General features: G+C 40.0%; 2 protein-coding genes across 2 annotated transcripts; one reads left to right on the top strand and one right to left on the bottom strand.

Annotated features, from left to right (window-relative positions):
• Positions 1-53179: 53179 nt before the first annotated feature.
• On the bottom strand, positions 53180-138952 carry AKAP7 (A-kinase anchoring protein 7). Its single transcript, XM_065632774.1, is given in 9 exon segments — positions 53180-53581; positions 100361-100505; positions 111601-111713; positions 124034-124194; positions 129911-130047; positions 134259-134404; positions 135452-135601; positions 138588-138891; positions 138893-138952. Coding segments are annotated over 9 exon segments (1419 nt in total). The 3' UTR covers positions 53180-53378.
• MSH5 (mutS homolog 5) lies at positions 104732-107167 on the top strand. The gene has a single exon (XM_065632547.1). The coding sequence runs from the start codon at positions 104732-104734 to the stop codon at positions 107165-107167; it is 2436 nt and encodes an 811-aa protein (XP_065488619.1).
• Positions 138953-144179: the final 5227 nt, after the last annotated feature.

The raw sequence follows: 144179 nt of genomic DNA, 5'->3' as shown, positions 1-144179 counted from the left end.
TCGGGAGTGAATGATGGAAGCAGTGAGACTGACTACATTCAATGTCTAAAAGCCAAGAAAACAAAAAAGTGTTCAGGCAGTTGGATGGAAGAGCCAGGGATGACAATAAGAGTAGTAAGATACAGTCAGGGAATTGAGAGTTGGAGGAATGAGAGAAATTAGGATGGAAGAGCCGAAAAAGGAAAATGAGCACAGTAAGCATAGGGAAGAAAGGAAGAAAGGAACAGTAAAAGGAACGGTACATCTTAGTAAATTTACTGGGAAAACTGAAAAATTTGGGCACAGCTAGTCCATACAAGATCTATAAAGCAAGAATAAAGGTTCAAAAATGGAATTTCTGTACGAGTTAAGAGAGCGTCAAGCTTGGTAATTTTGTCAACAGCAAAGATTTGCAACTCCAGAAAAAGATTTATTTTTACCTTCTGCTAACTAATGTTTGTTTAACTGTGTTAAGATCTCCCTTGACAAAAGCAGTTATTTCATTATCTATGAGATGAATGAGGTTAATGGTCCCTTTACAGCCAGAGGTAGTGGAGAGGGTTTTGAAAGTAACTAAGGGCACTGGACAGTAATACCCAAGCTAGGGAATGGGCTAAAGTGCAAGAGATTCAACAGTTGTCATAATCCAGGACCCTTTTCCATTTTTCCCTAGACGTTTGAGCCCATCATGCCATTTTTGCCCACGACAATGTGGGTGTCTGGGGTGATGAGTGGGTCTAACTGCTTCAGCTGCAGTGACAAATTCTGCTCCCTACTAACCTGATTCCTGTTTGAACCAGTAACCCAGGGCTGGGAGGCTGCCTAGCTCATTAAAAATTCTCTGAGCAAGTTTCCTGACCTAGTTCCAAAACAACAGAGAACGCTTTTTAAGTTGTTTTTTTGGAATTCATGTGATTAAAGATTCAGGCAACATATGGATTATTTATTCACATAGGGGATTTGAAATTGCTGCTTTAATAAAAAAAATGCATCAGATTTCCAGTACTCTCTGTGGTTTACAGATATTCAGGCAGCTATTAAAGGAGCGTCTGCAGGGGGAAAGGAGGAAACTGGGACAAGGTCTTGGGCATCACTACAAGGACCCAATAAATCCAGTTCTAGTGTGAAGTTGCTTTAATGAAAGAGCTGATTTTACTTTCTACTTGCGTGTGAAGGGCGAAAGGGCACTTTTATTCTCTCAGCTATTTTCTTTAATTCTTTCGATATAAAAGACCTACCCCATTCTCTGTGTATTTTGGATTAATCAGAAAAAGTAAGTGCTCCCATATGTGCTTGCACAGCGCATCCTTCATTTCAGAGTCAGACCCACAACAGATGTCACCAGAGACAGGTCCATTGAAAACACACCAGCTGTCCTGATTCATACCAGCTTCGGCTCTACTCCATGCTCTGTTAAGGAAAATGAATACATGCTTGCAGTTTCACCAAAGCTTTTGTTCTTGGCTTTGTGCTTCTAGTTAGAAGCCCCCTCCTATTGTAGTTGTGATGGACCTCAAAATCTTTATGAGGAAACCAGAGGTAAAAATAGAAAAACAATTATGTCATTATAGACAAACTTCAAGCAGGTAACAGCCTCTCTCCATGACCTTCAGGTAGAGAAAGTTTTTTTGCAGGAAATCTGCACAGCACTTGAACTCTGGCAGATGGAAGGTCTTCTTTGTAGAGCTGAAGTAAGAAACAGAAACACAGTAAGATGTAGTTTCGAACCCTTCCAGCATTTGTTAATGAAAAACTAAGGTAGGACACAAAGGAACAGAGTACAAAGATATGCACAGGACTTTTACACCTGATGAAAAGGTTGCAAGCACGAGAGACAGAAGGGGAAGCAGCAGTGATGAGTGCAACATAAGGAACTCAGGGCTTTCTGTGGGTTATTAATCTGTATCCTAAACACGTCAGTCTGGTCAGGGCATTTGCACAAAAGAAGAAATGGACCCATGTGTCCAGATCCCCTGGCAGGACTTCACCTCATTCTTCCCCCCAGATCCAACCAGTGGGGCCTGTGCACAATGATGCCCCATGGTGCATAGGTTGGAGAGGGTCGAGCTCATGAGCAGTGTTTATGGTAGGGAGCGGACGGTGATGACTGGTACTTCTGAGGGACCCCACTAACTGCAGGAAGAAAAGGCATTTACAGGTTCACACAGAGAAATATTTGAGGCATTAAGAGCCTTCAGAATAAGAATAGTATTGGCATTAACCTCCACATTTGGAGTCGAAGCAGTCCAGGTTTCTCCCCTGGATGAAGGAGTGCTAAACAACTAAGAGGTGGTAGATGCCTCATCCCTGGAGACATTCAAGGCCAGGCTGGACGGGGTTCTGAGCAACGTGATCTAGTTGAAGATGTCCCTGCTCATTGTATGGGGTTGGACTAGATGACCTTTGAAGCTCCCTTCCAACCCAAACCATTCTATGATTCTGTGATTCTAACCGAAGAGCCTCAGGATGGACAGGGATGTCAGCTCCTTCCTGCCATCTGCAGGCAGGACCCACTCTGCAGGTCTCCCAATGCAGAGATCCCAAAAGTGGTGCTGGCACTGTGAGGACCCCAGTCATGCTCCCTGCACCCACACAACCTCCCCGCACACTCTCCCCCTCTCTCCTGGCCTCAGGTCTGAGGTTCCCCCCACTCCTTTCCTTCTGGGTAAGAGTCATCTGATCTTGGAGGACAAAATGTTCAGTATCTAAAATTTTCAGCCCAGGAAAAGAAAAGGAGCAGCTTCTCGGCCAAAAAAATAGGCTGATGTCTCACACACTCATCTTGCAGTTCAAAGATTCTCAAAACAGTCCAGCTGAGGTCGTGTTAGAACTTGGAAAAACATCAAGTGCTGCACCCATGGAAAAAAAAAAAAAAAAATCAGCCGTATTGCCGTATCTTGCCAATCTTCTCAAACGAGACAAATAAAAGAGTTCATGTAATTATAAGCCTGATAGCCTGAAACTAATCCCAGGTAAAATACTCTGTAGCTGATCTGAGAGCCAGTTAATAAGCAGTATATTTAACGCTGAACAAAGTGCAATTATGAAAAACTAACTTTTCATCTCTTGATAATAGTACAAGATTCTTTGCAAAAGCTAACTCTGGTTGTTGTAATAGACTCTGCAGGGCGTGTGATGTGGTACAGCATGGCATTTTGATTAAGATGCAAAGTGGATTAAAAACTGACTGGTAGGTCTCAAAATGTAATGGGAATTTTTGTTTTAATGGTTTTATTTCTACTGGTTCCCACAGAGATTAATTTTTAACAGTATGCTATTTAAAAATGTTCATTAACAGACTAGAGAAGTGCAGTAGTCTGCAAATGTTAAAAAAAAATAAGACACTAATTAATTACAAAGAAAACAGGTTTCTGATACAGGGCAATATGTATCTGTCAGTAAATGAGATGCAAGTAAGCAATAAATATTTGAATGTGCCCTATAATGAAAATATGTCTGTATGAAAACTGGAAGTTCAGTGCTGGGAAGGACTTTAGTGGAGGCTGTAGGTCCTGGTGCATCATCTGCTGAACATGAGCTTCAGAGTGATGATGGCAGAACAACCTGATGTTATCTTTGCCATATTCTGATTATAAAAGCACAAGGTAAAAAGAAAGAGAGAGGTTTGTGTTGTGCCCACAGGGAGGCTGCTGCTGAAATGTTTGTCCTGTCTGATGCTTACAAATTCAAGGAAGATGCTGATGAAATTGGAGAAGATTCAGGAAAGAACCACGGTAATTACCAAGGGACTAGAAAATACGTTTCTTGAGAAAGGAATCAAGGGATTTAACTTATACAGTTTATTCCAAAGTGTGTTTGTCAGGGAGCTGTTCACTTTTTAAACATGGGGAATAGATAGGTGATAGTCTCCATGCTAACAGACATATAGAGTATTTTTCATGTGGTTTCCTCGGGGTGGCAAAGTCTATGCTATTGGGCTGTCTGTTTGTCTTTCAGTTTCATTCCTTGTTTTGTGTCCTCCTTTCCCACCCAGACAAGTTTAAAATATCTTTATCATGTTTGTCCAGTTACAACCAAAGACATTGGGGTGAGGCAGTGGGAAATAGAAATCTCAAAGATATGACAAGTCCGTAAGTGTCCTGATGACAAGCGACTGGGCAGAGCGCTGTGTGGATTCATGCCCTTTTGCAGAGGAGGGCAGCTGTGATTACGCTTTGTGCTGTCTGGCACAGATGCCAGCTGGCCAGTTCCTCCACACACACACTGCCCAGTTAGCCAGTTCATGCCACATTTGGCTTATACTAGATTTTTCTAAAAGCCTGACTAAGAGTGTAACGAGGACAGAGCAGTGGTTTTTATATGATAGAAGATCAAGGTAGACATCCTCCATGGTAGCCTTTCTGGTCTTACTCTCTCTGAATTTGTGGCCATTTGACTCATAAAAACAAAGCCAGTGAAGAAAGCAAAAGGGGGAAAAAAAAAAAAGTTAACCGGTCAGCTTGCCAAGGGAAACAGCCATGTCAAATAGCAAAGAGGAGTTTAAATGTTCCACTCCAGTTTAACAGGTGCCACTGGGTCTGACTTTGTCCCGCTCTCTGAAGGGACAGCTCAGAGCTCTGTGAGCAGGGCTACCAGGGAAATAAGAGAGGTGGCCACGGCATTGTCTCATCTGTGGTAGACTTTAGCTGTCTGAGGTGGAAATGGGGGCTGCCCTGGCTGCTGTCCTGGCCCTCTGCTGCACAGACAGACAGCACAGACAGCTCAACAGGACATCCTTCCCCTCACCGGCATCTTGGCCCTATGTCCCAGCACAGTCATGGGCTCTGCAGGTTGCTTCAGTTTACACATAATTCCCTGAGCTGGAAACTGCACCATCCCCTGCTATTCAGTCAATGGCTTTGGGTGGGCAGCTGAGACATTACCCATTGCACTCCTGGCTGTGGCTGCACAGTCGGCACAAAGGCCCCGGCCCACGCAGCCCTAACCCTGATGCCCTTCCTGCTACACCAAGACATGCCCTCACCCCGGTGTGGCTGGCCACCATGCGAGCTGAGAAGCAGCATGGTGAGGAAGCTTAGGCAGCACTTCCAGCTGGCTTACTCTTCAGCTGGACCTGGGTCACCATGCAACTGCTGAAGTGACAGTGCCAGCACTAAAAAATAGGTGCTGCAAAGGCAGGAGCAAGCATTGGGGAATGCAGGAGGTAAAGGAGGCTTGAGCCAGGCTTGAAACCTCCATATCCACAAGCAAATGCAATTTGCAGCCCCTAGGCAGTCAGCCCAGGCTGACTTCAGTGACACTAGTCTTTGAGCTGCCTCGTTTAACACTAATTCAGGTGTAAGTATTGAAACTGCAGTCACACTTCACAGTGTTGTATGGGTCCTGTGAGAGTCCCATATGCTGTAAGCAAGCTTTTTTCCCTAGTGCATTTCATTTATCCTGGATTTTTCACTTGCAAAGCAGTCTCTACAGGAGGAAGGAAGCACCCTAGGCACTGGGGCTGTGGGGTGAGCTGGTGAGGAACAGAGCCCCACTGGGTGTTCCCCAACTGGGTGCCTTCCGCCTTCAAAAAAGGCAAAGCGTCAATTTGTACAACCTCCTTTACCAGGGAACAGCATCCAGCACTTGCTCAGAACATGCTGAGAGGTAATTTAAGACTGTGACTGACAGATTTATTCCTATTTCCTTTTCAGATAAGAGCTTGTTAAATAGAGGTCATGGTGCTGGGGCCGTTGTAAGGTGCAGTGACAGACTGGCTTTATGTGAGTACAAATGTGTGACTTTGGTGTTCAGGCTGATAACAGCCATCCAAAACCCTTGCTTTGAAGCAGTATATTACCTGAAGTATTTTCAGCATTAGAAATGGGGAATCTATTGGTTTAAGCGGGTCTGTTCCACCTTTTATCTCTCAGCTTGAGCCATACATAAGAATTCAAAGGTATCATCTGATTCCATGGGGCCAATCCATGCCCACCAGTGCAGGTACTTGCAGGCTGCTGGGGTCACCTTCAGGATGAGCCCCAGCTGCAGCCCAAATTCTCCCTCTCAGTGTCACTGTGCAACGCCTTAGCTATTCTGTTGTTTCAGTAACACCCCAGGTCCCAAATACTTTGCAATGTCTTTGAGCCACTATGCAGCCAAGGCTTGTTCGAAAGCCCACCAGCCTACGATATAGGCCTCAGAAGATGCCTTACAGAAGACTTGTGGGTACCTCTCCTGCTACTTTTTTCTTCTGTCTTGCTACCCCTCTGCAGACACCAAAGGGAAGTGGCTGCTGACTCTTCCTGAAGAAAGTGCAGCTCAAAAAGCCTCAGCCAGCCTAGAAAACATAAAATAAAAAGAAAAGCCCAGTCTTTGAGCAAAGAAGAGGATGTTTACAGAGCTTGTTTTAGGGAAAAAAAGGAAAAAGCTCTGGGGGACAGTGCAGGAGAGATCTCTAAACAGTGGAAAAGGTTTTAATAGCGTTATATCTGCCTGAATCAACACAGTCAACCAACAGTGTTAGAGTTAAATATCACACTAACCTCCTTCATATCTTCCTCCCTACGGTTCTGACATTTACTCTGCTACCTGCCTTCTGTGTTTCCTATTTTCTTTCTCTTTCTGAGCCTGTTCCTTCTTCTCTGCTGGATGGTCACATGTTCTCCAGCAGTAAATACCAATTGCTCTTTGGAATTCAGTGATGGATTGGGAAAAGAAAAAAAAAAAAAAAAGCTGAAGCCAAATTTTCTGTGGTTGTTAAAAGACACTAAACCTGGCCCCAGAGACTTACCAGTTTGAAACTCCAGGGCTGTCTTCTCAAAGCTGTCAGCAAAGGAAAGCTTGTGTGTGCAGGGGGAAAGGCTGGTGGTCTGCACAGTGCTCACAGCCGGGCTGGCACCAGGCTCTCTGTGAACTGAACAGAGCAGAAGGCAGCACCAAGGTTTTGGTCTGCTTTTCTCTCAGAGCCAGAAAGAAGTGAAGACTTGCTTCAAAAGCAGTTTTCTGTCCCCTTGGAAAGCCCAAAGGAGGCAGACAACTCTTCCTGCCTCAGGAGGTGTGTTAATGAGGGATGGGACCAGGGTTCCCAGCTCTTTGACCAACACTGCATCTGATTAATCATGTGGTCTTGTGAAATCTCCTTAGCTCAAGCAACACAATGTTCCCTTGGGAAGGAGGCTATGGTGGGGTTTAAGCTCTGCTGTGTAAAGGAGTTGCTTTTCATTTTGGCAGCGTGAACAATCTTAGTAAGTATTCCACTCAGCAAGTCCTGTCAGCGTTCAAGGATTCAGATACTCAATTGGGATTTATTATTTAGTCAAAAGCAGAGACAAAATTAGCAGAGATCAAACAGAATTTACAACAGCTATGTGTAAACCTCTATCAAATACTCTTTTTGCTCAGAGCTTAACCTACAAATGTGCCATGTAGTCCTCCTTTTCATTGCAGAACAAGTATGTGATGTCTTTGTAGTGGTAAGATGTAGCATAAAAATAAAGCCTTTTTTTAATTCATTTTCAATCACACTGATGCAAACATGCAGAGGTGTCTGTAACTGTGCTTTAAGTGAACAGCTAAGAAAGCTGCCACATGTATTTTTTTTCTAGACTCCCAGGAGCTGTGAGTCAATCACAGCTGAATATGCATAGACAGTCCCAGATTACCTTGTTGGAATTTCATTACAGGCAGTGTGTAAAAATTGTGCAGAAGTCCAGGTAGTATAGAGAAATCACAATACAATGTTTTAAATGTTTAAAAACTGTTGGTAAATGCAAAGGAGGTCCTTAGCCAGCCTTCAGTATTATAAAAGATGGTCAAGTTTTCTCCTGCTACTACTAATATGTTTTGCTTTTCCACCTTCATTTCGTCTAATTGTTTCAGTGTTGAACATAACACCAGTATTAGCAAAACTAGTCTTCCCTTGTGATCCTAAGGGCTCGCCGTGAGTGTGGTTCCTGAGACCTGGCATACCTGGGTCCATGAGAGTGACGGTCCGTGTGGGCTCCCCAGCCCTTGTGGGTGCTGCTCACCTGCTCTTGCCCAGCTGTGGGGCTGCAGCTCCTCCTGGGCAGCTCTGCCTCCTCCCAAGGTGGAGACAGATGTGCAAAAACATGCCACTGGCAAAAAAATGGAATGGCATTGACTCAGATTATGGCTTAATCATCCACAGAGTGGAAAGGTGTGCAAGGAAAAAGGCCTGCACTGCCAGCTTCCCAAACGGGGCAAGCAGAGAGTCAGCCCCTGGCTCCGCTGCTCTGGAGGTGGGTTAGGAGGCTGCATGGCAGCTGCCCTGAGCTGTAACCAAGTGCAAAGGCACTCAGAAATCATCAGGCTTGCAGGCTGCTTGGATCATTTTGTCTCCTTTGCTTTTCCTTGCTGCTAAGTACCATCCCTAAATAGATTAATGAAGCAGAGTCCATAAACTCTGCTGCTAATTTCATTGAAAAACATGCCAGCTTGACAAGACAATAGTATACTAATTGAATAAGTCATTTGGATAGCAGGGCATGTGGATAAATAGATTTATTACTGAGCAAGAATTTAGAAGATATGTTATCCATTGTGTTCTGCTCATAGATATTTCTTCTAGCTTGTTATCTACATAGATATGTGTATATATCCTAGTTAACATCTTATATGCTTGGATATTTGTCCACATGCATATGCATTTGGGGGAAAACAAATACGTGCAGTTAGTTTTTAAGATATGAAGTATGCATTCACTGTAGGTACTCTGCAACACCTTTTCCATCAAAAGTATGGTTATTTTACATGTTCACAACTGGAAAGGCACGAGTATTGGGCATACAGTTTCTGTGCTTGAATAGTCCAACCAAGAATGTCATTCTTGAAGGAATAAATAACATTTCTAGAATTTTTTTTTATCATGGAAAAATAAAACCCAAACATCTCCTGTCTTTGTTCTTTTGAACTTGGATACTGATATTCAAAAGCTGGCAGAGATACTATTTACTTACTTACTGAAGACTGACATGTTATAGACAGAGAATAATAATAACAATAACAATAACAATATTAATAAATAATGCAGAGAGGGCCTGGCCATCCTGGGGGCCCCCTGCAGTGCAATAGGGGGTGCTGTATCTCACTGCCAAGGGAAAACATCCCCTGTTGTTTGGCTACCCTGCAAGGGGAAGGGAGGCAGTCTGCTTTGCCAGGACTTCTTCCTGCAATTTTACCTTAGGGATAAAAGTTTCATTTCCTATGGTTTCTGATTGATCTCACTGGATTTTTGACAATCTATGAGATTGATACTTTGTATTATCCATATTCACACCACTACATCAAGCAGGGGTGTAAGCCTGACTCTGCCTTGGTATTTCCATAGGCTGTGAGAGATCCAGGATTTTACTCCTTAATTTTTAGGTTTCCTCATCTTGAGATTTTGAATCAAAGACTAGAGAAATCAGTGGCACTGTTTAACAGTTTCAGTGTCTTAGTAACTGTGCTTTATTCTCTCACTATATTCAGGACAAGGGATTGCCTGGGCTAGCTCAGACAGCTATTACAACATGCTGTGTAGGAAATGACCCAGTGAAAGCCACAGCTTTGACGGGGATGCTCCATGACTGTATTCACATTGCTTGGCTCAAGGTTCTGCTCTGCCACCTATCAAAGCTGATTTAAGGTTGGGCTGGTGTCAAAAGAGGTAGTTTTATCTTCCCTCAGTCACCTTTCAGCCTTCCACTGGCTTCATGTTGTTGTGGTCTCCCTCAAACTGGTACCAGTGTCCATATGGCCATGCAATGAGCTGAAGCCCACAGCTTATCTGGCTCAAAGAAGTCTTTACTTTTGTAACTGCCATTGACAAGTTAATTTTCAGCAGCTGGCTGGGCAAAGGTAGTGTTGGCTCAAGGGAGGCAGTAAGGAGAGTGAAAAGAAAGTAGTGAGGTCTACAGGAGCAACCGTTTTAGTAAAAACAGCTCACATATTGATTTTAAGTGACCATGAGACAATAACACCCATGGCTTGCAATAGGTAGTACTGTTTAAGGGCATTTTCTCCCTCCCCTCTCTTAAATTTGCACTTGCAAAATATGCTATTATATAGACAACTAGATATAACATGAAATCATTGAGTTCATTTTTCTACGCCTCACTGTTCTCTGATTCTCAAATAAAGCACAGAAGATGAGGCAGTGAGGGAATTAAGGAAAAGAAGGCAAAGATAAGGGAATTTAAAAAAGGGTCTTTGACCTGCAAAGCAGTGATGAAAAGAGAATTTTCTCTTTAGTTTATGGAAATTACAATCTGCTGCCTAGATAGAGATAACTCTGCAATGCAACTTCATTCTTGCTGAGCTTTTCTTTCCTTTAATCCCGCTGACTAGAAACAGTCTATTTCTGTACTGTAAGCATCATCTACTTCAAACTGAAAAGCCTTAATGTAATTTTTTTAGACAGGACTGTGAGATGTTTCTGTGGTTGCTATTATGAACAGGGAAAAGCTAGGTAAAAACTATTTCTTTCTCACATTAAATATAGAGACTGAAGATTTAAATGCTATTAAATTGGACAGCAAATTTTTTATTCTTCTGTGTCATCTTGAGAGATACATATATGTGACTACTGTTTTATGGCTCCATAGAGAGAATAAAATGTATTAATCAGGTACTGAAGTTCATCTGCATTTCATCTGTTGGGAAAGGGGGAACAAGAGAGGTAGCCCTTCTGGAGATTCAGTGGATAACATTATAACGAGATGCTTGTGTTGGCAGCAGTTGTGTGATGAGAAGTGCAACGTAGGGTACAAAAATGCATAGCTAGCTCATGAACTAGTCATAGCTGGCTTAATTTCACTGAAGATGCTGGAATTGCACTCATATTTTTTCCAGTTGAAGAGCAGAAAAGTGAAGAGCTTTCATCAGAAACACTGTAAGAATGTATTACACAGAGTCATAAATATTGGGCTGATGGGCATAAAAGAGGCAAAAGAGAAGTTTGTAGTAAGTTTTTCTCATTTGGGAGAAAATTACTGACACAGAATGACTCATCACAGACAACTGAATCAATCTCCTCAATATTGCTGTAGGAAAATGATGGTGAAAGGGCCAGCAAGACAAAATGCTGCAGTGCTGCAAGCAGCATTACATTATGCAGCCCTAATGCCATGGTCATTCACACCAATATAAAAAGAAGTTGGTTGTTTTTCCACCAGCACTGTGGATTTGTGAAGGCTCTGACTGTGGCTCACCGGTCCATGAGCAGGTCCTGGCTGGTGGCCTCTCCACACCGCAGCTCCCGCAGCTGCAGTCAGTATACATCCATCCCCACAGAAAACCACCCTGTTCCCCTCATGATACATTTATCAATTTTTAGTCTCTGGTGTTCGTTAGATTTTTTTCTCAAATGTCTTTCAAGTATTGACATGTGGTTTTTGTCATTGTGGTTGTCTCTCCTGTGTTCCTCATGTATGGGTAGAGTCCTTTCACTCTCTGCAGCACCTGGTGCAGAGCTTTCAGAGGCTGTAAATCATGGAAATAGTGACCCATTGCAATACCAGTTATCAATATCAAGGATTTGTCAGCAGCAGGTCACATGCCTATTTCTATAACATCTGTTGTAAAATATGGATGCTGCTCATGCTATCACAGGAGTCTCATATTTTATGTTTGCTGTCAGAGTTGTTTTTATGAGTGAGAAAGCGGAGCAGCCGCCCGTGCTGCAAAGTGGGGAAGCCTCATGGTGAAACTGAAGTGAGCAGAAAATTATGTGGTCTCTTTAGGTCATTTGTAGACTTCCACATGCAATGAAACAGAAGGTAATATCTTAAGAGACCTCATTTGACAAGAAGCAGAGTGGGAGCTGTAGCCACAGCAGCAAGATAGGACCAAAACAAAGACATGGCTTTCCATCTCACATAAGCTGCCAGTGCATGGCTGAAGTTAGGTGAGAAGCAGGATTGAAGGACCTCTGTCCCCTACTGGGGTTTTGGTGGGAAATTAGACCAATGGTGTCCAAACTTTTTTGATTGTGCAATAAAAAATTTTGAGCACGCTCCCCCAATATAGGTATATTTATTTATAAACTGTATACATCTACAAATGTACTAATACAGTATGAACATTATAAAGCATACACAAAAATAGAACTTAAAGCAGGATGAGATAAAGGTGAAACAAATGTTATTTTTATTTATTTTAAAATTTAATTAAATAATGGTACAAAATATGTTTTCTTCCTGCACCCCAATGGCTTCTCTTGCGAAGTGTTGGTGTGCTCAGACCCTGGTTTGGAGACCACCTGTTTAGACAGCACCCACACTTCAGGTGCCCTGAAACCCTCTCTGGAAAGTAATGTCTCCTCCTTCCTCACAAGATGCCATGGGTGTTCGCCTTGTGTTTGGCCACCTTCTTCTCCCCACCCGCCCGGCTCAGTGCAGAGCTGTCTCCACTCCCACACCTACTGCTACTCCTGGCAAGCATCACCTCATAAATCCCCTGCCCTGGGCACTTCTGTTAACCACTCTAACGTTACTTGTACCGGATTAATACAATCACTTAAACAGTAGGTGCTGAGCATTTAATTACATCCATGGTTCAGCCTGTGCACCACACAGATGTGTTATTTTTCTACTCCATATACCCATCAGTTCTAATTATTCTGAACCACTGGAGTCAGAACAGTGCAAAAATGTCAAGGTGTACTCTTTTGACTTTTTGTACGGCCAGTGTTCAGGCAATAAACTTTGGTTTCAAAAACACCGGACTTCTTCATTCACTTTATCCTGAAGAAGAAGACCCCCACCTGTTTTCAAGAGATACTTTCCACATCTTACTCTAAGCCTAGCACCACCACTAGCCACAGGTCAACCACAACACATCCATGTACCTTCTTGACCCTCTCCAGCCCTAGGATGAAATTGGTCATCTTCCTGAGTCTGGGAAGCAAGCCCTGCCCTGCTAGGTGAGCAAAGCCCTCAGCTCTCATCAACCCTGGCTTTCTTCTTACATCACCTTGCAACCTTCTGCCATTCTTTAATCTCCTAACCCTAATGATAGCCCAGGCAGACAAAATGCCTGGCCATGGCACAACTTGCAGCATCATCCACCCTTTTCTTTGCTCTTGGGATATTTTTTGTGTAGGCTTCACGGGAGACCTAATCACAGTTATTTCCTCTGCAAGATGCTAAAGATGTTTGTCTTGGCTCTGTGCTAGGGCTGACACACACCAGGCCCTGGAGAAGGCAACCCCTGCTGTGGCCTGGGGGTGCAGTCTCCCATGCTCATGGGGTGGAACAAAGACAATTATCTTAGAGGGCAATGGTTTTGCTTTTCTTTCTCAGTAGAGTTTGTGCCAAGTTACAGTTTCTATGAGGTTATAAAAACATGGTGCAAAGCCCAGAAATTTTTTAATAATTTAGTAGGGCTTTGATCACCACTGGGAGTGTGGCTGATGGCGATAACTGAGGGGGTTTGTTGCATGTGCCTTTGGGTGAGTCTGTGGGCTGTCATTCAGCTTCAGACTAGGGGTTTGTCTGGTGTCTGAATCAAGCAATCCAAAGCTTCTAATTCCCCAGCTGGGGACCTCACTATGTGTGAGGCTGAGTTAGGAAGAAGGCTGTCACTGCTTGGGACCAAAGCCTTTTCTCACTTTTTGCAGAGTGAATCCCATGGTGTACCTCAGGGATGGTTCTGTAAGCCAATCACTAATTCAGGGTTGGACCCTACAGGAAAAGAGGACTAATGGCCTCACCAAATATCCACACCTGCAGTCTTCATAGCTGCCCATGTCCTCTAAAATCTGATAACTAACCAAGTATGTTTGCTCAAGTCTGCAGCACCTGAAGGGTTATGATGGCAGCTGCCTTCAATTACAGCCCATCTTTTCTCTCTGTTCTCAAGTGTAATTCTCTGCCTGGATGGGCTTAAGGGCAGAGTACTGATTAGTGCTGGAAAATCAATAGCCTCAACAACAAAACTCATTGCTGGCATTTAGATAAACTAGAGTTTACAGGAGTAGAGGAGCTGGCAGTATTAGCCAAGGTTTTTGTTCTCATCCTTTCTTGCTGTTCCTCAGTGTGTTGCTCAGGCTAGGTTAAGGTTTCTTCTAACTGGGAGCTAGGAAATCTGCATCCTTGGGAAGCCAGATTGCTCCTGGGTGGGGCTGCCTGGGAGAAGGTTCCCCATGCTACTTGTGGGAGCCAGAATCCTTCATCATCTGGAGCAAGGACCAGTTCCCTCATTAATTATGCCAGATCAGTGTTGGAATTATTTATGTTTCGCCCTACAGTCAGGCAAACCTGGAAACATTACAAAACACCGAAGTCCTCTGGATGTGACGTCTTTAAAACAATTTCTGTACCAAGACAAAGCTAATGGCTGTCTCGCTCAGCCTATTAGAAAACAACAAGGCAAAGCAAGACCACTGCTGTTGATTTTGAGGTTCAGAAAACATGCCCTTAAAAGAATTTTCCAGGAAAGGTTTCATTTTTAATTCTTGTGAATTATTTATTACAGGACTTAAATTTGTAAAAAGAGAAATGTTGATGTCTGGCAGAGCTGTGTTCTTTCAGCATCTTAGAAAAGTAGTTTCAGGAAAAAGCATTTCTATAATGAAACAGTTTGTCTGACTACTTTCCTGAGTACTTGTCTTAAATTCTTGGTCATGATGGTAAAAGGACAAACTTTGCCTCTAGTACATAAAGAGCAGACATGTTTCAGTCTCTTTGGGCTTTTGAATTAGTCGTAAGAGAGTAAAACTCTATGTTTCACAGCTCTTAAGGTTGGCCTTATTTTAATAGCTGTATCATTGAAGGCAGAGTTTTTTCTGGTTTCCAGACGAAAATATCAAACTGAAATTCTTTAAGAATGTCCTATTTGTCCTCTGCTTATAGCATTTTTATGGCACACATTAATAATTCATGGGGAAAAAATAATTGTGGTTAAAATTCTACTCCTAGCTGCATAAAAGCAGCTTGTTGACCTTTCTAAAGTCTTTACTTTCCTTTTTTTTTATTGGCTTATCCATATGTTTTATTGAAAGTTGAGCTTCAGAGGTTCCTGATGCAAAGCAAAACTTCTTGTTTATATGACTCTGGATAAACTTGAAGTGCCCTGAGCCTGAGTCGGGCAGTACACTGTGAGGTATACTCTGCTATCAAGGACGTTTTGGTACCATTTCCATTATGCAGAGGCCTGTTGTCAGAAAAAGGGATGAGCACTGACTGTGAATACTATCAATAAATGTGTTCTCAATAGCACTTTACATCCAGAAATGCACAAATACTTCATGTGTTTCGGTTCTTGCAATACTACCTTGAAATAGCAATATTTTACCTAGCCACTTATAAAGATGGGCAATCTGAGGCATCACAAAGGCCATGCCCTGAGCCCCTGTTCTGAATTCCAGGTTCTGCTCACCCCTTCAGGTGTCAAAAAAGCAAATGGACAAGACACCTTGTAAACACACAAACAGCATCCTGGTTTTGACGCCTGCCACGTGCTGCCAGGCACAGAGACCGATGCATTTTGAACCATTTGATGTGCGTGACACAACGTCAGTTTTGCAGGTCTGCTCTTGAAGTTATAGCACTAATTGCTGGAGCTGTTAAAGTAATGGGTTATTTGTGACAGCACATGGGGACACAAGCACCAGAAATTTCAGTGATTTTTCTGGACTTTTTGCAGGTGGGAGAAGGGAAGAAGGGAGAACAAAAGAATGATAATCTAGAAGACTTTTTTCCCTTGAACAATCTGCATCCTATGTAAGATCTAAGCTCATTTTCCTCACTGCATGTAAGATTAATTGTGTTGATGGTAAACAAGGACATCTTGTATCTTTTTTCTCTTCTTTGCTTTGGCCTGTGCCTTAAAAATTGGATAGTTTATGGGCTGAGTGTACAGAATTGGAGCCTATGGAAAAAATGTGTTTCTTTTCTAGAAAACTTCTAACTCCACTTCCACATTATCATTCAGCTCTGAGATTGAATCTAGCTAGCAGTAAACAAGAACTTACTGTAAAGCAATAAATATTCTGTTCTAGCCCAGTCTGTAGGAAGAAAAGGTCCCAAAGAGCCATTAACATCCATGGTGCCAGCAGAATTTACACTATCTGATGATCTGTCTTCTACAGTTTTCTCTCACCACTGTTTTATTTCTTATCCGTGCTTCCATTTCCCGTGTTATTGAAGCCTTTCTTGGAAGAGGTCCAGCTCTCCCCCGGGAAGCCAGCTTTATGGTACCAAACACACCAACACAGGCTTCAGGCTGCTGTGGATTCAAGTTTTGCATGTAATAAAGCTTCTTCCACTGTTGCATTCATAATGCATCATGAGGGATATTGTTTAACAAGGACCCCGCTGGCCATGGTGGCTGCATGCTGCTCACACCTGAAGAGTAAATAAAAGCACTGTGTGCCTCCCTTGTCTATAGGTACAGTTGGTTATTTTCATTACATTCAGCACCTCTTGTTCAAAAAAAAAAAATCACGCACACACTGCTCCAGGGAATTCAGCTTCATTTGTAAGTCTGGGGATTAGCCCACTGCAAATACACCAGACACAGCAGTCGAGTTAAATGCTAGAAGGCAATGCTGTACCGTCACTGCATTAATTCACTGGGCTCATCAGTATTTTAATCACAAGATCTGAACCATGAGATTGTTCAAGCACAGTGGGATTTCTTGTATCTGTTGCCACTTTATTGAGGAAGCAAATATTCTGCAGAAACAATAGGTTTACTTCCTATAGCTGTCAAATGTTGCCAGCGATACATATTGTTGTTTCTGAGGAGGAGCTATTCCTCCTAGCTGGAGCATGTTAGACCACAGGGACAAAAATGCAATGGACAGATCTGCAGCCTGCGGTCCAGCAATGCTGAGAAATAGATTCTGATATTAAGAAATTAAAAACGAAGTCATGTTTTTCATAGTCTGGGAAAAAAAACTCCACGGTTCAGTCTCAGTCTCAGCCTCCCTTTGCACTGAATCTACTAGCTGAAAGGACTTGGTTTAGCACAGGAGCATCGGGAGGAAAGGGACCGGGGCAGGTCTGTGTGCCCAGCTGCTCCCAGCTGCTGCCCAGCGCCTCAGCACCGTTGCCTCCAACAGCACGTATGTACCGTCAGACCAAGGAGAAGGATAGAGAACAGTGAAGATGCTTGAGGGTGCCAACATTACACAGTGGCTTGTCCAAGCCCTGGGCTACAGGACCACGGAGGAAAGGTAAAACACATTAATGTAATGCTGCACGTCACACGGACAAAGCCATGGGAATGGCAGGGCACAGCTGAGGGCAAATGAAAAACGACAATACAAAATTTTACCTAGTCCTCTTTAGATTCAGATCATCAATTAACCTGTCGTGGAGAAGCATTGTGGACTCCCCATCCTTGGAGATATTCAAACTACACTGCACAAGGCTCTGAACAACGTGATCTAAGTTACACTGCTCCAGGAACTCCTTATACCTCAAATTGCTCTATGAACTAGTAGCTCAAGACAGCAAGTAGATAGCAGATAAAAGTAGATAAAATATCTCTAAGGAGACATTGTTATGGTCTCTATTGTTATAGAAACTGATGTAAACACTGAAAGGTGACAGTGTTTCTATATACAGAAAGGAGCTGTCAATTAGCAACAACATTAAAAGGAAAGCTTCACACAGCTTTCTAAAAAGAGGTATCCCATACTGTATTTTCCTCTAAGAGAATAAGCTCTAGTTCACTTTTTTTTCTGTGTATATGTTTTATGGCTCTTCACTGTACCCAATACTGGGTACTATTACAGTAGACAGAGTACGCATGAATTAGTATTTTGGCAAGACAATAGCAAATCAGTGGTCTTAGCATTTGGATTTGCCAGGCAATTCTTTTCTTAGGGGGGAAAGCAACAGCTTTACCGGGTCTAATTAAGCAATAGATGTGAACTGACTAGGCTTCTTTCACTCATTTTGACCAAAAAAAAAAAAAAAAGGGAAAAAAAAATTCCTTCTATGCTACTAAGGACAGTTCACAGCTTGGTTACGGTCTAGTGGCACGAAGCTACACCAGGTTCCTGGTGGATTCCTGAAGTGCTTTGCTGTAACGTGTCAAAGGTTGTGTTATGTATTTTATAAATTTCATTTGTCCCTACTGTTCCTCTTTTAGAATATATATGTACCTTTAGCCCTGGGGTCTTTATAGAGCTGAACATTTTTTATTGACTTTGAGGAAAATCACTGCGAGTCGATTACATGATCATGGGCTGAGCTGGCAAGTTGCACTGGTAGACACAATGCCTTTGTGGATAGACATGTAGGAACAAGCCCTGTGAAGCCAAGACCTAGTATGTGTCCTATTGCTTCTGAAACTCAGATAATCAATGATCAGGTATCTTTGTATATATGAGAAGTATTTTTCCCACCTAAAACTTTTGCATATCTACTCAATTGCACTTTAGAATAGAATGTCACTTGGATGACATTTCTCACTCACTTTCAACAAGATGAATGAATCTCTGGCCTGCCTAAAAACTAAAGAAAAAACCTTTCCTCTCACGTTATTTTCCTGGTATTAAAGTATTCAACTTCATACAAGTTTAATATCCAGAAATCTCATTTCTTTCTTCATTGCACATTTTTTGGCTGCCCTGGAATACATCAAATGACTGGAGTTTGTTTAGAAATAGAGAAGCTGAAAAATGGTTATTTCTCTATTCTGGCATCAATAATACCCCCCCTAAAATTCTAACCTCATTGTTACTGTCACATTCATCTATCTTAGGCTTCAAAGTGATGCAAGGCGAAGCCCATCAGGGCTGTACTCAAAATCTTACTGTGATCGTCAGCATCACACAGTTTCTCAGCAGGGATGGCTGCACTGTGAGAGGATATAGACAAAGGGTCACAGCAGTGGTCCTTGCTTGTAAATGGGAAAGAGAAGCCAAAAGGCAGCAATGACAGCTCATCTCCCAGAAAACACTAATGGGAAGGTGCAGTCAGCAACAGTCAGTGTAAGCCAGGAAGGTTGCTCAAGCATCCAAGCACTGTAAAAGTGCTTCATAATTATAGCATAGTTACAGTACAGAACTATTTATATAGTTCCAACTATATCTGTGAATGTATGTCATGCTTGTTTCTTCCTGCTTTTTCCCATGCCGCATCAAAGGCTCTCAGAGTCATTCTGCATCCTCTTCACTGCAAGGTTTGTGGCAGCAGCGGCTCCTCAAACGCCCAAAGAGTTGCAGAGAAGGGCAGAGAGGAAGGAGAGGAATGAGTGATGTGTTATCATTACCATCACTATAAAAAAAAAGTCAAAAAGAAAACAACAGCAAAAGTTTATTTTAAAAAAATGTTTTCTCTGGTCAGATTTGTTTAAAAAATAATGGGAATTGAGCTCCTGCTCTTGTTTTTGCCTCACTCTAATCCCTCCAAACATTACAGAAGCCTCCATCATGCGTGTGTCAAAGTCCCACACACCTGTTTCCAGAACAAGGCAGGTTGAATAAAGTTAATGCTGTGGTTCTGCTTTGGCATCTTTCTGCACTGTCAGTTTATGTCAAGCCATCAAATGGATTTACTGTGGACTTTTCTGTTTAGTCAGCGTAGACAAAGCTAAACTGACCTTAGTCTATTTAGTATGCCAATATGTCAACGTAATTGTTCTGAGACAGATTGATTACAGAAGTACCCATAATTGGTTTTAATAAGGTTAGATCTGATACTGCTTTAGAAAATCCTTCACTGGAATTAAGTTTCTGTAGCAGAGAGAACCATTCCCCCTGTTTCACAGCTGGGCACAACCTGCCACACAATTCTAGGAGTTTAGAAATATCTGACACCCACTCTAAATCACTTCATTGTATAGAAAGGGTTCAAGTAAAAAATAAACACTTCAGTCATCAATTTCCACTGTGCTTTTTATTGATATGAGAAGATTAATTAAAATATCCACCTTATTTTAGATTCGTATTTCTGTTAAAAATCTTTCCAGTCTGATAACCATGAAGACTTTGTTGCTTTCAGTCAAAATATTGTTTTACAAAGAAGGAAGCAGTAAGATAGAGAAAATTTCACTCCACATGAAACTGGTGACTTTCTATCAGGAACATTTTAGAGAAGAATCATATCATAAAAAGAAGTAATTTACGCTTACGCATATTGATGAGACAAGGTTTGTAGGTAGAGCTGATCTTTTTACTGAATGAAGTAGCTTAGCTGGAAAAAAAGATGAGGGTTTGGATATGTAAACCCTCTTCCCAGTTTCTGAAGAATCTGGAGATTTAAGGATTGTTTAATTTGTTGGTATCTATTATTTTAAGAGACTTCTGTTCAAGAAGCCCCCAGACTGCCTCCTCTCCTTAAGATGCCTCAGCTTGAACATTCAGAAACTCATTTGAAAAACTGGGTTGTGGAAGATGTAAAATAGACACAGTAAAAGTGATTAGATGTCTAAATAGCGTAGTTAGAAAGGCTCAGTTAAGCTAAATTGTATCTTCTTTAATTTCATGGTCCTTATTAACTTCTGAAGGAGCTTGGCAAATATATCTAAGGGCACGGTTTAGTTTTTGAAGTGTAAATTGATTCCTTCACTTCACAGTTGAAAGCTCTAGTGTATCAATTTGCAAAACCTAAGAGTACTTTTTTCATAGTACTGTGGTAATATATTCCACAAATGGTATCTGCAGTGGCAGTGTTATTACCACTCATGAGACAGTTAAACATGCAGCCTCCCAGACACCACTGCACAGAATTCATCACGGCCACCACCCTGCTGGAGGTAACGCTGATTCCTTTGAAGCCAGTGGAAAAACTTCAGAAATTCACCCTGAATTTCAGTGGAATCTGCAAAAGGTGGGATGAAAATTATAAAGACTGGGGGTTTTTTTGTAATTGCCACTTCATTAGACATGATGATTTCATGCCTCGAGAATCTGAAGGAACAACGTAGCAAATATACGTGTAAGAACACACTTTCTTTGCTCTCTTCTGCTAAAACTGTATGTTCTGACAGTGTTTTTAAACAGCTGGAGGATTAATAATCATCGATCTACTTTATTGAAAAAAATTTAACACCTCCACTGCTGAATCTTTTCTCCACAGCAACCTGCACTTTGGGCTGTGTGGATGAACATGCTCCAGCATTATAACAACTCCATTGCAATCATTTATAAAAGACCCTTCTATGCTCATATGAAAAAAGAAGTGGGCAAGAAATAGAGACCAAAAAAGTTACGTATTCTATCCCTGATTAATTCTAACCCTGTTAAAAGAAAAAGCTCTTGAATGATCTTTTATGACTATTTGAAAATACAGAACTGACCAGAAAGGAAAAGGTTTATATTATTGCCTCTCACAGTGTGAAACACCAAGCATCTAAGCCGATCACACCTAAAGCTTCAGCACCTTTAATTATCTCAGCTTTTGAGACCATTGATACTCATCAGTTTTGCTTCTCTTTCCCTTTAGCTGCTTTCAGCTCACTGAGGGCCACCAGCTGGTGACAGTCTTTGTCACCTCTAGCTCCCAGTGTGCATTTCTTCTCCATCACCCTCTTGCAGCCAGTTGCTCTCCCAAAAGCCTGGACTGGTCAAGCAAGAGGGGAGGGAGATGCTCCCAGCTGGCCTGAGCAGAAGAGCTCACCCCACAAAACTCAAATAGCATTTTTGCTGTACAAATCATCAGCAGGGCACACGTTCAGCAGCCAGCTCTGCACGTCAGCTCACATCTACTTGGAGCAGCAGGACTTGCGATGTGGGGGGACAAAGGGCACTGAAGAGACCAAAGGGAATACAGTGTACTGTACGGAGTGCAGCAGCGCTTTGATGTCCTTGGATAAAAGCAGAAAATACTTTCTGACACGTACCGGATAGGTCAAGGCAGGGTTAGTCTTGTTTCTCAAAAAGACAACTTGTTACATTTTGATCTTGTGAAAACAACTTTTAAAATTCACAGATTTTTCTGAATACAGACTATGTCACTGAGCTTTCCTTACTCATTAGTGTTTTTCAGATTTTCAGACTGAAACGGTATCTTATTTGTCTTACTTTTTCTCCCTGAATGGATCCCAGAACAACCTACTATGAATATGTTTCTAATAGCTAGGAAAAAACCAAACCAAAACAAAAAAGCCCACACATGCTCAGTAACTCTGATTGATTTTCTGAGGAAGCTAGCAGGAAAAGGCTGGGGGGAGGGACAGGGATGCGGATGCCTTCCCTGCTCCGGGAGTTAGGAAGCAAGCTTCAATTAGAAAATGCTGAAAACCTCACAGGCAGTGTCTCTGCTGAGGCTGATGTCAGCACACAGCAAGTCCCTGAGGCTGGAGCAGACTCAGGGAGAAGCGAGTCGGGCTGGCCCTTCGTCTCCCTACAACCTAATTGCATGGAAATGTTTTGGGAACACACAGCTGCCATTACACATGGCACTGGCCCGTATTTGAAAGCAGACAGTCATGCCTGTTTAACCAGCCCCAGGATTTTGATGTGGCTGCGAGAAGATGTGCATTTTCTAACCCCGACAGACAAGCCCTTGGCAGTTTCCAGAGCCGCCATCTGTTTCAATACAGATCATCTGCACCCAAGGACAGGCAGGACCCTAAATCTGCATGGAAAAACTAATGTTTCTGCTCTGTCTTGTGAGACAGAGAGCTGACAAGTGACAGCTCTGCCATCATCAGTCCTTTAATGAGGAGCAGTGATTGCTGGAGGTGCTTTGTCTAGCCTTTTCTGCCCCGAACCAGCACCGTTGCTCATGAGCAAGCTCCACTCTTTGGTGCTTGACCTGCTGCCTTGTCCTCTTGTCCATGCTGACCCCAGCCCAGAAACACTCTCCCTCCATCACACTGTGCCACCCACCAGCCTCATCACACTGCAGCCCACTCACCCTTGTGTCCTGTGCCTGGAGGCTCCGGGCTGCACCTGACACTTGGCATCTCGCTCAGCAGTTCGTCTCTTCAGACAGAGGTTACCTGGCCCATCTTGGTTTTTCAGGGGTCTCTTTGTACTTTGCTTGCTTCAAATTTTCCCCGTCAACTTCTCACCAAGGCATCTCAGCAGCAGTGCCCTTTTTGCACAGCCCATCTGGAAAAGACAATGGGATTAAGGTGGCAAAAATGTGGCCCTCATTTCCACTAGCCTACTAAGCCCGCTGTTACTTGGGAGAGATAGGGCAGTCACTGGCTGCATACAAATTTAATCGTGAGACTTTTTAGTGGATTTAAGTGGGTTTAGCTATTCCAGAGCAGCTTTCATATGCGTCTCTCAGCTGCAGAGTGTTTAGACCTCCATGAAGAGTTTGACTTCTCATAAACTAGCTTTGTTGACTTGTTTATGCAAGGATCTAGGCATTTTTAGTGTTAAAGAAGCTTTAAAACATTATTGGCTGCAAAGCAAAAAGACCTGGTTGTCGGCCCAGGGCAGACGTAATAGCTGATCTGTCTGATAAGAAGAGATTATTCAAAATTAAGTCGGTCATGCTTCAGGCTTACCACAAAAAGTGCTCTCACTGATCATCTCATAAATCCAAGGGAAGGCCTGTACCCAGGATAAAGACTATACCCAGAAATGAAGTACCTTTTACATGGAGACAGAGAACAATTAGATCACAGCCTGCCCCAAGATATTAAACCAGTTCAGTCTCCTGAAGTTTTCAGCAGCAATAAGTGCTGCAGGGAAAATGCCCTTGAATTGCAGCCACTGCCTAAGACGTGCACATGCTGCTCAGCCTCTATAAATTGCTGTTTCATGCTGGCTGCTCCATTTTCTTCCTAGGATAGTATCTCCCTGGATTTGCCTGAGAGGATCAGGTTATCTGTGTATAACTCCAACAGTTTTTTCATACCGGGCTTATCGCCCACAGCCACACGGAGTCTGGCGGCTGCTCTGACCTTTGATACGCTTATTATTGCTCACCGCTGAGGTAGCCCTATAAATTTACATAAGGTTTTAAAAACATAAATACATTGTTCCTGTTCCAAGCAAGGACCATATCAGTTTAAAAAGTGCTGTGCCAAGAGAATAGATGGATCAAGGTTAACAGCTATTCAAGTATGACCAGAGGGAAGCCACATATGTGAGGACGTAGGTGACTTTATTGATCTCAACCTGGCAGAGCTCAAACTAATGCCACTCTCATCTGGTAACACCAGAAGTAAAAGCTAGTTCAGCACTTGAAATGGCCATCTTGAAGCAGTGGAGCATTCAACATCAGGCATTTTCCACCTCCGTTATCCTTACTGCAATAAAACCTGGCTTTGCATGAAGGAGGCTGCATGAGAAGTGAAAGCAGGGTGGACAGAAACAGTGGTGCCAAGAGAGGCACCTTCCACAGCATCTGCAGCTGAACAAATTGGTTGAAATTCTTATGTTGCTTCGGTTCATGTTGCTTCGGTTCATGTTGCTTCGGTTCCTTGGGATACCCAAACACCCACTCATCTCCCCTTCTCACACCACACCTGGTCTCACAGCAGAATAGGTTTGTCCATCACCTACATGGAGGCTGAGAGAGGGGGAGCTGAGGAAGAGGAAGGGGCTTGGTAGAAATCTCTCCAAAGTCTCCTAGTTGTATGTGGGAGATGCTTAAACCATGCAGCTTAGCTTGAGACAGCTCACAGGGGCGGAAGAACTGAAGTTGTTTTAAACTTTTTTTGGTTTTGGAATAATCTTGATGTAAAAAGCTGCTTGGAACCACTTGTGCCCATTTGTTCTTCCTCTGTACCTTTTTCTGAGCAGAACAATGAACATCATGGCCTGAGACCTTTTCATCTTCTATCCGGAGTTCTAGCATTTGCAGAGTTTTACCTCAGGTTTCAGAAACATGCAGTTTTTCTGTGAATGTTGAACAAACCATAGTGCACAATTACCTACAAATTGCTATTGGATGGATGTTGATTACAGTAAATAAGAACTGAAGAGATTGTACAGAAGCAACTTAAAAGCAACAAAAATGAAGCTCATTTATGTTTTCTCAGCCTGCCTTCAGTAGCTTTGCTGCATGTACACTACATTTTCTACCCTGATTGAAATTCAAATTAGTTTCTATGTGGGAAGGTCTAGTGAGAACTAAGGATACCCTTCATCTGCAGATTTGGGAATGTTGTATTTAAAATGTGCTATTTAGCCAAAAGGCAGTTTGTCAAGCCAAGTGGCCAGACCCAAGCAAATGAAGGGGAAGTGCTTCATTGAAGGGAAACCATTGAAGGGTTTGGGCAGAGGAAGACCCTTGCCCCCATCCCTTATATTCCTCACAAAAATCTGTGTTTAGCACTGCTGGGATGAACTAGGCAGGCACTGCAGCATGGAAGAGTGAGGGAAAGGCACAAGAAATTAGTCTCATGTTCAGCATTTGTAACTCAGCAGGCTTCCTGTCTGTAATTAGCCCTTTTATACCACTGCTCCTCCAGCACAGCGGAGCCTGCCTGTGAACTGAGAGCCACTGATACGCTTTTTTCTCAGTTGCTTGCTGTGAAATCGTAGTGACACGGTATGAGGGAAGGAAAGGGTTGGTATCACCCACAAAAGCACCAAGATGTGTCTTCGAAAGAGGTTGAAATTTTATGCTTCCAAAGGAGAGGAGGCAAGAGATAAAAAAGGCAACAGCTCCCACCACCTGCTCCCACTTCAGCAGTGTGGCATGTCTGGAGTAAATGGATGCTCTTTAACATTTACAGTGGCAAACAAGAGAGAAGAGAAACCCCACCTGTGCTTTGCTCTGTGTCCCACTTCCCGTTAGCACCAGGGGAAACGTGAAGTGCAGGGGTTGTGTTTGAAAAACCGCTCGCCCCTGAAGAGTGCTCACACAAGGCAAGCTGAAGTCACTCCTTCAGAAAATACTCCCTGTCCTCTTACATTGGGATGGTCTCTGCATGCAGAGAGCAACTTTTTGGTTCCATTTTGAATGTTTGTTTGTGAGCAGATCACTTGACTCTCGCAGTGAAGGGTTAGAACCCGCAGTCCATATTTTTATATTCAGAATATATTTGCTGTGTTCTCCTTCTAATACAGCATATATAAAAGCCATAACATGTGGCAATCTAGGCAAGGACCAAAAAAAAAAAAAAATTCACAGGTTCTTGTCCTGTTGTCTTCCCGCTTCTAGAAAACACCTCCAGCTGAATTCAATACTTTCCTACTTGCAGAAGAAAAAAGTTGTGGGTTTTTTCCTTTTCACCCTTTGATTTTAAATGATTGATGCAATAAATTAGCAGTAATTAGACTCTGTAGGTTTGCATTCCTCAACAGCCTCTAATTAGGGATGTAGCCCACTTCACAAGCAGCCTGGCCCCCGAGCGCTGTGTGAGGTGGCTCTGCTGGGGCTGCATCCTCACAGGGTGGGCTGGGCAGCCCTGCCTTTCCCTTTGGGAAGAGGCCACACCACAGAGGCCACCTCTCCAGAGCCACAATGTGGCTTTCTTTTTGTCAGAGTTTACAATCGAGACTCTTGTCCTTGGCCAGGGGACGAAGCTTTCTAGCTATGGTGTCTCCCTCAGGCTCTGCTCTCTCCCTCCCTCCTCCTCCTCATTCACAGCTGTCTGCAGCCACCTTGGTGGTGAGGGAAAACACTGAAAATGTGAGGAAATGTAAGACTGTAGCAGACATCCTTGAGCAAAAAGCCCTCTGAAAGCTGTAGATGTGTCTTGACAAATGTTAATTCTCTTTACTGATAACTCCAATATAAAATGACAGTTTTTAAAATGGCTTTTGGATCTGATTTTCAAGGTGACTTGAGCCATATCTTTTTCCCTTTGGGCCATGACAAAGGCAGGAGTAATCTGGTGAACATGGACTTCAGTCCTGGCTCAGACTCCAGAGCATGGTCACAGTAGAAATCAACCTATTAACAAAGCTGGAGATGTGCCCAGTGCCTGCCTATAGATGTGCCTGCCTATAGATGTTCCTGCCCATAGATGTTCCTGCCCCTCTTCTGAAAGTGAGTAAAAGATCTGAATGTGTATGAAATAGGGATTTCTTTTTTAAAATGATCACTTTCCTAGACCATAAGTGCCATGGGATCCTGCAGCCTGTGAAGGAAAGACTTTTGTTAAGTCTCTTTCAGCAGAGTCACTCCTCCCCCTTAAGTTTAGAGAAGTGGAACTCAAATCACCCCATAGAGAGGGCTCTACACAACATGCTTTTGCGTTTCATATTTGCCAGTTTGGTATCTATTATTTTGCTGTTTTCACATCTGGATTTTATCCTGTCATTATGACATTTGTTCCATAGGTCAGAAGATACTTTATCTATCTCAGTTGCCGTTGTGATTTCTCCCTTGCTACTCCTGCTGCTCCTCCAACACGCATCGATGTTCCCAACATGTATTCCCAACTCATACTCAGTACATGCCCTTCTCCCTCAGAGGCTTCCACTGTTAATGAGCAAGAAAGGTTATACTACCCAGCATTAATAGTACTGCAAGTGTTGGGCAGCTGCTGTTGGTCCTGGTCACATCTGACGCTTGCAAAAAAAGCAAGTACTCTAACAAGGGCTTCCCTGGTACCACTACAAGCTGTGCAGGAGGATGAAGGGGTGCAGTGGTTTGAGGCGTTTGCACAGCCCAGCTGAAAACCCCAGATCTGCCTGAAGTGTGCGGAGAAACAGGGGTAACACAACCAGCCAGATCTGTTCTGGGGAGTGTATGCTTGGGTTCATGCTCCAGCATTGTGTTGGCATAGTGGACTGAAAAAGGTAGCAGAAATAGCCAAAAAAAAAAAAGCAGATTGATTCTGAGCACAAGGAGAATGAGCAAAGAGAGAGGAAGCTTTGCAAGGAAGGGCAATATGATAGGCAGGAGTCCTCTTTAAGTCATAAACATGACCCCTGTAGCCAAGATGTGCGAGCAGCGATGATTTCAAGCTGGATGGAGAGAGCTGTGCAGCAGAGCTTTCTTGTGCTGCACCAATGAACTGGCAAGGCATCAACTGGAGTCAGCCAGGGGCAGCAAGCCCAGACCTCCCCCGGCTACAGCAGCCACTCATTTATAAGAGATCTCTTTACATGATTTTTGTTTTGGGGGTCAGCCATATAATGCTGATAATGACATCATCAGAGTATTGCTTTGTGATTTCCACGGTTTTCAGGCACCAGGAAAAAAGATCCACCCACTCTGCAGGCTCCATGTGAAAACTTCTAGCATGCTTTAAGAGAGGTATATATTTGATGCAAATAAATGGTATATTCAGAACTTAAGAGTACCGCCCAGCATTTAGTTTTGCAAATTATCATAATCATAGCTAACCCACACAAAACATTCCTGAGGTGTTATGACTGATGGGGAAGCTCTAATATCTCATAATCCTGAGGTCAGAGAACAGATATGCTGCTTAACTACAAGTCTTTGGAAAGTAGTATTTGGAAATGCTGTCCAGTTCTGGAAAAGCTTCACAGGTGACCAGCAAGCTGTTCACTTATCCACAATTATTTAGATAATGATTTCAGCATACATAATTCTTTTATGCTAGCACTGCTGTCCCACAGCATTGATCTTATTATTGCATTCAGGAAATACAGTTGAGACTTTTTCAGTCTAAAGGCGTCATTTCTTTTTTCCTGCAAAATACAAGATTTGAAGACCAAATAGTCTTCACAGTTAAATCCCAAAAGCCCAGTGAACACCATGGTTATTGTATGACTGCATCTTTGCAACAAATAGCTGGAGTATCCAGGAAAAAGAGGTGGGAGGGGGCCGTGGCAGCAGGTTTCAGTACGGTCGAAGGGACTGATCTAACTGGGTTGGGGGGAGAAAAGCCCGAGGTGCTGGGCAATGCCCCCAGACTCCTCAGGAGCCTGCAGGGTCCCAAGAGCAAGCTCAGCTGAATTTTTTGACTTGTGTAAACAAACACTTGACCACCCAAACATGGGGCCTTGTCCCCACAGCACCCCTTCCTCTACATCACACTCAGCGACACGTGCTCTGCCCAGGACAAGGACAGATATTCCCTGGCACCCGAGCTGGAACATCCCACCACACCCAGCTGCCACAGCCTCCTCAGGGCTACCACCAAGGTGGTTTTCTTTACCATAGGAGCCATTGAATTAGTAACAGCAGGAATCCTGTCAGAGAAAACTCTTTTAATTGGTATGATTATGGCACTGTAATGATGGCAGTAAAGCAGAAACAATCTGACTGATCCTTGGCTGATTCAATCATCTGGAGCCCTTTAGAAAACTGGCCCAACTGATCTAATCATGCTGTTGGAGTAGACTAATGAACCATCAGAGGTCAAGTGGAAAAACAGCAACTGCATCTCTTTTTCCCACACTCTCAGTGTCTAACAGAGATGCTGGATGTGGGTCTTTGCTCCTGTTCCTGGCATCCCATCTCCACTTGCCAAGACAGCAAGCATCTCTGCTCTGCCTGCTGGATGTATGAGGCTCTGGCACGTCTAATCTCCAGGTTTTGAACCTTGCACATCTTTCAGAGGTGTAAAAGCTGCATGTCTGGGAGAATGGATGGCATGGGAAGAGGTTTCTAATAATAGGACTGCTCCTAGGAAGTTCTGAGCATTTTCTGTGCCTGTGGTGTCACCTGCTCACAGAAAAGGCTGGAAGCACTCCTGGCAAAATGTGTTTTCTTTTCACGTTCAGGGTAGAAACCATATTAATGAAGGATTACAAAAATCTAACTGCTGATTACATGATACCTGTAACAACTGAAAAAGCCTTCCCTTCCTGAACATACAGTCTCGATACTACTTTGCATTTACTATTCAACTGTACAATTGCATAAATATCGGGCAAGCCTTGCATAGCTTTTCTAATGTGTAAAACAGACCAGGTTGGGGGGTGAAGGTGGAATCCAGAGGAAGCCATTTGCATAATGTTCCTGAAACTTATCATGCTTGCAATATTTTCCTTCTGATGCATGAAGCAATGGTTTAGTCTAACAGATATGCTTATTTAAGGATCTGTCTTTCCTTTAATGTTGTTAAATATGATCTTAAAATATATCAATGAAATTGTTAAAAGCCTAATCAACTTTTACTGCCAAGAGGATGATCTCTTCATTTTATCAGTCCTCACATTGGGTCCAGGTTCCTAGTATTATCAAAGAAATAGGCTGAATTAATGAATGATGCAATAACACATTCTGCATTAGATCTTTCCCATTAAAGCCCCAAAAACCTGACTTCAGTCCAGATAACTGACTGAAGCAAAACTGAGAACATACTGAAGGTTTGTGTTAATGGACAAATCTGTACACTTATTTTATGTTCATGTTTCAGACTTGTAGAACACAGGCCATCTCCAGCCTAGAAGCTGCAAAACTGTGACTGAAATGGGACACAAAACCAAACTTGTTTGCATGGTGTCCAGACTGGACCTGCCTCATGTTCAGCTAAGCTGGAACGCTGGGAGTGGGCTGTGTCTCTAAGTACACACCTCTCTGTGTGCTCTTGTGGATGGGATACATTAGTTATAAAATAATCTTACTATTTTAAAAGTATTTGTTGTTTAAAAAGAAAATTGATTATACAAAATTCATTTACTAAATGAAAAATGTATTACAAACTTATTAAAGTCATGGTTTTAGAAATTAGTTCTGCTTGTTGGTTTTTGGTTGTGTTGTGTTGTTTGGGGTTTTTTTAACTATTCTTTTTTAATTTCTTCTGTCCTTTCTTTCCCTTCTTTCCTTCCTTCCTTTCAAACTTTCTTCCTTCCCTCTTTCCTGCCTATTTTCTTTCCTTCCTTTTTCTCTCTGCTGTTTTTTGTTTTGGTTTGGGTTGAGTTTTTTTGTGGTTTATTAATAAAATAGTTCTTTGTTTTGGTTGGTTGGGTTTGGGTTTTTGTTTTGTTTTATTTGTTTGGGGTTTGTGTGTGTGTCTGGTGTTTTGGTTGGCTGTTTTTTGGTTTGGTTTGGTTTTCAAACAGATTTTATTCATACAAGATGACTACTGTAATGGTCTGTCTGGGGCCATCTGCGGAGGTTGTCTCCTGGGGGAAAAGTTGCATTGCCAAGCCAGAGAAGCTGTAGTGCCTCCCATGGGGCAGCACCCTCAGCTTTGCCACTGACATACCTGGTAGGGCCAGTGATACGGCCTGAGGCGCATCCTTCAGGAGGAGGGTAACTCACACATTCAAGTTTGGTTTCATAAGGCTCCAATTTTTTCTTCATGGGATTTTCCATGTCTTTTTCTTGAGCCACCTGAACGCCATCGACCACAGCCAGGCTGCACTGCACCCTCTGGTTTGGTGACCTTGCCTTCCTCTGCGTGCAACCGGCTCACCCTTCCTCCTAATGGGATTTCCACATTCCCCCTCCTTCTTTTATGCTGTTCTCAAAACATACTTCCCATAGCAACCACCACACCAGTAGCCACGGATATCATCTCACATAGTGCTGCTGGTTACGAGGTCTCCCAGAGTGTTTTTCCTGCAGCTAAAAACCAGCAGACAGTTCTCACTAACAAATGTTTCTTGTGCCATTTGTAGCTGGCCTCTCCCCATGGACCGTCCCACTGACATTTGGTGCATTCACCATCACTGTGCCATACTTAACTGTCGCAAACCAGCCGTACGACTGGAACCCACGCGGGCCAGTATTTGGCTCAGCAGTTCCAGCTGGACCACTTGGCTGGCAAGGGATGCTGTCTGCAGGTCAGCAGCGTAAGCCTCATCTCCCAGAGGAATGTGGCTGTAAATGGGTTTTTCTCTCTTCTGAACACACTGTGCTGACAGCCCTTAGGTTCCCTCAGCTGCAGTAGCATCACTTCTGCTTGGTCTCCCATGCACTGGGTCTGTTGCTCAAAGTGACACTGATGGTGTTCAATAAAATTAGTGATTTTAAGGTCTCCGGCTGCTTTTGAAATTTCTGCCTAATACCAAAAACTGATGAACATATTAGCAAAATAGGTTGCACATGCTTGTGAATCCCATTGACAATCAACCATTTCGTTTCTATGAATAATTACAAAACACTGCATGTTCACTACAGCTTTTGTTCTGTATTTGAAAATAGGTTAAACTACCTATAGCCTATTAGGATGCCACTAGTAACTCCTAAGGAGGTTAAGCAAATTCGTGGAACAAATTAAGTTCAGTAGAAGTGACCAATCTATTCCCATCTCCTAAAAGAGTTTGCTGAGAAGGCTTTTCCTCATTAATAGCACAGAAGTTCCAGATGAAGCGGAAGAGTGATAATATAGTGTCAATAGTTTTTAAAAAACTATCAGTGTTAACAATTCAATATTTGTATGTAGCAGTCATCCACAAATCCTAGGAAAAATGATGGAAAACAAAAATGGAGAATCACTGCTGATAGAATTTGTTCAGTTCACTTCAGTTATCAGGTGATGAACAGTGGCCTGATTGCAGAATGTGTGTATGTTTCTAGGTGGAAAATAAAACATACAAAGAACGTATTTAGTTTATCAGAAAAAAATCACTAAAAAACCTTCCAGGAAAGTAAATTCAGAGGAATTCAATTAGCAATTAGGATCCCATTCTTACCAGATAGTGGGACAAGTTGCTTACAGAAATTAAGGATTTGCCATCTCTTGATGTTTTCCAGAGAAAGCTGGATGCATTTGTAAGAAACAGGTCTGGGACCCATGACAGGCATTGACCATGTGAAACAAGTGCGGCTGTATGGGGCAGGAAGGTAGAACCGCCCGGCAGCCCTGCCTGTTGTACCACACCACTGGGCATGGGCAAGTCACCTTTTGGTGACTTTGGCTTTTTGGGGAGTGTCCTAAGATCTGATCTGCCTTTCAGCTCAGATGCTTTAGCCAGGTGGTGGCTGAAAGGTAAGTACTTTGAGGTATCTGCAGGTGGGTACTTCGGCGAGCTGCACCTTACTTGAGATAAACAATTTCCTCTTTCTCAAGGACTACAGAGCCAAATGCAGTACATGGACATCCTGGTACCCCCAGCAGTAACAAATGCCCGTGGAGAATTGCACCGGTTTTGACTGGGGGAGCCTTCCTGCGTGTCAGCGTGCCAGGACTCAACATCTGTTCTGGGCTTGGTTCTCATCTTTCTCCTGGGCATGGTCCATTTTCTGTGATTGTCCTGGGGTTTCATGTAATGTATTCCCTGCAAGAACGAATTTAAAACATGAGCAATGCCTACAATCCCCTGCTGTCCTCTCCAGGATGATTTACTTGCTGGTTTTGAGCTTTTGCAGCAGGTTTTAAATTTGCTACAAGGTACTGGAAATGACTTCAGTAAACACCCTTTATAGGCACCCACTATCTATCCCTGTCAGTTCAGCGTTCCTACAAAGCCAGTGCTTGGGTGCAGTGGCTGCAGCATCACGTTTTCACTGTTTTTTCAGTCTGTTAGAAAATAGACATTTTCCAAGCTGCCTTTCAGTGCTGCCTCCCAAAAGGCAATGATTTGGGTTCTTTGTTTGGTTTAGTTCTGGTTTTGTTGTCCCACTTCCAGCAGACAGTCATGTGGACTGGACAGAAGTGGGAAAACATAACCTGCACCATCTGTAGCCACTGAGGGTCTAATGGCATCTTACCTTGGAGCCTGGGTGTTCATCCCATGCCAAATGAGCTCTGGCTATTTCTTCTGCTCCATTAGCTGCTTCCCAAACCAACTGTGTGACATTAAATGCTCGCTGTGCTCAGCACCAGCTAACTGGCAAGCCAGGAGCCACGTTGTCGCAGCTTGCCTTTGTCCGTGGGGGCTTTGAGCCCTTGTTTCGAGGAGTAAAGTGAAGATTACAGAAACTTAAGGAGCCTTGAGCAGACCTGTGACATGGTGCAGGAAGCCCAGCTCTGGATCAGGGGGCTGAAAGAAAGGGTTTGCCCTGCAAAAACCTGAGCTCTCACAGAGATAAAGCGTGTGCCAATTTTTCTCTAGATGCCATTAAAACTTCTTCATTTGTGCAAGCTACATTGGAGAGAATTGTATTTGGTTTAGGGATTAGAAATGCTGGGGACTGTGCGGTTGTAATCCATCCTGCTTGCAGCCATCACCTGAAAACCTGCATGTCAGTATGCCCAGCAGTATCTCCCCAGGGTCCCAGAGACCACCAGGCACTTGGTTTCTTGGGGACTACTTGTGGACAAATGCAAAGCACTAGGAAGCATCGGCAAGAGCCTGAAATAAGAAATGGATCAACAGTTTCCATATTGTTGTTAAACTCTCAGTGATATACCCATGTGACACTTGGGATTTCCATGCTGGAATCTGGCACTTCAGCAGGAAGATTTCTCTGCTGGACCAGCATAGAAACTCAGCTGACATTTTCCATTAGCATCAGGAAAAGCCTTTGCAATGGAGAACTTCACCGCCAGAGCTTTTTCATGTCTGCTTTATTACTTTTCTAATAAAAAAGGTTTGTAACAACAATTCAAATTTCCGGTTTTGATCTTTCATACCATAAATCAATGTCAATGCTTATTCACATTTTTTCTTAAATAACATCTGGCTGAAGCTGAGCCATTTTAGCAGAAGAATTCAGCGCTGATGAAGTGACATCTTGCCACTTCCAAAGACTCTTAGTCCTGTCCTGTGCAGGCTGGGGGACATGAGAAAAAACAGTGGCAGTTTAGCACAGTTTTTCCTTACTAGCAAGCTCAACTGTCCTCTGTCCCTAAATCTTAGTACACTTCTCCAAGCGTATGCTGTGAGTCCCAGTCTTGCTTCTTGCCCAAGAGACATTTAAGGTCACTATGAGAGTTATAGGTCTCCGTAACTCATTAAAACCAGCAAATTAATAAATCTGTAAAACATCCTGAAAACCATGAGGTTGTCAAAGTACTGCAGCCGTTTTATTTGCTGGCAGTTACCATACAGGACATGCTGCAGCTGCCTGCTGTCTTGTGATGCATCTGTCGTACCAGACCGAGGCAACCACCAGTAACCACTGACCCCACAATGGTGTCCTTGAAAATGTGTGTCTGTCTCACAGTGGAGCCTGGCTGTGTCTGGCAGCAGAAGCAGCTGCAGGACATGCTGGCAACGTCTCATAGGCACCAGCTCATCCTCACCTGCAGTACTTGGTGGTGAGCCTCCAAATGGGTCGTGCTTTGCGTACAGAAACAAATGTGTGTATCTTTAGTTCTTTTAAGGTGGTTTGGCAGAATAAATCGCTCTCTTTTCCCGCTGTTCTCCTTCTCTCAACACCAGGGCCAGCCTGTCTGTCCTGGTGAGGCCTTTCCTGGGTCGCAGAGCCAGCAGTGGGGCGGCTGCAGGCACTGCCTCCTCCCCTGGGGGAAAGCAGCTCCCTGGGGACACCTGAGGGAGGCTTCCAAGGCCACACCACCTCCGGAGACCTCTGTCCTTTGCCACTAACACCAGAGAGAGTGTGGGGAGGGAGGGGGACGTGTGTCTGAAATGTCCAGGCTTTAGAGGGTCAGCTGCTCTAAGGGTCAGGTTGGTTCCTCAGTAGCTACATGGACTTTGGGATCATGTTCAGCTCCTGCCTTACATCTGGTCACTGCTTCAGTAACTCACCTAAAGACTTTTAAATCCAAGCATGAACAATTTAAAAATAAAGTGTCTGAAAGACATAGTATGAATTTGTTGGGGTTCACTGTAAAAAAAAAAAAAAAAAAAAAAAGCTGAAAGAGGTTTTTCATTTTTCCCCTGTGGTAGTGAGCACCTAAATAACACATTCTCCTAGACTTTTACTTTTCTAAGCTGTTTCAAAAGCTCAAAATCCAACTGAAACAAAACAAAACAGAACAAAATCAATCTCAGAAAAAAATATTGAAGTGAATGAGATTTTTAATTTGAAAAATGCAAACAGAAAGTCCTACTCTCTGAAGACCACAGAACTGGAGTGAAACACAAAATACAAGGCAGAGGCATCCCACTGAGACATGGTCTCCAAAGATGTGGACTTTCTTCACTGAGCTGGAGAAGCCCGTTTCCCAGGGGTTGGCAAATGTTCTAGAAACAGGGAGGAGGCACCAGCTGGAGAAATTGACATACCTGGGTGGGAGTGCTTGCTGTGGCTTTATGCCATGAAAGGAAGCTTAGGTCTGTATAAAAGACTGTCTTTTATTTTATCATAGTGATCTTGTGTAACACCCCTTGGCTGGAACAAGGCAGGTCAGGGTTTTCCCATGGCTGATCTCTCACCTGGCTCCAACAAGGTTGCATGGCAATCTCAGACGCTTCTCTGAGATCCTAGAGGCCTCGGTGTCCCAGCTAATGACACCCGCAGTGTGTCAGGGTGCTGAACTTCCCAGCACACACTAGAGAGTAGCCTTGGAGTAGGGATGTCAAACTAAGAATCACAGAATGTTAGGGCTTGGAAGGGACCTCGAAAGATCATCTAGTCCAATCCCCCTGCCAGAGCAGGAACACCTAGGTGAGGTTACACAGGAAGGTGTCCAGGCGGGTTTTGAATGTCTCCAGAGAAGAAGACTCCACAACCTCCCTGGGCAGCCTGTTCCAGTGCTCTGGCACCCTCACTGTGAAGAAGTTTCTTCTCATATTTAAGTGGAACCTCCTGTGTTCCAGTTTGTACCCATTGCCTCTTGTAACTACTCCTACATTTATACAGTCCTAAGATTACATCTGGCCCTTTAAAGGCAACTGCGAGGCTGATGTGGCCCCCCATGAAAATGAATTTGACACCCTTGCCTTAGAGGGCACACTAGGGTATTAGTTCACTACTGCCTTCAGCCAGGTGAGGGAAGCGTCCCAATTCCCAACCCAGTATTTGGTTTAGTAGATGCTGGGAGGGAGTCAGGGAGGAGAAGTGATTTACTACGGGTTCAGGGTAAAAGAACTTGCAGGGCCAGGTAAAATTGCTTAAAAGGTTGCTTTAAATAAAATGTTAAATAAAAAAGTTGCTTTAAGTACCACTAGGCAAGATTAACATCAGATATAATCAAAATGCCAAAGAAACACTAAGAAAGTTTTATTAGATAGCAAATAGCAAAAGGAAATATACCTTTCTCTGCACAGCAGGGAGGAAAAGAAACCAATCAATAGAGGACTGATGAAAGTATTGAACAATTAAATTGCCTCCGGCATGGCAAATGAGAGCTGTAGACAAGTGTACACATAAAATTCGATTTACAAGGTCAGAAGAGGACTCATGCAGCATGAAAAGAAGTGATATCAGATCCCGCTTAAGAGATGAAGAATATTTTAACTGAACAAAGATTCCCGGCTGGAAAAACCTATGGAGAACCTATGATCATTTCTTGGTGTTTTCAGCATTTCTCCAAGGGGAAAGAGATCATTCTAAGAAAAAAAAGGTGTGAGCAGGTTTTCCTAAAAGGAAGATTTCCATTTCAAAATAATAACAGATGTCAAACAAACTTCATGGAATTTTTAAGACTTTTTCTATTTTTGGTTTTTAATGTTTTGTCCTCTGTTTCACAGGTGCTGCTGGGACTGGAACCACTTCATAGTTGTGTTAAACTGTTTGCAAAGTATTTTCAGCCCAAACAGAAACAGGAAACCCCAGTAATCATAAGGAAAACTTTGTGTTAATCCAGTCACAAGGCTCAGGTGCTTTTTGACTTGCTTATTTACACGCCTGCTGTTATCTCTAAGTGGATTTTCCAGGATCGCTCATCAATGGCATTTGTGATACCTGGAGACTGTTGCATTTGTTTTAAATTTATTTTAAATATGAAGATGACATATCACAGAATCACAGAATCATTAGGGTTGGAAGGGACCTCTGGAGATCATCAGTCCAACCCACTTGCTAAAGCAGGTTCACCTAGAGCAGACTGCACAGGAATGTGTCCATGTGTCCAGGTGGGTTTTGAATGTCTCCAGAGAAGGAGACTCCACAACCTCTCTGGGCAGCCTGTTCCAGTGCTCTGTTACCCTCAAAGTAAAGAAGTTTCTCCTCATACTCAGATGGAACCTCCTGTGCTTCAGTCTGTGCCCATTGCCCTCATCCTATCGTTGGGCACCACTGAAAGGAGTCTGGTCCCATCCTCTTGACACGCACCCTTAAGATATTTATAAACATTGATGAGATCCCCTCTCAGCCTTCTCTTCTCCAGGCTGAACAGACCCAGCTCTCCCAGTCTCTCCTCATAAGAACGGTGCTCTAGGCCCCTAATCATCTTCGTAGCCCGCCGCTGGACTCCCTCCAGTAATTCCTTGTCCTTCTTAACCTGGGGAGCCCAGAACTGGATGCAGTAATCCAGATGCGGCCTCACCAGAGCAGAGCAGAGTGGAAGGAAAACCTTCCTTGACTTGCGGGTCACACTTTTCCTAATGCACCCCAAGATACCGTTGGCCTTCTGGGCCACAAGGGCATATTGTTGACTCATGGTCAACCTGCTGTTGACCAGAACGCCCAAGTCCTTCTCTGCAGTGCTGCTTCTCAGCAGGTCCGCCCCTAACCTGTACTGATGCCTGGGGTTATTCCTTCCCAGGTGCAGGACCCTACAGTTGCCCGTGTTAAACTTCATCAGGTTCTTCTCTGCCCAGTCCTCCAGCCTGTCCAGGTCTCGCTGAATGGCAGCACAGCCTTCTGGTGTGTCAGCCCTTTCTCCCACTTTGGTATCATCAGCAAACTTGCTGAGGGTGCACTCAGTCTCTTCATCCAGGTCACTGATGAACAGGACTGGACCTAATATTGACCCCTGGGGAACTCTGTGAACCAAAGTTCAAATGTTTGTAGTCTTGCAAATGAGGAGATGTACAGTGGACTATACCTAAATACACAAGAAAAATTTTTGTCTGGATAGATCTGTTTTTCTGTCATTGTGGAAAAGATAATCTTAGAAGTACACATCCCTCTGAAGGCTGACAGGACCTTCAGTGTTTCAAGTTCACTTTCCGTAGTGCCAAAATAGCAGACAGTAGCAGGCAGCACTGCCATTATACTTAGTAGGTTCAGGATCAAGCTACGGGGTGAACTCTGGTTCTGCCTCTGGCACTAGCAGAAGGGAAAGTGCTGTAACAGGCTCCTTGCACGTCACAGAAATGGAATCTTTGATGAGAAAATCGATCTAGTATTTGATGCTCAATATTTAGTCTTACTTATGCGATATTTTTATTGTCACTGAGTTTTAGAGGTCACTGCAACTAAGATATGAAGCTTACACAGGAATGAAAATATTTCCTGCCTGAAAACTGGAACAGAAGTCCAGATGGTGTGAAATGGCTTTAGCATGACAGAAAATTGAAAGCAGCTTTCTTTTTGAAGGGCAAAAATAAATTTTCTTGTATGAAACATTACCAACTTCAGCATGTGATGTTTCTCTTTTCATTAAATTCTCTCTCTCTCATCCTTATTTCCTATCTCTCAAATTGCCTAAATCTTAATACAGTCAAAGGGAAACTAATCTAGACCAAAGCAATCATAAATGCTTGGAAGATCTCCCATCTTCTCCTTCCTACAATGAACTGCTGTCTGAGTTTGTGCCCCAGGTTCACCTGGGGGGAGTCTTGGCAGAAGGATGAAAGGGGAGGTCCATGCAATTTAGTGTCCACCAGTATCTCCATTTTCTCCCCTGAGGTGAGCATGGGCCCTCCTTGCTTGGGAGCTCTCATTAGCCAAACTATTCATCTGAAAGAGAAGAAATACTCTTTTTCTTTTTGGTTGTGAGCCCATGTATGGTCCAATGTTCTAGTTACTGTTGAATTGAGAAGTAGGCAGTTGCACATGAGCTCAACTATTTGAGCTTCCTATATAGCAAAACTAACTAATCCACACTGATTTTGTAAAACTTGTTATTATAAAGGATCCAGCCCAGTTTTTACAGCATATTTTGACACAAGGGCCACTAAAACCTTTCCGCTGGAAATGCACTGTAAGCTCAATTAAGGCCACTGGCAACAGGTGCCTGTTCTAACTGCTTTTTGTAGAGCTAAGTCCAAAAAGTCCTGGAGTTGAAAGCTACTGATACCAATGAAAGGTGGATGAGGTGCTAAACCTGCAGTGTGGCACTGCTTTTCCTCTGACATTTCCCACAGCAATGCGGCAACACAGACTTGGTGAAGTGTGGCAACCAGACCATGAGTAATCTCTGCTTGACTCAGTCCTGGTTTGAAATGATCAGACTGTACCCTGTTGCTTAAAATTACCTTGAAAATGGTAAATGTGGCATCAATATTTAATAAGACCCTTAGGGTAATGTAGAGAATTACAGGAAGACAAATCTGCCTTATATACTGAGAAGATTAACAGAAAAAATATTTAAAAATAAATAAATATGTTATGCAGGGAATGATTCAACATGGTTTTCAGAGTAAAATCTGTTAGAGTTATTTGAAGATATCAACAAACATACAACTAAAGATGAGCTAATCACCAAATCATTTTAACAATATCTCTCCTCAAAGCGTATTAAAGAAACTAAGCAATTATGAGTATAGAATTAGTAGAGTAATAGGAAATGGAGTAACTGTAGGACTCCATAAATGTTTCTAAATGATCATGAAAAGAACGTGAAGAATTACGAGACACTTTTTGCTTATGATATTGAATTATTCACAGTAGTCAGAGCTAAGTCCATCAAGAGCTGTAAAAAGATTTTATGAGAATATCAGTAAATAATGCAATGTCTGAAGAAATTCAATACTGATAAATACAAAGTAATGCAAAACCTACCCTAATTACACATCCACAATAGTGGTCTCTATATTAGCTATTACTACCCAGCAAAAAGATCTTGCAATCACTGTGAATATTTCTCTGAAAATTTCAGCTTAATTCAGGGCAGTGATCAAAAAGCTAAATGGCATGTTAGTAATTACTAGGAAAGAATTAGGGAATATAAAAGAAAACACCATCGTGACAGACTGTATATGCCTCTGGAATGATAACAGCGTCTTCAGCTCTAGTCACATCAGCCCAGAGGGCCTGTTCTAGAGCTAAAGAGGTGTAACAATGGCCAACAAGGACAAAAATACTGAAATACAAAATGGTTCCCATATGATAAGAACACACACTTCCAAATAAAAGGGAAATAGCAAGTAGGTTGGTTGTGTTGGTCAGGAGCTCTACATTGAACTAAGGGATGAGGGACAAAGGAGGACAATTCTCTGTGCCAATGGTAGGAAAGATACTGCTGAAACATTAAAATCTCCTTGGGCTGTTAAAGAGTGATCTGCACTTCTTATCACCTCCCATAGGCTGTCTTGAGTTTACCAAGTCTATGATTATATTTTTGTTCGTAATCTGATTGCAGCTTGCTACCAATATTTTTTCCTATGTACAATCAAAGATATAGTACAGCAACTTTCCAAAGTCCAAGCAATAAAGGTAAAAAAGCTCACAACTTTTACAGACTAGCTGAATTAAAAACTTTTAAAAAATCATATTTTAAAAGACCAAAATAGTTTTACAGTTGAGGCTTTCCTGAAGTGGATATGGTTTCCATATCAATCCACAGTGGATTTCGCTTTCGAGTACTCATCCATTCAACCCCTTGAGCCATGTAAAGATTTTCCACTAACAAGATCCTTCTGCAATAGATTACATAGGTTGATTATCTACTGCATGACAAACCTTCTGTTTGTTTTGTGTCCTGCCAGCTTCCTTGGATGCCCTTTACTGCAACACAGTATACTGAAAGGGATAGGAAAGAAGCATAACATAAAAGGAATATGAATAATACTTTCTCTCCAATTAGTGGGTTTGGTGCACTAAGAAGAACCAGACTCTTCCACTAGCTGTGGCAATGCTATTTCACCCCCAAAACAAGTGGAAAAACAAGTGTAATTTCAATTGTAATTATTATTCAGTCAACATTTTTCCTGACTTAATAGCACAGTAAGACCATTTTCTTTCAAAATATGTCATCGTTTCCTGCAGCCACCAATCTGTCATACCTTAGCTACTTTGCCTAATGTGTTGCAATTGACTGTCTGGTCTAGTTGAAATACACATGCCCTAGGAGGGTGTAAATTACCCAAATTGCTTACCTGTGAGAAGGAGATCTTGCTAATGGCACCATGTCTATGCCAGGCAAAACTGCATGGCTGCTCCATGGCTGGTGGCCACAATCTCTGGGCCTCCCAGGTGGGGAAGATTTGCAGTGTCCCATTTGAAAAACAGGGCTGTCCCCCAGCTCGCTGCTGGGAACATCCTCCTTACCACAACAGCCAAACTTCTCTGATTTGGCATGGCAATAAACGGATAGCTGTCAATCTCAATATTTAAGTGCTTTGGGCAAAGCTTGCTACAGGGTGCTGATGAACCGCGGTGTAGCACGTGCTTTGCCATTCCCCGTGCACACTATGGGTACAGACTCATAGACAACAGTTAGTGGGACATATGAGCAACCCACACCACTCAGCATTTTGCAGCCCACCTCTACTTCTGTGAGAGCTGGGACTGTAGAAAATAATACTCAATTCATTATTTTTAAATAGAACTGAGTTGCTCTCCAGCTCATTAATTCACTTATGACTACAACTGTCTTTTACTATTGTATTCCTATGTCTCTTCTTTGGTCTTCAGAAATCATATTGATTTTTGGTAATCAGGCTGGTGATCAAAGCCTACAGTTCCAGACACAAGCTCCCACTCACAAAATCCCTGAAGGGTTGGTTGCTGGAAACTGGGAGGATCTGCCAGGGAGAGAAACACTCGGCTGCCCCTGTTCGAGCAGCCACTGCTGGCTGTTCTTACACACCAGCAACGTGGATCTCTGCTCTAACTCAGTTCTTATGTTCACATGAGTAAAGTAGATCAGGAAAAATTCTGGTTTGAAATAATATGTTTATTCATGTAAACTACAGTTTGATATGTGTAATACCTAATAAGACAAGGGATAGATTTATTATTCTCATTTGGCTCTGAAATGATGTAGGAAGGGCAACAATCGAAAAAAAAGGACAGAAAATGTTGAGTTTCTCTAATGTTTTGTTTATGGCAAAAACTGGCCTGATTATTCTTGCATAATTTTATGCATGCTGATTTTTGAGCCCATAAAAAGCATTGATGTGACTTGTGGAATGAATTTGTAAATATGCCCGCAGGTTTACTTTGCCATTATTTAACTGTGTTTATCACAGAGGCTCAGAACAAGAGTTTTAAAATATTCACTCTTAGCCTAAGTTTCCTTTCATTTCTGTTAAGGCAAGTGTCCCACCCCAGGTATGTTTTCCCTGTAGACTGTTAGGTGAATTTACCTCAGTTGGGTAGCAATGGCATTTTCAGTTTTTAAACACACTCTAAAGTAGTCTGATGAAAAACAGGGCTACTCTACACATCATCCCAGTAGCCCAGTCTATAAACAACTGCCTAATAAATATTTACCGGTTCAGGTTTGGGATTCTACTTCTGCATCTGTCCTCTCAATATGGAAATCTAGGTGATGAAAGACACTCCTGAAGGTTACTTTAATTTGAAATCAGTTTCTCTAACTTTGGTGCCTCCTAGCCCAGGTTTCCTTAGCTTCTGGCTGTGCTGCCACTCTGCACTTCTTTTTCTCTCTGATAAAGCACCTTATGGTTCTCACATGTATGGACAAAACCCTTCTTGTCATACAGGTAACTTACGTGACATGGGCTTCTGCAGCTGCAGTAGAAAGTGGAGGGAATTCAAGTGATTATGTGAGCCCTGGCCCACGTGTGACCATACAGGAGTCTCAGCTGTAGCCACCAGGCTTGGGCCTGTGCTTTGTGCATAACCCAGCATGCCTGCTCACACAATTAATAAAATGTCTGGAGAGCTGCTAACCCATTGGTAAGCTTTTCTCTCTCTGGTTTAAGAAATGGTTTATTTTGAAAGCTTCCTGATTTATTTTTATGTTTTCCAGGGTAGGTGTTGGCAGGGTATGAAGTTTCTCTGATATCAGGGGAGTGTAACTCAGCTGCTGCAACATGTTCACACCAGGCTGTGCTAAGTCTCTGTTGGGCTCCTTTATTTTTAAACTGGTCTTATACAGACCTACAAATCTAAATAACATGTATAGTGAAGGATTAATTACACAAAACAGACAAACACGAGCATTTCCATGTGGCATAGCCCCCACCAGATGAGCACTGCACAATGACCACAGGCAAACTAGAGAAAGGAAATGAGTACGTGCTATATGGAGATTTTTGTCTGGTGTTCAGTGTCTATCTCCCTAGGTTTCTATTTGATTTTGGCCATATGCCTGCTGTGCCTGTGTGACTAACCCTCTGGGGCCAGCCATGGCTAAAGCAATCTTCTCTTTGGATTTATGGAGAGTGAGAAAAGAAGAGAGGGTAAGAAAACACCAAACATTTTGGCAGAGCCAAGTGCTATAGGATTTTTTTCAAGAATAATGATTAACAAATGCTAGCTAACACTTCTGAAACTTCCTTTTTCAAATTCTTGCAAGGACCAGTTTGAGCGTGGAATATTAATAGTAACAGTAATGCACTCATGCATAAGCTAATGTAGTATTTGGATGGAAATATCTGCTGGTGTGGGGAACAGCTCATATGGCGACCGAGGACTGGGCTAGGTGGCTGGCTGTGCTGTGGCTATGGGGTGATGTGGTGCAGGCAGGGAAGTGGAGGGTGATGTGACCCACACGCTGGCACTGCCCCTGCCCGGGCTCCTGCCTGAACACACAGCGAGGCATGGCTGGCCTTCCTCAGCGCCTCCTCCTCCAGGGAGGAACAACACAGATGTCCAGCCAGGACTTGGCTCTCCTGCCTGGTACAGGACACCTACAACCATCTCTTAGCTTCTTTTCCCTTATGACGACTTCTCATTTGGCTCACCGCAAAGCTGGGCCAGCCCCTGTGGTGAGTCTCCCTCCATCCGGGAGCCAGCTGCTCACCTACCCCAGAGCCAAGGTCCTGCTCTGACACGGGCCCCCTGCGCAACTCCGATTCGGGCTGCTGAGCGAGAGCTGTGAGACAGCGTGGGAAGAGGCCAGCAACGCAAAATTACCATGTTGGGAATATCTGGGTCAGACAGATAGTGGACCAGTGTTGGTGGGTGGGTGGCAGGTGGCAGCGCAGCACTGGGGAGGCTCCAGTCCAGGGGACTGCGGAGATGGACCCCTCTCCTGTCCAATGCCCACCTGGCTGGCAGAGAGACTTTGGGGTGAGGAGCATGCTCACGCCTACCTTAGGATTTTGTCAAATCTCATTTTTTAGTGTGTGTTGTGTAATAAATTATCACTTCATGCTTTTGAGTTGTGCATGTCCTCTTTGCAGAGTCTCTTTGTCTCTAGTTAAGGATGCCCAAAGAAACTGACCTGAAAGAGAGGACATAACATTTTTTGAACTAAAACTCACTTGTGTTCACCTTCCCAGCCCAAATTTTCCCATGCTGGTGGGCTGGGTTGTTCACCCAGCTTGGTAGAGCACATTGTTCTTCTCCACAAAGACGCAAGACCCCCATACATGGTCTTTTAGTGTCTCTTCTTGGCCACAGTGACTTCATTGACTACAGAAAAGATCCTTCTTCCCTTTGATTCCATGGCCTCCAACCTCTGTTACTCCATCAGACTTTCTAGTGTAAATTATTAATGTATATGAATTATTTATTCACATTGATGGTCGAGAAATACTACACTAGTAAAAAACCCAGAAGTTTAACAAGTAATTATGAAGCAGCACTTCCGCAGCTACCACAGATGAAAGTTGTCTGCCAGTAGTCTGAAGTTACAGGATAGCAACAAGCCAAAACAACACAAATTGACCTGTGGTTTCTCTGTGCATAACTTTTGTGTGACTCACTAAGTCCAATGATGCCTATGTGTTTAATCTGTGATATTTTGAAAGTAATAAACCCTCATATACTGAAAATGCAAAAAGTGTCTGGTACCTTACTGATTAAGTTAATTTCCAGTCTCTCAAAAAAGTGCATAACTTCATTTCCTTTTCTATAATCTTCTTTTAAGGTACAAATTAAGTGGGCGTCCTCTGTGTTTCAGTGCCTTTCCTGTATTTCTAGAAGAATTATTACTGTGTCTAGACAAAAAATTGTGGAATGCATATGTAACAAAAATGCCAGGTAATTTACAATAAATGTTAGCTTGATTAATTTATTTCTGTATGTCTGCTACATCTAATAATAAAAGCAGTTTCAGTTACATTTCCTTGATGAACACACTAGAGATTTTTTTATGGTTTAAGTGTAACGGAGCTATAAGTTCTAGAGACCAGTCCTGCACTTGAAGTTTTTGCCTGAAAGGCTGAAGTTAGGAATATCTGGATTCGCTAAAAAATTAATCCGCTTTTTCCTTTTTGCATGTTCACTTTTGAAATGGTTTTCTTACCCTTGCAGTATTGTTAGTTTAGGATGTTGGTTTAGTAGTTCTCTACACATTCTTTTTGTTAGCAATTGTTCTATAAACAAGAGTATCCATCCCGGTGCAGTGACGCATCTCATTTTAGGGCATAATGGCAAAGCGTCTTTCAATTTATCTAGTTATCATATTTGCTCGGTGATTCTGCCTGGTCTTGCAGGGGATTTTTTTTAAATTTAATTAACCTAAATAAGTTTTCTTATATTATTTATAAAAAGAATAGACATTTCATTTCCTCTTACCGTGATTTGTATCCCAATTTCCTGTACTTCACAAGCAGAAAGTAACACAGCCAGCAGCTTGAAGCTGCAGCCATCGCATTCAGCCGTTTGCAAGCGCTCAGTCATCTGTTTGGTTCTGCAGGGGAGAGGTTTGTTCCCCACTCTGCTCCACTGGCTGGCAGCATCCGTACCCCAGAATTCTAGATTTGCAATGAATTTCTGTAGCTCTCTGTGCACTCAAATATTTGACTACTTGGTCCACTTTGATTTCTGGACACAGCAGCTCAGTAGACCTACATGATGATAAAATGTATTAGTAGAAGTAGTTTCAAACACATGCTAGGTTTCTTTGCTTCCTCCTGCTCCTCTAGAGCTCATCTCCTCGAGCTTTGCCTTGTCCTTCCCTTGACATTGACTCTGTCCTGCAATATTTCTTGTAGCCCTTCACTTCGGTGCTCTGCCAGAGCAGTATTTCCCAGCCCCACACTCGTTCAGCTTTCCCTCACAGGTGTATTTGATTGGAAAATGTGACTGGGAAATGGGACAGTTGCCTATACAGTGCAGCTGAGTGACAAAGACAGGTGCGCAATATTTGACTGACCAGAGAAGGCAATCATTTTGCTTCATGTCATCCTTTATTCTTCTAAACATTTTAACTTATTACATCTTTCATACAGTGGCAGCTACGTTTGAATTTTATCAGTAGCTGCTGGTGATTCTTCTTGGCTTTGTTGTTCTATTTTGGTTGTCTGAGTTATGACTGAAGTGAAATCATATCAACATGTTTTCTTCTTCTCTTACGACTGTTTCAGTGCCTGAAGTTCTCTGTGTGGCTAGGAAAAAAAAAAAAAAAGATTCTGAAAGCACAATGCTTTCCATGACTTCTAATTCAAATTGTAATTTTGCTAAAAACCCCACATCAGAATCTCTAGAGTCAATCCTGACCTCAAAACATCTCTGCCTTTCGTACCTCAAATAAAAACTCCTTTTACTTCAAATAAGCTTCTGCTGAAATTCTCATTTGTTGCTTCTTAATCAACTCCTTTTAACTACCCTAATTCTGCATTTTTGATTAGTTTAATCGTTAATCACCAAGAGCAAAAGGGGGATTTTCCAACGAGGAGAGTCTCTTGCAAGAAACAGTTCCACATCCCAGTCTCTGCTAATGCATTTTGTGTCCAAGAGTCACTAAATGAACCACATAAATAGCAGCGGGAGCAGAAACCAGAACGCAGCCAAACTCCAGCCTCTTGCTGCAGAAGTATTTGCTTATCAATGCCCGAGTGCCTTTTTCACTATGCCGGGAATGGCAGGCATATCACTTTTTGTTTTCCTATGTACTGTTCTAATTATTGCTCCACTAGGAGTGCATTTTCTTTCTCAGCCCAGCCGTCTCTCAGGACTGATTTTCATTCAGTACAAATGTTCTCATTAGAAAGACATAACATGAGGAGAATATAAATGAGAAGATGAGTGCACGCTAAGGACTTGCTTATACAGAAACTGTATTGATCAAAGGAACAGCACAGTAAAACACGTCAGTGTGAATGTGCTCCTGTTTCCAGGGTTCAAACAAGTTTCCTTTCCCACAAGAATGGTGTGACTCCTTGCTTCTGAAACCAAGCCAACTTAATGATTTTGTTTAACTGAAATAAAAAGTGCAAAACATTCCTGTAGAACGTTATGGTATGGCACTAATGAGCTCTTTGAAAGCAAATGCACCTTTTTTCAGAGATTCCCCCTTATCACTGTGTGAAAACTTATGGGAGAATCAAAACTCCAAAAGGTTTTCACAAATTAAGTTACTACATGACCATGAGTTAGAACAATTTGCATAAAGCTAAAACAATACTTTATCTAACTGCCCAGTAACCACACAGCTGAACCACTCACCATCTCAGTTCTGGGAGGGTGCATCCCTTGGGAACGGCTTTTCTCCGGTGGTTTTGGGCCATCTCTGCAGCCTCAGGACCAGACAGTTGTCATCTCTAGATGAAGACTTCCATGAACGGCCACACAGGCCCTCCTCTGACCGCCAGCAGTTCGAATGAGACCAGAGGTGTCTCTGCAAAGACATCAACCTCTTTGGGATTTCACTGACAACCTCCTCCCTCCTCCAAAGGGATCGAAACAGCTGAAAGCTACAGCTTCCATTCAGTCCCTCATTTACTCAGGACGAGACAGCATGCCATTAACACTTGAACAGAGGCAGAGGGCATTCACAGATAAAAAACTGCTCTGAGAAAGATTGTGCAAAACAAAGTCCACAGCTCGAAGCAGAGTGTGGCAACCCTCGGGCTCCTGGGCTCCACCGGAGGCAACCGGATTCCCTCCTGGCTCCACGGGGCTGCAGCTGGTTCTGCAGGTTGTACTTAATCTGCAGTGAAGAAGTTTCAGTTTACACTTCATTTCACAAGCATATTCTCAGACATAACTGAATTAAAAACGTAAATGTGTGCTTTTACTAAACTTCAAATTACAAGCTCTATGGAGTACAGTGGCTTTGCTCTTCTATTTTTCCTCCTTGCTGACTACATAAATGTGTAGGATATCCCTCAAGGCTTTTATAAAACCAGAATTCTAGCAAGAATATATGAGTCATGTCTAGACTGACATGAAAATGAAACAGCATCATTCTTGTCACCAGAATGAAGTATAGCTGACACCCTTTGATCCATGACACACTCATATGGCCTTTAAGCTAAAATAGCTTATGCAAAAGTGTGCACAGTTATAATCAGAAACTTCCATAAATACAGAACATGAAACCTCTTGAATTCTAACTTCCAGATTGTATAACCTTACTGTGAAGTCGCATTTTACTACTCAAAACATCTTATTTACTTCAGTAGAACCATTAGTAAATACAAGGCATTATCCAGTGTGGGTCCCAATATCTGTGTGTCTGGATACAGTGTCTGAGCCTGACCTTAAGCTCCAACCCTTTTTAGATTTATATCACCCTCAGTCAACACAGAAACACTATTTAGACTCCCATTCACAAAGACCTTGATGCACTGAGGCGATCTCCTGCATTACTCTCCAGCTACCAGACTGAGCATCTTTATGCCACGCTCACCCATGCTTGGAGACATCGGTTTCTACAACAGTCTCTCTTCCAACATCAGAGAATTGCTGCGTGTTGGTCAGAACGTACAGGAATTTACTGATCTCTCTGGTCACTCTCTCAGCTCCTCTGATGCACAGCTCAACAGTGCAGGCAATTTTGGCAAGGGCTGCTCAGGTATCAAATCTGTGGCTTCTGCAACTTTTGTCCCCTTGCCTAGACCAAGCATCGATGTCAGGGACGGTTTCTCAGTGGGTCACAGCAGTCAAAAGGTTTGCAGCCAGCCTACTCCTAGAAGCCGAGCTACTGCTTTTAAACCTGTAACAGACATCTCCATAGTCAGCAGTGTGGAAATACTCCTGAATATGAGCAAGCTACAAGGTGGAACTGAAAGCAAAACACAGACAAACTTGCACCATCTGTTTTGAAATGTCAACACTTTCCTGTAATAACCTGTGCATCACTACCTCAACACATAACCCCAAAGAAATGCTTAATTAAAAACCAGAATTGTTATCTGAACATGGTTTATGAGCGTGAGGAAGGCAACGTATTTGTTCTGGTGTGTCTGGCTCTGAGCTTCACACCTGTTTATGTCAGGTTCGGCCTCTATGTACTTGCATTCTTCAGTGCTTCTCTCGCAGCTTCACACAAGAGATTTATGGTTTAATTTGGCAGCCAGGCTTCACTGCCAGTGAGAACAAAAAAAAAAACAAAGGAGAAAGCAAGAAGAAGGCTTGTCATAAGAGAATGAATCCAGATGCAGGATTTTTTTTTTTACCATATTTTGTTTTCAATTTTGAGTAAATTAGTAGTGGTGTCTAGTGAAAGCCAGAAATAAATGCTCTGGTTGGCATTTTAAAAGAAGGTGAATGGTTGAGAAACAAAAGCCCTGTTGACTGTCACAGGTCAAAACATCTGAAATTCCAAGACAAGTTTCAGTTGCTTGAGCATAGGTATCCAGTGTCTTTTTAGAGGCTCTGGGGTATCCTCTAGCCCACAGTTCTGGATCCAGAAGAACACATCTCCTGTAGGGTTTGTGTCATATTTGCCAGGCCCACTCTAGGGCATTTCAAATGACACTGGCTGCCTCTGTTCATGCCATTACCTTCCCTACACTTTATTTTTTCAAAGCTGCTGTTCTTGATGCCATCCATAAGAACTGTGAATGAGCAGAGTCTCTAATAACCAGGTCACCTGTCAAAGAGTCTGGAGATAAATTCAGTGATTAATTTCTACAGTTCTACTTGAACTTGAGAGCAATGACTGTTACAAGCTGAACAATATAAAAAGGTACTTAGCCATGGTAATGACTTGCATGGAGGAAAGGGAGATGACAACCTGAGATTCAGATAGAATAGAATACAATAAATTGTTTTCCTGTTTTCATAGCAGACTGTCTGGGTTTGTGTTGTCATCTGCAAGCTGGATTTAAATTGCCTGATACCATATGAATAGCTATCTCTGAATGAACTAGTACTCAGGAATGTTTGATATGACAATGAAATTTCTCTCCTCAGAAGGAGGAAAGAAGCTTCTTTCCTCAGCCTATGGAGTAAGGGAAGAAGCGGGGCTCAGAGAGTCACTGTGCAGGAATGTATAGATCCACTAGTCACAAGTTTGCTGGTTTCATCTTCTGGGCTGATTGCAGATTCAGATTTTTTAATTACCATTATTCTATAGGAAATTTGAGACTTCTATTGAACTGAAACTCCACTTTTGATGTTGAAGATATGGAGCTCTAAGAAGTTGTACCTGTATTTCCTTCTAAACCCGCGCTGCCCAGAATATAAATTAATCCCTAGAGTTTCAAAGTTTTGCCATTCAAAATGATAACGACTTGGGACTTACTTATCTGCATTAATTTCCTTACATCGTTTCAGCACCCAAGCTCTAGATCAGTATCTTGGCACTACATCTGTAGTCAACTTAATGGCGTGATTCATACAAGCAATGTTTCTGTCAATCCAGTTACTTGCAAGTATGTAATTTTATTAAATTCCATTTGGAGACGTGAAAACAGACATAGAGTGCAAAGGAAAAATACTTTATTGTGAACATGGCATGTATGAGATATTTCAGAATATACTGTTAGATATCAAATGAGAAAAAAAAAAAACAAGCTTGGACACGTTAGATAAATGACCAGTGCTTGAGACCAATGAAGAATATGCACACAGCTGTTCTAACAGCACAATTCTGATTTCGATCACAACATATATTATATAGCTTTTATGATCAGAGGCAATTTTAAACAATGTTTATAAAAAATGCAAATACTGGACCTATTCCGGCATTGTTGTACATCAAAAGCTTCAGTGAATCTTGCAGGTGTGTGGAGGGAACAATGAGAGCAAACCGACACCCTACCTCAGGCAGCAGAAGGTAGAGATGGAGGAAACACCAAAACCAAAAGACAAAACCACTGTTCTACAAAAGTAAAAAGGCAATTTTTATCCCAAGGAATATTATTATTTTCAGGAAAAACCTTAATTGCAGCATCCTGACTCCATTAAAGCCAATGAAAGTCTGTCATTGAGATCAGTGGAGCCTGAATTTCATTCTGAAATCTAAAAACATTCTTGGATTAGTGTAAACATCAGCAGAAACATGTCAGCATCTATACAAGTATTCAAACGCTGTTTAAAACAAAATAAAAACCAGACAGCATTAACCCAAAATGCCAGTACATATCCAAAAGGTGGATAATTAAAAGAGGTTTTGGTTTTGTTTGTTTTGTTGTTTTTTTTTTTTTCAAATATACATTTTAAAGTATTTAAAAGCATCTATATTTTAATATTTGTATATCATTGCTAGGGAAGAGATCTATGAGAAAAATCTGAATTATTTGCAACGATAAAGGAAGGGCACAGTGTTTGCTCAGGTTTATTTGAAACCAGTATTTTTCCACTTTGGAATCATGACATACACCTGCACATTCAAGCATGTTTCAATGCGGTGCTGAGGAGTACCTGTACTTCATCCTTATGAAATACAGTCCTTTTGTGCAAGTATTTCAGCATGATTCCTCAACAGCCATTTACGCCCATTCATATTTTCAGTAAAAAAGAAACCGAAAGGAAAATTTCTTGAAGAAATCATTGTTGCCTTTAAATAACTGGATGCAATTTTACATCATGGCAATTTACAGTCATGCACTGGGAGATCCAGAGTCAATACAACTTTGCCATTTTCTGTTAGAGTTGTGCCTGTCTTCAAACAATTCTTTGCTAATTTTCATGCGGATCTCAGGACTGGATAACAGCTCCTTTATCTGATTCAGTCTGGATAACAGGGTCTGTGTTTCTCTGTACAAAGCTTCCTTTACTAAGTCTGCTTCATGGTGCTTTCCTAGAGAAAAAGAACAATATAATACATTTTATAACAACTAATGTCATTTAGAATCAATAATGTATGGAGATAAAGACATCATATCTGGTTCAGACTGTATTAAGTGCTCAGCCTTTTGCCCATATTGATTTTCTATAAAAAGGTACTTTGTCAAAAAAATATAATTTACATCAACAAATGCTACCAAAAAGTAAAGAACAGTACAGCGTCACATTTACGAGAAACTCCTGCCATATTACATACTGTGTAATAGCATCTGCGATGAATGTCTGTAGTGGTAATTTTAGCTTGGGGTTGACGGCTGTTGACTGGGAAACAGCACGTGCTCCCCCAGCGAGTGAGCGGCCCCGCGGCTGTGCCAACCCTCCGGCCCAGGGCATCGCTCCCACTTACGGCAAGGCCTCTTCCACGGCCACTCGTCACAATCCGAAAGGCAAACGCAAACGGTTAAGTTTCTCTTCAAAAGCAAGGAAGGGACTCTTGGTATCAAGAGCCAGTGAAGACTGGAGCCACCTGCTTCACCATTCTTGGCTTTTTTCCACCGTTCATCCCTCCCAGCATTCATCAGGTTTTCAGCAGTGCAAGCACTTATTAAACTGGTAGACAGTGTCCTTCACTTCAGAACAAACTTTTGATAAGAAGACTCACAAAGCAGGGTGCTTGTCACCCAGCACCACTTAGCAAATTTCAGCGGGGAGCTGGGACATGTTTTTGTGGTTATTCTTGGCGGGATATTTGCTCCCGGGCTTTTTGCACAGCGCTCACTTGCTGTTATCATTGTCACTCTCATTCTTACTGCCGCTTGCTCCTTCTTCAGTTTTCACAGGGCTTCCATCAGTCTGTCTGGTTTTGTTTTGCGTTTCTTCTAAATATTGCTGCACAGCCTTCAGCACCGCGTTCTCCACCAGCCTTTTGCTGAGGCTCACCAGCTCTGCATCGTCGGGCTCTGCTGCATGTTTTTCACCTATGCGCCACAACAGACAAGAGAAGGAATTCATTGCCACGGAAAGACAGCCAAAACTGTATCAGGAGCCTCTGTCTGAGCTGGATTTTAAGTTATTAGCTGCCTCTTCCTGATTGTAAAAAGCAATTTCCCCCTCCTCAAGCTCTGAATCAAAAGCGTTTCATGAGGATGTATACAGGATACCAGATCAAAAATATTTCACTGCTAACGCCATGAGCACCCACTTAGCTTAGAAAAGCAAGTGTGTGAGTTTATTTTTTTCTGGCCAACAATCACCTGTGACATCTGGGCAAAGATGAAGAACATGGTACACGATGAATTTACATTTTTAGCAGCATTCTTAAATTTAGCTGCCCATCTTGTGCATTTGCTTAATAAATGTAAAATTTCTACCTATTTATTCATTATTTGTAATTCAAGAGCTTCTTACGGGAAAACTTTTTTCCAAACAAAGCATAAAACTTGGAAAAACCATATATTCCCTCCTCATCTCTCTTCTCTCTTCTAACTTAAAGATCTGACATTGAAGCAATGCAAGTTCCAGCAGTCTATTCTTAGAGACCTGCTGATAAAAGCAAGAAGCTGGCATCTCCCTGCTTTGTTAAGAGTTCACAGCAATAATCACATACGATGAAATAATAACTGTATACTTAGTGAGGATTCTCATACATTATTACATGTGTTTTGAAATGGTACTTTTCCATTAATCATTTTCCTAATACACTATATAGCCTACTACAGCATCCCCCTTTTATGAAGAAATCCAGGAAAAGCACGTTTTATTGTTCGATTTCCAGTGGCCATATAATCTGCCACTTCATAATTTCTTGCACTAGGTAAATAACTGTTTCCCTCCATCTGTATTTAAAGCCCATACTTTTAATGTCCTTTTCTGGAGCTAGCATTCCGCAACCACTAATAAGGAGCTGCTTAGTCACACACACCTGGTGAAAAAGATACTATTGTATGCTCTCAGCGCAAAGCTCTGTACTGTTCAATTATCTAAATTTGCTCTTTTTCATAAATGTAAATTTATTGAAGTTTACTAGCACATATAGATTATAGTTCTAAAAGACTTTTCTTAGTCTTCCTATTGGATTGAGTGATTTCATGGATAAAGCATAATTCATACAGGGATTCAAGGGGGAGAGGTAAACAAAAGCCTTCATTTTCAGAGCAGTGCCTTTATTAGCTGTTAATATGAGCATCCCACTCTGGAACAGCAAGACAGACCAAACTCTTCCAGTTCTGGGCCTCCACTGTGGGGAAGGGAGAACTGATCTCCAGCTGAAGAGTCATCAGACTAGACACCTTGGTGAAGCATTTCATTACATTTTGGAAAAAGCTTTGAAAAATACTCCAAAAGTATTTTAAAAGGCAGCTATGGGAATAGGTTTGATTAAAACAAAATTTAAAAAAATAAGAGAAAACATTAAAAACGGGTTTAGCATTTACAAGAAGAAACATTTTAGGTTAACATGTGAGTCTGAGGGAGGCACAGGCACTATTCCCAAAACCACTTAAACAGCTACATACTCCACGTTCTCTGGCCCACTGCTTTCCTTCACTATCTCCAAAACTTGGGATTAAGCCTATCCTTTAACTTGCTTAGAGGAGAGACTTAATTCAGGCTCTTATCTCTCAGAAGAGCTAAGATATATATGAGCAGCATCTCCTCCCAGCTTTTATGAATTCATCCCACATGCTCCTTTGAATGCTGCCCTTTGATTCCAAATTTCCTTTGCTTTTATTAAAGATGCTCAACAAAATGTTTTGGTTGTTCCAGTCTACTTATTCAGTTAAAAAAACCCCAACCAAACAAACAAAAAAACCCACCAAACACTGTGGTTTCCAGTTGGAGAGTTTCTTATTTTTCAGAAATAGTTACTCACACAGCTCTAATGATCTATCCATGTAACTCTGAAGAAAATCAATGGGAAATATGGTGCTAAGCCACTCTGACACTTGACCCTGCAGTACTTAATATGCAGAATATGACTAATCAGTCACAGAGGCCTCCAGATACCACAAAAGAATAGTGACTATATTTACTCTGAACGTAATTTTACACATAGTACCTTATGTATTATTCTTACAGTCTAAAAAAGGACAGAGCTCTTGTCTCCTCAATATTTTCTGCGAAACAGTTCTCACATATATATGTATAAAATCCACATATCTAGTATTGCATTTAAAACTTCAAATTAAGTAGATAGCTCACTGTGTTACTAATTTCTCAAGCATGAAAAAAGCCAGACTACTTAAAATGAGCCTTTTAAAAGTACAGTTTATATAGCTACAGAAGAACGTTTTGCACTTTTTTGTTTTGTTCTGTTTTGGTTTTAATATTTTGAGACACTCATGGCTCGCCAAGTCTGGAGTGGAGTCTATAGTACCTCCTAAGCTAACTCTGCGTTCCCACTGGGCAGACACACAGGGGATGTGACAGACGCGTGCACATCCCTGTATGAAGAGCGTCCTTGGATTTATCCGGCCGGCCACCTTGGCGGACTGGCGCATGGGGCTATAGGATTCACTCACACTCTGCTTATAATTCGCAGACTCCCTAAATGGCAGTTGTGTGAGTGGCTGTGCAATGCTGAGGTTCATTGGCAAGGCAGCTGTATACTACTTACCATGCCTATTCATGACTGTTGACAAAAAGAAATAGGTCACGTAATTATAACGGGTATTGATCATCTCTATTTACTTGAATATTTAACACACATATATGTCCTGTTTATATCTCACTCTCCATGCTGCATCTGCTGCTTGCCTGATTCTTAGACATATACAATTATTTTGCAGCAAGCAAATGCTTCTTTGTGTAGACCGTCTTATGTTATAGGAATTATCAGAATATCAGTAAAAAGCCATAGTAGATAATGAATGTTTCTGATTTAAAAGAGAGGTTTACAAGTTCAGAATTGCTTTGTTTGTAAACTCTGTTCTGAAAAGGGAATAGATATACCAGGCACACTGTATATGCATCTATAACTGATTATTAACCCATGCTTGCCTGCAGCCTGTGGAACATCTATTTTTTTGCTACATTAGACTTTTGTGTCTACAGAATCTAATTCAAAATCAAATTAAATCTCATGGGTCTTCTGTGGGAATCGGATGAGGTTACCACATCTACATACCGAACTGCAATGTCCTATGCATCAGACCAATGTGTTGAACTTTTTCTTTACTAAGCATTTGCAGATACGTTTGGTAGGCCATATAGATTAAAAGAACTACAGTATTAGAGAAATACCATCCCCCTTCACCCTGCAAAGACAGTGAGTCCACAGTCCATAATAAATTGGATAACAAGCTATAACCAGGCACCAGACCGTATGCTTTCCACCCTTGCAACAGACTGTTATTGAGCCAGCACATTCAAGATCATGGTTTTGAAGTGATGAACACAAACATGAGCATGTGCCCATATCTAATCAACACAATAAGCACAGACAGGAAAGTCACAACTCTGAACATTTCCTTGTTAATTAGGAAGGACTACCATGAAATGTCTCCTGAGTGGTCACTTAAGGAATTGGCACAAATAAGGCACTGAAAGGAAGGGTGAAATTATTATCTCATTATGACATGATGGTGATGACATTTGTGTTGCTGGATATTGCAATCTGATGTTAAGCAGCATATATAGTTTAGTTTTCCTCTTGGAAATATAACAAACTTCTTCGGTTTTACATATATTGCTTTGTAAATACAGGACTGTCTAACAAGGCAATACCAATCTGCCTTTTGTGCTGAACACATGGGGTTCTAGTTTGCTGGAAATTTTTTTTTTTTTTTTTTTAAATTTGATTTGCCCCCCATGGGAAAAAAACCCAACAAAAATAGGCATTTCTAGTAAAGAGGAAATTAAGTCTGTTGAAGACATTCAGGGAAAATGGTGCTCTTGCCAGTGTCAGTGATGACAGCATAAATACCTGTAGCCCCCTTGGAGCTGGAGGCTTGGCAAACATGGCAAGAGTTTGTTTTGTTTCGGACAAAACCCTTTGAAGCCCAGTGATCTAAAATTTCTGACCACCTCTAACTGTACGTGGACAGACAGGATGTGCTCTGCTAAACATGCGCTTCCTCTACAAGCACTGAAGGATGCAACTCTTCAGGCATGAGCCTTCGAAACAAACAAACACAAAAGGTAACTAAGAATTCATGCCCGGCATACCAGGAGGTCTGCTAAGTATCTTGGGTTTATTTTCCTATTAAAGAGACCTGCTGAGAGAGAAATTTCCTGACTCCCTTAATGTAGTTTAATGCTTAAAGTTAATGAATTTATAAGAAGTCTAGTGTAACAGGAAACAAAGATATATCATCATAGCCGAAGGAAAGAAGAGATGGCTTAAAAAACGGTGAGTTTTACTCAGTCTTCTCACCAATAATCAAGTAGAGAAAACAACCCAAGTTACAAAAGTGGTTTTCCATAACCACATGAACATCCACTGGGCATGCTGACAACTGCAGAACCAAAACATCCGGGCAGAATTATTCCCCCCCTTTCACCATCCACAGAGAGCAGCTCAATGAGATGGTGAACAGGAGCCACCAGGGCTGGCAAGTTCCTCCTTCCTTGGGACGCAGCCAAGGGGGAGCCTCCCGCTGTTCTCAGGGCCCGAGAGAGCGCACAGGCTTCCCCATTTCCCAGGGAAAGGCTGAATTCTGCAAGAAGACAGACCCATCTGTCCCTCACTGTTAACGCTCCTCCAGAAATAGTACTGAGAATGTAATGCAGTGAGCTGGATGGCCTTGAAGGCAGAAAATTGCCTTGCTGGGTTGTTAAGCTGAGCGAGGTGTAGGTCCAAGACATGCTGCAGCAAACCAGAGTAGGATATACACAGATTTTAATTGCTGAAGTCCAAATGTGTTGCCAAATCCTAAAAGTTCTTGCTTAGGGACCAGCCAGCTGCAAAAAATTGAATATTTACTCACAAGCATGATGAGGGAAGTAATTTAATATACATTCACCTCTCCTTATTTTTTCCTACCTTTATATTCTCTGTGAATTTCAATTTCATTTCTTTAGGATTCATCTGCTACTATACAGGTTCCAATAAGACACTGTTCTGGCTGAGACTTCTTCATGCTACTGTCAAGTAAACTAAAAAAAGCAACCTTTTTTGGACTAAGACATATGTTAAACAAATATAAACCAATATTAAGTGAATCTTAACAAGTTGATCCTGTGTTGTTGCTCCTTTGGAGCTCAGAGAAAGACTCCATACAAACTCATGCTATCAAACCGTCTCTCACATACTAAGTGTCTTTCCTTGGAGAAAGCAATTTTGAATACATTTGTAAATTATGGAGAGAAAAGTCGAATTTTAATCCACATGCATTTTCATTTAATTATTTCAGTTGCAATAACAGTAACATGAGTTACACAGCTGCATACTGCTTGAACTGCAGAACAAAGATGAAATCTTGTCCAAAAAGATGTAAGTATAATTGGCATGGATGTCCAATGGGGTCCATAAAATACTGTAATAAGGACCATTTTTTATGGAAAAATGTCATTTGCAAGGTATTTTTAACATCTCTGTAATCATATTTTATTTGTGCCTAAATCTAACAGAAGAAGGTTAGAGTCACCTCTTTTAGTAGAAGCATCTTAGGTTTGAATTGGTAGTATAACTACATCCTAAGGTTGTCAAAATAAATGGGTCTAATGCTTCTCCCTCAGGATCTCACAAGAAGGAACTGAACCCACTTCAGCTTCTTGGGCAAACCATGAGGTTATGTATTTTTGAACATTAGAGTAGTATTGCTGCTATCTTTCATTTCATGGATCAAGCCTGCAGAATCTGACCAATTTCATTAATAGCTTTGGGAAAACTAACATAACACCCATAAGTCAATTTAAATGTCATTTAAAAAAAAATCATTAAGTACTTATCATGGCATTTTGTATCTTAATCCCCTTTATATATTATCTATTTTAAGTAACATATTTAGCTTTACTCTTTCTTCCCACTCTTTTATTTTCTATATAACCTCCACTTTAAATGTGTTTTTGAAGCTAGAATTTGACGTAAGTTTTCACTCTGATTTTGTGCAATGTGGCTGTAGAAATGTTCATTGCTCTACCACATACAGGTTTATGAAAGGTTTAAAAATATGAAATTTATTTTTGATACTTGGAAATATTAGTTCATGAAGACCTCTCTTTAAATGCTCTGGCTCTGAACCCATAAAACTACTGCTCAGGATCTTCTTTAGGACAAGCTCTTTCTCAGCTTTAATCTCTCTCTAAAAGCCCCAGTATACTCGCTTGCAAGAACAGTGAATCTTGATGTCCAAAGAAAAATATCCCAGTAAGATAAGCAAATTCAGACACCTGTTTCGTCATAATAAATTGTTCTGTGTCATAAGGTTTTTGGTCACCTTAGCTATAAGAAATCAGAATAGCTGTGGTTAAAGAGTTAAGAATGCTGAAGGTATGATTACAGTTCACTTAATTTAATTCACAGGAAGCTAAAAATTGTTGCTATAGTGTAGAGAGAGATCACTTAATGAAATCTGTGGATGAAAAAAATTGAAACATTAACATGTCATAAAACTAAATTTAATGCAATCAATCCTTGACATAAAATTTGCAGACTTTATAATCTAGGAGAAGAAAAAACCAAAAGAATAAGAAAACACTCATTTTTTTTCCATCCTATTTTCTTTATGAACAGTGCACATATCTTAAGTTGATGAACAAGCACCTAGTAATCAAAATTAGCATTATTCTCAAGTCTGCCTCACCATTAAAAATCAAGAATAAGTGAATCCTGATTACAAAGAATGACAGAATCACAGAATGTTAGGGATTGGAAGGGACCTCAAAAGATCATCTAGTCCCATCCTCCTGCTGGAACAGGAACACCTAGATGAGGTTACACAGGAAGGCGTCCAGGCGGGTTTTGAATGTCTCCAGAGAAGGAGACTCCACAACCTCCCTGGGCAGCCTGTTCCAGTGTTCTGTCACCCTCATTGAGAAGAAGTTTCTTCTCAAATTCAAGTGGAACCTCTTGTGTTCCAGTTTGAACCCATTACCCCTTGTCCCATCATTCGTTGTCACCAAGAAGAGCCTGGCTCCATCCTCACTCACCTTTTATATATTTATAAACATTAATGAGGTCACTCCTCAGTCTCCTCTTCTCCAAGCTAAAGAGACCCAGCTCCCTCAGCCTTTCCTCATAAGGGAGATGCTCCACTCCCTTCATCATCTTTGTGGCCCTGTGCTAGACTCTCTCAGGCAGTTCCCTGTCCTTGAATTGAAGGGCCCAGAATTGGACACAATATTCCAGATGAGGTCTCACCAGGGCAGAGTAGAGGGGAAGGAGAACCTCTCTCGACCTACTAACCACCCCCCTTCTAATATACCCCAGGATGCCATTGGGCTTCCTGGCCACAAGGGCACAGTGCTGGCTCATGGTCATCCTGCTGTCCACCAGGACCCCCAGGTCCCTTTCCCCTACACTGCTCTCCAACAGGTCATTCCCCAACCTATACTGGAACCTGGGGTTGTTCCTACCCAGATGCAAGACTCTACACTTGCCCTTGTTATATTTCATTAAATTTTTCCCCACCCAACTCTCCAGCTTGTCCAGGTCTTGCTGGATTATTTGTTTAAACCTGTGTGCCTTACTTTTACATTCTTCCTATGCTAAATATCAAATAGTTGTAAAAGCATTTTCTTTGTGAAACAAAACTCCTTAAACACATAACCAACATTTCCCTACATAATAACAACACTTCTTTCATGACAGTAATTCCCTACAGCTCCTACACTTCACTATAGCAAAAGAATAACTCCCTCTCTCTCTTCCTCCAAATTTCTACTTCCTGAAACTCAGTGAGTCAAAACCTATTCTAGCTGCACTTCAATTAAAGAAATCCAGAAAAACACATCTGCTATGCCAAAAACTGAACTAATCCTCACAACTTTTACCAACTTATGCTCTGTACCATAATGGATTGCTCATTACCATGCCTTGAAGTTGATGGTTCTCTTCTCTTTCCACTCCTTTTTCCATTTAGAAATCCTATCTCTGCCCACACAGTATTCACAATTCCATCCCTTCCTCTTTTGCGTCCTAGTAATTCTAATTCTGTCCCATTAACATCAATGAAGAACTGCTTATTTATGCCAGCTGGTCTTCTGGTCCTTTATTTCTACCAGGCTAAACCATTCTAATTTGGGGTTTCATCTTTGTTTCTTCATTCCCTCTTACTTTAATATTTTTCTCAGTCTTTCTCTAACTCAGACTAAAATAATAAAGGTTGGATATTCATGTCAAAACCAGTTTTTGCATTTCTCTTCACTACATTCAGAACCAACTGAGAAATCAAAAGCAGGTATTTCTTCTTCACTCCAGCTAAACAGCAATGCATTTGATTCCATAGTTCCCTTTCCCTTTATGTTTTCCACATACAGAAGTTCTCTCCCTTTTATGTTTGGCTACGGGGGCCAAGAGAAGTTCATTAAGGATGAGGAGAAGGAAAGAGACGGGCAACGTTTCTCCTCTAGAGCAAATTATATCATTAATGATTTTGAGATTTCCTGAGATGGGTAAATGCATACGACAGTTGCGTGGCACAACGCAATGTGGTTTTAACTCTGCAAATGCAGGTATAACTTGGGTTATGTGCTGTTACCATGCAGGGAATCAGAAGCAGTAACACAGAGCATTTCAGAATTAGCCTGTCCTCACAGCCTGGGTGCAGCACCACGTCAAACCAGATATTCCGCTGCTGATGTAGGAGCTTGTACTTGGACACATCTTACCACATAATGTGTTTTTATCCGAAGTTTAATCCCATAATATCTTCTGATTTTACATGTTCTATAGAGATTATGGCTAAACAAGGACCAAGGGAATGAAATTCATCTTTCAAAGCAAAATTATGCACTTCATTTAAAATGGAGTTAGTAGTATTATTCACTTGTGCTGAAGTGGGCATTACAGGCAATGCCTCCATGATCCGGGTTGTGTTATACCAAGCCCTCTGTCCTTATTAGACTTGGCCCTCCTCCCAAATGTTTCAGTATAATTATAATAGAGAGCACACACAACCCGTGAATAGGGCACACAGGTGGGATCAGCAGAAAGTAACATTTATTTCTTTAGATCAGAGGATCAACAGTGTTGCAAAACACGCAAACACTACATCAAATCTCATTTTAAGGAGCGAAGGGTAATCCCAGACTTTAGGAGGGCATTCAAATCACTAGAACTCGCCTTAGTTACAGGTTATATTTTGTAGAACTACAAGAATAAACTCTTAATTTTGTGCCGGAAAAGCCTCTCACATTCTATTAATGTTGTCGTATGTGAAACTTAAAAGGGGGGCTGAGAGAAGAGAGGAAGAAAGAAAAAGCTTTTTGATTGCATTAGGCTATACTGGATAGTAATGGATTTTTAAGACAGCAAAAATGTTATTCATTTGCTGATACTCCTCAGCCACAGTAAGTGCTGCAGAAAACATTCCTGATAGTTAATATGTTTTTGTTCAATCCTCGTGCTTTGTACTAAAGTGGAAAATTGAATAAAATGCCATTTAAAAAATTATTGCTATGATGTGAAACAGAATGAGTAACACAATAATAGACCATGCCATAAGATATTTCTCCTCTTAGCAAAAACATAAAAGTTCTCTAGCAAGAGCAAACAAATTATCCATGCCCAAGCATTTTAACTCACAGGAAACTCAGCAGGTGCCCAGATGGAGTTCACCTGAGACTGGCAGATATTCAGAGGGATTAAGCCATCCGCAGAAAAGAAATTTAATGGTGGATTTTGATATTTTGGGGGATTGGCGTCCAGAGATGATATCTAATAAGGACTGAGTTTTCCCTATACAGCAATTCCTAAAGTTCATGAGAGTTACAGGCACAGCCAAGAGGCTGACAAAAGATAGCTATGTATGCTAACATCAGAATCACAAGTCTAAAACCACCAACTATTATAAAAGTTTGGTAGTGCCAAATCTACTACTGGTACAGTGCCCAAGGATCTTTTATCAATGGAAGGTATCCAAATTTTAAACATTTGTGACTTCCATGCCATTTTCCATAATGGTGTAGGATAGGTATAGGATAACTTCCTAGCCCTTTCTCCAGTGGTATAGGATACGTATAGGTGTAGAACAATTTCCTAGCCCTTTCTCCATGCTAAATTCTATCGCATACACAATCCTTCTCCGATACCCCAAATTCCTCTAAATCTCAGTCTCTTCTGTTGATTATACAATTCAAGCTTATGGAAATAGAATCATTCAAATTTTAGGAACAGCAAAAATTATCAGGTATGAAATGTTACTAAACCAGCAATAATCAGCTGCTGAAAAAGGTGCCAGTATGCCTTATGCCAAAACTTCTCAAGATATCTTGTTTTTCACTCTGCCTATAATCCGCAAATAATAACAGACCAGTGTAATCTAAAGGACCAGCTCTCACTGGACCAAGGACCTTTGCCTGGTTTTCTTTGTTTGTCTGCATTCATCTGAAAATCTTGGTGACAACATTGCAAAACGTAGAGACCCTCTGCAGTCCAGCATCTGTCACTGACAGGAAGCTTTCCCAGAAATATATACAAAACGTTCTCTCTTGTTCTCATTTCGCATGAGGCAACAGAAGTAATCCTGTGCTATCTTAACAGTTGCTTAATCATGTTAACCAGTTCCTCCTCTTGCCTTCCGTCTTTGTAGATTTTTTTCCAAAACTAGCTAGTTCCTACTTTCGGAGCACACGGGCTGTCCCCAGGATGGAGCTCCCCAAGCATTTTCTAGAAGTGCAGCCCAGGCACCTACTTTGCTTTTGGAGCATTATCTTCTTCTGAAAACATAACCCTTCCTCCAAACTTCTTCCTCCTCTGTTCCACGATTGTGCCGCTGGAGCTTCTAGGACAAAAGTTACACTGACCTTTCCAGTGCAGATTTGGCTGGCACTGCATGCATGCCATTTCTGCTAAAATGTTGTAGGTCTGGTGCCACATGATCTTGCCAGAGGGGAGAAAGCTACAGGGTTTGGGGTTTTTTTGCCTTCCCAGAGGTGAATCTTGTCCATAGACAAAATCTGTTTTCCCCCCCTTTTCAAGAGGACTGAGTACAGCCTCCTCATCATTCCAGGTCAGTACAGAAATGTCAAATTTGAGAGTCTGATTATTTGTCCAGATTTTGGTTGCTAAGGGCCTTTAATGAAACAAAATAAAAGAACTTATTTTCTCTTTCTTAATTATATGGTATCTTTTAGAGAGGCTGTGCAGATCATTTTTATAACTTTTCATTTTAACATTGTAATGGTTTCTGGAATAAAGGTTAAAACATGCCTGCCTGCTTCCAGGAATACCACTCTCCATTAGAAAACAAAGCACTCAATTAGCTAGCATTAAGCACCACAAATAAGACAGTATAAGAGAAAAAAAGCACATTCAAAACATCAGGTTAGGAAGAAGTAGACAATTACTATATTTTGACTGTATAACACTTCGCCCCTCCCAAGTGTGGCTATTCTGTTTCTGTAATAGATAGACGTTTTTTCCATATGTTACAATTTCTGCACTGTGAGCGGCTCCATTCTAAACTCACAGGGATTAGGTTACAGTAGGACTTGTCATACAGCAATACAATAAGTTGAAGCAAACAAGTACCTAAATTGGGGTAGGTGTTTATATATAGTAACAGAGAACAGTATTTCATATTTAGCATGTCACACTTCTTATTTGGCTGTAATATGGATTTGCTTACGCATCACTTTTGAGCAGGGAAGGAAAATTCTACTTAGGTTCTATGTTGACATTAGACACAATGCCCATCCTCACAGTAACATGAAAAGTATCTCTGAAACGCAGTGTTTAATTCAGAGGTACCTGGCTATATTTACACAGGTGAGCTCCACGATGCCAGTATTCACTCCTTGGCTACGAGGCCAAGTAGCACAGAGCAGCTCAGGTCCACCCTGTCCAGCTCTGCTGGCTTCTCAAACAGCGCAGCTGCACCCAAACTGCCAGCTGGGACTGGTCTTGGGTTGGTGCTCACTCCTGACCAGCGCCCAGGAGCTGCTGCAGAAGATGCCCTTTTGCCAGGGCCAGAACTACGGCAGGATCCACAGTGACAATTCGTGAGCACGGGCATGGCAATCCTGGGTGCACCCCAGACACCCCTTCGTGCAGCGCACAGGAGTCCGCGACACGCAGAGCGGGCTGCAGAGCCGGGGTGCGTCTGTAGGCAGTAAAGGTGAGAAGTACGCTGGGACAAATTCCACGTTCATGAAACAGTTACTTCTGTGGATTTCCGCTGGCAGAGGTTTTGACTCATAAGTCCACAGCAGCCCAGCACAAATGAAAACAGAAATATGAAATAAGAAACAGCTTCAGAGTAACGCAGAAGTAGCTGGAGCAATGTGTGTGCCAGAGGCCAGGATTTGGCTCAGGACTCCAGTAAAGCTGCAGGAGCACAATTTCCATTTCCTCTTCTATTACAATGAAATCCTACTGCTTTAGTGCTGATTTAATCCCCAGAAGTAAGGAAATCGAAAGGTAGAATTGCTAACCCTAACTATTTAGACTTTGCGATGCTTTCTACTTTCCAGGGCAGGTCTTAGAGCACTTGAGCAAACCATGCTGCTCCTTCTACTGTTTGGTGAGTCACAAGTGGCACAATTTGTACAGTGAGTGGAGAGGCGCAGTGCCAGAGTACACATAAAACCCTGTCAACCGAGAAAGGAGTATATAATAGTGAATATGAGAAACAGTACTAAGGGGATTTCCATTATATGGAATAAGGTATTTGGATGTTGTTCACCACGAATACAGGGCAGCTTTTAATATTATCTGATAACAACAGCCTGTAATTTACCCTTTGGAAATCAATAAAAACATAATGTTGTAGCTTTTGCCTTATTCAATAGTATGCTAGGGTAAAGCAAGCAGAGTTCCTCTGAGAACCCAGCCTTCCTTCTGCTGTGGCAATGGTGCTACTAAGATAATCCTTAAATCATCTTAACAGCTTAAAAGACAGAATATCTCATATCTAGGTGTATACGTCTGAATACAAAACATTTTCCACTAATGAGCAATAATGCTTAACCTGCATACTTAGAAAAGTATAAGGAATCTAATACAACACTTCATCTTAAGTGGGAGATCTGCATAAGGACAACCAGTGAAGTTACTCTCTCTAGTTCACCCAAGACATATTTCTGCATGTTTACTTCATCTTATGCCCTTTATTCTCCTTTTCAAACCCAAAAGGATATGAGATAGCAGCAGACACACTGCTTAAGCAAACTAGTGTAAATGAAGAAAATTTTAAAGTGATCTTATTTTCCTTCCAGGCTCACTCTCATTTTAAGAAATCATGTTGGAAATCTCTTGCAAGGGCCATGGGAGCAGACTACCAGCCTGATTTTTAATGCCCAGGGCTGTAAGAACGGTATTTTACACGGGCTCCTTCCCTTGCTATGTACGTACTTACAAAGAGGATTCCAGATGGAGCTGGCAATTTTGTTGGCTTGCCATCTGAACCAATCTCTCTGATAGTATTTATAGACAGGCTGTTTTAAAATGGGCTAGCTGATATTCTCATCTGTCTCGCTGCAGTCCTTGACTCCAGGGAGTGCCAGGGGACTGTCACAGCCATGACACTTGGCAGGTCGGGTCCTGGGTTGGTATAAATCAGCACTATCCTTGCCTACTGCTGCTAAGGGTTTCACTTGACATTTTCACTACTGCTTGATTCATGCCTTAGATAATCTGTCTCACTTTCATAGTTTTACTTGCATGTTTAGCAAAAATGCTGCAACACTGCTAGCTTGCTTTTAATAGAATATTCCAACTGAAGTGTCCTTTTAGACAGTTTCCAAGCACTGTATTACCTAAATGGTATATAATTATTTAAATTATTATTTTAAATGGATATAACAATTATTAAAATTCCCAGTTCAGTTAATTTACTTTGGAATTTTTTCTGAGATTTTATCACTACCAGAAAAATATCAATTATATTATACCGAAAGAAATCTGTGGGGAAAAGCAACATGTATTCTTATTTATGTTATATTGAAAATTCATAGACAATAGTTAACTGCCAATTATTTCCCCTTTACAAAAGTTATTACCCATTACAGTATCTTTTAAAAGAGTTATTCATTTCTATTCGAGTTTTGTTCTAACGTTATGCTGAAGAATTACAAAAAAACCCTAATTGCATTGGAAAGGTTTGGCCCCATGAGAAATGGTATTCACCGTTCTTCAGTCTGTACTACTGTTTGGTTTTTTGAACCAAGAAGCAGCACAATTTGGAACACTAAATACAATTTTCAGCTGTAATCCGCCACTGCAGCTGGTAGCCCACAGAAATGCCCAGGGCTGTTTGAACACTATTGCAGCAAAACTCACTCAGATTCCAAATCATTGTAAAGCTTCCTTTTTCCTAGACTGCCACACAAAGTGTTTCAGATATATTCTTGGGCTTCCCCCCCCACCCAACAGGGCAAGGAAATGACCTATGGTAGATGGAATTTAAACTGATATGTATGTAATTGAGGAAATATGGGGCTCAGTTCTGCATCTACTGAAAGTTCCTGTCTCCCCAACCATTTGCCAATCAGTTTAATTGAAGGAGCATCAGTGTGCTTAGTAAGGAGACCAAGAAAATACTACTTTTCCTGTGGAATCTGCTCTTTTATTCATGCAGTTCTTTGAATGAAATACCTTCCGGAAACAATGAATAAAAGGTCTGGCTAATGTCACGGTTAGAAACATCTCCACACGAGCAAGTTTCCGGTGCATTACTTCTCCACGTGGACCGCCTGACCTTGTAGCAAAGCATACTGAAAAGTTACTTGGCCATAAATTTTAAAACGAAGAGTAAAAGCAAGAAAACAAATGATGGAAATAATTCATTGCATCAACATGCAGTAAAATAAATATTTTAAGGAATGTCCTTCTCCTTGACAGAGTATTATTTTTTTCCTTTCCTTTACAGTGCTATACATATAATAGCAGCAATACTGTGTGGTACTGATCATCACCTCTTACTGTGTTTAATTATATATTAAACATATATATTAAACATATGTATTAAACATAAGCATAACCATTGTATAACTAACGGTGCATTTTTCACAACCCCTGGACCAGCAGCCTCTGTTAGTCTGACAAGTATGCTGACTAGTTCCAGCAGTGGTGACCTTTGCAAGGGCTCACTGAGATCACAGGCTCAGGTCCCATAATCTGCAAAGAAGCCTTCAGCTGTAAATAAAACCATTTTAATGTTGTCTCTCATCTTTGCTCAACGAAAAATCCCATAGCAGAGTTATCCACTGCAGTACTAACATGACTAAACAGTGAAGAATCTGCTCTTATATGGTTAAATAGATTATTTTACCTAAAAATTCACAAATGGCTCATATAATGCCCTTCACAGCAGAAATGAGGTATAAACTTGCATCAGTTGTTTCATTTTCTTCCATGGTTCTTAACATTTCCAGACTAGCATTAACTAACTATCACTTCTTCGTCAATAAGCTTATTTCTTGAATTCTTAGAGAATTACGGTTTTGCAGGTCAGAAGAGGATAGGGAAGCATACAAATATGAAGATAAGCTTCTTGTGAAATATAAGCATGATAAGCACTACAGGACCTTGGAAGTTAGCCACCCAACGAGAAGTACGGCACTTTATCTTGTGGGACAGCAGCCATGTGAGGCAAACAACTGTGAGGGATGGCAAAAGGGAGATGCCTAGTCCAAGCTTCCCAGAGATTCACCCTTCCAACTAATCTTGCTGCAGTTCCTGAGAAGTGCTGGACTACAACCGGGCAAGTCCTCTTTGTTCTCTCCGAGTCCCGGAAAGGTACAGAGACACAATTTCACTGTCCTGAGAATGCTGAACTTAACAGGAACACTGACCCATCTGATGTCTACATGATGTACTGTTTGATCCACAAGTATCGGTGGATCAATCTGCACATAAACAGCTTATTACTTCAAACACAGTAAAATCCATTTCATTACACCAAGGGAGCAGTACAGTTTTAATTTATCTCAATATGAATGTTACTAATACAGTCTGTTGAGAAAGGCACCATAACCAACCTGTTCCGGTTCATGTCCCCTCCCCTCACACCATTAATCGTTCCCATGTGCAAGGAAAGCTTCAGCTCCTTGCCAGCCCAGCATCCTCTGCCAGCAGCAGGATCCAGCATCACCACCTGTGCACATGTTCATGAGGTATCGAGGCTGCTCAGCATTTTTCAAGGCTGAGCCTGTGTATTTCTGAAGCAACAGATATTCTTTACTAGATCAAATCATACAGTGGAGGAAGTTATTGTGGCTGGGTGATGCTTACCATCATCTGCCCCAGGGTTTTGGAGGATTTCTTAATTCACTTCAAGCAAAATTAGCCAGGTTAGTCAGTCAACGACAGAGAAGTGTTTAACCTCACTGGGGTGATTTTGCTTTAAGGGAGTGCTCACATAACCTGCTCTGCTATGGATCAGCACACACAGCGTATATCACCAGTGCGTGGTGTACACGACTAGGGATGGTTGCAGCAATGACCACATGGCACCAGCAATATCTTCTGTTGGCACTTTTGAATCTAGAACAGGGCATTTTTTATGGCCGTAGAGCCATTATTGGTTTGCTTATCCAACAACTGCCAGCATATTAACTTTGTTTCTATCAACATTCATCTGTAACAAGTGAGGTTAATTAGTACTGTGTATGATCACGTATGTCTTGCTAGAACTCACTACAAAAGAAGGCAGCTTGTAGCAACCCGCTACAAAGTACAGGTATGGTTACCAAAACTCTGGCAGTTTTCACCTTGATAGTCTTACCAGGGAGGCAGGCATGCCAAACATCACCCAGAACCCACGCAGGGGGTAAAGAGGACTGTGAACATAGCAAAGGTGCAAGCAAAAGTCAAGAGTTATCTTATGCCCCATCTGACAGTCATTTGGAGAAAAAAAATATATCGACTTTTGTCTCTCCCAATGTGCTTGGGGCCTAATACAGTTGCAGAGGTACAGACAGTAAAGTAATAGTAGCATGCGAATAGAGGATGGTATACTTGGCCTCAATATGGAAAATAAATGCAATTTCAATATAGGAGGAAACTATGCAAATACTTTTGCAAAATATTATGTGTCATCTCACAGCCAAAAAGCTCCTTATTTTTTCCACCTACACAAAGTTATGGTTTGGCAATTATGCTGACCATAAGACAGATACTAAGCTATTTACTCTTGAATACTTAAGCCAATGGACAGTCTAGATATGACAGGAACAAACTGCCCACAAAATTACCCAGGAGGGAAGTTATAAAAGGGTCTTAACCATCGGCACAAACATTTTCTGCAACCAGCTCCTGGTGGCATCAGTGGAAGACAGAAAACAATCAATACATTGCAATAACAGCAGATAGCACTTGGGGACCTGGGCAGTTCGCATCTTGCTACAGAGTCAGAAATCACTAGAGGCTGATTCTCTGCCAACACACTTTTTGAAAAATGCTAATCAAGTTTATTAAAGTTCCAGCTCCATCAACACGGAGTCAGTTTTAGCAACCTCATCTCACAGAATCACAGAATGGCTGGGGTTGCAAGGGACTTCTGGAGATCATCTAGTCCAACCTACCTGCTCAAGTTTCCCATCAGGGTCTTCTGAACTTTTTTATTACTCTTTTTCTTTCTCATCTTCTCTTAGTGCAGCCAAGTAGTGTTGGTATCTATCCCATCATTAAACTAGTCACCTATACCAATTAGCTAGTTCTGGTCTTCTGCTTGCTACAACAGAACTGAAATCTCTTCCTAACATCCCATGGGACTTCAAGTCCTTTAATACAAACAGGTTTGGTTAACAGCTTTGCTCAAATGTCTCAGTGTACCATAGTTATAGATCACTGTGGTCCAAAGTACCCCCTAACAAGGCCTTCAGCCCCACATAAGTCTTCAATTCATACATAAAAGCATGCTACATAAAGATTAGACTTTTAGTTGAATTTACAGTTTTCACTATTTTGTTATAGAACAGTTACAAATTAGGCTTGATTTTTTCTTTTTATTATGAACCAAAGAACTCCCTGTCTTTGCTCATGTTTCCTTTCAGTAAAAAAAGCAGTTCTGCCCTACCTCTAAATAAATTATACAATAAACACTGCTGCTTTTTACCCCACCAGTAACATAACTTAATAGCAAGGCAATCACATTTGACTTGATTCATCTCCAGAATTTCTAGTTACAATTCATTATACACAAAACATCCTGTCAGGAAGGTGGAAGGGAGCCTAACATCTGCAGCCTAATAGATTATAGAGCAAGACAGTCTGCTGCATACTTGTGAAATAGTAAAACAGCCTCATTTTAAAAATGATAGAGGTCTATGCTTAAAAATTCCTTATACCCAAATAAAAACTGGTACAAAAATTAAATTCAATAAGCTAATTTAATTTCTTTCCACAGGCCATACACGCTGATACAATTTAAATGTGGACTTAGATACATTTGTACTACACATAAAGAGAGAAAAAAAAAAATTGATTTCGCTTTTCAATTAAAAGTCAAATGCCACCTGAAATGACTATAGATCACACACTGGAGCAAATTTGGCAATATGTGTTCATACCATGCGGGACTATTTGCTGAAAGCAGTTATTAATTAAAAAAATAATTTAAAACCCCACAAAAATGTAGAGACGTTTTAATTTCTGTAATGAGTTCCTAAGACATACAGATACATCTAACATCAGTTTAAAAACTCTTCAATTTCACAGCCATCATTATTTTTATTATCTTCAAGAGGACTACATTTCTCCATTTTTGAGGCCACAAATAGGCACCCACTGCTGCAGGCTTTTTAAAATCTCCTTCCTCCTATTTAAAAGCCTGTTCTTCTATCACCCCCTACCTGGATATCTAGCAACGAAGTTGAACTTAACAGTTAATCGAAGCCCCCTACTTTCTCTCCCAGATTTTAATTATATTTTTGCTTTCTATTTGTCTTCACTAGTGTGTACAATACTACCAGTCTAGCCTCATCACTGAGGGATCATTTTCAACAGCCAATGTCAGTCCCAAGAATGGACACACAAGTGGAAATACTCTTGATTCACAAACACTAATGACAGTCTTGGTTGTGACAGCCTTTATTAGGCTTATTGCCTTGGTCCTCAAACCTAACGTTGGTTGCAGGAGAAGAAAGACTTGTGTAACTTTCAACTTTGACGTGGTACGTATTGAACATTTAGTTCTGGTTGGGACCACTAAATTTTCCTTCTTTTCTTCCAACAGAGAATGGAAGTAACGTTAGCAACCTAATCATGGACACTCTGAAGTTCTATGAGAGAAAAAGACAAACACCACCTAGTTGTTACTAAAAATGTCATTTTGAGGAATGCACCTTTCCTTCAAACTGTTTTTTTTAACCACATCATGGACCTCTTTGTCTGTGTCTATCTTGTGTATATGAGTGAATGTAGAAGTGAAGAAAGGACATTACATAGGGAGATTGGCAAGGAAAGAATACAAGCACTGCAGAATGGAGCCTATATAGGACTCACCAAGCTTAGCTGAGGAGTGTGTGTTTTCACCTTCAGGTAAGAAGAAGGGAAAAGGATAGTGTCTTAATAGTACCAGAGCAGGTAACACTTTGAGCAACTAAGAGTTAAAACCTCACAAAACAGAAGTGAAAAGGACACACAACCTGCAGGACAGGAGGCTGTTTAGAAACTAGTTAGACAGCCTGGCGAATGTACAAGGGCTGTTTAACAACAGGGATTGATTTACTATTTGTGGTAGGCAAACCTGTACAGTTTCTCATGACGGAAGGCCAGACAATGCATCTTTTATGTGGCTACAGTACAGATGCAAAATAATTCCTGATAAAAAACTGCAATTTTGACCAAGTCATTGATTTGCAAATGTAACTTTCAGGATTTTCAAAATCAGTTTCAGACCTAAATAAAAGAGTTGCATTTCCTTCACTGAACTTTCTTTTACCCTCAAAACCCAATCCCTAGTGTGATACAGTTGGGCAATTTTTGGTCAGGCCCAAAAGAGCAAGATTCAAACAGAATGTCACTGGCCTGGCCATGTGTTGGTGCTTGCCCAGTTCCTGGGCACAGAGTATGTAGCTCCAGACCCTGGGTTCGCTTACTTATTTCCACAACTATCTGCACATTCAACATGTACCATAAGTAATAGTGTATAATAGCTATCAAATAACAATTTAAATGCTTAATTTCATTAAATCAAAACATAGAAGAATGCTCACATGGGTGTGCTCTGCCCTCTCAAGTTATGAATCAAACAAATTCCAGGATCTACTTTGATATGACCAGCCTTATTTCACAACAGTAGTTGTCCGACCCAATAATTTTGTATGCGTTCAATATTCAACAGCCTTTTCTAAAAATTTATGGCCAGTATAACAAGGCCTGAAATCCTTGGTTTCCTATCTGGAACCAGGAAGCAAATGGACTAATACATATACAGCTAAAATGAACTGTAATGATTCTTATCTCGCAAAATGCTTTCTTTTACGTCACATTAAAAAGTGTCCCACTATCGTATTAAAACAAACAAACAACTTCAAACCAGAAATAAGCTTCCAACAAGATAATTTCAAAAAGCAGTTAAAGATAATTTGAGATAATTGCCAAAATGAAAAAGCAGTTATTTAGTATCGACATCAGCAAATCAATACCAGATCTAACTCCAGGGTTATCATACAAGGAACTCCTTCATGATCTCAGAAATATGAAGAATTGTTAGACTGTATACTAGGCTTTTTTTGGAATATACACTCTTTCAAAAGACTCTCCTTAAACTTAGCAAGTCAAATTTTGAAACCCCCACATATTTCACTGGAATTTAACATGGTTAAATGGGGGAAGAAGTAAACTTGGGGTTTTCATTTTGTGTTTATTAAAAAAAACCCAATTTCCACCCTAACACAGGGCATTTCAAAAAGATGGACTCAATTTCAAGTTGCAGTTGACTTCAGATTGGATCCACCTTTTTGAAACATACTGTGCTTTTAATTTTGAAAAAAGCCTTCATAAATTTTACCAAAATTTATGTAAGCCCTAAGCCAGTTATTCACATTCACAAGGATAAATTCCTTCAAATTTATAGGAACCTGAGAGATCTCTTGTGCAAGATCAGGATGATAATAATATCAATATGGTTGCATTTTATGTACCTAAAAACAAAGAAAAAACTAGGTAAGCCACCAATTATTTTTAAAACATTGTCCGGTAAAGGACTCAATGTAGGATTTATAGATGAATATACACAAAGGCAGCATTTGGAGATGCTGATTTAGGTGTCTGCATCCCTGCAGAAAGCTCCTCAGCTTTAGAGTGGTTACATGATCATTCACTGAGACAACCCAAAGAACAGGATGTGAAGATCCTAAATGCCTAAGTTATAACAGTTTCTACTCATGCTTTACTTATATCTCTGTCCCACAACCTGTGGTGAGGACAGATACTTCTTTCCTTCCCTTTTCTGCAGAATACCCTAAATCTTTGCTCCCAGAGTACATTATGGGAATTGATTTCTATCAAGTGTGGTAGAGAAACTGTTTATTTAGATAGTACTCAATAAATCGAATTGTATTTTTTGGCATGGCTAATAAGGTTCTTCACAAAATACGTATTTAAGCTGTAAAGCTCCTTGCCAGAAGACAGTACAGATACTAAAAGTTTATGTGGATTCAAGGGGTGACAGGAAAAATTATTAGAAGGAAAAAAATATTAAAGACTTTTAATTACCAAGGGTGCCACCCTGCTTCACAAAGTCCACAAGCCTTGAACTGTTGCAGCATTGGAGCTGTATTTTGAGGAAACGCCTTCTTATGTGTGCCCCTTTCTAAGGGTTTTATCAGGCATCCTGTACCTACAATGCTGGGGAAAGGGATCTCAAATCTGGTCCAGAACAACCACTCCTATGATCTTACCATAACCATAAAACTCGGCTAAATGTTTTCTAAGGTTATACGTGTATTTGAAGAGAATACAGAGAGATGTGAAATACATACTGTGTGTGAATACAAGATGTAAGCAAGTGGCTCTTCAAACTGAATAAAATGACTCAGCTTCCACTTGTCAGTACTTCAGTGCATTTCAGTCATAGGCATCTCTTAAATCCCAAGGTTAAACCTCTCTTTTTTTTTTTTTTTTAAACCGTGCAGATTAGGCAACCTGTTGAAGCTAAATTCAATTCAGACTTGATGTGGAATAGATCTAAACTCAAATTCTCAAAAGCATGCCACGAAAGTGGTGAGCTTTCACCTCACTCAACATAAATATGTACTAAGTAACAACACCAGATAGTATAACTTACAAAACCTTTTGGAACTACACAATATATGAAACGGAAACACTTCCTTACTGAGTAATGAACTCCCAGCACTTCAATAACTGGCATTTGTCAGCTGTGTTTAACTTGAGGCACCTCAGCTGAAACAAAACTTAAAGGAAGACCATAATGAAGTCTGGACATTTTCATCTTCACTGTGACTGAAGCAAGTCAAGTAGCACGGTGAGTTGCTATTTACTGCAAATGCTTGCCTTTATTTAATGTGCTTTTTTTTTCACATGATTGTGATCTGCACTTGCATGTTTGCTAACCAGGACAATTTAGGGGCAACAAAAGCCCAGGTTAATTTCCCAACACAATTAGTTTAAAGGCCATCATGATAATACAATAGGAAGATGAAAAATAGATGTGAAAGTCATTCTTTTCTGCCTGTTCTGTGTGCCCAGCCTCGAACAGCGTGTCTAGCTGTGGCACGGCAGCCACGCATGGCAGCGCTTCTCCCACCGCCCCAAGGGAGAACCAGGTGCGGCAGCAGAGAGGGAAGGAGGGAGGAGGCCAAGGGACCCGCTGAAAGCAAAGCCCCTTCTCTGCTTCTTTCTCCAGACCGTGCAGGGCCGAGGGAAAAGCCAATCATACCCACCATCCTTGTCACATACTTCCTCTCTCTTTCCCTTTTTAAGATGTCTCAGTCTTACTCCCCCACAAACACTGATAAAACTGCAGCATCTATTTTTTTCTCCTCATTTCAGACACCGCCCTCTTACCTCATCCATAGCCAGATCTCCTTGCTTCAGATTCCCATCGTCCTATAACTGTCCTTTTTGTCCCTCCCTCATCCTCGGGTGTTTGTGCCACACCTTTCAGTTGCTACATGCCAAAAGCCCCCCTCTTTCAAAAGCCTTTGTGACTTTGCACACAATGACATCTCCTGAATGATTTGTTCATCCAGCAGTTCCAGGTCATGCTATGCAAAATTTTATATTCACTATATGTTCCATTCACTCTCAGGAGCACATGTGAAGACAGACGGTGCATGACAGGTAATGCCAGAAGAAAAGTCAAAAAGCAGTGAAGTTTGGGGACCAAAAGAAGCAGGACACAGAAGAATCTATTGCTTTTTTTGTATCTTTGCTCTGTGTCAACAGAAAAATCTTAAAAACAATTTGTATTTGCTGTCTCTCTGCATCTATTCTGTATATTAGAAATGAGATGCACTAGCTACTGTACTGGATAAGCAATAAAAAAAGTTTTGAAATATAAAATATCCCTAGGCATTTTCCCCAGGCAACATTTACCCTCATACCATGACCTGTAAAGGTACAACATTTTAAAACAGCCAACTCATTTTCTTGAGGCTGTCTTCTAGATTTCTTACACTACTGGTGTACACTTTTTTTTTTTAATTGATGGTATAAACTCTCATTTTATTATGCCTAGACAGCTTCCTGAGTAACAAGAATGAAACAGAAACCAGATCAGAAAACTGGATTTTCTAACCCACAGCTAATGAATTATGTGAATTCAGTTAAAACTGATTTCAGACACAATGTGACAGAAATTTGGCTCTATCTTCTAGAAGAGAGGTTGAAAATATTTAACTGAGCAAAAAGTCAAGATGAAATATTTTATTGTGTAACCAACTTAGGACAAACATAATTTTCAGCACATAATTTAACAGAAACAACATTCCAGTCAAACTAGCTAGCTTGACTCAGTGCACCAAAGGAGGAGGCAATCAGAACTGCTTCCTCTAATTCAACTTCTATTTAAAACTAAAAGCAGAACCAGACAGATGCACTTGACAGTCACTCCAGAGATGCTACCAGATTAATGCATAGAGTGCACTCGGTCAGCTTAAAACTACACGTCCAAACAACACCCAGATGAAAAGTGAATTGATGATTTCCTTCATCATCTGTCAACATTGCCATCAACAAAATGTCCATTCTTTATATCTGTTGCTAATGAGCATTACCATCAACATGCATATACTATCAACATCAAAACCTTCTCATCTCTCACTCTAAATTGCACTAGTTAAAATGGCACTGGCTTTTCATCCTTTTTCATCTCTTACTCTAAATCGCACTTGCTAAAAAGGAAAATGAGAATACTCACTTTGGTTGCATTTGCACAGAGAAACGGACTGCTAGAATGCTCAGAAGGAAAATCAGACATAATTACTTTCTCTCTCTTACACGGTTATCTTAATCTACCTAATGGGAATATTGTTTAATTTGTCTCCAGCTATGCCCGTCCTTTCTCTAAAAAGCAATCAGTGAACGTTCCCAAAGGCAAGAGCACCCCAAGCCCTGCCCGCCCGCAGCTCTGCGCTCCCCGCGGCGGCGGCAGCCCGCAGTGCTGCCACTTACTGATCTTGTCCTCCCCTCTGGAGAAGGGAAAGCAGCAGAGCTGGCCCATGGCATCTACTGCCTTATCTTCCTCCTCCTCCTCCTCTCTGCGTGCACACCTCAAGCGAAAGCTGCAGATCGGGCTGCCGTCCGTGAAGAAATTGCTTATTCTGCTGTGGGAGCGAGCGGCAGAGCGGGAGTGAGCGGCAGGCCCCGCCCCCCGGGGCTGGCCCCGCCCCCGGCCCCGCCCCGCCCCGCCCGCCGCTCCGCTCCGCTCCGGCAACCCCGGCCCCGCTCGCAGCCTGCGCTTCCTCCCTGCCGTGCGGCTTGTCTCCGAGACAGCTGCCCCATCTTCCCTTTCTCTGCCTTCTGTTACAGGAGGGATGGGCACTCATAAAAATACGCAGCATTTGGCCACCTTAAATAAGGCACCGGCCGTTTAAAGAGTGTGAGCGTGGCTGTGTGCCCTCTGCCACCGCAGCTCCCCTCCACAAAAGTGTACTGAGGAAGGGGATAAAATATGGTTAAGTATACATTTTATATATATATATATATATATAAAGTATTTATACTTAATAAATGGGCTCTCCCTCTTCCCTCCAGAAGCAAAAATGAGATTACAAGACTAAGCAAGGGAAAAAGCTGCTTGAGCTGCTGGAGGAGCAGCAGCCCCAGCGAGAGATGCTGGGAAACAAACTGGGGTCACTGCTCTGTTTGGTGGGGATTCACTACCAACTTCAGTTGGAATAGAGCTGGTGACCTGGCTTTACCCCAGGTTACTAGCCTTCCTTCTCAACAGGATATGTATTACAACTGTGGTTGATGAAGGTCACCTGGTGGACATAATAAACTTAGGCTTTTTTAAGGTAATAAAAAGCTAACCAGATGCAACACTAGTAAAGAGTAAGTTAGTGATTAAAAATTAAAAATAATCAAAGCCAGTCCTACAGGGATTAGTACTAGTCCCAATGTTACTCAAAACAGTCATTAGTTACAAAAATGATCAGAGGCATGGAACATGTCTCTTATGAGGACAGGCTGAGAGAGTTGGGGTTGTTCAGCCTGGAGAAGAGAAGGCTCCGGGGAGAACTTATTGCGGCCTTTCAGTACTTAAAAGGGGCCTATAAGAAAGATGGGGACAGACTTTTTAGCAGGGCCTGTTGTGATAGATCAAGGGGTAATGGTTTTAAACTGAAAGCAGAGAGATTCAGTCTAGACATGAGGAAGATACTTTTTACAATGAGTATGGTGAAACATTGGCACAGGTTGCCCAGAGAGGTGGTAGTTGCCCTGTCCCTGGAGACATTCCAGGCCAGGCTGGACGGGGCTCTGAGCAACCTGATCTAGTTGAAGATGTCCCTGCTCGTTGCAGGGGGTTGGACTAGGTCACCTTTGAAGGTCCTTTCCAATCCAAACCATTCTATGATTCTGTGATTCTATGTAATGAAACACCTAAGAGTGGAAGTTTGGCACACATAGTGAGACAGGACAGTAAATAAGCACAGCCTGTGCAGCTTTGGCATACTGAGTCTATTCATCCAAAGTATGCAAATAAAACCAAATGTAAAGACATACATTTTGTTTAAGTGTTCTTGCGTTCATTGAATATTTAAAGGAATTATACAACCCCGATTTGGTTGCTCACATGCTGTTAGCTATCAAAGCATCCTTGCAGGATAAGTATATTGCGAATATCCCAGCTTTCACTGCAAATAGCTGTCATCACAAACTGTTCTGTTACACAACAAAGAATGTACCTGAGCTACATGGCTGAGAAGTAGCTCCTTGGTGTCCAATGAACTCATATTGAAGACCAACCCATGGAAAGCCATTCATAATTACAACAGTCCCTGGATGCTCCATGGCTCTTAGAAGCTGAAGTCATAATACAATTTTTCCTTCATTGTGGGTAATAATGAAGTCTCTCTCTGGATAGATTTAATCTATCTGGATGTGTATTTCTGCTAACATGTAGATATTTAATATTCTAAGACTTCTACATGTGTTTAATTTACCAGAAATGTGTCAAAAACTTTAAAAATTATTGTTGTAATGGACAGATACACACATACACACCCACAAAGTATGATCCCACAGGCCTTCTATCATTAGGCTAATAATGAAGGAATGCAGGTATACACAGAAATTGTGAGACGACAGTCTAGAAATTCTGCACACAATTTCCTGTTCAGGAGATCCAGGAAAACCACCGTGTTTCACTGAAAGATCATCTGTGTGCACTGGAAAAGCAGCCTTTCATGGCTGCAGTCACTTAGCTTTTGAAAGTAACTTACATTCAGAATGTAAAAAAAAAAAAAAAAAAAAAAAATCAGAAGAAACCAAATCCACAAATAGTCTCTGTTAAATGACTTAATCTTGCAAACCTTCTCTGGTAATACCTGCAGTTGCTGATATATTTCAAGCACCCATTGAAGATAACAGAGAGCCTGTGACAGCGATGGTTCTTGACATTTAATATTAATATGAAGGATGGATAAAGCATGCACTTGTCTTCCTTATCACACCGATAAAATAAATGATAAGGCTTGGATGACTCTTTTATGTCCTTGTCTATATTCTAAAGACTAAAATTTGCAGTTGGAAAAATAATCCTTTTACCACAAAATGAGAGTATGAATTCTGCTAGTATTAACCTGCACTTTGTAAGTGTTCTAGTTAGTATGACACACTTTGCAGAAAACCAATAATTTAATCAGTGGCAGAAATTCTCCACAAAAATGTCTAGTGCTTCATATTCAAACTACTATTTGATTCATGAAACTATATGTTTGTTTTCCTAGATGTAAGAATCTCAGACTGAAGAATCCTATGAAGATTTCTTATTTCTTATAGAGATAAGTCAGCTTACCTGAGAAGAACAAGTGTAATATATTGAATATATTTGTAAGTCATTGTTCCTTACGAAAACATAATTGTTTTTAAGCTAAGTACTATTCCAAAACTAAAATGCATTAAAATAAGGTTGCCAGGGTATAATTCTTTTAAATTATTTTCCATCACTACTCTGTTATTAACAATAATTAAGTCATCTACTGTTTTAAGAATTATTATCTTCCAGTAGCAGAAACAGAAAATCAGGATGGTACACAAGTTTTCAAAATAACTGTAACAGTTAAGTTCTATATTCACAGAAATCCATTTCAGCTGTGCAATTGCCTCACTTGAGGAGATGCTTTCAGCCTAACCAAGAGCAAAAAGAGAAGAACATGACCCACATTCTACAACATAACTGAATTAAACATGATACTACAGGGTATAAGTGAAGCCAGTCATCAAAGCATAGATTATTTCTAAGAGTGAGCATATCTTCCATTCTGCTCAGGATCAAAACAAGAACACAGGCAACATTTTAGGCAAGAAAACAAATATTTTCCTTGAGGAAAAGTTTAAAAAAAACCCAGAAATGTTCAAGTAATACATCAGAGACATTATCACCATGTTCCAGTATTTAAAGGATGGCTACAAAGAAGATGAAGACTCCCTTTTTACAAGGAATCACACAGAAAAGATGAGGGGCAATGGGTACAAGTTACGCTTGGGAGATTCTGATTGGACACAAAGGGAAATTTTTCCACAATGTGAACAACCAGCCACTGGAATAATCTCCCCAGGAAGTGGTAGATTCCTCAGCACAGGACACTTTTAAGATTCAGCTGGACAGAGTGCTGGGCCATCTTGTCTAGACTGTGCTTTTGCAAAGAAAGGTTGGACCAGATGATCCTTGTGGTCCCTTCCAACGTGGTATTCTATGATAAAATTTTCAGTTTTACATAAGCATAATCTCCCTCGGTATAGATACAACCCATCTATGTAGTACCTAAATTAATACCTGGTGCTGTCATGTTTTGACAAGCTTGTTTTACAAAGCAGCATAAGAAGCACAAAATCCTCTTGTACTTAAACCCAAACATCCTTCTGTTAAAACATGCAATAACCATAGTTCTCCCTGATTGCTTTCGAAGCAGTCCTGGCAATCCATGGATGTCAGGCTGACAATAGTCTATTAAGCAATTCTGGAATAATCAGAAACAGTGACAGACCTCTTTCATCCATCTACAAGCTATCTTTTAGCCAAAACTAACAAAACATGTAAGCACAAATGAGGACACAGAGAAGAAACAGGATTCAAGGAGGGCCCTGGACTTTTAACACTGCCAGATCAGTGTATGTGCTCTAACTTGCAAGATAAGGGTGGTGATCGTGAAGTCAATTGAAACCTCTCCAGCTGGATATGGCCCATCCTAAGTATTTGGGCATATATTCTGTGACAAAGGTGTTTCTGACCACATTTTCAGTGCTTTGCTAGCTCAAGGCCTGTAGTTTGTTCTGTTTGGACATCTCTTGAAAATTTGGTGAGATACACAAAGTGCATTCTGACAGAAGTTATAGCACAGCAGCAACGTTTTCAGCTGTTTCAGGATCATAAATGTGACTGGATATAGAATTATACTAAGTCTAGCCATATAAGGCCTAAACAGCCAAAGTATTATTAAAAATGAACAAACCCCAAGAGACACTGGTAAGTATTTTGTTGGGAGGCAGGGAAGCTGGAGGGCACTCTGAGATTGAAGCTGAAGGGTGGAATTTTTCCAGGTAAGGGATGGATGCCCAGACTAGCCAAGACAAACTGGTGCAAAACCAGCAAACAGCACTATTGGCATCCACCAAGCAGAAATTACAGTTTTGAATCTTGGAAAGTGCCTCTCTTCAGCACAGATAAAGACTAAGAGAAACTACACAGAGGCAATTTCAGCCTTCTTAGTGCTCCTGAATACTGCTCAGCTGATCCAGAAGGAACCTGGTGAGGTTTTTTTTAGATGATGCTTGTGGTGCAAATTATGTAAAAGGTGGGTGATGAAGAAAAGCGGATCGGCATTTCAACTTAAAAGTATTTCTGCACTCAGAACCTAAGCTGTTCCCAAGCCTATGTATAAAACACACATACACACACACACAGAGTGCAGAACAACAGTGTGTCACTGTAAGTGTTGGTTTGGGAGCACCTACCAATTCAGAATTACAATCTCCATCTAGAAGAAAAACCAGGGATAAATGAATCATCTCTTGGACTTCCCAAAATGCAAACATTTTCCTACTGTGTTTGACAGTGCAGTCTATGCTCCTATTTTTTGGTGATACTTGGTTTGTAATGCAACGTGCCATTCTATCAAATTTTCCCTTGCATCCTTCTGAAAACACTTCCCTTTTCTGGAAAAAGCTTAAATTAATTTTAAAGTATTTTATTTTCTTTTTCTTCAATGACTTAAGAATATTCCTAGAAACATGTACTGTAAAGAAAAAAATGATGCTGAGTTGGCATTTGCATTCTAAAATAGAAGTTCCTATTTTAGCTAAACTTTTTTAAACCACACTAAAATACTTCCAGGAAAGTCTCACCACTAATATGTGTTTTACAACACTGCCTTCTAGAGAGAGAATCTGCTCCTGTTCACTGTAAATCACTATGTCTGTGAATTCCATTTGCTGAACGCAAAGGCTGGGACACCAGCCACAGATATGCCTGCCTTCTATTTTAAGTGCAACCTCAGGACGAGGTTCAAGACCAAATCTGCCAACTGCCCAGGTTGTTTACCCTTGGGAATGCATTCAGAGCCACGTTTAGAATAAGCTACACAGCACCTCTGGGTGAAAACCCCACATACATTCAAAGCCTGTGAGCACTCATGGCACCCTGCTTTGCAGAGTGGACGTGTCTGTCTGTGGTGTGTATGTCCCCAGGTATCCCATCTATTCCTGCAGTGACTTGGCCTGAGAACAGGTGTATAAGATGGACTTTACAGGGGATGCCAGCACACAAATGTCCCCCTTGACACAAATGTCCCCCTTGTAGATAAGCCCCAGGATAATGACAGCGTGAAAAGCTGGGGCAAGGTTCACCTCACACTTTAGGGTCTTCCCAAGAATCACCTTACAGGCCTGAGCCTCTGAGACCTAACAAGCTTTCATTTAATTCAATATTCCTACTGGCTGCATTGGGGCGCTGAGACAATTATGTCTGTAACTTGATAATGCTGGATCATTAAATAATAACTAAGAAGTGGCAGGATAACTTTTTAAATAAGAAATCTTTTATTTAAAGTGTTCAAATAGTTCCTACTATTGTGGAAAAGAAAGATTAAGGAATGTGTAAAAGGGGGTGGGGGTGACCAGAAACTGAAGGATATGTTAGCTATTGTGAAGAAAAAACCCTCCAAAATCACGGCAAGAAATTGAATCTCTTAGCTTAATAAAAATTATTAAATGCCACATGGGAAAAAACAGTGCAATTTAAGTCAGGGCAAAAATGTTGGTACTTATGTACTTTTTTCTCTTAAAATTTGAACAGTTGAGGATAATGAGGCTTGAAAAGAGTCCCGTTCATAGCCTGTCAGTATCTCAATGATTCTACCAACCAGCAAGCAGCTAGAGACAGCAACCATTGTCCAGTGATGGTTTAATGAGAGTCAACCTGACTGCGAGGACACCAAAAAAGTCTTAAGGAGAACATAAAAACTTTCCCCTAGTCTCAACTTTAATTATAGTAAAATTACGAGAATTTTTTTTCTGACATGCAGAAATTAAACAAGGGTGAGAAAATCAGTGGCAAGGCTATAATGACTATGTTCTGACATCTAAATCGGTAAACCTTTATTTCCAACAAATTATCACTACGCTGTTTACCTTTTTTTAAGAGGACTTCCATTTTTTGGCCAAATTTTTTTTTAATATTTTCTTTACTGTCCTGATTACATTTAGCATTTTTAAATGCTTGTTTTGATGAACAGGAAAATGTGGCTACCAAGAAAAAGAAGTTAGGGTTCTGTTCTTATACTTCCTTCCCTTGTTCTCTATTCAAACATGACATTTTTTTACATTTAAAATAAAATGGAATAAGAACATGGCACGGTGAGATTTTTTTTGCAATGTATATATATATATTACCAATCACATTATGTTAAAACTTACTTTCTGGAACATTAAGTGTTGTGCACAACCTAGAAGAACAATTCTTCTTTAAAAAAAAATCAAAATGAATTTTCGACTAGAACAAGCAAATTGAATAAACTTTAAAAAAATAATAATAAAAAAACTTTAAATGGTGACTACTAATATTCTTTCCATTCAAAGTTTGTCAAGAAAGTTGGTGAAATGCACTGACGCTGTATGGCAGCTCTGTGTCAGATTTGCTAATGCTGCTGCCCCCAGTCAGTATTTTGTTGCTGATTTACTGCTCTTCATTATCATTCTACACTAGAATTCTTCTGGGATTTGGAACATGTATATAAATCGGCTCACTGAATGTGCCCAAAATTCAACTGGTGTAAGGTTGCACAGGGAGGCCCTGATTACAGTCCCCTTTCCAATCCTGTTGCAACACTCCTCTGTGTTGCAACTTTTCCCCAATCTCCTACATTTGGAGCACTGGAGCCCAGATTTGCTAACTTTCTGAGAATATTACAAAGTTCCTTTTCTCCTGCTTGTAAAGCTGCTGGTAAGAATGCAAGTCAGGACAGAGTTGAGATTTAAGGTAGTCCTTTCTGTAAAATCTTCATTACTCAAGAGGTACTTGACAGTACAACAGTAAAAGGCTACTTTAATATGTATTTTTACAGTTTGAAGAAAAAGTAAATGTTGAATAGACAGATGCCCTATGCTCTTTCAAGTTCTTGAAATCAGTAGTAATAGGTTATTTCTGCTTTCTGGTGAGAACAAAACCTCAGTGTTTTATATAATTTTTTCAGTCTTTTGCCATATTATTCTAGTATGCCAGTGAAAATGTGGTATTTTTGTTTTGCAAATAAATACTTAGCATTAGAGAACAGAAACGAAGGGACAAATGCTAGTTACTGTGCATTACAGCTATGTTTTTAAGATTGTATCAAAGGCTTTTCATGATTCATGGGAGGAAAAAACCCGAAAGTAGAATAAACTCAGCAAAGGAATCCAGGTAAAACTTATATTAAAAAACCCCACAATTAATAAGTTTTTGATGTTGTCAGCTGATAGCACTTGCCAGAGTGCTGCACCTTAATATGGTTCACTGAAATCTGTCTGTGTGCTGTCATTTGCTTTAGTAAAGTGTATAGCTAACCAAGGTACACACCTTAACCAATTTGTTTGTTTCAGATTATAAAGAAAAAAAAATATTCTGAAAGAAAAGGATTAACCCTTGGCTCCCTTTCCTTTGAAACAACACATTTCACCTCAAAGCTTTCCAGAAAAGGAACCTCTAGATTTGAATACACCCACATATTCTAGGATATTGTAAACATTTAGTCTAGCAATCACTTATTGACAGGAATTTTTAAAATCCTTTCCTTTTACAATTTTTTTATTGCTGTTTTAATTTACACTATGAAAAGGAATGGGGAAACAGCATGGAATTTGAAATGTTCTTTCTCACAAACAGCATAAAAATGCATTCATTATTAATGTATCTTGCAGCAAGTGTACTGAATAATCTGCATTTATCACTTGCAGGTGACCCCTTAGCATACGGTCTACCAACACATCATAAACGCATTACCAAAGGATTGAAAGTTGGATAACTGTTGGTTTAATTTTAACTAATAGGTATTACGCTGCCACGCTGCCTGTGTGAGAATATGTCAGATTCATCATCAAGAAGAGAAGCGCCAGATAGTCTCTGCTAAAAGATCAGGACAGGCAGTAACACTGACTCATTTCTTATGGTATTCTGCTCCAAGGTTTTCTTGAGACCAAAGCAGAAAACTCATTCTAAATGGAAAGGAAAGGAGAACTGGGAATGCCAGCCAGCTTTTGCTTTCTGAGATGACTGTGAACTAACCTCCTTTTGGTTAGTCATACACTGATTCTTGTTATTCCCTTCGTACATTTTTCTCAGAAAAATCTAAGTAAAACAAAAGTCATGTCTTGACCCAAAGTTAACAGAAACTTCTGCTGGAACTCAGCCATTCTTTCACTACAGATCAACAGTTTCATAATTTTAATATTGATTTAAACAAATGTTTTTGCCAGTTTTCCATCAGTCTCCAATTAAAGATGAGGTAAAATATTAGAGTTCATTAAAATAATGTAAACTTCATTATACTACTTGCCTAATAGACCCAAACATTAACAGAATATACTTACAGATTCAAAATTAAAATATACACATTTTCAAATAACTCAGTAAGTTATTTTGTAAGGGATTATCTGTAAGAGTATTGACAATAATTAATCTGAATGTTATATATAGCTCAAAGAAGTAAAAAGTAAACTAACAACAAGTGAATCAAAGCTTGTGCATTAGGATTTTCTATGACGTCACTATCAAAAGATGTAGAAATGATATCTACCTAATATAAAGTTGGTAATACCGAAAGTGCATAATCTGAAAGTCCTCCTAGAAATCCATGGAGTCAAAAGCGAGCTAACAGCTAGGAGTGATTTACTGCAAAGTTCTCAAAAAAAGCCAGCTAGCACTACACCTAGAAGATCTTCATCTAGAAACTTGCTTATTGTCCTTCAATATCAGTTTTTAAGGTTTATAACTATTATGGAAGTGCATTCTGAAATTTTAGTTTCATATGTAAACACCTATTTGTACAAAATTGATATCATTTTCAGAAAAATATTTTTAATCTTAAAAAGGAATTCAAGAATTAGGAGCTTTGACTGAGATGCCTATATTAACCAATTACAACATAAGTAACTGAGGAGGCATTCCTGCATTTTCTTTATTCCAAGGACACAGTGATATTTATAAAGGTCAAAAAAAAGGAATGTGATTCTGCATTCGCTGTCAGAAAAAGGAGAGGATACAATATCTACTAAGTGAAATAAAAAATTATTTCTCCTTCCTCAATGTACTGAAAAATGTTTCTTTACAAAATGTACTCGTGCATAATCAGACTTTAAAAGTAAAATGGTTTCCTTTGTTTGCTCTGGATTCTATTTACTTCCACAAAATTTCTGTGTACTGTACAAACTACAACTGTGTTTCCCTCCTAGAGAAGGGAAAAAGACATTTGTTTTCATCCTTAGCAATGATAAATATGTTTTGGAGACAGGAGAAATCACTGGTTATACCTTCAGCGTCAGCTTTGATTTTTAAATTGCTGTTTTATACTAATTGATAAAAGGAGATTTATCTATTTACTTTCATTACAATGTTAAACATGAAGTTTTTATTTAAGTGCTAATTAAGTTTTTATGTAAGAATGCAAAGATAGCATAGCTTGAAAAATAAGCTCACCTATAAAAGACAGTAACAACATGCAACAAGCAAGAAAGATGCTCCCTTGAATGGACATTCATAAACATGTCAGTGTATGAGATTCTCTGAACTGTTTCCAAAGAAAAGGAAAATTTCAATGAATCATGTACTAACAATACATGAGAAGATGAACATCTGGGCTGTACTCAGTCCAAAGCCCAAAACCTATCACAGGGAATCTAGCGTGCAACTGGTAGGAAGTGGCTTTAATAGATGTCAAGGTGCCATACAAGTTCCATTGTCAAAGGCTGTCCAAAATCACATTTATCCAATGCTTTTCTGGTGTTCTTTTTCTTAACCTCCTCCTTGTGAACACCACCCACTTCTGTGGCTAAATTGATTAAAAGATTTCTAGCAAGAAAAGAGCTGCTTAAAGGGAATGTTTTGCATCACCTAACAGTAAAGTAAATACCAGGAGTTATGCTATGTAGATATATGTGCATATACACAAACAGGCAAACACACACACACATATACATCTGTGTATCAACTGATGATTTGTCTCTAACGAATACCAAAAAAAGGCAAGCACCAAACAGAGCATTTAGACAGGAGTCATGGGTCGGCATCCAAGAACTCAATAAAACTCACATATTCTACTATTGCCCAGCAGCAGAAGGAGCCACATTCAGAACTGCCTCAGTTTGAACGGCCTGGGCTCCATCTGCTTAGGATCCAGAAACTGGACACTCCTTTTCCTAAATTGGCCACAAGATTATGAGTCCAGTGGGCATTTTAACATTGTGCCTATGACCTCTGTAAGACTAGACACTCCAAGAAATAATCACAGGATCACAGAATCTGATTTGGGATGGCAGGAGGGGCATTCATTCTTTGGCCCTCTGAGATCTGAATTCTCTTCCACGTTGAAGAAGCTACTGGAAGAACACAGGTTCATCATCCAGCTTCCACGCCAGGCTGCAGGTGGTGGCTTTTCCGGCCTTCAGAGCCTTGAACTGCCCTAAGTGAGGGAAAGAAAAAAGCCCAGCGGTCCAATCTGTGTGGGAGCTGTAACCAAACTATATATGCAATAAGTATTTCCTCTTCAAAATAAAGTGAAATCTGATTTAATTACCCATGTATCATCAGGAGAGGATATTGGGCTTTGTATCCCAGCAGAGTGAGATGCCAAACTCAAAACCAAAGGAAGAGAGAGGTGTTGACATCGTTCTTTGTTGGGTGTTTCCCACTGGCTTGTTCAATGCAGCACTCAGTTCAATCAAACAAACCAATAAAGACAACGGTGGTCAAATAAAAAAACAACAGTCAGAATAGCTACCATTACAAAAGACATACTTATTAAATATATGCACTTAATTCCATGCATTTGAGCACTGTAACTCAACTAGAGTCTAGACAAGAAGGGTGCTAAGTAGAAGCTCAAAAATATTCAAATATTCAAAAATATTCTGTACCTGACTATTGCACTCTACTGAATAATTGTTACCTTTAAATCTGCCCTACTACAGAGAAGTATTCTCCTAAAATAATACTATTTTCCTTAGAATTTCATTATGCAAGCCTCACCACCACTGGCCCTGTACCACTAAAGTCCCAAACTGAGAAAGAAGTGAAGAATAAGACTGAATGTGATTGGGAGTTTAAAATTGAAAGAGCAGATAAACAATCAGAAAGAAATCAGTTTTTGAAACCTCTTAGCCCTTATTCTTCATAAGTAACCTGGATAATTACAGCATCATGATGAAAATTGGTAATGTAAGAAAAAAAAAAAGCCCCACGATACAGAGAAGCAGTCAAAATACAGATGATTCTTTATCAGGAAGTTATTTACAATAGTTTAAAAATACCTAAAGTATTAGGATTTACACATTTGTATTTCAAATTACGGATTTAGGTTTACTTTGAAGTATGTGTTTGCTATGCCTACATAGAAAGAATTGTACTATAATATTTTAAACTCCATTTGGAGAAACAGTATGCCTTCATGTGTTTTGTGTTCTTCAAAATTAAGAAAAGCTATTCCTAAGAATATAAATAACTGCTAAGTACATTCAAATCAATCCAGCTAATGAATTATGAAGAAAAATAAACCAGATGTTCTGTATATTTCTGAAAAGAAAAAGCATATATGAGAAGTTCTGACTAGACAGCCAGACAACTACATAACTGCAAGACAATTGGAAGATATAAATGACTGAGGTAACAGCTAATCCAGATTTTGGATGGTAATTGAGATATTTGGAGATTAGTATCTCTATACTTTGGATAATATGTCAGGAAATAAAATTACAATGTATAGAAAATGGAATTCACTAATAATGAAGATCACAAAGAATTCAACACATGCTTCTAAAAGAGTACATCCATAAGCAGGTACATTTGCCATGTAAAATAATTATTGCTTTTACTTGCTTTCATGTGAAAATAACATTTCTAATATTAAAGACAAACTAACAAGTCTCTTTCTCTGCCAAAGGCTATATAACATCCTAATCATGTGATGTAAATTTTTAACATCAAACGTGTTTTTTGCTTGCAATACGATAGATAGGAATGGGGAAGGAAAGCTATAGGGCTTGCCTGCATTTGAAAGATAAGGCAGATTAACACTAGCTGGGAATTTAAAGTGCTAAGAGCTGTTTCTGAATAATTCCATATGTGAACGCTCCTATTTTGGAATAAGAGTGCTTTGTTCCTGTTCAGCTTGACCTACTTTCCAAGTGTATTTAATTAGGAACAGTTTTATGTGTAAGAAAGCCTTTTGTTTGTTCCCTTGATTAAAGCAATAAAGTTCAGTATGTAGGGTTTCTGATTCAAAACACCTTAAACAACAGTGCCTAGGTATTAAAATGCAATTGTGGCATTTTCACTGTTTCCCTAAATAAGAGATTTCAAAGGTAAAAGGCTTTTTAGACAGTCTTCAGTCAGCAATTACTTTCTGCTGTAATATGTAGGCTGTGGATGGTTACTTTAGTTAGTAACCATGGATAGTTCTTTAAGACAAATCTGCTCTTTGCAAAACACGAAGTTACAGCAGAGGTTTTAAAAAGTATATGCCAAAGGGTAAACTGTAGCATCTCAGCACTTCAGAAATCGAGCTCTTTACCTAAATGAAAACTACACAGTCTAGAGGGAACAAGAGCTCACTCTTCGCATACTCATAGCTGACCCAACTCCAGGTGAACACAGTCTGTGGTGCCAACTCAAGCTGTCAAGCTCAGCACTGTGCCAACACTTGAGAAGCAGGACAACCAGCTTAATTAGGCATCATCATCTCCACCTGACCCCAAGTTCTCCAGGTCTGTTCCTCAGCACAAGCAAGTGGGGTACCTTAAACCATTTAAGTAATATCAGATAGTTTATGACATGGTGGTTAACATGTTTAATCTTGCAATGGAACAGCAGAGGAATGCTCACATGGCACAAAAGGCAGGTGTCGAAAAGTTATTTCTTACACAAATGGCAAGGTTTGGCACCGTTCTGCCTACAACAGTTCTACTCTAACCCACGTCCTCTGGTAAATTTTCAAGCTGTGGGGCAGGGGGATGAAGCCCAATGCTGGACTGTCCATAGCTGGATGGCTGATAGATAAGGGTCCAACCATTCATACCCAACAGATCTGTGAAGTGTCCTGTAAACAGAAAGATGTTTCAGATTTCTCTCCTGACACCAAATCTTAATTCAGATCTTAAATGTTCGACCTTCATTTGAAAAACAGAAGATTGCATATTATGTATCCAGCAGGTACTGTGATGGCCCTGTCTGATTGTGTTTAAGAACAAGTTAAAACTTCAAGAATTTTGGCAGGCTACTGTTAAGACAATAATGATCTTGTTTAGCTTGTGGTTGATGTCATCTTGTTTTTACATTCTACTGCTTCTGTAAGAACAGCACGTTGCTGCTTTCCAGGAAAGAAGAAATGACACGGTATGCCACATTAACAATGCTTCCTTAAAATCTGCCACATTTTATCTTGGAATGATTTCCACTGAAAAGAAACTACTTTCACAAATAGCAGGGGCTTAAAAAACATTTTATGTAGAGAGTAAGAGAACTACTGGAAATGAAATTATCACCTGTTTCTATTCATTGCTGAGCACTGTTCTGAAAGAGAAATCTAAGTTGCGGTATTAAGCAAAACAAAGCCCTTTTCCTCAACAACTCAGTTTTTATGTCAGTGTTTGTATTACTCCTGGAGTATCGATCTCTACTGACCAGCAACCACGTCTTACTTCAGAACACCCCCCCAGGGATTAGCTGGCAGTTCAGCAGACTCTTCGTGTGTAACCAGGCAGCACATGGGATAAGCTCTTCAGGTCTGCACTAACCATCAACAATTGAAAAACGGTTGACATTTGAACAATGGGAAATTGGTTTTCCTTTCACTCCATGTCCTTTGAACTACTGAAAAACACTCCTCATGGGAACTTCAGAAGAGCTTAGTTCAATTATGGTACATCAAACATACCTTCTGTTTCATATTAAAACTACACAATAAGCACATATCAACAAAAGCCATCTCCTAGCTAGGAAAATTTTAAGAATAAAAAGTAATTATCTTTTACTGATCTGTTCAATGAAAGACTATTGCATATTTAATTTAATCCTCACCTAGGTGGTCTGTTTACTTTTTGCAATTAACATACATTGAAATGAATGTTTTACATATTTTCAATGTATTTTTAATATATTAAATTTAGGAATAAGTTAGTTGTTTGGATGCCAAAGTCTGCTTGAGGAAAAATGTCTTTAAAGCACAAATACTTAAGATACAAAAAAGCTGCTGAGCATTATTAAGTTGTATTTTATAATGCACAATGTTACGCTGTGAAAAATGAATTCTGCCTTTTTTACATACTCAACTACATTTTCAATCACGAATCACATTCTTACTGATGTCAAATGTGCTTTTGTGTTTTCCTGTCAGATTTATCGGTTTTATCCCATTGTCTAAACATATTTTTGAAAGTCATTGGTGGAAAATGTTATTTTCAGGTATTTTCAACTACTGATAACAGCTCTGGCATGAAAAACATCACTACTTCAAATACCTTTTTGTGGAAAAATAAAAGGACAATAGCCTTTAGAACAGAATTACATTATGATATTTTTTAAAGAAAATTGCAAAAAATTACCCTGCACAATAAAGCAAATACCATATAATCACAGAATCACGAATCACAGCATCACGGAAGATGATGAGAAGGTTTTACTTACTTTCAGTATTAGGAGACGCATGATTGAATACTAAACATCATTTTCCTGTATTCAAAGCTCCCTGTCAATTCCTAATGAAAAGTTTGTTACACATTTGCCAACACTAAAGCTCAAAGTCAGGGACATTTGCCCTCAAAGCAATGAAATATCATTCTGAAACTAAAATTTCCACTTTCAAAACATGTTTACACTGGTTACTTCCCTCTCAATCAGCTTGTTCTCATCCTTGTCCACACATAGAATTTATCAATATAGCTTCTAAGTTATAACTGGTATTACAAAATTAATACAAAAATGCTGTCTCATCATGAAAAATGCTATACTAATGGTCAATGTTTCAATAGCAGAAAATTACCAAATACAGAAGAAACTGCCCAACAGAGCGATACAAGATGAGATATGTCACTAGAGAACATCCATCAAATTTTCATGTAAGACCAGCAAAAAGGAATCACTAGGGGATCACCACTGTTCTCAGTAGTGAATGGGAAATATTTGACGTTTGTACAAAACCACTGGGTTGCCACTTTCTATTCCCTGTCCATAAAGAGCCTGGCTTCTAGGCTAGTGACTAAAATGTGAGTGTTTCTCTGCCGTGTTTGAAAGAATCGTTTTTATAAGTCAATATTCCACCACATTACTCTGCTAGGAAACAGTGCTTTAGAGAAAGACTTTACTGATTAGCGCACAATACCTGTTGCTTTTTATGTAGGCAAAGAGTCATTTAGCATACTGCATGCACAAAATTGCAGCAGCTGTGGATAAATTCACCACAAACAGTGAATTAATTACTAATTTCCAATGTGAAGAAATAGCTCGTGGGAAGCTGCCCAAGACATTTTTATCCAAAAGCAGTATGCCTGCCATATTATTCATTAGAATTTAGGAAGAGTGCCGTAGATATGCGAGAAACTCAAGAGTGATTACTCACAATGTAACAGAGTGGAGAAGGTAGAAGCTAGCCTGCAAACAGACTAGCAAGGAGAGAAACATTAAGGAGAGAAAGAAACAGACCTAGGAGTGTTTTGAAATTAAAGAAAAAGAAGAAAGAAGGGCAGATGACAGATAACAGGTAAAATCAAAGAATGATTATTATTCTAGAAGAAGTGATTCACTGTCATGCGAGTAAGAAGGAGAGTGAAAGAAACCAACATGTGATATGATTTATTTTGGAGGATGTAGGATCTGGACGATCAAAAGGGCATTTATTTGGTTACCATTGGTGTTTCCAATGTGAGAAAATATTTAATTGCTGTATGAATAAAAACAATCACATTTAGGTCAAACTGTCTGCATCCAACAGAAGCAGAAGAATATCTAAAGGAGACAAAGGGCAGTCTTTCTTTTCATTTAAGCCTGTGCCACTTGAAAAAGATTTCAGACAAACTGGGCAAAATTCATACTGCAGACTACATTTGAATCCTCCCTTAATGATGAAGGTGAAATATTACTATATTTTTTGCTTGACACTATAAGTGCATTTTTTTAAATGAGCAAACCAAGGGATCTGACCATCTGTCCAACTACCAAGTGGTTTCCAATTCTTTTCTTTTCAGTCTTCTATTTCTTCTCAGTATTGAGTTCATAAAGTGACATTATAATATCTATTTTCTGGTTTAGGTACAGATGAGTATTTTCTTCTATTCTATTCTTCTTTCTTCTGACTCTTTCTCCTTGATGGGTATCCTCAAAGCCTATTGCTGACAAACCTATCTTCAGTTTGGAGAGCTCTTACACAAGGTACCACTAAGAGCATCTTGTTCTTTGTTTGAGACATGGGTTTTGAGAAACTGCCTGGCTAACATTGTAAAATGTAATGTGGAAGCATAAACTGAACCACTAAATCCTAAAGCAAGGCTATTAAAGTTTAAGTAACTAAAAAGTTACTTAAAAGATTCAACCAGCCTAACAGCAGCAATCTGCAAGAATAAATTTTATTTGTAAGGTGTTCTGTTCATAATGTGTATATAATCTCATTTTATATTAATAAACATATTGTTTGAAACAAGTCTACAAAAATCTTCATTAATGGATACTGAAAATATTTGAAATATGCTAAAGGCATATTTAACATAAGAAGATTTACATAATGCTTCCATGATGGCCAGAGGGTCTACTGAACATTTTCACCATGACATGAGGAACTGACCAGTCATTCAGGTGAAGGAGTATATCTTGAGAAGCTCAACTCATTCCAGAATTCACTGGTCTTCCGTGGGATTTGAGGTGGCACACAGCAGCTGCCATGAGGTGGGTGGTCTGAAGGAGGACACTTTGTTAGCTAGCTGGTTTGTTTGTTCTAAAAAATAAACCGAACTCTGCTTTGAGGGTAAAGCTTCAAAATTACATCACTGTCATGTCAACCTTTAACTCCTGAGAACACAACCTGTGGGCCTGGCATGAAGATGCAGAGAAATCTTCCGGTGCAGATGTCTGCAGGCCCTGCTGAACATAGTGGATGCTGCTCTGCAACATATTGTCCCAGCCAGTTTCCCTGCTGTGCACTCGGCTGCGGCTCAGCAGGTGTTTCACCTTGGCCTTTATTCTTATCATGCTTTTATGCTTCCCGTATTTTCAAACGTGCTTTTAAAATGCACAGCTGTGAAGCTGGTATGTGTTGTGGCACCCATCAGCCATGGTAGCATGCAATCCTGTGTTGTGTATGGATTTCTGTTTCTAACATTACTTCTGATCCCTTTCTAGATTTTTTCATCTTATTATTATGCACAACGCTCAAGTTTGGCCCAAACTCTAGGTAACAAAAAGTAAATACTGGGTTTGTATTTTCTGTGCGCTTCAGAGAAAGAAGATAACTGCTTGCGTACACGTACATGTAGAAAGAACTAGAGCTGGATACAGTGTTTTGTCTGCATTAGGCAATTTTCAGTTGTCACTGTTTCTGATGTATTAACAGAACTGCATTAACTCCCTCCTTTATTTTAATGTCCTAACTACCTATAGTTACTATTGAAATCACCTTTTAAAACATATTAAAATGTGTTTTTCAAAATTCATTAAAATACAATTTTGTCTTCTCTTAAATTAAAAAATAAGTAATTTAAACACTGTTCCAATATAGCTATTTTCCTTCGCTTATTGGCTTTAGATAAATACATATTAATAGGTACCAAACAAATAAAATGAAATGCATGCATTTGGGCAAGATGCATCTATGTTCATAAAAGGACTGAGAAAAGTGGAGATAATAATATTACACTTTCTTAATGTGGTATCATTGAAGAACATCAATTCAAATACTATGGCTAGATAAAGCCAGATGTAGTACTCATGTAAAAATAATTCAGAGGAGAATTCTGTTCAGATTGTGAAAATGACACTTGCCATAAATTCTTTACGCATTGTCATACCAGGATTGAGTTAAAGCCAAACAAGCATCTGATTCTTTCTTTGAATAGCAGTTGATTGACTGCTGTTATAAACCATTTAATGGGACTCATATTCCAAAGACAGCTGAAAGACTGACTGCCTCATTTTAGCTTTCTGAGATGTCAGTAATAAGACAAGTTCAAGAAGAGAGATTTAAACAAATGTTTGGAAAAAAATACTGTCAATATATACTAAATATACTACTAAACAGCTTTTCTCTGTAACAAGTTATTTAGTAAATTCCTTAATCAGATACATATTCCAAAATATTCTGAAGTATATTTGTGAATAGTGGAGCCTCAATTTCACCCAAATGAAACATTTTACACATGTTAAATTATCTTGTAATTTCTCTTTTTCCAAGCAATTGTATGCACATAAATAATATTTGAATGTACAAACATGTAGAGAAGAAACTAGATATACAGATATATACACAGGTATAAACATAACTATGAGACATGTATAACATGAGGTAATAAATATGATAATAGATTTAGATAGACAGATAGATATGTATAAATATAACTCACTTTAATTTTGACTGGTCTGCATTTTGCAATAGGGTTGCCACTAATTTAAACAGACATCCTACTTTTTTTCCTCTGCACTGCTTTTGATTTATTTTGTATCAGTCTACCTAAGCTAAATAAAGATGGCCCTAAGTGCAAACAATAACATTAACAGCAATTAGCATTTTCAAAGTGCCTGACATGTTTGAAGTATTGTATAAGTATTTAATCATAAGTCCTCAAAAGAGTCCTCAAGACCATTGAGCACTTCCACCAGTAATGCTGTCACACAGGGAAACAAGTTTCCACAAGGTAAAACCCAAGTAGTCACCAAAGCCCTACACAGAATCCTGGAACCAGCACTAAATTTTAATAGTGGCATTTATTTAAAACTAGTCCAAACAACAGGAATTTAGGAGCAGTAATAACTGTCCATGAACACCCTTCATCTCCAACATAATGCTGGTTTTATAGCATGAAGAATAAAACAATCCAGATCTTGAAAAGTATCCGAAAAACAGCAGATGAGGCACCAAGTATAACCAGGTATAACCTGCCTGTTAACCAAGTATAGCTTTTATGATTAAGAAAAAAACAATATGTGCTTAGGAAATAATGAGTGTAATGCATTATTCACATGTATTCCTGTCAATTATAAGCCTTTGAAAGTCGGATCTTTCCATCAAAATTAGCTCACCTAGAAGAGATGCCCAGATCAGAAGTTTTCCTTTTATTTTATGCTCATGATAACTGTAAAGGTTTTGCAGAAATTTGGGATGGACACGATACCTCCATAAAGTCTTCATCTTCTTGAGATTTCTTAGTCCATAGCAATGTATCTTCATAAGGAACAGAAGTTTTTATCTTTTCAAGATTTCTTAGTCCCTAAGGATGTATTTTTATAACAAACATAAGTTTCCTTCTTTTTGAGATTCCTTATTACTTAAGGATGAAGACGGAGATTTCTTTTAAAACTGTCCACACAAGAAAAGATTCCAGTGAAGATGTTTCTCTTCAGCTAGTTGGGATGGCAACAGTCTTGGAAGATTTCCCTGATGTTGCATGTTTTGTTCTTTCTTTCTGAGGATATGATCATTTCTCAGTTGTGAATATTTTCATTATGAAGGCTAGAATGCTTTGGAGTGGGAAACATTAGATCCACAGAAAAAGTTGCTTGTTGGAATGTATTCTGGTCACTTTTTTTTTCTTTTTTTCTTTTTAATATTTCTGCTTATTACCAGAAATCCGGAAAATGTTGCAAGGTATATGAGAACATGAGAGCAAATTTATCATAGTCTTTAAGTCAGCCTTTTGTTGTTGAGGCTCCTTGTAAAAGATTTTTCATATTTCTTCCCTATTATTAGAGGATCCATACAAGAACAGATATTCTCTTTTCCTTAAGCAGGTGAAAGTTAAGACTTTGCTTTATTAGAATTTATTAAGACTGTCATCCATATTCTTGTTGAGAAAGAGCTACTGCTCATTGACAATATGCCCTATAGAGTTTTGCTCTATTTCTAAATTTCTATTTCTAAAGAAAAAAGACAAAGTTAAGTCATCACATGAATTTTTAGTATGAATTTCAGTGTCACATGTCTTCCAACACCATTACATTCAACCTTTGACATGACTGCAGAAAGAAAAAAAAAATCCCCAAACAATAAAACCCAAGTTATACCAGTACAAAGATGAAAAAATATAAATCGACCTTCAAAGACCATGACCTGTTCCCTGCTATAAACCTGGCTTTTGAGACTCACCTCTAACAGGACATACATAAAGAATCAGTCTAATTAGGATAGGTGAAAAAATCAATTAATATAAAAAACTTTGTATTTTGCTGTATTACTACTTGACCTGCATGTGCAGGAATGGTATTTTTAAAGATATTCCCAACACATCACACAATACATTCCTACGTTAAAAGAGGTGACTGCATTTAAGAAAAAATCCTCAACATTCTCTAGTTATTTCACTTACAGTGTTTTAACTCATGTTTTTAATAAGACCAATAGCAGCCCCAAGATCTACAATTAGCTACTGGGAACTAACCATCACGGAGATGTTTATTGTACAAGCCATTTTCCTATAGTCTCTTAGTCTATCGACCTTCCATGTGTACCACCTGAAGCTCCAGCCATACACGACTTGCGGCAGAAATGAGATGACAAGCCTAGAATATTAATCACAGGGATGTGAAGCTTCTGTTCAGACAAAGCAGGAGGACACAGTTCTGATTTCTAGCACTGCAATGATCTAGGCAAGGTGTCCATGCAATGTCTAAAGTCTTGATGGTATTCTGAACAGTTATTGTGAAATCTGTTGTGCCACTGAAATTCTCTCTACATATGCATATAGTCCAAGTAAGGCCACATCTCTGCCAAACCAGAGACATTTCGCTTAGGTTTAATTATCTATACTTACTGCATCTAATCTAACTTAGTCACACAGGCTGTCTTTACAGCCAACAGAGAGAAGCGCAGCTCTGGAGAGTGAAAAATCTCACTTATCTTAAACACTCATTTTAGGATGAGAAATGGAACTGGGTTCTGGAGACGGACAGTTGAACACGAACTTCAACTGTCAGCAAGAAGCACTGCACAATGTTCCTGGAGATTGAAGGACAGACTCCCATCAGACTCCATGGATGTTATTACAAAATTCACGTAACATACACTCCAGAAAAAATGGCTTTTCAGGCACATAACTTGCAGACAAAACCGATATATTAATAACAGAAAAATTAAGACAGACTTACCAAAAACAATAGAGGACTCACAGTAGTAGTAACCATTCGGCTGCTTTTTTTTCAACATGGAGCAAAGATCTAGGCGGTGCAGGATTTCATCTCCAAAATAATGGCTTTTAAAATCTTCATACAGGCTTGAGTCAATTTTTTTCACCTTTAAATAGCAACATAAAATTCAATTAGGCATTCTACTAGAAGACCTAATTTTCATAGTTAATTCCTACAGCTTTAATTTTAACCACAGGTATATTTAGGATGGAAAACTACTTCAAGATGCAAAAAGAATACGAAACAATAATGTGCCAAATCTTCTGTTTTAGTCAAACACTGTCTGCTGCAGAACTTAAACAAGGACATAAAAGTGTCATGACACCTTCTTTCTACCCCTCCCTCTTCAGTCCTGTAGGACACAAATCGACATATGCAATGCTACAAGTGCTTTAACTTCTAATGGTTTGCCACAGTCTTAATGGAACATGTGACTGGAAATTATTCTTGCTGTCATCACTGGGCATGCTACTACAAGGAAGAATCTCAAATGTTTGTCAAGGGCAGTTTTCTGGGTCTTTAGAATCACCAAAAAGGAAAATGTTGTTCCATTTAACTAGCGCTAGGCTTTTTACCTCAGCAAATCTAAAAACTTATAGTAATTTATAATATCATTATAATTATGTTGTTTTGCATATATGAAGTGAAACATAAATATCCTATTAGGCTGTTTTCAGAAAACCTCATTTCAGTAGTTTTGTAAGAGTTTAGGGCTTCTCACTCAATTATATTTTCAATAAAAATAGATGATCTCTGTAGAAATCTAATATTTTCTCCTTCAATCTAACTCAAAATAATGCTCTCTGCTTTTTAAAAATCATTACTATATGCTAAGGGATGTTAGGAGTGACCACTGCCTCCAGCAGCTCCAGCCCAGCCCAGTGGCCCGGGGACCCAGGGTCTCTGATGGATGTACCTGCTACTTTCACGTTCCAGAGACACATACACATGCTCAGAGGACATGGACACGGTGGCTACACAGGCTGCCACAGACAAGCTGCTGCCTTAGACAGCACCCACACGCAGGGCTCACATGAGACACAAGTGCAGACCAGCCCCTGGCAGAGACAGAAGGTCACTGCTGCAGGCGCGAACATCACCCCCTCCAGGTTTACAAACACACACACATTTGTGCACCCCCCAAGCATTGTCACAGCCCCTCTTGTCCGCCCGGCACCCCAGCCCAGGTCCCGGGCCCCCTTACCCACCCCATGGGCATCCCAGTTGCCGACTGGTCCAGCTTGAGCTTTGGTAGTGAACAGCCGCAGCCCTCACACACACCCGGTTTGGGGAAGATCCAGACATTTGCCCCCAGCAGCCAACACCCAGTACACCAGCTCAGTCAGACAAGTGCACCCACCAGCCCCGTTTTACACACAACTGGCACCTTCCACACCTCATTCTGTCCACTCCTCTGTTCCTCCCCATCCCCTTCCCCTGCACATCTCCCATCCATTTGCACAGTCCCCCCACCCCAATACCCTGGACCCTCAGCTTTACATCCCCAACAGCTGCAAAGTCCCAGTTTGCCTGAGGTTTCTTGACAGTCCATCAATTAGTGTGACTGATGTGGTTTGTTTCTTGGTTTTGTCTGCTAAGTTTGACAGGTTTGTGTCTCTGTATATTTTGTTTATGGCTTCCACCTTTCCCTTACCATCCCATTTGACAAGAGCAGATAATCATACTGAAATAAACATCCCCACACTCCACATGCCTTTATCAGCCTCTTGCTACTGCCTCCCTTATCGTATGTTGGTCAGGTTTGTGTCTCTCTAAGTGTTGCTTAGGGCTTCCTCGTTCTTTTATTATCCCCTTCTGCACTGAAAAGAACCCTCACCAGACACCCTAAAGGGGCCAGGGGCTGCTTCCTTCCTCACACACTTACACTGTATCCGTTCATCTGAGCACCACGCTCATGCTTTTCCTGTGATGCTTCATTTACAGTTACTCACATGCAAGAAGAGCTCAGTTTTGACATGTCTACTGAGCTTTTACTTAAGTACACAATTATTGATTTCAGAAGCACTTTGCTTGAGTAAGTACCTGCACATTTGGTTCTCTAAAGTCTAATTTAGTGAAGGTCAGAAATGTCTTTCCATTTCCTTAATCTCTGAAATGGTGACATCTAGTGGTGGACACTTTTCATTTCAGGTACATGACCTTGGGAGTCTTCATTTATTTCGGTCTCACTGTCACTATTTAAAATTTTATATTCCAGAACTAGATTAGTCCTTATGTACTAAGGTTATTTTGAAATTAAAACATCATTCTTTGCTTTTTGGCTGACAGTTCTTTGAAATATATTTAGACATCAATCAGTATTTAAAAAAGACCTTTTCAGCCAGGAGAACACTTGTCAAAATGTGAAGCCTTGAGTACTCATGGAACAAAATGAGGAAAATATCAAAATCACCACTTCGTGCTCCAATAAAGAAATAGCATTTACAAAAGGTTGGGATGTTTCTTGTCAAAAACAGATCAGTAAGGTGTTAATCAAATGTTGAATGCTCGGGATTTGAGTTATGCTTGTGATGCACTACTGAAAGATACTTGGAAAAGGAGCCATGGGAAAACTGATATTTTTAGTAACTTGGAGCAATCTCTGGAGCGCTGTTTGTAATGAGATGTGAAAAGACGAAACAATGCAGGTGCATAGGAAGGAGGTCACAGTTCATTTCTTAATTGAAAGGGTCTGGAACAGTAGAGATGAGAGAGGAGTTGTTTCCACATGGGAAAGTTACAGATGCTGATGACAAAGATATGATATAATTGGGAGAGAGTGAGAAACAAGAGTTCTTCAGAGGCCATTTTGAAGTGTTTGGTCCTTGGAAAGAGGAAGACGTGCCTCTTGAGGAATCATTCCTACGAATGAATGTGACGTGGCTGTATAATGTGGGCCTGGAGAGGCATTGCATGTGCAGCTTTTGCAAGACTGGCATGGCACCAAGCAGAGAGCATTTGGTAGCCCTGTCACATCTGTTAAGTCTCAACACGAGTCTCAACACCAGCTCCAGTTTCCATGTACCAGACCCCACTGACAAAATGCCCAGCTCCCATCGCCACATGTCCAGCTCTCTGAAGGCGAGGGCTGCACATGAAGATTCATTTACAGCTGCTCAAAGTAGCTCATTAAGTGCAATGCAGAAGCCGCAATGTGCAAAAGAGGTGAGCAATGGGGAGCCTGGCAGGGTGTAGGAACAGCCATGGGTCCTGCTGGAGCACCAAAAGGCAGTGCAGAGGCAGGTCGTGAAGGTGCTACATAGGAGCAGACGCTTGGCATCCCTTGCTGGCCAGAAGGCTGGGCTGCTCAGGGGGCTCCTTCCAGCCGCCTCCTGTCCCTCCCTCCCGGCGCGGCTCTCCGAGGAAGCCGGGGAGGGAGGTAGCAACCCGCTGCCGGGCACGGGACAGGGGCCGGTGGGAGAAGCTTGAGCCCCGAGGAGAGGATAGCTCCCATTCCGCCGGGAAGGCGTAAGGAAGGTTGAAGTTCCATTCCCCGCCTGGCTGCAGGCACTTGCTGCGGGGAGAGGGCGGCGGTGGGCCCCGGCTGCGGGGGCGGCACGGCGGCCGCGGCCTGGCTGCGGAGACGAGGGCGGCGCCCTCCTGACAGGACCCGGCGGCGGGAGGCGCTGAGCGCGGGGAGGGCGGAGCACCTGAGGGAGAAGGAGGGGAAAGGGGGACAAAATACAGTTCTTGGGCTGCAAGAAGACGCGGCAGCCGGGACGAGCTGCCCGTCTGTAGTGAGGAGAGTGAGTAAGGGGGAAGAGTGGGAGAGGGTTGGAAGTGGGTTGCTGACAGCGACTGCGGACTCTGTAGAGCAAACTGTTTGCTAGGGTTGATCCCTGCAGCAGTGCGTTATGTACTGGTATAGAAACCAGTACTGTGTGGCGGTGCTGCATACATACTGGGGTAGGCCCCTGAAACGATGAGCAGTTTATGGGGCTGCATCGTTGTGAGGATCTGTGGTCAGTGCACATGGGTGTCCCACACCTCTCCAGGAGGGTGATTTTGTATATGTAAGTACATGCGTATGTACATTACTGTATTTATGGGTATTTGGGCATACCTGCATGCTTACTAAAATAAAGGATGCAAAGGAAAACTGTGAAACTATTCCGTTGCTGGCAGTTAGCTCAGTTACACCTTGCTTGGAAACAAGATGGCGGCCGTAGTTACGGGCTCCATCTTTTCACTCGAACATGTAACATCTGTCTTTAACTCCTGGTGGCATCTTAGTTTCCCCAGGGTTGGAAGAATGAGTGTTAACCTGCAGTTATGAATTACAGCTACTTCTCAGAACTTTTTTGATGAATAAAAATATCTTTCTCCAACAGAATGAGTGCCACATCAGCTACAAGTTGTGCCTTGCCACCACCGCTTGGGCCCGAACAAGAGGACCAAGGAGGCTCTGAGACACACATGTCTGTTTTGTGGTATGCAGGGCAGCTTGCAATTACTTATTATGATACAGAAGATTGCTCAGTTTACTTCATGCCTGACACACCTGATAACGAAGACCTCAAGCTATTGCATAAAGCGATTGGGGAAGTTAATCCTCAATGCATAGTGACCAGTGCAAAACAGGACCAGAATATTGCCAAATTCCTGGCCAACCTAACAGCTACTGCTGGTGACAACAATACCGGAAAACCAGAAATTGTCCTGTTTCCTAACATAGATTTTGGCCTAGAAGTCAGCAAGCAACGGATCCTATCTAGACAATTTCCATTTATCCCATCTCATATGACTGCAACAGAGAAAATTCTCTACTTGTCCTCAGTCATCCCTTTTGAGAGCCCACTCATGATACGAGCCCTAGGGGGACTCCTTAAGTTCCTAGACCGGAGAAGGGTTGGAGTTGAGCTTGAAGAAAGCACTATTGCAGTTCCTATTTTGGCATTTAAAAAGTTTGTGCTGACAGATATTGTGAATATGGACCAAGACACTTATTGTGTCCTGCAGATATTTAAAAGTGATATCCATCCTTCTGTGTACAAGCTGTCCAGTGGATTAAAAGAAGGATTCAGTTTATATGGAATTTTAAACCGTTGCAGGTGCAAATGGGGAGAAAAACTGCTGAGGCTCTGGCTCACACGACCTACTCGAAACTTCACAGAGCTGAACAAAAGGCTAGATGTTATCCACTTCTTCCTGCTGGCTCAGAACCATGAAACAGTCCTCACTCTTCAAGGTTGCCTCAAGAATATTAAAAATGTGCCTCTTATTCTAAAGAGAATGACTCTTTCCAACACAAAAGTTAGTGACTGGCAAGCACTCTATAAGACAGTGTACAGTGCAGTGTGCCTTAGAGACACATGTCGTTCTCTGCCCAGCACTATTGAACTCTTTCAGACTATTTCACGTGTCTTCACTGATGATCTGCACTACATTGCTACTCTAATCAGCAAAGTGGTAGACTTTGAAGGCAGCATCTCAGAGAACCGCTTCACTGTCAGACCCAATGTGGATCCCACCATTGATGAGAAGAAACGAAAGCTGATGGGACTGTCAGACTTCCTTACAGAAGTTGCACGAAAAGAACTGGAGACCTTGGACAATCATATTCCCTCCTGTTGTGTGATCTACATTCCTTTGATCGGGTTCCTTCTCTCCATTCCACGGCTACCAACTATGGTGGATAAGAGTGACTTTGAAATTGAAGGCTTGGACTTCATGTTCTTATCAGAGGATAAACTGCACTACCGAAGTGCTAGGACTAAGGAGCTAGACAGCCTGCTGGGCGACTTGCACTGTGAGATCAGAGACCAGGAAACACTTATTATGCACCAGCTGCAGACAAAGATCTTGGAGAAGTCTGAAGTGCTTAACAGTGTGATTGAGTATACTGCACACCTAGATGTGCTGCTGGCTTTGGCAGTGATGGCCCGGGAGAATGCCTACTGCCGGCCACGCTTTACTCACCGCCATGGCTTCCACATCAAGGACGGAAGACATCCGCTCATGGAACTATGTGCAAAGACTTTTGTGGCCAATCCTGTGAACAGTGGTGAAGCTACCAGACGAATAAAGATCATCACAGGGCCCAACTCATCTGGAAAGAGCATCTACTTAAAGCAAGTAGGTCTTATTGTATTCATGGCTCTAACTGGCAGTTATGTCCCTGCAGCAGAGGCAGAGATTGGAGTAATTGATGGGATTTACACAAGAATCCACAGTAGGGAATCTGTTTCTGTAGGGCTCTCTACTTTCATGATTGATCTTAACCAGGTTGCCAAGGCAGTAAACAATGCCACAGAGAGGTCCTTGGTACTTATTGATGAGTTTGGTAAAGGGACGAACACACTGGATGGCCTGTCCCTTCTGGCTGCTGTCTTGAGGTACTGGATCAGTCAAGGAACCCAGTGTCCACAGGTCTTTGTCTCCACTAATTTTCACAGTTTAATGCAGCTAGGACTCCTGCCTGACACACCTCTACTGGAGTACCTGACCATGGAGACCCACCAAGATGGAGACGAGTTGATATTTTTCTATCAGATCAAGCAGGGCATGTCCACTGTTAGTCATGCTGCCAACATCGCTGCATTAGCGGGAATGCCAGCCAAAATTATTGAAAGAGGAGTGGAAGTGTCAGAATTAATTCGCAATGGAAAAGCTATCAAACGTATTGATCATCCTTCAAAAGGAGATCGGATGGAAAAATCCAAGTCTATTGTGGAAAAGTTTCTTCACCTGGACCTTGATGATCCCCATGTGGACTTAGAAGAGTTCATGCGTAAAGAAGTGCTGCCTTCAGCAGCCTCGGTCCTGTAACAGGGGTATGTGTAAAGGCATAGATTACATTGCGTCTACCATGTTCGGTAGGACACTTTCGTAATTTAAAAACTGATCATTATGACTAACACCTCACACTACTTTTAGCTTGTAACAAACTGTCTACAGTGTATGTCCTTTCCTCCTCTTCTTGTTTCAAATACTTTAGTTACCTAACTCTGCAATATGGTGTATGATATGAAAGTAGTAAGACTGAAAGAAGAGAATTCAAGAACATCTTCCAGCTGTTGGGTCACCCTCTTTGTGCATTTTCTGCCCCTGTTGTTAGATCTTCAGATTAAAAAAATTCTGTAGAAAAATCACAAAACATTTCTGCTGGTAACTGTGAAAACAAAGTGTTTATTGTTTTATGTTGTGGCAAAGTGATTGTTTCAGCCATTTTAGGGTCAGCATCAAAGATTCGAAGTATGTGCCTCAGACTCCGAAATCAACAAATAACAGTTGTCGCAATACAAACCACTGATGTAGAAGCTGATAAATTGAAATACAGATACATTTAATGAGCTCTGCAGCTTTTCTTATACCAGCATTTCTGTCATATTATACAGAATTATACAAAGAATGCTGGAGGTCAGAATCAGCGGGGACTGATAAACAGGAGAAGTGCCTTGGTTTTACTGAGAATCACTCTCTTCTCATAAGGTTCTATATGGTACAACTATGTATCTATACCATATGGGTATAAATAAAATTACAAATCTAGGAAACTTAAAACTATACTAGGGATGTAAGACAGAAATTCACATTTTATATTCTATTTTCGAGTATTGAGTAAAACTTAACTTTAAAGGAATAATACCAGAAGGGGAGGATTCCCTTTCACTTCTCATGTCACACAGAGTATCTTCACTGAACACAGTATTTGATGGATGCATATGCAACAAAAATTCATTAACAAATTAAAGAAACAGAAGACATGATATGTAAGTACTGCAGAAGTAATAAATAACCTCTCCTGTAACAAGATAAGTGCCCAAGATTCCTTATCTAAGTAACATAGAAGAGAGATGATAGCTTATTGTCTGACTGTGAAAACTTGCTGTAACTGCTTACAGTATGGCTAAAAAGAGACATCACCAGATACACTACATCTCTCTTCAGCTATATTTGATATCAAGAAGCCAAAAATATTAATGTAATATAAACTGAGAGAAAATTTACATGAGAAAAAAGTAATTATCACTTTAAATATCTTATCTGGTATGTCTAGCTGAAGATAGCAAAAAGGTGAATGTGAGTGCACATCAAAAAGATCTGGATTTGGAGACACTGCTTTGGGTATGATTCAGTGGGGAATTTTCTCCTTTATGATAAAGGAATGATTATTACTATTACAGAATAAGTACCTTATGTTATCTCTATATGACACTAAGACAGTGGCAAAAGTTTTAACATAATTTACATTAAAAATACAAGAATGAATTACTGAATCATGCAGTTTTACTGCTATTTCCAGTGCAATCATAATAATACTGTCTGCAGAATAATATCTAGTATCTTGACCATGTTAACATTGAAGTTGACCAGCAACAGTGAATCAGGCCTTGTACAACATTTGGAAGTGCTGAAAGTACAAATGGATTTTTCTCACTGATACATTCTCTTTTACTAATTATACATAGAGCATTCTAAAGATACACTGTACAGAAAATTTCATATATTAAATATTCATAAACTATATTTTTGGCATTTTTTCTTGTCAACCACTGTCTAGGCTAAGGATATACCCCTTACTAATTAAGCAGATGCCATCAGAGCAATTTAGCTGCCAGTCATCTTCTGCTCATGAAATCCATTTCCCAGCATTTGCAGTTCTGGCAGCACTAAGTATCGAAGGATCTCCAAATGTCATGGAGCATTTATCAAGTGTGCTTCACAACATGCCCTGAAATAACCAGATGTCTGGATGAATGAAAAACAAGGGGATTGTGACTGACCTGTGGCAACATAGCAGGCTCGTGAGGGAAGCAGGAATAGAAATGTTGTTATCTTCAAGTGTAAAATGCCGGTTGCTTCTTTCATTGTGTTTCATTCAGTTCTTTGTATAGAAGATAATGATAGTAACCCAAGATTCTTATCATGCCAACAATCGATTGTGGAAACAGTTAAACATGTGCAAGTAACTGATATCCCTTTACCTCCTTCCGCGAGGACACTGAGAGGCACACTGTACCCCCATATTTGGGGAAGTTTTCAGTAGCACATTTGGTCTCAGAATTGTCCAATTGAGTATGAAGAAGGAGTTATTCTGAGTAAATACGTTCTTTAACCTGAGAAGCTGAAGGGGGTATAGTAATCCAGATAGCTCTTTTCTGACCCATTTTATCTCACATTTTTATCCTTTATTAATGTCTGTTTCCAAGTTTTTTGCATTTGCTATTTTTAGCTTAATGTTGTGCCTTCAAAGTAGAAAGCTAATTTCTTGAGATCTTTATTGATTTTGAATTCTCAGACTCTTTGCTATGTAAACATCAGCAACAATTCGGGAAAGTTAAAATCTTTTCAGAATATACACATTTCAAAGATGCCTGTAGCTATATTAAGGTTTGAAAAACAGATAGGTTTTTTTCCCCAAAAGATAATTTTGGTGGAATTTAGATGACATTATGAGGGGAGCAGCTTAACAGAGTATTGCTTCAAATAAGAAAACTTAGACTTTAAAAAAAAAAATATCGTTATAAAGCTATAGCTGTGAACTGTACTCAACAACTTTAGTTCTATTGCTTTTTTAAATGCATTCTCATGTAATCTTCATCCACTCCCCATTTCTTGTTTTTCATACTGTTGAATGATTTGAAAATGCGATTAAACATTATATTAAAATGTATTACAAAATAGTTATTCCTTTTATGTTTCATATTTTTATGTATTGTTTTCAGTAAATGCATGAAACTATCTTACTAAAAGCATGGACATAATGAAACAAAAAATTATAGTAAAGACCAATGCTTATGCCCGACAGTGGACTGACAGAGAAAAATTCCTGTTAAAATAATTTAAAGATTTTTAATACATAATATCTTTCTATACAGTGTATCTTTACAATACCGTATGCATTATCCAGCATTATGGAGGACTAAGGAAGATGATTTGGAATGACATTGACCTGGTTCTGTCAGCAGCAGTGAATATCAGAACACAGAAAGTAATGCATCCTGCCTAACAGTTTGTGCAAGGTAGATCAATGTAAACAAAACAAACAGCCAAAAAACAACCAAAAACCTGGATGGCAAAAACCTCATCCTGATTGTCTTGGATGTTTTAAACAAACAGTTAAATTACTGAACAGTTGATATTCTAGAACAGCTGTGGATTTTTAAAATTAGTGTTTTAAAAAACAACTGTTAATACAAGCAAAAGCCTATGTGAGCTTACAAATTTAACAGCTGTAATATACCACCTACAACCTGCGCACAAGTCCTTATTTCTGTTTCAGAGCAAGTACATATGCCCTTGAAGTTGTTTGATGTATCTCAAATCTCACTGCCTTCTTCCAACTGGTTTCACAATACTACTTAATTAAAATGTACACTTTTGGCTTTTTTAGAGTTATATCTAATTAATTTTTAATGTATTTTTCTTTAATGCCTACTATTAAGAAAAAAATCAACTTAAAATATTCATATTAAGTACTTTAATTCTTATTTATAATATTTTTTTCTTCTGAAAATTATTTTCCTGGTCAATGTTAAAGCATCACGTAAAACATTCTATGCAAAGTTGGCAAAAGAAATTTACGGAGATATACCTTATGTTAAATACTACAATATTACTGTTAAATTAGTATGAAATAAAAAGCTAGATATACTAGTATTGCTTCTGTATGTTTATCACCACAGTTTTAAACTCTTTTTATGTATTTGTGGGTTTTGTCAAAAAAGCTAATAAATAAGCAAGAAATAACTGCCGGCATGAGAGAATACAGAAGATGTGTTTCATCACTACTCTGAAATTCACCAAAGCAGATTCAATAGAGGGAACTGACGGTCTGCATATTATGCATAATCCAAACATAAACACTGTTTACTTGCTTATTTTCTTCTATACAGTAACAAAACAAAACTATCCAAACAAACTACATGCATATAATCTACATCCTAATAATAATTCTGTAATTTTGGACAAGTACTTTCATCCTTTGGTCCTGCCTAGTTCCATGAAAGAAAATAGACCATGATATTACTGTACTGAGAATATAAAGGATTGTAACTTAAAGTACAGTACAGGTCTCCTGTTTATATGGTAGATGTACTAATTATTTCTTTAAAAAAAAAAAATCAGTCTTTTCAAGTCTTACCTCTTCAGCTGCTTACAAAGTAGAAAGTATGATGCTACAGCAGAAGCAACTCCTTTTTTGATCTCCAAATTAAACTTTCTATGTTGCTGCTGAGCAATGTGAAATGTGAGCTCACCTGCTTACGTAGCTGTGTTGATTTTGACAACTTCATGAAGGTCAAATGTGGTTTAAACGTTCTTTCTTCTCCTGTCAAGATGCCCTTTTCTTGAAATATCTTCTTCATAGTATCTAAGGGGCGAGAAAAATGTAGAGGTACAAAGATATTACATGACAGAATGCTTAAAAATGAGCTTTCTACTGTAATATGAGTCACAGCCCCTCCACATGGAAAAGACAAGATGATGAGTGCTAAAAGGCAGGGAGATTTCTAGGTAACTTCAAAGGTACATAGTATTTCATGTGAAAATAGTCTTACATTTGCAGTTAATATGGGTCACAAAATTTGCTTTACTAAAATATTGGCAATTAGAAAGCTGTCCATGCTGTCTGCTCTTGCTATCAAAATAGGAACTTGACATTAAAACTGTTCAGGAGTTACTCTCACTGGAAGAGTTTTGGAAACAGGAAAACTCTGAGTATATAACAGAATTGTGTCTCTTCAAAAACACTATTCTGCAGTGAGTTCTTTTATCTGTATTTGGGTAATCTCCCACCCAGACCAAAGGAAGTCTGAAATGGAAAGCTGTACATTCTGGCATTAGATTTACATAGCAGAATTAGAGAAAACATCAGGAATGCTGGTGATTTTGGTTTGTTTTTTTCAAGCTTCACTGTTGCATTTCAAGCTAATTTCCTATTGTTAATGTAAACTTTCATCTATCTACAAGCCCAGGCCAAAGCAACTCTACTACACTGACCTAGTTTAGTACTTCCCAACTCAACTGCCCAATATAGTGTTTCATTTATTGGAAATAAATTTCAGTATAACTTCTGAATTATGTTCCATATTTCTTTTAGGTGAAATACTTTAAAGAAAAAATCTCTGTTGAAATTTTGAAAAAAGCCATTTAGATAAAATTGACAAAAACAGTGGCAAAAATAATACCAGTAAGTAGAATATTTCTATTACTGAAAAACAGGCAAACTGCAAAATCTTTTTCTTTGCAAGTATAACTTGCAATTTTTCACTATGTGTAGGTCTAACTGACCATACTATCCTTGAACCAAAATCAAAATAGGGGAAAAAAAAAAAATCAGTCCTATCACATGAATTTAATCAACCCATACAATATCCATGTATTTCCATTTAATTTTAGTATTTTTTGACTTGATAGTTCAGCTGTAACAGAAAGATCCAGTGGTTTATTCTCCCACCTGGAAAAAAATGCATTACACTGAGAAACTACTTAAGTGAGCTACTCTGAAATCACACTTATGGAGAGATTTTACAAGTTTATGTGTTATTTTGTCAACAGACAAGTTCTAGAAGAAGTTCAGACTATCCATATGGGACCTAGAGAGCAAAATTCACTTCTCTTTCTCTGCTGCCTATTATTTATAACCTTAGGCTCCACAGTCTATGCAACTAAAGTTGGGATTTTGAAAGAAGACACGGAAATCAAAGACCCAAATGCCATCTCTTAAATAGGCCTACTTGAAATTCTCTTTCAGCTTTTGCTCCTCACTTACAAGATGCTGATGCATTTTACGAAAAAGAATTAGCCCAGCTAATTATTCTAACTCAGCAGATGCTGAAAGGACAACTGGATTAAAACCTGTGAGGCATTTACACAATGGTAATAGGGGTCATATTACTATGGCAGATGCTTACCTATGTATCTAAATCTATACATCTATATATCTAGATCTATAGGCCTACTATATATCTGTAGCTATGTATCGGTACACAAGTACAGCTTACCTACTTGTATTATTTTAAATTGTGTCTGCAGGAAACATTTCTAAATTTGCACTGAATCTCCACTAAGCTGTTGCACAGCTTTTCACACAAATGCTGCTGAACAGATTAACATATCAAAACAGAAAACGACAAATAAATGTTTTCTTCAAACTGAGATATGGAAGTTCAAATTAAGTCATTTTGTCATGGTGTGCATGTATTTCCATGCCTCCAATGGCTTGCTTATTTTCTGATGTTGGTAAGGTAATAAAATGTTACGTTTATTTAAAACTGAAATTATCTGTAACAAAGCCATTTTCTGGTTCCTTTGTTTGGTTCTCTGAACTGCATCATTTGGGGACTCCTTGACTTTTATGTTTCAGCAAAAAATTAGTCTTATCGAAACCAGGTTTACGCTACTCTGTGACATTGTGACTCCGTCTTGTGGATTGTAGTCTTTTTTCTCCCCTAAAAGCTCAAATTCTTTCTGGCTACCTGTCTTATGCCAAGCAGTGCCTTGTTTCCCCCTCTGCAATTAAGGTCTGTACTAGTGAAGATTTGTGCCTCTAAGGGTGTCCCCCTGTACGGGAATTGCTGAAGAATGGCAAGGAGGAGAAATGTAAACATACTGAAGTGGCTTGCAGCTGGGGTATAGTGAAAACACATACATCACACTAATTGTTTTCCTGACCTTGTGTGCTTGACAAGTAGAACCTCTGTGTTAGATAACATAGGCCTGTGAGAAACTCTAAGGCACCTTATCATTATGCCTGAGATTCCTGCTTTGTTGTGAGAAAGAGCAGAAGGCTGTGCTTGCTCGGAGCCTTGAAATACAGGCGAACGCAGCAGGCCCAGTGATCTTCTACCAGGGCTGAATTCTACAGTGCCTGCGTTTCTGCTTGTGTCACCTCCGCCTGGGAGCTTAGGTGCTGCTTTGGAGACCCCCTTGCTAGCAATGTAACTGAAATAAATTTGCTCTTTGCAATTGCATTCGTGGCCTCTGGCTCTTCTTGCGACCTGCCTGCGCCAGTGCTCACATCCCCTATCTCCAGTAAGAGCTTAGTGTCAGACCAGTGGTTTGCCAAGGTGCATCTGATCACAGGACTTTAAACCCAGTGTTTTCAACAGGGTAGACTGATCATGTGGCACTATAAATGTGTGGGACTGTGAGGCACGCACACTTTACACTGTTGAACAGCAACCACGTGGCCTGCGTGTCTTCATTTGGTGCTAAATAGCTTTGTTCAATATCTGCTTCTATTTATCTTTCCAAATTCATCTTTTTTTTCATACCTGGTAATTCTAATCCAGAAAAAACATAATGAAAAAATGGGTCAGAGGAAAGAAAGCACAATTTCAGTGAGCGATTGCAGTTTTATATTCAACAGATTTTTGTGTGTGTCCACATGTTTTCATGGTGATCAGACTTCTCACGCGGCTTTCTCATGGCATAGATTATTATTAAACATCATAGGCTCAAGAAACTGGCCACACTTGCTGGTACTACACATAGCCCCAGTTTTGCAGTATTTGACACTTAGGGACTAAGCATGACATTTTACTGGTTAGGGCGAGTTACAAACATAATTGGCACAATGTTTCCTTCTTCAAAGATAATGAAAATAGAACAAAATCTGAGTAGATGGAGAGAGAAAAAATAAACAAAGGGAAATGTTTTCCTGAGAGTACAGGAAGATTAAAAGATAATGTAATGCTATTAATATCCATGCAGCTCTTTGAAGGGGCCACAAGAAGGATTTTAAAAGAAATGGGAAAGGAAGCATGGATGCCGTGGGCAAAACAAAATTCCAGGCTTATGGGACAGCATGAAAGTGGATTTGAAGGTTAAGCAAATATACAAAGGTTGAAGTTTATGATGGAGATTGCCTGAACTGAAAGAAATTAGATGCCAGTGACAAGGATGGTAAGACAGACAATGCCCATGGGTGAGGATCTGCCATCTTTCCCCCAGACAGTAACATTATTAGCTAGATTGAAAAATCAAACAAGATCTGTGTTTTCCCTCATTAGAATCATAGAATGGTTTTGGTTGGAAGGGACCTTCAAAGCTCATCTAGTCCAACCCCCTGCAATGAGCAGGGACATCTGCAACTAGATCAGGTTGCTCAGAGCCCCATCCAGCCTGGCCTGGAATGTCTCCAGGGATGGGGCATCAACCACCTCTCTGGGCATTCTATCCTGAATCTCCCCTCTTTTAGTTTAAAAACATTACCCCTTGTCCTATCACAACAGGCCCTGCTATAACGTCTGTTCCCATCTTTCTTATAGGCCCCTTTTAAGTACTGAAAGGCAGCAACAAAGTCTCCCCAGAGCCTTCTCTTCTCCAGGCTGAACAACCCCAACTCTCTCCAGCTTTCCTCACAGGAGAGCAGTTCCAGCCCTCTGATCTTTTTTGTGGCTGAAAAACGTTGGCCAGTTTCAGGTTGACCAATCTTGGCAGCTTCAAAGTATACCCTAAAAAAGTTAAGGGTATTTTTACAAGCACCATTACTTCCTGGAACAAATTTTTGGACAGCTTTCAGACCATCTTTCATGCAATTTTAAGTACTCTGCAATACCATTTTGTACCTTATTATTACAATGTCAAAATTACTGAATAACATTGGCCTCTCTTATATTTGATGTGGCTGAATCCATTAGACAAGTGATTCCCCATAATTAGACTTGAAATGTGATATATGAAACTTACTCAGAACTGCTATATACTGGAGAGGCTCAAAAATTCAACAGCTAGATCAATACAGAATGATTCGCAGAAAAATCGCACATTAAGCCATATTCCCTCATACAAATAGTCATCTTTATTATGATTTCATTAGATATGAAAAACTGCTATGGATGTACATTTTCTTCCAGTCTATGAATTTCTGCTTGTCTCTACACCATGTTCCCTCAATTAAAAGCTTCAGAATTTAGAAACAATGTTCTCTTTATTGAAAATTTTTTTTACTTCACAACTGGAGCTGAAGAAAAGCTATGTATAGATAACTTACAATTATAACCATCACATTAATTCATGTTAAAATTTTTAAGCTGTTAGTTGTTTTTTTACGAGTATTCTGTTGGCTATCAGCAAAAGTTTGGGGTTTACAAAGATGGTCTTCTGGTCATCCTTCTTTTCCTAATAGCACTGAGAATAATGCACTTGCAAAGCCTTACAAGACCTAATTTCCAAGCCAATGAAGAACTCAAAGCCACCTGTTTCAGATGCTAATATTTATCATGACCTCAACTACATGTCACCAGAGGTGAGTACCACAAATTAAAAAAAAATATTTTACATATCACATTATGCTTGGAATATATAATCAAAGGCTGCATCAAGCACCAAATTAGCTACCACCCCACCGTTCGGACCATTATGAAGGACAGTACCAGCCTGAGGAGTGTCCCTGGCTGCTGCCTGACAAAAACCACTGACTCCTGAACACCGCAGCAATCCGCAATCTCTGATGAAAAAAAATGGTGGCTAAATCAGGCTCAGTCACTACCTCTTGTGCTGATGATTTTTATCTCTAGGATGTAAGAAAAGGCCTTGCTTCTCATCTCTCCATAAGAGGCTATTTTTTTCTCCCCATCAGTACTAGCATTTCCCTGCTAATAGTCAGCTTTACATTGTGATAAAAGGTAAACCAGAGCCAAGCCTTTTTCCAATGGCTCTTCCACTGCTACCTGGTTATATATTACTTGGGCTTTTCTACAGGGAATTGTCACTGCACCATGCCACCATCATATACCAGTGAACTATATGGTTATTTCAAACATGTATCAGCAGTATGTGTGGGTTGTTTCTCTCCATCACCACACACACGTATAGAAGAAAGACGGGCTCGTTCATTAAGTAGGATCCAAGAAGCAGCTGGACAAAGCAATCCTCACTTTGTGCACAGATGCTAATGTGTAACATAGCCTTAGAAGACAAACAATGATAATGTGAAGGGCCAAAGCGCTAGACTGAAACTTAGGCAGGACTTCTTGATGAAACTTGGTTCTTTTACTGGTTTTAATCTATGCAAATACTTCCTAAAAGTTTGTCACGATCTCAGAAAGAAGTGGGTGAGAATACCTTCTTTTAAACCACAAAAAAAGCATACCTTAATGCTTCATTTTAATGAGGTATTTATCAGTTATTGAGTTTTTGAAAGCACAATATGAAGAAGAATGTAAATGAAAAATCCAAAAGCATTTGCTGTCTTTGCTTTCAAAGAAGCAAACTTTGCATTTTTAGGGCTAAGGAACAAATGTGGAGGTCATTAATGGGTGTTTTAGAGGATCAAAGGCAATGAACATAGTGATCAGCATGCCCAGTTTCATTAAATAATACAGCAGTGCTCAGTTGCCATTAACCACATCATCAGATATGTTCTGTACAGAGAGATGTTAACAAAAACTTCTCATAATAAACAATCAAGAAGAAATTAAAGGGCAGATTCAGAGCCAGGCACGCACATGGTTAATTTGTTTTATATATTTCACATAAAACTACAGTGAGAATAAAAACCACAAAAAACACTGAGGTGCAGAGATAAAATACTATGACAAATTGAAGATGTTTCAGACTCCCTGCTAATTGAATAAATTCCTTGCAACAATTTAAAATTTAGCTTCCAGTTCTACCTGACTACACAACAGTAAATTAGAGATTACCTGGTCTGTAAATGCCCAAATCCTCCCAAAAGATTTACTTTCTCCTTGCCTTACAAACAGATCTTCTACTTACTCCTGCTACCTCAACTTCCTTTCTATTAAACCCTTACTCTTCCCCTTGTATCTGCCCTCTCTGTACCTCGCTGAAAATGCCATTATACAGTCAAATCACATTTTTCTTAGTAAATTGAAAAGATTCTTTCTGACTCTTTCCACACAGTTAATAAAAAATTTCAGACCCTGCGTGAAGAGTAGTAGAATCAAAGGGTGGGAGGGGCATGGCAATACAGTGCTCCAAAGCCAGGCCCCTGTCCCAGCCTACTGCTCTTGCGTATCTGCTTTAGTCGCTTCTACTTGGCATGTGACACACAAAAAAAGTGAGCTATGAGGTTTCACAATAGCACAGCATTTGATATTCACATGCAACTAACAAAATGTTGAGCTCTAGAGCAAACTGTACTTCGTAAGTATTACGTGTTGAAAGCACAAACTCATAAAACTAACTGGTGTTATACTAGGCCGTAACAGTGACTGTTCATTTTCACTAAAACGTCTGTCCCTGTTGTCAGAATTTGGCTAGTCAAGGGGCCTAAAACAAAGAAAACTGTCAGCACAGAGCTGAATTAGAAAAGGTTGCATGCAGAAAACTTTGTAACATCAAAAGGCACAAACAGTGCTTCCGTCTATTGGAATCAGTCCATGTCAGTAAGTGCTTTCAGCAGGTTGGTGTCTGGGCTCTTGTAATGAAACCAACAAAAGAATTGTTGGGTTTTTTTCCTGCTGGTTATACTTATCAAACAATACAGCATATATATATTTGCTGACATAGATAATTATATTCTTGAGACAGCAGAACATTGCCACTTCCAACTATGAAGCATTAGTAGGAACTATAACTAATGGCACATGGGCTAGAAGAAAATCTAACATGTCACAGCAGAACATTTTCAATTCAACTGTTACGGATTTGGACTAGCGGCTTTTTGTTCACTTTGTACAAATCAGTTGTTTTAATGTTACAAGAGTTTTGAGTTCTCAATTTTTCCATCATGTGAAATGACTTGAGAATAACTGACGGGAGGCAAAATTCATTTATCTTAGCTTCAGCCATCTGGAACTAAAGGGAGCTAAATTAACTAAATTAAACTATTTCCCTAGGCTCTCTGAAGTCAGGGCAATGTAACTCATCCTAAAATAGATGTTAAATGTGTTGTTTCGTAATCTTTAAAGAAGCTCATAAACCACCATCCTTGCCAAAACAGACTGTTCCTCTCCAGCCCTGTGCCTGCCACTGCTCCTATTTTCTGTGCAGTCCTATAGCTATACAGTAAACTGCACTGCCAAACTGAATAGCTTAAAAATCAGCTGGCAAAGGTAAAAACTTAATTTCACAGCAGTAGAAGTCACCATGTGGCTGCACAAATACCAAGCACAAGAGGGGCCAGACTGTTTTGGTATGGTGGCAATGCCAGCTGATGCTCGAGTAAAGCTGTAATGTACCTAGAGAAGAAGATGGGCGGTACAACTTGCTTTCCATTTTTCTCTCTCTAGTACAGACCGTTAGGAAAATCAGTTTAGTGAGATTGGACTAAATGTCATTTATATAGAACTAAAGGAAATGACTACTTAGGTGTACTACATGTCTGTCTAGTGCACTCCTACCTGTATTAAAATATTTAACCCAACAAATCAACACTTCAGGAAAACAAAGGAACAAAAGCAAATGAAATAATTATCTGCATAAACAGAAGAGCAGCTTTTTCATTCATGAAATACAAGCTCCCCCCCATGGTCAGACCATAATGTGCACCGTTCATCCATAAAACCAAAAACTGCAAATCCTGTGGGAAAAACCAGGATTCACTTATTCACTCTTACCAACTTCAAATAGCATTTACAATATGGTTATCAAAATGAAAATTGAACCCAAACAATTCATTACCTTTTCCAAATTCACTTAGTACTTAAAAAATTCTGTAGTGTAGCAAAGCACAAGAAAGAGGTTTTAAAATAATCACTCTAAGTTTGTAAGCCACTTTTAGCTCAGGATTTCTTAAAAGACATGGACAAAGAATGATTAAATTACTCCTCAAACTTCTGTCATAACGGCTTAGCACTATTTCTGGTAGATCATTATATGCTACTAATGTCTCTTAATGGATTGTTGGGAAATAACTAGGAAATCAGAACAAACAGAAAACCCATCTTAGCTCTGCTTTTCCTGAACTTGTCTCTGGCAAATTTATGTTTACATTGGTATCAGCAGACACACACTTACTGTGCTGTACCACTATTACTATAATGCTGTACCACATTCAGATGTTACTGGTATCCAACAAATTTTGATGTAATTTATGGAATTATATGGGCTCTTACAAGAAGCTGATTTAACTTAATATATTTTCTATTGCTTGTGTATTTCTCCTTCAACATCCATGTAGAACACAAAATAACACATGAAGTCAAAATTCACCTTGGAGCATAGCAGAACCAAGCCTAATCTTGAAGTAGCAAACCAGTAATCCTGTAATAAGCTAAACTTGCGTCTTGCAAAAAATCAAACCAGCTACAGAAGTGAGCTGTCTTTACTGTTCCACACACAACAACAGAACGATTAACATCCTGGAGGCAATACTGTAGATATTTTGTTTCTTTCTGCCGGCTTCGGTTTTAAAATTGCACACAAGTTATATTGCAGGCAAACTGTACTAGGAGCCAGAATAAACTAGTGACAATTAATGTCTGTCATATATAACCTCACTGCAGTATATATGAAGAACTGATAGGAATCTTCACACAGATCCTGACAACAGCAGCCCAGCAGAAAAGAGTTTCCAATATTTCTCTCTCAGTTATCTCTAGAATTGTGTATTCAGGATACTATTCACAGAGCAGGAGTACTAGGCATAATTTTGACTTACAGCCTATTTTGAATTAATACACAAGATGTTTTACAGGAAATAAATGTCACATTTTTGCTAATGTGATTCTTTACATTAGAAAGTATATTTATTGCGTGAAATACAACCCAGAAAGTACTATGTGGTCTTTTCCCCAAAATGCAACACCTTCAGTAGGAGATTTGGCCCTTAGAGGACTGTCTGCTAATGTTTTGTAAAAACGGCATGCAAACTAAACTGTGTTGCAATTAACTCTGTAAGTGTACTCTTACATTAAAGGAATTATACATGTGATATGCTTGAGGGAGAAGAGAGAATCCTAATGACTCTCTTGTTTACTTCATCCGTTCTGAAGAGTTCACATGCATTCTTTTGTTTTATATTATTTAATATTCCAAATTGCACTGCCCTGAAGGACATCTGTGTAATAACAAATTACCTACTTTTATCAGGTTACTTATATTAATTTCTTTGCAATTTAATCTAATGAAGACATACGTAGAAACTGTTTGGTGTATTGATTTTCTTCCTGCTCACACCTGTTTTTTCCACTAACTTAATATGTAAGTAAGCTAACATTTGAAACACACTTGTATAATATTTTTCTCTAGCACAAGCATCAATAGAAAAACCGAATATGTTTTAATGAATTATAGCTTACCTGTTATGAAATAATTTTAGCACTTCCAAGAAGGCACAAAAAGATACTCTGAAATCAGCAGCAATTCAGAAGCTGTGGTTATGACAGTCACTAAGCAATGTTATGATAGCATATTCTGAAGATATACCCATTGAACATTTTTAATCATTTTACCATAATCTTCTGGTAATGTTCAGTTCCCTACCCTGTTTCAGAACTAAATCCAGACGAAACAAAAAAATCATTGTATAAGTGTAGAGACTGAACGACAGGCCTAAGGTGAAGAAATCATGCCTTGGGTTGGCAAAAGTAAGCCCTGAAATAAGAAACATTTTTACTAAACAGCACTGGTTAAGTGAAAATAATAATACACAGCTGTGGTTCTAATATAAGCAAAGAATGCTCCACAGTGAGTATCAGTAGCTACGCTTTCCAAGGAAAACATAGGTTTGCTTGTTAACTAAATGTGACTGTACTATCAGTTTGTCTACTAGGAAGGACGATTAAACTGAAAAACGAAGGTCATCTCAGTTTTACTTCTCTAATTCTGATCAAAATCCAGTTAACTAGTCAAAGATGAGTAGAAAAAACACTGATAAGAAACTTTTATCTCCTGCAGTTAAAGATATTTGGCTCTCCATGTTTAGCAATTTCAATTATTTCAGAGATCTTAGCTATAAACTTCTCAAAATCAAAAGTTATTGTCACTAACAGAAACCATTCATCTCCTTTCACAAGAGGAATACAGTTCATGAATTATCTCACCGTTTATAAAACAGCATACATACACAATATTCTGTCATCTTTAAAAGAAATCTAAAGACAAACTCAAAGACAAGGATGAGGAAGCATATCATCCAAAGGGCTGAAGAATACTTGGTAGATTCAATCTTTGAAATAATTATTGGATTATTTAACAACTGAAGTGCCTCTGGAAATGTAAAAACTGTTCAATTTCTATCATAGAGAATATTAGAAACACTTCTCTATCGAGTGCTGCTTAAAATAGTAAAGCATTGCCCAATAACGGCATAAGCAATTTGGTAAGCTGGAAAGCTCACACTCTTCCAGTCAACTTTTCTTTAAAATGTAAGTTAAAAAATACTAAACATTTTCTAAATGCACTTCAGAAATCAATCTAATGAATTACTAAATAAAACACTGTATTAATACTTTTTCCATCTTTTTCTCTGTAGTGGACTGTAAAGAGGTAGCGTGACAGCAGCACTCTGCTACTCTGCAAAATGTCCTATATGGGCTATTGCACTATTAAAAAATGGTGTGACCTCACATTCCTCAGAGCACAAAAGATAATTCATCAATACTGAAAAACTCTTTTTAAAAAGAGACTTTCCAAGGAATAGTTGGAATTGCCGGGATAGTTTTAAAGGACACAAAGGAATTACAGACAGTACTGTTCTCTGAGAATTTTTATTTAATATCTGTAAACAACATAGTTTAAGTATAGACTCATAGATTAAAATACTCCACTCTACCTGCTGTTTTTCAGTTGATGCTTACACGCCTTTTATTTTATATATTCCTACTGACTTGGACTATATCTTTGGATGCATTTTATCTGACTGGCAAAGGCAGTGGCCTTAGCTCCACTGTTAAGACAGAACTGAGAGTTTTGCTCTTGAAGTGAACATGTGGATGCATATGCATAGTAGTATGTAGCTGCCACATCTTTCAGTAACTTCCTAATTGCTAAAAGAAGGCAATTAACGTCGAGCAAGCCACAGACTGGTTCCACAATTGCTCCAAAAAAGTATTTCAGGTTAAAGCAGCACAGAATACAACTCCATTATTCTGGGAGATGAGTCATGCCATTATCTTGAATTCTCCTTATCCTCCAGGGGTGCAGAGGAAGTCTAGGTTTTATACATATATGGAAGTGTATGTATAAAGTACATATCTATACCTAGACATATATATGGGTGTGTGTATACATGCACTTACACATGTGGGAGCGGTGAGGTACAGTTAATTCACTGAGATCTAGGAGTGGTATGTATAACATAGAGGAAACACAAAACTTAAATACTCCCCAGACTGTGGAAGAGGAAAGAACATCACTGTCCTTTAGTGCTCTACTCAGCATGAAAACAAAGGAGAGAACTATGTAACTTTGAAAACCAGGTAAGATGCATCAAAGATATAGTTCTTTAAGTCGGTATGAATATACAAATTGAAAGAGGTGTAAGTATCAGCTGAGAAACAGCACACAGTACTTGGACCAAAACAAGGCAGAATGGGGTAAATTATTTAGATCCATCTACAAACCTGCAGCTACATAATAAAAAGATATCAGAGAATAGTACCGCCTCTAATTGATTAATATAGTTTTGAACTATGCTGGGAAATTTGTTATGTAGTCTTTACAGTTGTAAAAGTAAATTAATGTTGACTAAATTACCACCAACTTATGTTTGTGCTCCATTCTCATCTAGGTAGTCAAAAGTCTTGAAAGCGCTTAAGCTAGATTCACAAGTTGTACCTGCTATTTCCGTAAGTATAGCTGTATGATCATTTTTTGCCAGCTTCACAAATCCAACTTCATTTCTGAAGTGATCAATTCCTTGAAAAGACAAATCCACAGTTTTTCCTTTGAGGAGATCTTCTACAAAACCCTTGCTGTCTGAAAGAGCACCAACTGCTCTGTCAAGAGGAAAGAACATATCTATGTGAAAGTCAAATATATTAATACTGATTACATAGCTATTAATTGTTATATCAAAAAATCTCACAAAGTGTTATTAATATCAATTTATTATCTACTCAGGTACTTTTACACAACTTCCTATGAATGCAGTCAGTGTTATTACTACCATTTTATAACGGTACAATGGTTCATATACCCTTCTGTAAAACCACAGAAAGAATAAGGCAAACCTAGCAGCAGGTGTAATTCCTCCAAAGAGTTTACCTCAGTCCTCAAGGTGACCAGGTATTAAGATGATAATGTCTCTATTACTCTGCGTATTTAAGTAAGATGCTTCCTCAGAAGAATTTGGCTTTCCATTCTTAAATTAATTAACTTTTTTCATCTCCTAATAGCTCAACCGAAAGCTCTAGGATTCTGCTTCACTCGAAGTTACTACAGTGTGTTACTTAATATTATAAACAGAGGTTAGTGCCATTATATATATAATGATGAAATTCTATGGAAATTACTATTAAGCTCATTGAGAACTCTAGAAGTACTACCTAAATTGATGTTTACTTTCTTTAAGAGATATGTAGCATGCACACATAATCTACATGTAACTTAAGAAACAGGAACAAGCCTGGTAACGTTTTAATAATAATTTTAATTAGCCACATTAAGTGTATGTACGATTACATTAAATATGTGTTTGACATGCACTTGAAGTGATTCACGCGCTAAACAAGCAGCATATAAACCTTCTTAGTGTCTTCTAAGAAGATCTCTCATGTGTCCACAGTTTTTAATTCTATTCAACAAAAACTGAATTTAAACTTTTCACTGAACTGATTTTGACTTTATAAACACTAGATGGCAGTAACTGTTTAAAAACTCTCAAGAGTTTATTTTGGCTTTGTGTCTTAGCTGGATAAAAGCCAATGTCATCATTTCTAAAGTGGGCTAAATCATATTATTTAAGCCTGTACAATTACAAACAACTCTACCCATGCTTCCACTGTGTTTAACAAGATGGACTCTTGATGAGAACTATGCATTTAATTGAAACCTAGGCCGGCTTAAGAGAAGTTACTGTTGATTATATGACAAAATACCCTTGATGGATGTAGTCCTCCTGTGTTTTTTTAATAGAGCTTTAATCTACAGCCTAAAAGTACATTAGCTCCTATATAACCACTTTAAAAAAATGCCATTACTTGTTCCTTGGCAAAGATATTTTTCTTTGAGCATAGTCTCTGCCACTTACCTACCCTTTTATCACCATTGGGCAAGTCTATTCCTGTGTCTTCCCTATGTAATATACTTCAAGACCTTTCAAAACCACCATCTAGTACTGATTATACCTGTCAGATTACTTCAAAAGTAATCATGTGTAGGTTTATTTACTAACATGAACCTGAAAATTGTTCCAAATCAAGCACAGATATTTCAAATACACTGTGTGAAAGACTGCAGTGGGCTTTCAAGTAGTGAATCATGCACATACCTAAAACCCATCTCTGAATTTTTTGCATCTGAGAACTGGTAGACAGCAAGTCATGGAAAGCTCTGTTCCCCAGCTGAACAAAGACTCCCATTTCCATACTTCAGGGTGTGCTGCAGAACTCGCTGACCAGCTCAACTCTACCTGAGGAGGTCTATGAAAGGTCAATTCGCACAGAGTAGTGTGTTTTCAGTTTAGCACTGTGTCACTGAAGATTTAGTTCTACTTTCACATATAATCTTGAAAATGCTGGAATCTGGAATATTGTGTCCAGTTCTGGGCCCCTCAGTTCAAGAAGGACAGGGAACTGCTGGAGAGAGTCCAGCGCAGGGTAACGAAGATGATTAAGGGAGCGGAGCATCTCCCTTATGAGGAAAGGCCGAGGGAGCTGAGTCTCTTTAGCTTGGAGGAGACTGAGGTGTGACCTCACTAATGTTTATAAATATATAGAGGGTGAGTGTCACGAGGATGGAGCCAGGCTCTTCTCGGTGACAACCAACAGGTAGACAAGGGCTAATGGGTTCAAGCTGGAACACAAGAGGTTCCACTTAAATTTGAGAAGAAACATCTTCTCAGTGAGGGTGCCAGAGCACTGGAACAGGCTGCCCAGGGAGGTTGTGGAGTCTCTTTCTCTGGAGACATTCAAAACCCGCCTGGATGCCTTCCTGTGTAACCTCATCTAGGTGTTCGTGCTCTGGCAGGGGGATTGGACTAGATGATCTTTTGAGGTCCCTTCCAATCCCTAACATTCTGTGATTCTGTGAACGCTAAAATATTTAGAAAAACAGTTGTCATCTCACTCTAGCATATTTTGTATTTTTGTATTCTATCAATCACTTCATAATGTCTAACAATTGCTTTGTAAAAATAATGCACAAGGCCAAACATTTCCACTGAAGTCAATAGCAAAAACCACAACAGTGGTATTTTCTTATGATTCCATACCAGAGAGTAATTACAATGCCAGATAGTAGTCACACTCAGTGCAACTAACCCACAGGGTAGAATACAAACTAGGATTATAGAAGCAGTGCCTGCTTTTTCTATACTGTTATAATGTAAATATTATAGCACTTAAAACCGATGTATTTTCTTTTTAGAAATTTCTGAATTTTTAATTTTGATTACTTGTTAGAAAAAGCAACCTTGCAAAAAAATAGCTACCTTGCAAAAAAAAGCCAAACTGAATCCTTTCAGCTCTCGTATTTGTAATGAAAAGGTTAGATTCACAGTCTTTGACAAGATAACAAGCAAGAAGAACTTGACATTGTAGTCTGGTAATGAAAGCATTTACCGCAAAGGCAGGCATCCTGATTTCTAGTACCTGATCCCATGACTATGCATTCAGTTAGCATGAACTAGAGCTCCTCTGCCTGAAGGGAGTGCTGTCATGACTCTTTCTTTATTTCTTTATGCTCCTCTGCCTGAAGGGAGTGCTGTCATGACTCTTTCTTTATTTCTTTATGGTTTTTAGAATCTAATATTCTTGATTTCACACAGTCCTACAAAAAGAGGTGTAAAGTGCATTCATGAAGGCTAGACCACAGTCAATCAGTTAGGAAACTTGCATGGGAACTATGGTCTGGATTCCCTTAGAGCAGCCTCGAATACAGATCTTCCATTTCCAGGGTGAAAGCTGTATGTACTAAAACACCATACAAAGGGCTTTGTGCTGAATTGAATGTTATGTTTAGCACATTCTTATCACACATTTTGACTTCAAATAGCATTCAACACATTTCATGTCTGTATAGACAGAGGCACTATTGTTCAAACACAGCAGAAAAACTGTAGATATCTAAGTAACTTACTGGATCCAAACCTAAGGATCTGTGAACACTGAGACACCCAGTTGACTAGCTGAACTTTGTTTGAGGGATTGCTCTCACCCTATATTACACACAGGTTCTTTTGCCAGCCTGGATCTTGGTTTCTTTCCACTAAGCTGGTATCGAAACTTGGTGAAGCAAAGAAAAGAAATTTCAACTTTTCAATCTTCAGGTGCTCCCAAAAGATTACACAGAAAACATCAGTTATGAAAAAAAAATCCCATAAAGCAGAAAATGCAGTCTAGAATACCTGAGGATAGCTGAGCTAGATACCTGTAGGAGGCATCTGGCCAGGGAAGGGATGAATCACTGGGGAAGCTGCTGCTGACTAGAGGCCAGCTCCTGGGTGCCTGGACTGGGGAGTTCTGCTGGGAGAGGCAGAGAAGAACTCCGTCAGTGCTTGAGTGGCAGTCAGACTGCTGAGAAGGAGCTCAAGGAGTAGCAGAAGATACTGAATTTGAGAATATTTGTTTTGATATACAGTTTAGGAGTCTAAAAATATTCATGAGGAGGCACACTTGCCTTTGAGATACCCTCTCACATTTCCTTTTTAAAAAAGTTTAAACTTCAAACCCTTTTAAAAAAAATCTTGAGTGCACAGTTGGTGGTTGTTCTCACCGACATGTGTTGCCACAGTTTGCTCATCAACCAGGGCAGGAGGAAGCTAGTGTGCCTCTACTCCAGGAGACAAAAGGCACATGGAGAGGAGAGGGAGTCCAGCAGATCTACTATCCTTTGCTTTTCTTTCTATTCTCTGTTCCTGGCTATGTTTCTCTCCCTTTAGATCAGACCATTGGAGACAAGGATGCAGGCAAACTTGCACCCTCACAGGAGAGGCAAGAGTGTAGAAGCCTCAAGGATATAGCATTCAGGGAAAGAAGTGTGACAACAAAGCAAGGAAATTGATTTAGATATACTGGTATCTCATTATTTTCAGGGGTGTTAAATGTTTTTAGCCAAAATACTTCTCCGTATTAGAAGCATGCCCTTGACTACCAAATGGTTCCTACATTCTACCCTGGATTCTCACTTTCTTATGATCAATCTGCACTTTAGCGACCAAAGCTTCTGGGGGAAAAAATATTCACCACACACTTATGAGACACATTAGTTTGTAACTGTATTACCATAACCAAAGCAATGTCTCACTGCACTTATTCATTATTTGATCTAGATAATTCAGTACATGGACCACATGCCTGCTAACGCTGCGGAGAAAACCAATGAAAGAACTCATCTGGGGAGGATGAAACCATGACGCTTCTCTTTCACAGACTTATAAGTATCTGACGAATTTTAATTCATTAGAAATACAAAACTGACACTTAAGCAATGGATGATTCCCAGATGTTCATGTAATGCCAGTAGGCCATTTATCAGCATTTTAGATAATACTCTGTTGCAGTTACCGAAGTGTTTGCAATCTCAATTCTGCAATTATAATATGCGAATATAGAGACATCACATATGCAGGCTATTGTGCACCAGACCTAAATAAAAACTGTCAAGAAAGTCGGTGTAACGCAGGACTATAAAATACAATGTATGTTTTCACTGCAAGTCAAAATTACAACTAGACACAAAAATTATTATTCTGAACATTGATAAATTACAGCTGCATAGATAGACAAAAGTCTGAACATCCTCATATTTACCATTGAACTTGTATGTTAAAGTACACTTGTCAGATAGCAGTACAGCATGTGACAAACAGTAAAAAACACCGAAGAACTGCATTTTTATAAGGCAACTAGTTGCATCTAACACTTAGACACATGGCATCATTGTATAATACATGTCTTTCCACAGCTTTTCTATGATCAAAGAAATCAGCTATATCACTGAAGCAACATAAAAAATATACTTTTGTAAGGCCTAATAGCCACCTCTCTTTTAGTGTACATGAATTTTGAGTATAATAAATTCATTTAGGGACATCAAAAAACCCTGTAACTGCATGAGACATTAGCTTGGAGCTATGGTTTATTTCATTAAAGTCTTTCGGTGACAATTACCGATTTGGCTTATAACATTTGCTAACCTATGAAATTTTGAAAGTTCCCCTGTTAATCTGTTCAGTGTCCCCTATATCAAAACAGTGTTTTAAAATAATTACATTAGCAAACATGGTATTTGTTTATGCAAGTTCAGCAGACAGTAAGAAAATGCAAAGGAAAAAAGTATCTTTTGTTCAGAGCTCATGACATACCGTAAGTTATGAAAATGGCTAATATTAAGGTTAGCATTTTAACAACAATATGAATTAAATGTTCAGTAACCCTGACAATTCAGGGCTGTGTATCACAAAAAATAAGTATCAGTCACCCCTCCTGGTCTTTTTATGAACTCCTCCAGCAAAAATACTTGTGTATACTTAATTTAACATCAAATACCTACATACTAATGTCTTCTTCATTGGATAAATGCATCAATAACATGGTGACATGCAACGAGCCAGAGCGAACCATTGCTTTGGAAAGCCTTTGATCCTTTTGTATTATTGCATCTTGGAGAGTCTGAATACTGCCAGTAATCTGGGAAGAAAGGCAGACACAGAAACAACAGTTAGCTATTACAATTACCGTGTCCCATCATGCAAGTGAACAAGAAGGCACACAAACTGAAATCAAACGTTTATGTAAAAACCATTCTAGCAGAAGAAAGTTTGATCCTCTGACAAAGCTATGCTAACTGACTTGAGTAAACCCAAAGTGGGTATGAATGGAGTAATTAATAATTCACTGGACACTCCCCATCATATCTTGATAGGAGTTTGCTTCCATAAGTACGATAAATTCCTGGAATAGATTAAGATCATCCAGTTTTACACTACCGGTAATCCAAATAAAAGGTTTCTTCAAGGACTCTGCCCACTTGTATGCTGCTACTATGTGCAGACAAGTGTCTGGAAAAAGAAAGAGATTTTTGCAGTACTGGGCATGTACAAAACAGGAATATTCAGTAAATAATTTGTAGAGATATCCAATTTACAATTCTGACTATACTGTCCAATAGATAGATATAAATGATATACTCTCTTCAAATATATTTTAACAAATTTCCATACAACATGTACACAGTTCTAACTTCACGAGTCCATAAAATTACTTGAATTACATTTTCTTCATTGAAAATTATTTGTATGGTTATATACGCTTTATAAATTGTATACAAAACATTTACCATGCTTGCTATAAAGATAGTTCTATTGTAGTGATTTAAGAAAAAAAAGTGCAACACTTCTTGAATATGTAGGTGGAAAATAAATCCAATAACCTTGACCATCTTACAAAACGAATTATTTCTTAGAGCATGTTAAGCAAAGGCATTACAGACAGATCAGCCTTAGTGTGTGAGTCTAAAAGAAGCATGTAGAAAAGTTTGTAGAAAACTGTTTGTTTTTTTTTTTTTATTCAAAACTCGGTGGCAAATGCTTCACAAATATATTATACATACTGACTTTTATAACATAAGCACGAGCAGATCTTAGGTTAAAAAAGAAGCTTCGATATATTTTGGTAGCTCTGTTAATCATAAGAAACACATAAATTTCCTGAAAAAAAACACAGTCTAATGGGAGTGGTCAGTAGTTTTCTGACTGAATTTCTTAAGATGAGTTTTGCCATGCAGGAGTTTAATCTAATGTGCCACAGATATCTAGTAATGCCATCTAAATAAAACCAAATTGTAACTGAAAGGAACCAACTCTAGGGAGGGTGAAGAGGAGGAAGGAAGGTAAAAGCCATTTGCCAGAAAAAGGTGATGTGGCATCTACAAAACCACAAGTGTCTTAGGTAGTGTAAGACATACGAAGAAAATTGCACCAACATTTTGATCATTAATCATGTTGTAATAAGACCATCTTCCTTCATATGTCAGAACTGATCTTATCTTGGATAAAAAACACTTTATCGTCTCAGATGTAGGAGAAATTTAACCCACATTTAAGCAAAAAAAAATGGTAAATGTAATCTCTGGTAGTTACAATGTATTGACTGCATAATTATTTACATTTTATAAACTAAAGTAAATGCAGTTATCCCTGTCAAAAAAAAAAAAAACACCACAACAAAACTCAAAAACAAGATCACCTATCATATGAATTACAATTTTATTCCATTTTCAACTATTGCTCCTAAATTTAATTCACACCTGAAAGCTGGCAAAGAAAAAAAAGGAAGACTAAGCATGTTCTCTCTCTCTCTTGCTAAGTTACAACATTCTACACTACCTACACTATTTGGAGAAAAGAAAAAAAGTTTTCAAGTACATTTTTGTGAATGTCAGGATTTTATATTTAATATGTTTTCCCAGAAACCTTGTGATCAAAACATAAGGCAAGAGCTGTAGCACAGCTGCGCCATCACAACGCGTAATATAACTTCAGATTTGTTCTGTTTTCTTCAATAAATCTCAGGTGCAATTAACAGTTGAGTGCCCTGAATTTTAGTTAAGTGAACCAGGACTCTCCCTACATCTCAGTATAACTAGTTATGACCCACTGCATAAATAAAAATTTTAAATTGCTATTTAACCTGCTATTTACATTACCTTACAAAGTTTTATGTTATGACTGCTATCATGTTATTTAACTTGAGATTTCTTAACTAAAACAAATATCTGAAGGCAGATCACACTCAACAATTCCCCCTCAGCATATTTTTAAAAGTGTTCCAAAATAAGGTCTCAAACACTGATTTTGAGGTCCCCTCTCTCATTACTTTGAACATGTTATTCTGAAGAGTAATAAAATAACTTGGTGTTGCTTATTGCAAGGATAATACTAGTAAGTGAATATAAAGACTATAAGCTTTAAAGGTTTACCAGATTAATTATAATTATAATATAATCAAGACTGGAGGACCCTGAAGGACTAACCTACCAAGTTATAACATATCAAATGAAACATTAAAAAAAAATTGCCAGAAAGGGATACAACGATAGCCATCCATTTAACTATTTTTGCAAAAGTAATTATGCGAAGTTTAATATAAATTCAAGATTAATAGAACACCATATTTTATTTCTGAAGATTCAAAACATAATTAAAATGAAAACAAGGAAACTGTTTAATTTCCAAAAGGAACAGGTCATTAAATATCCCTTATTGCAAAATGGTTCTCTGCATAAATGCCTAATACACTCTACTGGAATAAAATCAGATCCTTAAAAAAAGAAAGTTCTCTCATTACTAACTGACATACTACCAGTAATTACCAGATTCCTTCTGGTTATCAAGAAACCAAGTGTCTTAAGTCTAAATTTTGGCTAATGTTGCCTGTAAAAATTCCAACGTGTATTTTCTACTTTCAGAACAACTCCATATCTAAGACAAGTATAAACAAAACTTTCCAGCAAAATCCGGGAATTCCCAAATGCTCTGAGATTTAATATAGTTGTTCCTTTACCTCTGGAAATGATAAAAGACTAAATACATGACATATGAAAAAAGCATGCATAGTTAAGACTTTTCCATTCAACCAGCCATTCGGCACAATAACAACCATAAGCAGAAATTCTCAATTATCAGATTATATAACCCAAACATTATTCTTGCACTTGTTAAATCACAGAATAGACAGGAAGAAAAGATATTCAGAGTAAGATAGCACAAAAGATCTCCCACAATATTTGTGTTAGGCTATCCTGGATCTTATAAAACCAGCCTTTACTATCTCTTCTTCACATAGTATGTTCAAAAGAATCAAAGATTGCACTGTAATTTTCAAACCTACTTTGGTTTGTTTTCATTTTGGATACTCTAAATCTTTGACTTTCTCAGAGAACAGATAGTACAGATGTAGGATGAGTTAAATTTCAACTGAGATAGATCCTCGTATTAAAAACTAAATCTAAGTTTGGAAATGGTGGTAAATTGTTTGGTTTAACTTTTTAAACATGATGCACCTGCTTTCAAAGCTATATAAGAGACATCCCACAGCATGTAAGAAGTCATCCTCATTCACTGTCTAAATGAGACAACACATGCTAACTACAAGAAAATACATTTTCTTAAAGAGCTCTCTGCACTTCTCTAATCCATTTCAACAACAACTCACTAAAACAATACATTGTTTGAAATTTAAATAAGATGATCAATTTTGCTGGAAAACGTTAAACTACAAACTGCCTAGTTAAAACAGGAAAAGTATCCAAATTTAAATTCCTATCTATAAGGAGAGCTAAAAATATTGCTAGGGATTTTCTTATGAAATTAAATAGGAACGTCTCCTTAATTCTACGTCAGGGGTGTCAAACTAATTTTCACTGGGGTCCACATCAGCCTCGCGGTTGCCTTCAAAGGGCCAAATTTAATTTCAGGACTGTATGTTACTACTCCTACATTCATACAGTCCTAAAATTACATTTGGCCCTTTGAAGGCAACCGCGAGGCTGATGTGGACCCCGGTGAAAATTAGTTCGACAACCGTGTAAGTGAATGACAAAACAAGCAATATCGGAACAGTAAAAAGGGGAAATTTAAGCCAGCTCCAGTCAACAGTGTGAAATCCATAAGACTAACAAACTGAATGAAAAAAGAAATATTTTTCCTGTAGTCTTTTCCAGATAAGCAATTTTATTCACAAAAATGTTACATGACATAAAGTAACTCTTTGAATAGGCTGCTAATTTTCCTTTAAAAATACCTGATTTTTTGTCAAAATAAAACACTGTGCTTCTTACAAACACATGCAGCTATTGAAATAATTCTGGTTATACTAAATTAGTATAAAACGAATCTTACCTCTGGATTAGTGATTGGAAGAGAAATGAAATAATTCGGCTGATACTGTCTTTTCTTTTTCTTCTTTGTCTCACTGCCTTCTTCAATTTCCTTTCCAGCAGTCCTCTTTCTTTTCTTTTTTATATTTATTTCAGAGGTTGCATGCACTGAAGAAAAAAAAATACTTTCAGCATACAGACAAATCAAAACAAAGATACACTTAATATCATGCAAACAGGAGCTGGACTCCAGTCAACTGACTAGAGCATGTCTTTCCCAGTCATCCAATCTGCCCATGCTCTGAACTGTCTGACTGGGATCCTACTCTACCCTGAATTAATGTAGTCATATGAGTGGAGCACTATGCCTGAAGTAACAGCCTACACCTCTAAGTAAGGCTTATAAACTGCTAAAAAAGACACGCAGCTTTCAAACTACTGTGTATCATTTAGCCAACTCACACTGCAGTGTAATAGGCCTGCAAACTGTCTACACTTGAACATGGATGTGACTTTAGAGGAAAAGGGTCAACATTAAGTTTCAATAATCCCAGGCATGCTGCATTTTGAAATATAAAACACAATAATACATAGGATTATTAAAGGGAAAGGTTGTATTAGACTAGGACTAGCCAACTGATAGTTCAAGGACCAAATCCAGCCCAGAAGAAAATTTAACCCAAGACAGATCTACTCTCTACCTCCTCCTTTCCCAAAGATACCTTGCAACAGCAAAAGTGTGTATCCTCAATTCTTCCTTTGCACCGTAAATTATTTTTCTCCCAGCTTATTTCCTCAAGCCTTTAGCACACCCTCTCCAACCATGTGGCGTGATTCACACCCATAAGCTGACCCAGGCTGCAGACATCCACTGTCCAGTTAGAGGTGCACCTCTAGCCCCATGCTGGGAATACACATATTGGAAGACAGCTCATAAAAGCCATCACTCGAGAAACTCATATACAGTAATGTGAATTGACATACAGGACGTCTTTATTCTGTCAATCATTGCTGCAATGGGTCACAAACCAGTAAATTTTTAATATGCTCAAGTACTTGTAGGACTAAGTACAAGTAAGAAAAGCTCTGGACTGGATCCTGTTCACAGGGAGACTCTGTTCCATGTGCACAGCTCACTTGTACATGCCAACAGGCAGGACCAAGAACAGTGTGATGTGCCTATGCTTCCAGACTACTTCTGTTTAATGTACTTACTAACAAATTCATCTTCAATATCTGTGTCGACAAATGGCATTTCTGCCATCAGAGAGTCTACCGAATCTGCAAGACATGGCTCTTCTTTCTGTTGTGTCTTTTTCTTATTCTCTTTAAAGATTTTATTTTGCTGTACATTTTCCAGCCCATCTGTAACATATTTAAAATAATACACTGAGTCTTAGTTTTTTATATAAACAGCTAAGACACATTATACATAAGCAATATAAAGTATACATTTCACTAATTATGAGCAAATAAATCTTGACATATAACTCTCTCAAGAACGCTGCTCTTCTTTGTCAAAATATCAGCAAAAAAACTTCAATGCTTTATGTGGAATAGCAAAAAAAGGAGTTCGGCCTTCTGTATTTCATAACTTACAATCGTGTTCAGTTCTAAGTAAATGCAATTACGTGCAAAAAAGAGGATACTTAGAACCGAGTATAACAAAAATAAAGTCTTCAGACACCACATAAAGGTCACTTTAGATAACAGTAATGGCATATGAAATTCAGTGCAGACAAGCATTGGCAAATGAATTCCAATGTAAACACACTGAAAGTGAGGCATGAAGGAGCAGGAAGGGAATCCTACCATTTCACATGATACAAAGAGCTCTCAGCTGACTAGGTCATTAAGGAATGAGATGACTATTCTATTCCTGCATCTCCCACACAGTAGAGCATGTTACAGACAGCCATGATCTGAACTTCTCACTCTAAAAGCTGACTTCTAAAATTTAAGTTAAAGAATCAATATAAAATTTGTATGTAAAAAGATATACATGGAAATTCTATCTCAGAGTAATACCACAATGACAGAATAATCTCCACTAAGTTTTTTAAAATGTCTTTTTCCCCAAGAGTACTAACTAAGCATGAGTCATTGCCTTATGTCTGCTTCATGTTTCTGTATTAGTAAACTCTAATATTGGCATATGAAGTTATACCTTAAAAAAATGAAAAAGGAAAATCTTCTCTAGCAGCAAAAAATGAGCACATAACCAGGCATCCAGCAGTATTCTTTCTGGGACAACTCCACAATGGGATTACTGTAGTGGAAGAAGCCTTATGTCAGAATTGCAGTTTATCCCAGGACAGCTCATTACTACAGACAATGCACTTTCAAAGCTCCTCTTGTGACCAGTGCAGATAGTCCAAATCTGGCCCAAGGGGAAAATTTGGCAGCAAAAGTGCATATTATGTTCCTGTGACATGCAAAGCTACACTACATGTATAAAATCAATATTACAGAGCCAATTTGGGTTATTATCACCCCGTGGAACATTTTTTGCATATATCACTTTATGTTAGGGAAGATAAGTAAAAGAACAACCTTATTAAATGCTAATTCACTCCAGTTTAAAGTAGGGAGGCATAAATCACTCTGTGGTTGTGGTCTGACACCTAACTTTATCCCGGAGGCTATTAAAAAGAAACAAAGTATTTAGTTTTGTTGCTTGTTCTCCCTGTAGACACCAAATAACTATGCACAACAAACAAATGTTAAAACAATATTAAAATTATTAACATTTACATCAAAGCTCACACAAAATAGATTGTTGCTGGTAATCCACAAGCATACAGAAAACAATTCTTCTTTCAAAGAGGTCTCAAAGCACAGGCCAAGACAGAAATCCATGAAACTGACAAACAAGGAAGTCAGTCTGGGGCAGAAAAGCTATCAACAATATTCAGAAATGCAGAATCATAATCAGCTGGGAGCAAAAGGGATTTGTTAAGGTAGCATCAGCTGCAGAACAAGGACTCGCATAAATCTGAGGCATCTATATTGCAGATTATGCTTTTTGTCTGCTCTGTCCACTCAAAAAGCAACATACTTGTGCCACTTTGAAAAATTCTGTCTGCTCTCAATAGCAGATGGACATAGCAAAGGCGCAACTATTCATTAACAATGTCCCTTCTCACACTGAACAGGCACTGCTTCTAAATTCTACAGGTTGTGCCTCAAGCAAAAAAAGTCCATCTCTCACCTTTTGTGAAATATTTATTAAAGAAATCAGCAACAAAACTCAAGAATTGTGTTCCAGTCACTGAAACAACCTGAAAACAAGATTTTTCAAAATTCTTGATGTAAGGTTGATAGTCTGAGACATAAGTAACAAAACCAGCTTCCACAGGAACTCCCTGACCAGCAAGCTGTTATAGGATAAAATGTTTTTTCTTAATCACATGCTTAATTAAATTAGCCAGAATTTCATATGTGAACAGGTATCTACATTATTCCCATATTTGTATTTAAGTGGCTGCTGATATTCACCAGTATTTAAGACATCTGTTCCAGGAGAAAAAACATCATGATACACCTAGCTCATAAATGAGAGAATACAAAAACAAGGAGCAAGAAAACGTATTTGATTACATTCTCTTCCCAGCCTTTTTCTCTCATACTTTCAGTTTCACATAATCTTCTATTATTTGACACCTACACATCAGAGGTCACAGTAAGATTAGGTGTTCCCTGTTTAATATGTTTATATTCATTCTGTGATTCTGTGATATGTTTAGTATGTTTGTGTTCATATGTTTAATAACAAAGGAAGCCTTTGGAGACAATTCAACTGAAAGCTGCTGTAGAAATAGATGGTCTTACGCTCCAGGCATTTCGAACCTCTGGTGCTGACACTACTGTTCACATAGCCAGAGAAATAAAAAAGCTTATTTAAAACCAAACCAAAACGAAACAAAAAAGACACAAAACAGAATTTTGGGTTAAAAAAAAAAATAGTAGATTTAGTATTCAGCCAGGCCGGATGCTTACACAGACAAGAAGTTTGGGGACAGAGCGAGGCAGGCAGGGTAAATAAAACCACAAGACTTTTTAGCAACAGCCCACAATTAAGTTGAATCCTTTTCCCCTACGATCTCCCCAAGCCCTGCTGTGAAATCTCTTTCCATCTGACAGCCGAATACGTGTTCACACGCCAGAGCTTTCGCAGCCGCTCTGCTCGCCGGGACCGTTTAACGGCCACCGGGGAGCGGCCCCCCCGCGCAGCACGGCCCAGCTGCTCCTCGGCAGCGGAGGGCGCCCGGTCCGCGCGCAGGACTCTGCGGGGCCTCGCAAGCGCCTGCCCCCGTCCCTCCCGCGCAACGCCGCCCCGCCGCCTCCTCACCGTGCTCCAGGGTCGCGCCGGGTGCGCGGGAGGGGTCTCCGGCACTCCCGGCCGCTCCCGCCGCCGGCCGCAGCGCCATGAGGCGCGGGAGCGCGGGCACAGCCCGCCGGGCGGGGAGGGTGCGGGCCGCCGCCGGCCGCGCCGAGTGAAGCGCGGGGAGAAGCCGCCGCAGCAGCCGCTGCATGCCCGGTGAGAGCGAGCAGGGCTGCCCGCCGGGAGACCGCGGAGAGGGCGCCGTCCAGCGCCGCTGCCGCGCCCCCCGGGCACACGGCGGCGAGAGCGTGGGGCGGAGGGGGAACGGGGCCGTGCGCCCGCGGGACTACAGCTCCCAGCGCGCTCTGCGCCCAGCGGCCCGCGCGGGGCATGGCGGGGGGACTGGGACCCGCAGTCCTGCAGCTGCCCACTCGACACTGCCCCCCTACCTTGCGGCCGGGGTTGCTGGTTCTTGGCCGAGATGTGCAAGTCACAGCGAAGGCACCCAGCTAGTGTGCCCTGAAACGTGAGATCCGCATTTTACCGAAATGTGGCCGCCCCAGCGCTTGTCCCACAGAAGGGCTGTGACTAACGGGGGTGGTCTGGGTGGGTGTCATCCCCAAATAACCAGCTGTAGCTTAGGAGAACGGCCAGGAGAACTGTATGCAACCCAGAGCAATAATTTCCCTCCGTTTAGCCGCAGTCTGGGGGAGATGGGATGGCCTCACCCTAAACTTCCTTTGCGCAGCCCTCCGGCCCTGACATGCAGCCCCGGGCCCCTCTGACCGCGGCACTGAGGCCTCTGCTGCGGCCACACCGGCTCCAGTTGGGAATCGGCATCTGGGGCGTACGGGAGAGGCTGCTCCTCTGAGGCCAGGCATGGGAGATGCTTCTTGGAAGCCAAATCTGTCCCTGGACTCTGAGGGAGAAGCCAAGTCAACTTTCGCCTGGTGGTTTGGAGATTGGTCTGTGCGTATAGACTAGATCTGAGGGAGCTGATTGTTTATATGCGTATAAAGATTCCTACTTCCATTTTTAGAGAGAGTAGGAGTAGCAAAAACAAATAAAATAGGATTGCCGTGATAGGGAGGAAGCTGTATGGCTGCTGGATGTTAGAATCTGAAAGATGAGTGAAAGTGAGGCCAGTTTCTCTATCTGGCTCCTCTGTGTCTTCCCTTTCTGGGAGATAAAATCTGTTTGGAAATATTTTATCACTGTTTTAACCCATTCCATGCTGTGTTTGCCTTCATTGTCTTTCACAAAGTATTTTCATTCAGTCAGCATAGTCCTGCAGAGACCAAAGGCTGGACCTGACACAGAAGTCCAAGAGATCCAAGAGAAGCTTTCGGATGAGGCTGCTGGCAGTTTTCATTACTATACACATTTCATCTGAATATCAGCTGTCATTAGGAGACTAAATACATGAGTGGTCACCTCTTCCTAGCCTGTTAGCATTGGCAAGCATGATACTTCCATAAAAATTGGATTCCATAGAGTTATAGATAAAGTACTCAGAGGAAATATTTTGGTATCGTCTTTTTTAAAATATGAATTTAAAACACAGCTTTGGATCTGAAACTGCACCAAATCAATTCATTAGATATTTTGCAGAAATCTTCAGCAAGCAAACTAGAAAGAACATTTCTGTTTGTGCAGTTGACAGGGGAGTCCAATGCAATCAGATAAATTGGCATTTCATAGTCCTCTTAACAATTGAAAACACAATGCATTTTTAGTGGATCTAAAATTGTATCTAACCCATACCCACTAGCTTAGCACTATAGATAGAATGCATTCTTTGGGTTCGTGATGTACCTGAATATACTGTTTCCAGGATGATGGGAAGTGAGAAATTAAAAGCACCTTGGGTGGAGCTGGTAACAGTTGCCATTAATCGTCCCTACAAGCCATAAAAGTGGTGTCAGAGGGAAATGTTCAGTTGAGGACTAGAAAGCTCAAGTAACAAGTTGTGATTTTTCTGCCTGCCCAGTACTGCACAAGTTATTCATGTAAGTCACTGACCTGGTGCCTGGCAAAAACTGTTTTGCAGTACTGCTGAGTTTTGAGCGAAAGCCAGCACTTTATCAATTTTCTGTGGCCTTGCCTTTACTAAAGAGAGTTTCTGATTAACCTCTCAGCTGTACAGTTGTCCCTTTCAGGAAGAAAATATCACGTAGTGACAGCTGAGTGACGCTAGCAGAAAGAGAAAGCACAGGCAGCTCTAGAAATGTATTTGCTTACACACCCTCACTGCCCACACCTGTTCACCTCTCACCCACCTCGCTGTCTCCTAACCCACCATCTGACTTCAACCAAATTCAGTTTAGAGTAAGAGGATTCAGAGGTAGGATGTTCCCACACCTTCCCTGGAAATGAGTGGTTTGGGAGAAAAAAGAAACTCATTTAGCTCCCAAATGAGGGAAAGAAGAAACAATGCTGTGCGTATGTTTTTCCATGAAGCTGTGGCTGGCCATGAGTACTGGTCAGCTCATTACATGATAGGTCAGGGTACATATTATCAATGCATATGTCTTATCTTAGTCAAGCAAGAGATATGGGGGAGCTACGAGTATTTGGGACATGACTCACTTGTGGGAGATTAAGAAATAAAGGGGCAGGAATAGGAAGTGTTACAGGGAAGCCTGAGTATTGAAAGGGGTCATTGGTATATTGTGTAGGATGTGGGAGTGAGTTGAATGTATTGTAATGGGAGGGCATGGAGATTATAGGGGAAGCCTGGGTTATTGTGATGAGAAGGGAGGACATAAATGGTACGAAATGAGGCTTCATTACTGACACTGCTGGTACAGCAACTTGTTTTCTGACAAGTGAAGAAGAATAGACCATGATCTGGTAGTAATAAGAGATTTGCTAGAGAAACAAAGAGAAGTGTGAGTTGCAGAACTAGAGATAATGGAAAATGAGAGGAGTGCCTGGGATAAGTAATTTAATGCAAATATCAAAAAGCAAATAGGCTGGAGTTTCTACCATAATCGGTATGAAAGGAAGAAGTACATGAAGATGCTATCCGTTGTATTAATGAATAGAAACTACATTTGATTAACATCTAACATGAATATGAAGATTAATGTGGAAAGTATTAAAGTAAATGGATATTTTTATGATCTGTTAATTACAGGCTGTTCATTTACATTGCAAGAGGAGGGAACAGAACAGTGGGAATCAGCTGAAAAATTAACGGGATACCCAGAGCAGCAATTCTTCACTTGCTACCCTCTGGATAGCGACCTGTTATGAGGGACACTGGCTAAAGATCAGCATAGACACTCAAATGCTATTAACGTCAAGGTATTTTTTCAGACATTTCCAGGCTTCTATGCTGATAGCATTCTTTGACAAATGATGACTGTTTGGTAGAGAGAGGATTCACCTAACAGAGTTGGGCATGAATGTCCTTGCCAACGGACTTCCCAGCCTCATAAGGAGGGCTTTAAAGTAGGTTACTGAAGGATGGAGAAGCAGTCCCATCAGACCTAAGCTGGAAAAGAACTGGAAGAGCTGGAAGAGATGTGCTGGCAGAAGTAGTGGTAGACAATGGGAAAGGAGATGCAGGGCAGCATGATGGCAGAGACTGTCCCTCTGTGCCTGAGCAAGCAGCATTGTTGGGGACCCATCCCACACTCCTGCACACAAGCTGGAATTTAGGGAGACCTCAACAGACTGGAGAAGCAGAACAACAGATGCTTTCTACATGAAGTTCAACAAATACAAATATAGAATCTTGCATCTAGGACAGATGAGTTTTGGCAAAGTGGCTGGATGCACATCTGTACTAACTTACAGTCCATGACATTTTTTACTAACTTGGACTCTTCACTGGTTGTTTTTATTAGGGTGTAATCTCTAGCTTGAACTCCTACAGCCCTTGCTTCCTGAAAAAATGAATTATTAAAGCTAGTTCCTTTACCCATTTGCCCTGCAAATGGTATCTCAGTGGCTAGTTTTAGTATTTCCTCTGAAATACTTGAAGCAGCAGGAGTAGAATATGTTTTCCTAACTTAATTTTTCTTTCACTTGTCGGCTCAAAAAATCCACCAGAAGTCATCTAGGTAAATCCTCGTTCTGCAGCAGAGGTACTTTATTTTCTATAGTAAACAAAACCAGTCTTCCCTATGTTGCTCCACCATAAGATTAAAAGAAGCTGTTAATTTCCTTACGTTTGTCTCAGAAGCACAAATTCCATCAAACAATGTAATACACATAGCTTCACTTTCCAAAATATAAGGTAACTAGAATGCAAATAATTTTATGGAATACTTCTACTACATATTTTGTAATGTGAATAGGTAGCTTTCTTTTTACTAAATATTTATACACACGCAACAAACCTATAAAATAGAAAAAATATTATTTTGATGACTGCAATCTTGTTTCTCTTATTCGTGATAGATACAATTTGTATTTGAGCAAGAAGTTGCATGTTCTGGAGACTATTAAGGACAGCAGTCTGCAAAGCGAAAACATAATTCAGTTTGATAGGGAACCTTCAGAGACCTGCAATGCGAGAGTAAAAGCACGCTGAAGTAAAAGCACATTTCTCTTTTAGGAAATTTACGGAACCTGCTGGACTTTTTAACTCCAGAGGTCAAGTTCAGTTTGATCCGGAATCTCCAGCTTCCTGGAGCTGTTCCTATTTTCCAACTGAAACAGAGATTTTTGAAAAGAAACAGAGATTTTTTAAAAAGTACGTGCGAGGGAGAAGTAGAGGGCAAGTGTTTTGTTTAAGAAGACAACACTGCCTGCAATTAAAAACAAGTTTGATTTTGAATGCTGTGAGTATTGCCAACTACATGCAGAATTCATACAGCTGAGACACTAGATCCTGCATTCCTTGAGCAAAAGACACTTTACTAGGAGTCTTAGGCAAATAAAAAATGCAGTTCTGAATCCAAAATTCATATTATTCCAGATGTGGGTGGGGGAAATATGTATTTACTGTCTAAACTGAAAAATCTTGATTCTCAGCTGCCTATCTGTTGTGTTGCTTATGCTCCTCTCCCTTCTTGTCCTTCTATCTATCTCTTCCTTCAGCCACAAGCTTCTTTTTCTGCTCTGGCTTCCTGCCTTCCCAAGCTCCAGGTATTGCACGAACATGCTACGTGTTTGTCACCACTGTGCAGGCTTCGTGTGTGACCTTGTATCTTTTCTTCTCTTTTATCTATGGAGTTAGGATGCCTGTGGAATAGGTGCAGTATCTTTCATGCACGTTTGCAGAGTACAAAGTCCAATTAAAAAGAAACAAATTTAATCTTATTGCCAGAATGTAGTACAGTCCTTCCCGAAATTCAGATAATCACTCTCACCTCTGTGCAGATTTCTGGTGTGTGCCTGCCTTTCTTCCTAAGAGCAACTGAGACGTTAGTTCACAAGCGCTACCAGAACTTCAGCCAGTTTCTCATTTAGCCTAAGATGTGAATATACCTGCGCTGGGACTCTTCACCAGTCAATAAAGACAGAGGCTTCTCCAGAGGAAAACTGTGATTCACATAAGAAGTAAGATTTGTTCTAGAGATGCTCTTCTCTCTCCATGGACAAGAGAGATGTCTAGGACAACTTAGCTTGTGTCCTGCTTAGGCACGTCATTTAGAAGGCTCAAGT

The sequence above is a fragment of the Caloenas nicobarica genome, chromosome 3 (assembly GCF_036013445.1).
Source record: "Caloenas nicobarica isolate bCalNic1 chromosome 3, bCalNic1.hap1, whole genome shotgun sequence".
Taxonomy (NCBI): Eukaryota; Metazoa; Chordata; class Aves; order Columbiformes; family Columbidae; genus Caloenas; species Caloenas nicobarica.
The sequence above is the reverse complement of the archived record's forward strand: the minus strand, read 5'-3'. Positions and strand labels throughout refer to the sequence as shown.

Excerpts from the sequence above, each read along its gene's own strand:
- MSH5 (XM_065632547.1), top strand. The coding sequence starts at position 104,732 with ATGAGTGCCACATCAGCTACAAGTTGTGCCTTGCCACCACCGCTTGGG.